Source organism: Bactrocera oleae, chromosome 3, assembly GCF_042242935.1.
Source record: "Bactrocera oleae isolate idBacOlea1 chromosome 3, idBacOlea1, whole genome shotgun sequence".
Classification (NCBI taxonomy): domain Eukaryota; kingdom Metazoa; phylum Arthropoda; class Insecta; order Diptera; family Tephritidae; genus Bactrocera; species Bactrocera oleae.
The window spans coordinates 77527115-77671293 of NC_091537.1; the positions used below are offsets into that span (position 1 = coordinate 77527115).

General features: G+C 33.3%; 2 protein-coding genes across 2 annotated transcripts; both read left to right on the forward strand.

The window, feature by feature from the left end:
• Nucleotides 1–52410: 52410 nt before the first annotated feature.
• Nucleotides 52411–114963, forward strand: LOC106624774 (uncharacterized). Its single transcript, XM_036376389.2, has 11 exons — nt 52411–53513; nt 64322–64393; nt 69451–69548; nt 71863–72070; nt 79511–79669; nt 83770–83898; nt 86395–86529; nt 89774–89923; nt 93752–93841; nt 94402–94536; nt 111690–114963. Exons 1-11 carry the CDS (start codon nt 53051–53053, stop codon nt 111866–111868), a joined length of 1818 nt encoding a protein of 605 aa, XP_036232282.2. The 5' UTR covers nt 52411–53050; the 3' UTR covers nt 111869–114963.
• A 23566-nt stretch (nt 114964–138529) lies between these two features.
• LOC106624819 (probable cytochrome P450 6a13) lies at nt 138530–140563 on the forward strand. Its single transcript, XM_014244590.3, has 2 exons — nt 138530–139805; nt 140027–140563. Exons 1-2 carry the CDS (start codon nt 138719–138721, stop codon nt 140440–140442), a joined length of 1503 nt encoding a protein of 500 aa, XP_014100065.1. The 5' UTR covers nt 138530–138718; the 3' UTR covers nt 140443–140563.
• Nucleotides 140564–144179: the final 3616 nt, after the last annotated feature.

The following is a 144179-nucleotide window of genomic DNA, read 5'->3' on the forward strand; positions in this document are numbered from 1 at the left end:
GATATGCAATATTTTAAGATTTTTGTAATGATTTAAAAGTTTCATTTTTCTTTTTTACTTAGAATGTTATTTAACAGTTTTTAATTATTTATGTTACAATATATGACAGTAAAGAGTGGTTGTGAACATTCAGCTAAAGTATTGGAAGCAGTCCACTAAACATGATACCGATGGCTTACAGACAATAATTGATTGGTAACATGCACTCAGCACACGTTGCCCACACTGCTGAGCAACGTTATCCACGCTCCCACACACTACACCAGACATATACATACATATTTACGCACTTAAATTGTACCATATTAACAGCAGCCGGCAGGCAGGCAGGCACACGGCAAGCCGTTAACCATTGTGAAATGTTGCTACTAGTATACAAACACATCGTACAAGTAGTGCATGAATGTATGGGTATTTATGCTATGGGCTATTCACATTGAAATAGGCTAGAATTAGTATCTCCATTCACCGCAGGACAGCCAATTAATGCTAGGGAATGTTGGGCACAGTTTGCTGGTTGTTGGCTGCTGATCGTTGATGTGTAGTTTATATATAGCTGCTATTTGATCCACGGCAGATGTCAGAAGTAGTGGTGGTAGTTATACCGTAGACGTTATACGTAGACTTTTCACGTGATTGACATAATTAGGGGAATGCTGTTGTTAATAATGGTGACAATTACTAAATTGGGGAACATTAAAAACTCGCCAGCTGTAGATGTTAAAGCGTAAATGCTTTACTTCTCTAGTTTACATCGGTAATGGTTTGCTTTACTGCGATTAAAAATATTAATATACTGATATTTTAGTATTCGTTTTGTTATTGCAGGTTGAAAAAGTTAAGTTTTCGACCCTTAATATAGCTGGGCTTATACAATACTTAAGATCCGAAAGTCTCCAGGAATTGTAAATAAAACGATTTATCTTCATCAATATATATTTTATCGCCGTCAAGATATGCTCCTTCTGAAGCGATACACATATGCCTCCTCGATTTCCATACTATCGAAACATGATTTGTATGCGTGGTCGGGGATCGCGTTCAGTTTCGTCGGCGAATTTTCTTTAACGGCCTCAATCGAGTCGAAACGGGTTCCAACGAGTGGTAACTTGAGTTTTGGAAACAAAAAAATCCGTCCGTTGAATACGGTGGTTCATTAATGATATTAAACGAGTTTTTGGTCTTAAAATCGTTCATTATACTCTGTAGCAACATGTTGTACCATGAAACCAGAAAGTTTGCGGAAATTGTTTTTTTTTTCGTAAACGGCCGGAATACTGGGCCAACAATTATCGGAAACTTTCTGATCTTAATACCTAAAAACTTGGAATTGAAATGCCAATTCTGTTTAATCTGTTTTCGTTATTTATTGGCAAAAGCAAACGAATAATAACTAATTCTTACATTGGCTTTGAAGTGATTGCAAGTAGTTTTCATGAAGACATGTTTATTTTCTCATCCCTTTGGTTTTGTTGAAATTTATATATTCAGCTTTTATAAGCGTTAGCGGCTGTCTATTGTCTGCTACTCGATAATGTCTGCGAAATTTTGATTTGTTAATTACTTTTACATAAAATAGCTAAATAAACACTGATACTGGTTCATTTTTACTATATTCGATTGTCAAGTTTTGTGTTCCTTTCAGTACTTGCATAGAGAGGAATTTTCGCTTTCTCATTCTGCTTAAACAGATAAAGCAGAGATATTAAATATCAGTTTTACCAAACCTCTTCTTTGTAGATTCAAAAGTTACTCATACGCCACACATGAACACCTCAGTTGTGCGGTATATGTATTGCATATTAGGGTGGAGCGAAAAAAATTTTTTTTTTTTTGCTAAGCCTGGGGGTAAAATCTGTAGATTATAAAAAAGAAAATGTTTGAACAAAATAAAATTTTTTTTAACACCTAGAGACGGCGCACTCAGTTGTAAAGTAAATTTCAAGTTAAAATTTGTTTGGACAAAAAAATTATAATTTTTGGTTTAAACTCTTCACGTTTATATAAAATACACCGAATTTGACGGTTTTTGAACCAAAATTTGTTTTAACGCTTAAGGAAAGCATGTGGTCATATAAGTCTTGTTTTTTAAACTCCAATAATGACCACAAAAAAGTTTTTCAAGTTGATAAATTTTAATTGGCCAGACGGATTTTACCCAAAGGCAAAGCAAAAAAAAATTTTTTTGACATTACGAGGTCCGTTATTTCCCAAGCTGATTGTTTTTTTGCAAACACCCACTGAAATTGTAGTTTTTGCATTAAAAAGGATCGAACATAAACTAGCTTTTTTTTAAATTAAAATTTTGTAGTAGAATATCTCTTTTCAAAGTTGTAGATTTATTGGCTTAGGAGATAAAAACTGTACTGCAAACGTATTGTAAAAGATCCAAAAATCCCATATAAATTATATCAGAAAACTAACACGGTTTAAATTGCAAATAAAGAGTTTGTTTACGTTGAATCCTTTTTTTTTACCACTATAAAGAGCTTAGATGTATCAAACCTTTTTTTATGAAAACAGTTCTGATCAAAATAAATATGACACAAATGATTTGTTTAGTTCGACGTTATCTAATAATATTTTGATATGGTTTTGTTTCGAAAGTATGTGTAACTACAAAAAAGTTAGCAATTATAGAATTTTACATAGTAACTCTTAATGAATTTGATGAAAACAACTTAGTATTGTTCAAAAAGCATATCTCATCTGTCTTGGATTCACTAGGCGTTGGATGGCAGCGCGTCGAACAAACTATACAAGATGATCGAACGCACTAACAACACTTGCGGTGAATTATTTATTACATATAAGTATAGAAAATACTACTTAAATATTAATTGATTTTATTATTTGATATATCTATGCTAATGACTCTTTGGGGAGTCGTTTCAACATAGAAAATCCCATTATTTAAGAAACTTGCTAAGGCATAATTTTTTCCATATATTTATTTTAACTATAATACTACTATTGCCTACACTTGTATTTTCATGTGCTAAGCTCGTTTTTGGTTCACTTTTTTTGTTCGTTGTGATGCCTGCGGTTATGGGCTATAATAAATTTATGCTTAATATCACCTCGGGGTTAAGCAAGACTCAGCAAAGAGGTTACGACTCTGAAAATCCCTTGATAATAGATTAACAAAAATAAAGAAAAAGTATTTGGTGATAATTTTTGTTTGCTGTCGATTTGTGTTTTGTTTTATTTTTGTTGGACTACGGAATTAAGTTATTGCATAATATTTGCTGGCTACGTAATCCTTTTCAAGCTCATGTGCTTTAAACACCTAAAGAACGAATTATTACCACTCAATTTCCTAGTTACTCAATTGTAAGCATTTCTGAGCAATTTCTGTTATACTTTTAAATCTCTTATGCAACATCTGTTAATTTTTTTTTGTTGCAATAAACTTAATTCTACATGTTTTCTCTCAAATAAATTGTAAATTGCAGTTGCCGCAAAATTTTGGATTAAAAATTTCAAATTTTTTTTTGAAGGCGGTTTTAATAAATTTCGTACACTTCAGTTTTAAATTCAGTACTGCTATACAAGATGCATGTCAAGGTTGCTGAGCACTTTGCACGCTATGTGACCCAGGTAAAGGTCACAATTTTGCGAAAATTGCAATTTAAGTAAGTACTTGTATATTTGTAAGTATGTATTAAAGTGCTTGAAATTAATTTTCTTATAAATAACGTTAGTTAGTCGTGTGCGAAAAAGTTGGAGGTTAAGAGTTATTTATTCCAAAGCTATGTGTAAGTGGTAAACTAGTATGTAAACTTGATACATGTGACCTGCATGAACGAAAATTCAACGCTCCAACGCATAAATACTCACAGGTATACCTAATAGGTGTTTTAAGAGAGCGCGTGAGAGAATATTAATTTGTAATAAATGGCGTAATACATGGAATAGAAAATAATTTTACAATACTATTTTACACGTGCTAATGCACGTGAATGTACAAGTGCAATTTCTTGTCCTTCGTAACTGTATGTGTCAGTTGAAATGGGTTTTGTATTAATTTTTTCTATTCGGTATTTCAATTCAAGCATCTGGGGCTACTGGAAATTTGTTTTCTAACCTTAAAGTAATTAAGACAAATTGTGCAACAGTATAAAATATTACATTTAGTTTGGGTTAGGTTAGGTTAGTCTGATAGGATAATGAGCCACGTTTAGAACAGTTTTGAATACCAGATGGATTTACGGTACGAAGTCCATGAGGAGTAGTCATCCTGTGCTCGACGCAAATTTCAACAGACTTTGTGGCCTCACTAACGCTACCACTTACAGCGCTTCATACCGTGGGGCTGCCAAATGCTTGATATATTGCAGGAAAGTGCGTAAGAGATGCTCTATCGCTTCTCTTGTGTCTTGTATTATATTATTATAATAATAAATCAATTTAATAGTAGTAATAAATCTTAGATACGCTGGGTTAATTTTGCAAATTGCATATCCGTTTAAATTTCGAAGGCATTGAATATAAATAATTCAGAAATTATATTTTACCAACTTTTCTTTTAAGTAATCTGTTATCATAGGAAATAACTTCAAAAGGTTCCTTCTTATGTCAAAAATGTACCAACTGGCTTCATAGTTTATATATATAAATAAGTATATATAGCACTTGCCCTGCGACACGATGGTGTTGGCATGGCAAATCGGCGCTTTTCCTCAACATTTACGTATATTGGCTCGTTAAATTTTTACGCCTTTATGCAGTTTCAAACGGTTTATATTCATATATGTTGGTTTTCCTCAAGCTGTGCTACCAAACGTTTGCATTAAAGACGAATTGAACACGTGCCTAGAGTTCGACCGACCAAACAGCCGTTTGCTGTGGTAGGTGCCAGAGGTTTCACATTTTTGTTGACTGACTGTGCTACGTCTGCTACTAGTTCGTTAAGAGGACAGGCACAAAGGGAATGTTTTACAGCACTGAGCACCGCTGTGTTTGCTGCATTGCTTCACTTCTCAAATTTCACTGTGTTGTATTTCCTTCTTTTAGTTGATTTTTCCTTTGTTATATTTTGTTTTGTGTTGTGCTTTAACTATTTGTGCCGCGTTGAATTACCGTTGTGAAGTTATCGTCGCAGCGTACATTTAGCATTTTTTTCATTTTAGTAAAATATGCTTTAAAATAATATAAATTAACTGTTAAAAAACGAATGCATTAAAATATTAAATTCAAAAACTACTAATCACAAGCATATCATAAGGCTTTATATAATTATATTACTTTCTATTTGGTAATTTTATCCGCCACAATAATCTTACTAAATTGTATGGCTTTCTCAATTAACCTATGTCGACGTTGCCAACGTGCTTTAATTAATTAAAAACATTTGCAAGAAAATTATTCTGTTATTGAAATACCTGCCACCACAAAGAAGCATCAAAAATTAAATAGGGAAGCCAGAAAGATATTTAGAGATTTTTCGAAGAGAGCGATAATGGTGAAACCTTTCTGCATTATCACTTAAATTTATGCCGTTGTGTTTGTGTAAAGGGTGTTTTTTTAGACATGTGGTTTTCTATAAGAAATAAAACTCATACAATTTAATGTCATGGCCAAGAGTTTAGCTTTATTATAATAATAAGGCTTTGGCATTATGCATAAAAATTATTACAAGCAAGTGGTTGCCGCGGCTGGCTCTAATAAATTCCACCATTTTTTGCAGCAATTATGTCATGCGATATGGGCACTTCAACAATAACGCGCCACATATTCACTTCTAAGGCGTCATTCGTCTCGTGATTATCTGCGCAGAAAAAATAGTTCTCATAACCCCACAAAGATAATAATGTTTAATCGTACTATCTAGGAGGCCACGCCACGGGCCCACGCTGTGAGATAATGTTGACCAAAAGTTTCCTTCAATACGTAGCCGTCCACATCAACATCCTCCAATTAAGACACGAAAAAGTCGTTAATCGTTGCTCTATAGCGTTCTCCATTGATTGTCGTATTACAGGTGGCTTCACTTTAAAAGAAATCAAAACGAATGATTCCCACCGCGCATGGAGCACATCAAATGGTGACTCTTCGAGGATATAACAGCGTCTCAGTATTGGCTTTTGGATTATCAGCTCTCTAAATGCGCCAATTTTCTTTATTAACATATCCATTCAATCAAAAGTGCACTTCATTGCTGATTACAATTTTGTTGCGATGCTACGTGCAAACCGAAGCATTATTGTTTAATTTAATTTGTACGATTCGCAAGCGTTGCTTCGGAGTTGGTATGTTCATTATAAAATGGCAAACCAAACTGAGTATAAATCAAGTAACAGCTCTCGAAAGCACTAACCAAGAAGGACGCTGATATTGAAATGCTCGCACATAAATTTTGTGTATGAAAAATAAGTTTTCAAGAAAAAAAGAACAAGAAAATGGACATTGATGTGCTCTTATGAGTGTGCAAATTAAAAGATAACTCGTGTCTCTCACAATACTTGTAACACGTTAGTACTTATGTAGTAACGATGGTTGGACTCCATAGTAAGCAAACATTAGTAAATTGTTAAATCAACTGAAAATTCAAAAAAGCCATCAAGTTAATATATTTCCAGAGATTTTGCACAGAATGTCATATATGCGTTCTTAAAAGTTATTTTATGAATAATGTTGGGTGAAACAACTATGCAAAAATTCTATCTTTTGTCAAAAATATGTTTTTACTGAATAAATGAAGAAAACAATCATAAATACATTAGCAACATTAAGACTATTTATACCCTGGACCTCGAAAACAACTACCAATTGCCTGATATATAGAAAATGTACATACGAGTATACACGACTTGCCGTTAGACGTGACATTAATGGCGTTGGCATGGCAAGCCAAGCCGGCGCTTTATCACGTCACTTTCCAACGTTTGCTCGTTAAATTTTTACGCCTTAACGAAATTTCAATTGGTTTATATATGTTGTTTTCCCTCCAGCTCTGCTGCCACATGCTTGAGTTGAAGGCGAATTGAGTAAGAACCTAACGTCCGACCTTCCAACCGTTCGTTTGTTATGATAGGAGCCAAAGGGTACACAGTTTTACTGGCTGGCTGACTAGACTGCTTCTCTTTTTGCTGGGTAAGACGACCAAGGAGTGGAATGTTTGGTGCACTGCATACCGCTGAGTTTGCTGCTTTTTATGCAGCACTGCACTCCCTTCTTTAAGTTATTTTTTTCGTTTTTATATTTTGCCTCAACTGTTTGAGCCGTGTTGCATTGCAGTTGTGAATTTTCTTTTGTGGCGGGTGTTTTATAATTTTTGGTTTCTAGTAAAATATACTTTTTATCAAATTAACTTTTTCAGATAGCGCAAAATTAGCTCTTTGCATTTCATGTAAGACGAATTCTTTAACTTTTTAAATTTAAAAGCTAATAATTCTACATCTGTTTATATAAATCGACAAAAAAAAAAAAATCACTGTGTCTAAATAGCATTAAAAAATCAAAAAAAAAATCATATTTAAAGGATATATTATATAAAAGTAATTATTGAAAACGTATTGTATTTTAAAATGCTTTTTTTTTCTCAAACAGTTAATCACCCTTAATAAGACCAACGAAATTCCGCCGTTCTTAAAAACGATTTTTACAGAGCATTAATAATAAACAAAACTCAAACTATATTGCTGTGGGTATTTAATTACCTTTAGGTCAGACAATAGCGAAATAAAATCATATTGTATTTCTTTTTCGCAACAATATTAAATAGCTATTATCACTTTACTTTTCAACTTTTTCGTACAACTTTGTTACTTTATCCGCAAGCTTAATCAGATCAAATTTTGCGGCTTTCAAGAAAACCAGCACCTTTCAGCTATTGTGCTGTGTTGGCACCCTTTTACATTAAATTTTTGCCAAGCACATGGATTGCCTAATTAAACACCTGCCATCATAAAAGAACCATCGAAGAGTAAAAGTGCAGACCACGGAGACGAGTGCAGAGGAAGAGAAGAATGACAATGGCGAAACCTTTCTGACCAACCAATTTAAGTTTGGAACTTCATTTACGTAACATATCGACATACATATGTATATTTCAGTTTATACAGAGAGCAATTCAAAAGTTTGTTTCTTGTTAAAATAACTTTCGCTTTTTGTTCACCCATTTAACATCTTTCATGTTGCCCTTTTGATACACTTAACTTTGCATATACCAAGCTTTGAATACCGTCGCACTCTTTCAATCATACCTTGAATAGATTTCCAACATTGAAAACAAGTTTGCAGCTTTCTTTTTTTATTGCTTCTCAGCACTTGGAGTTTATTTGTTTTTGTAAGCTTGTGCTTGGGTGTGTTGAGAAATTGGCGAGATGAAGTTATTTCATTATTAAAAATTTATGAACTATTTTTCACTTCATTAAACACAGCATTAATATAAAGAACAAAGCAGCCAACACATTGTTGCTTAGTAAGCTAGATAGCTCCTGTAAAGTTAGTTGATAATAATGCCATTTTGGTCTTTTAAACGAGAAAAAACGTTTACTTCGGTTGAATCGAAGCTGTAATGCCCTTTACAAATACGAAATATACGAATCTTTACAAGAGCTTTGATTGAACACTCTGTATGGCAACAGCTTTATGTTATTGTGACACGATATGAAGAGAGAGAGAGAGAGGAGATTGCACCGTTGCCTTGGCGCAAATCCATTCGAAATTTCGTGAAAATATCTGCTCATATGGAAAAGCTTTTCATACAAGCACTCTACTCCGATCGCTCAGTTTGTATGTCAGCTATATGCTATAGTGACCCAAAATCGGCCGTTCCGACAAATATTCTAGGTAAGACAGGCGGACATGGATAAATGGACTCAGCTCGTCACGCTGATCATTTATATAATACTTTATAGGGTCTCTGACGTATTCTTCTGGGTGCTACAAACATCGTTGTAAACTTAATATAGGGTATAAAAACTGTCAAAAATTTAATGGTAACTTTGAGCTTTTAAGTGATTTATTGTGATTTACTTTTTGCGTAACGAAACCTGTTGAGAAGCCGCAGCTTGATTTCTATTGCTTTCGTCATTCTAGTTTTAATTTCTGCAGAAGGATTATTAATATTTTTAGTAGAACCTGTGAATGCTCCTTACATTCCCTAAAGCGGTTCGTATCCTTTCTCTATTTATTTATTTATAGTTTTAGTAAATTTTCTATTATTTCAAAGAGCAGTCTAAGCCAATTCTAGCAATTAAAAAAATATTAAACTGTGTCAGATTGTTATAAATTTGATATAAAATTGTATCAACTTTTGCATTAGTTTAAATGGCGATAGTATTACCAGCAACAAATTCGAACTTATTAAGTTAAAATTATTTTACTTGTTAGCAGAATAGCTTACATTCTACACACATGCACATGGACGTGAATATATATATAAATAAGTTATGTATAAGTTTATTAGAATAAAATTGTTTTAAAACAATTTACAAAAATTTAGCTTCGATGCGTTTTCTTGCACGGAACATATTTTATATAATATGCATTATATATAAAATGGTGGTTTTATAAAAATATTTAGACTAAATTTTTCACTCTTTTGGTAAAATTTAACGTGCAATTTTGACGACAGTAGTCCAAATTAAAAAATATATATATATATAATGCTTAACTAATTTGCGTATATAATAATAATAAGCTGTTTGAAACTGTAATTTTTAGCAATCGATGAGTAATTAGAAATGGAGCAAATACATCGCTTGTAACGGCATATTAGGATGGGTCAAAAAACCAAATATATTTTTTTCGCATCGAGCTCTGAAATAAACGTTTTTCGACACCCCTAAAAAAAGTCTCTTACAGTTTTCTATTATGCTCTGAACAGGTTATATTAAGTTTGCCATGAAGTTAGTAAAAGCCAGAAGTACACGTCTAAAACCCTATAAAATATTTACATAAATGATCAGCATGATGAGCTGAGTTAATTTAGCCATGTCCGTCTGTCTGTATATATACAAACAAGCCCCTTAATTTTTAAGCTATCGAGCTGAAATTTCGCATCTGTCCTTTGCTCACAAAGTAGCTACTTATTTGTCGGAACGGCCGATATCGGACCACTATAGCATATAGCTGCCATTCAAACTGAGCAATCGGAATCAAGTACTTGTATGGAAAATTTTTTGTTAACAACATTTTCACAAAATTTAGCATGTATGATTTGCTAAAGCAACAATGTAATCCTCGAACAAATTGTATAGATCGGGTTTCTATAGCATACAACTGCCATACAAACTGAACAATCGGAATCAAGTACTTGTATGGGAAACTTTTTTATTTGAAGAGGTATCTTCACGAAATTAGGCATAAGTTATTGTCTAAAGCAATTGTTTAGATCATACCACTATAGCATATAGCTGAATTACAATTGAACGATCGGAATCAAGCTCTATTTTTATACTCTCGCAACCTGTTGCTACAGAGTATAATAGTTTTGTTCACCTAACGGTTGTTTGTATCACCTAAAATTAATCGAGTTAGATATAGGGTTATATATATATAAATGATCAGGGTGAAGAGACGAGTTGAAATCCGGGTGACTGTCTGTCCGTCTGTCCGTCCGTCCGTGCAAGCTCTAACTTGAGTAAAAATTGAGATATCTTTATGAAACTTGGTAGACATGTTTCATGGTGCCGTGAGACGGTTGGTATTGCAGATGGGCGTAATCGGACCACTGCCACGCCCACAAAACGCCATTAATCAAAAACAAATAACTTGCCATAACTAAGCTCCGCAATAAGATACAAGACTGTTATTTGGTACACAGGATCACATTAGGGAGGGGCATCTGCAGTTAAAACTTTTTTTTTTAAAGTGGGCGTGGTCCCGCCTCTAATAGGTTTAATGTGCATATCTCCTAAACCGCTAATGCTATAATAACAAAATTCACGGGAAGCAAATGTTTTTAGCACTTCTATTGACGGTGTGAAAATAGTTGAAATCGGGTGGCAACTCCGCCCACTCCCCATATAACGGTACTGTTAAAAACTACTGAAAGCGCGATAAATCAAGCACTAAACACGCCAGAGACATTAAATTTTATCTCTGAGATTGTATAAGATGACTTTATAGGAACCGCGTTCAAAATTAGACAGTGGGCGTGGCACAGCCCACTTTTAGGTGAAAACCCATATCTTGAGATCTGCTTAACCGATTTCAACCAAATTCGGTGCGTAATGTTCTTTTCATGTTTCTATGTCATAGTGCGAAAATGGGCGAAATCGGATTACAACCACGCCTATTTTCCATATGACACCATTTTAAATACCACTTGATTCTTTCACTTTCCACTATGCAAATCAAGCAACAATGATTATATCGGCGTAAAACTTTGCGTGAATAATACGTTTAAAGTATGCCACCTTGTGACCAAAAATTTTCTAAATCGAACCAAAACTGTTCAAGCCCCTAGGTACTGAATATGTGGACCCCAGTACCTATAGTTGACCTTATACCGAAAATATCAGTCAATCCACAAAGAAATCTCAAACGAGTATACCATTTGACTTTGCGAGAGTATAAAATGTTCGGTTACATCCGAACTTAGCCCTTCCTTACTTGTTTTTACTTATTTTTCGATAGAAAAATTCATATCTCGCTTCGAACTACTTGAAAAAATATCTCGTTTCATAGATTTTGTCGGAAGTTGAATGCCTACAAAATGGGCGATGATTGACGATGAATATTTCGTACACGCTGAATTTAACCGAAAAATTATATCAGATGTTCCATTTAATTAAAATATCATAAAATATTTACGAAGCTTAATATGCTTTATTTACTGCAAAAAAGTTATTGCAGACTTTGAAGATTTAAATGAATTTAATGAATGGCAGTGTGGTTGAGTTATCCCTCTGCTGTTCTTTATTGCGCGCAGCGCTTTATCCAGTCCGACGCTTTTCATTGGCGTGGCGAATTGACCGCCACAATCGAAGCAGCGAGTAGTACAACTTACCGCTATGCGATGTTTATACATATGTTTTTTGCTTCAACTTTATATTATTTGATATGAAAATTTTACGTAGTTACATTATATGATATTAAATGGCCCGTCATGACGGGCAAGTAAATTAAGACATAATAAAAATGCATTTGCTTTAAATTTTGATATTGAAATACATTTTTTAAGGAAATTAAATAATGACAGCGAAGCATACAATATGCAACATATGTATATTTACAATTTTGTAAACGTGAAGAAATATGTGTGCTTAAGACAAAGTCTTTTGATCGAATTTAATAATCTTCATTGTGTATGACTGTAACTTAGCATAAACACACCGAAATTCATACATACCGTAATTTCTTAAATATTCCTCCATTGTTCACTAATCTACTAAGCCATAAATCTACTAAACTATCAAGACCTCCCACTTTTTGCAGTTAACGACATATGTGATTTTCTTGAAACTCACCAATCTGCGAATAATATTCTCACAAGCTTCCATAAAATACACACCCAAAATGTTGCAAATACAATATAAACACTGTTTTAGGTCATAAATACAGTTAAATATATGGATGTAAGGTTATCTATTTAGCCTGCTGCAAAGTGTGTAATATTCCCTAATACAATAAATAAGGATCTATGCCTACTCGATATCATTAATTTTGTATTAAATAATATTTATGTAATTAAGCAACGAACTTATACAATATTTTTTCCAAAAATATATTTGTAATGTATATTTTTATTTAAAAACATGTCAATAAGTAACACATAAACGGGCTGTATAAAACCCCTTTGAACCAGTTTGCAATAACTTAACTGTTTCCTAAACCGATTTTATTAGGTCTGAATTTTTTTCAACATAAACAGTTCCACCCTTTTATAAACTATATATGTATGTATCATTAATTTCACATATGATGATTTGAAGTGTTTGTTCAAATGTTCCCATAAATCATCCGTTGAGGCCAAACTGAACAGTGGTTAAAACAACGCTGACAGGCAGTAGGCTGACTATCTACATATTAATCACGCGAAGAAAGTACTGATGTAAGGCAATGATTTATTAGTGAATATGAGGTAGTAATTGAACTACACATATTAAGATTTCTGCCCTACAGCATGGGTAGTAAGAGAAGAGATGAAACTATTGTTGCTTGTCAGTTGATCTTTGTTTTCAGCTTCATCCACAACCATAACTCATCACATATGCTTAGACCACGCACAACTTTACTTTATTTAATGCTGAGTGTTATTTACACCAGAGAAAGAAATATTTTAATGCATTATTTAGGCATCGATGGAATTATAAAGAAAACTTTGAGCATATTTTAAAAGCTGGTTAATATGGGGAGTACTGCGTAAAAAGCAGAGGCTATTATGTCATACGATTATGTCGTACAACTCCAATATAAATTAATTTGCCTTTAACGTACTCCAAAAAGACTTATTACATCAGTTAATAAAATAAATAAGATGCCTTATTTGTTTCATTTCTATCAGGTCTAGGAATCAAGTTATCAGTTTTTATTTTCAAGCTGCTTTTGCGTTGGTTTTGATTACAGTTATTTTGAAATTTTGAAGCAGTGTAGTGTTCCGTTGAACAATTGTTTTTTCAAACGTCGTAAGGGTTTTATTACGTATATCCGAATTATAGTTGTTTTTTGTTGTTTGGTACATCATATCTAAAGAACAATGTCCTATCTCGGAAATACTCAAAGATGTACATATGTTTTATATTATTTGCATCTGTAAATATTTTAATATACGAAACTCCGTACACCTTAATTGTAAAGAAAAAAAGGTTATCTATTACAGCACAAAATCTTTATAAACTAGCGTCGTTAGTAATTTAATCATTTTAAACTTAGGTTTGAGAACATTTTTGTAAAAAGTATTTGAGAATATATTATGAGGAATTGAAGAAAGCTCATTAAGACTTTTAAAAATATTGCAGACACTTTATTTTATTAAATAATTCAAGTGGATATTAGGAGCATCAGATTTCCTTAAGATTCCTAAAATTTAGTAATATAAAAAAGATAAAGCCAAGAGATACAACTGACCTTCTTAATGAACTGAAGAAATAAAATTTCATCATTCATTCAAACTTTTGGTGACAAAACGTCATCTAAAATCGGATAATGATAGTTTGGTAATAATAAAATATTGACGAAAAATTTATGTCAGGGGAAGTAACACATCAGCGATAAAGGAAAATTAATTTTGTTTACTATGTCTAACGCGTCGATAGCGTTGCGAAAATACTTGCCTGAAGTTCACTGATTTAACATCTTAACCTCCGCGAGCAAAATTTTTCCCCCAGAAAGAAATTCTGAATCCCAAAATAGTTATTCATATTATTTCATATTTCTAAAAGGCACAGAACTTGATTAACTTCTAAAAATTTTACTATGAAATTTATTACTTCGACAGCTTAAATTTATTGCAAATACAGAACGATGACTACTCCCAAATACATATCTGCAAGAAATCAAGTGTTTTGTTTGCGAAAATGTAGAATATGTATGCTGCTAATTAATGTATTGATCAGAATTTGGATCAAATCTACCATAAGGTGATTTGTACTCCCATAAAATATTAAGTATACATTTAGTAATGGCAAGATAAATGAGCAGAAACTTATTTCGGTCTTCTATATTATGTTTATTATTTTAACATATGTACTTCAAGCATGTTGAAAATCAAACAGTTGTAGCAAATAAACCATGATTAAAATATATAGTCTGACAAAAAGAAAACCCGACTTAACGCATTAACGCTCTACGAAATGACGCATGTGCGAGTTGGAGTTATCCAACTTGTGCTCTTTTTTCCTTATCACCCATTTAATCACAAGTAATACATTTAATGTTATGAAGAAATTAATGCCGAATATTTCGCCGTTCATTAATTGTTAGTGGCCAGCATTTCGTTGGCAGCTTATGTTTGCCCTCTACGTGCGAATATTACTCATACGCCCTGTAGATGCCTACTCACTTGCAGCTTATGTGTTCTAATTGAGTTTTAGTTTGTGCACACATTGCATATTACCACAAAATATACGAGCTACGTTATACGTCGAACTGTATTTATTGATCACCTTAGAAAAACAAAAATAATAAGTACTGATTAACTGAAAAAATAAATTAATTACAATTTGTTTTCGTACCTTGTCTTTTCTCTTTCTGGAATTATAAGACATTTTTTTTGCCTTTCATTTATATATTTAATTTCTGTGTTGTCGATTTAGCAAGTATGGCAACTCATAAATCATTTTCCGCTTAACTGACTGTTTTCAGCACAAATTCTTATCGTTAGACTTTTAAAATGCCTTTCGTCTGCCTTGGTCTTGTTTCCAAAGAATTTGTCTACATTTGTGCGATTATCTGTAATAGGGTGGAGCGAAATTTTTTTTTTTTGTATTTTTGCTTAGCCTGAGAGTAAAATCTGTAGATTATAAAAAAAGAAAATTTTCGGGCAATAAAAATTTTTTTTTAACGTTTAGATGGCCGCCTCAGGGCGGACTCAGTTTTAAATAAATTTTCGAGTTTAAATTTTTATTTCGTAAAAAATGTTTGATAAGTTTTCTGGAAGCTGTGGAGAGTCCTATTTCTCGCCAATTAAAAGTTATCAACTTAAAAAATTTTTTGTGGTCATTATTGGAGCTTTAAAAAAAATTGTACACGACAACCTGCATTCCTTAAGCGTTAAAATAAATTTTGAGTCAAAAACCAAAAAAAATTTACTTTAGAACTGGTGTTTTTTATAATCTTCAGATTTTACCCTTAGTCTAAGCAAAAAAGTAAATTTTCGCTTCACCCTAATCTGTAAGGCCTATTCCATCGCCATAGTAATATTGTGGCATGTCATTTGCACATTATGCTGTTAAAGATATTTACTCATTTATCTTTGTTTGGAAGTGCGTCTATCTTTTTTCAAAAATCTTAGAAAGCTTTAGTGGACAAAAAGAAAGTAATATTGTAGTACGCCACGAAGGTTTAAAATGTAAATTTATAAGTTTTTATACCCTGAACCGGGAACATTAAGTTTGCCACGAAGTTTGTAACACCCAGAAAGAAACGTCGGACATCCTTTAATATATACACAAAAATTATCAGAATGATGAGCTGAGTTGATTTAGCTATGCCCGTCTGTCTGTCCGTTTGTTCGTCCGTCTATCTGTATATACGCGAACTCGTCTCTCAGTTTTTGAGCTGCCATACAAACTGAAGATTCGGAATCATATTGCTGTCACACAAGCTTAACGTTCGAAATGTTCTTGGTAGGAACCTAATGTCTTTGTGAAGGGTATTATAGCTTCGGTGCAACCAAAGTTAACGGTTTTTTTGCTTAAAATTATTTTAAGTACCTCATTGTAATGATATTATAAATAAAGTGTAATCCTTGAAGTATGTCGAAATGAAAATTGTTGAGTCAGACGATGATGTTATCTTAACTGCTCTTTTTATTCCATTTGAAATGAACACAATACAATTTTTTAATTTTTCTTTGACTGTAATCACACTACGATAGCGAAAAGAACCAGAACACAAATTATTCATCGCCTACAACAATAACGTGGCTTATTTTGTAAATACACAAATAACCGTCAGTATGAATGTTTATGGGTGCGACAAAATGTTGCTACAAAAAATTAGAACCCGAACCGTTTTTGTGCTCAACCTATTTGAAGTATTTGCAAAAAGGCGCATATACTTTTCGTAAAAAATTACTTATTTTTCCGCTAACTATAAAATGTTTAAGCGACAAGTCTAAATCATTACCGATAAAATATGCATACATGTAAATAGGAAAGCTAACGGTTTCCCATCTAGCACAGAATAGTGCATTATATATTTATATGAACACTACACACACGTTGGTGCAAGCTGGAAGCTTAAAGTCAATCACAAAACCGGTTAAAACTAAATTATTTCATTCAACCGACCATGGAGTGTTATTGTAATCCTTTATTTACTGATTTTAGTGCGGCTACCAAACTTTGTTGTATATCTACTTTCGATTAATACTACCTTTTATAATTTTTTACTGAATGATCAGAGCTGGGTGTAAACATGTATCAAATTTATAGCTGCTGTTTACACTGTGTATGTTTGTGTACTACAGAAAGGATACATGAGGAATCGCATATATTTCCGTCAAACTTATTGCAGAGATAACTGTTAACCACAACTGTATGCTCACTACGTAAAAACCACTTTAATATCCATTTATAAATATCTGTGGGAAAAGCGAACCATCAATATCCAATTTCATGGCGTAAGCTTTTGAATACTATATATGCTTCACAGCTTGTAATATTGTATTTGCGCGCTTATACGCAATTTTGCAAGCATAAACAATTTTCTTATATAATATTATATTTTTATACCTTGAATAAGGTTAAGGTATTAAGTTTGAAATGTTGGAGACCCTACAAAATATAAAGGTGTAAATTATCAGCGTTGCGAGCGAATTTAGCCATTTAGTCGGTCTGTCTGTATACACGTATACGCAAACTAGTCATTCCGTTTTTGAGATATCGTTCTGCAACTTTGCACTTATCCTTTTTTTTCCAAAAAGCTGCTCATTTGATATCGGACCACTATAATAAATATCTGAGCGATCGTAATAAATTTCTTGCAAGCAAAACTTTTTATTTGATGAGATACCTTCACGGAATTTTATATGGATTATTATCTAAGCCAAAATATCCTAATAATTTTTTTAGATCGAACGATCATATACATAGCTGTCATATAAACTAAACAATCAGAATGAAGTTCTTCTAAGGAAACCTTTTTCATTTCACGAGTTATCTTCATCAAATTTGGCATGGTTTATTGTCCAAGGCAACGATGCAATCTTAAAAAAAGTTGTTCAGATCGAGCCACTAAAGTATAAAGCTGCCGTACAAACTGCAAGATCAGAGTTCTTATAAGGAATATTTTGCATAAGTGCAGAGTATTATAGCTTGGCTGGAACCGAAGTAAACATTTTTTCTTGTTCATATGTTAGGTTTATGCACATGTAGTCGCAATTACCGTTGGTTTCCACTAACTTCAACGAAAAAAATGTTTTTTTTTTTTAAATCAGTTTAATGTGCATGTGGGTATGAGTTTTTGTGTGAGTACTTTATTGCTGTTCGGTACGAATCGTGAAATATGCAATGTATTTTTAATGACCTACGTTTTGTGCGCTACAGATCTATAACTAGTCTGAATTAATTAGTCTCTATCTTTTCGATCGCTATATGTCATCAATCTATGTGCTATTGTACTGACGAGTAAATTTTTTTACATGCCATTTGTCTGAGATATAGTGATTTAATATGGTTTATTTCTAGACGTATTCGGGTTGGGCAGCTTTTGAGATATTTATGACCATAATCACTTTGATAATTTTCTTTATGTTAATTCTTTCTAAATATATTAAAAATAGTAGATATAATGAGAAGTCAAAGTCGATGAATAACGATTAATTAAATTTGAATAAAATAATGTCAATAAAGGAAAAGTGACCAATATTTCAATTCAGACTACTACTGGAAAGGAAAGCAGAAAGTAAAGGCGCTATAGCTCGCAAAATACACAATATAGGTAATTGCAACTTATCACTTTAGGCAAACAATAACAAACCACAAATAATAGCAAAGTAAACGCGATTAGTGACTTTTACACATATTTAAAATATAATACAATAGTTAAGGTAAGTAAACGACAATAAGTGGATGGATAATACAACTAGTCTTTTAGTTTTGTTTTCAGTGGCGGCTTTTCACTAAAATATATATTAGTTTATTTACACCGGCAAGAAAATAGGTTATGTATATATGTAACTTGCAATATACACATAATTAAATATATATATATATATATATACCATATCTATGCCGGTTAATGACAATTTTGAAACTTTTATGCATAAATTTTATTTTTTCAAACTTTCCAAAAGCTAAACTTAAGCTGTTTAAATGAACTGTTAACTGACTGAGCTCAGTATTTCTTAACTTAATAAAGACTTTTCTAAATTTCAGTTTTGTGCTTAACACTACGTCAGCTATCTGCGTGTAGAAAAGATGAGACGAATGTGCAGGAAATGTTCATGGAAGTATTCTGCCGTCTGTCATTTTCTATCGCTTGCATTGAGGTTTGAGGAGATTCTTGTTTGTTAATCGTAATATTTATTATTTGTTCCACAGTAATTATAATTAACACAAGCACAAAGTCGCTCATTGTTGTCCTTACTGGTAAAATTCTGGCTCTTTGCTCGTTATTTCTCCAATCACGAACCAGGCTAGATTTATCTTAAAATACAGACTTATTAAAATGAGTGCTGCTATGAAAGGAACGGCACCCAGCGAGTAGAACAACAGCAAACTTCCTCATAATGACCCAATTAATGTTTAATTAAGCGTAAATATTTGTCCGCCTCTGCTTGCTGCTTTAGGTCTATCATATTTCAGTTGGTTGTTCTTTTATATATTATATACACATTGTTTGATATGATGATGTGGAGTTGTAATTGTCATCAGTAGCAAAAAAATGCTAAATATATGCAGATAGCGCGAATTATATAAATTAAAATAGATGACCAATTATAGAGCTAATTAACAAAAGTGCAAACTAAAAGGATGCGACAATTAAAATGTTAAGTGCCGCCCCACATGAGTGGTTTTACATGGTAATCGTTGTTAGCTCCTGGTATTTTGATAGATATTAACGAAAATGATGCTTAAATAAATTGTGTAGATAATAATTTAAATTTTTTTGTAAAAAGATATTTTAATAGAACCGTGCCTGCTTTTTTTTTATAGTAAATATATTTATAATGCTTTCGAATTTCGTACTATTTTCTATTTCATTTTCTGTGCAGGCTTTCTGTGTTTTTAAGGGAACTCAGTTATGAAACTATTATATGTGGTAATGAGCGCTTTTTATTAAGCAACTAATTTCACAGCAGGTAATAAGTCAAATATTAATGATAACAGAACAGGTAAGTGAAGTATTTAATATCGTAGTAATAAATCAAGCCATATTTCAAAACATAATAAATATAATATATACAAGGTCTACCAACAAGAACGACGTGATGTTAAAGTGAAATAAAACACAAAAATTTGGTCAAAATGAGATCTGTTTTTTCTTTGTTATGAAGAAAATTGCTCCTCCTCGAGCATTACTGGTTGATTGGCGTGAATCTTGATTTAACATACTTACAGAGAAAATAATCCAAAGACTTCAAATCGTATGATTTCATTAAACTCCGGGGAAAAAAGTTGGTCAGCATCACGCTAAAATGCTCGCTATTGATAGTAACGATATTTCGTGCCTCTTTCTGAAAGAAATAAAGTCCGATGATGCCAGCAACAAACGCACCAAACGTTCAATCTTTGGGGATACATTTGGGTATACTGAACCACTATTCCTGGGTTTTGGTAACATATGAGTAAATAATTTGTTGTTTAGTCCTATCACTTAATTACTGCTGTTTGTACTTTCATGTCGATGTCTTTGTCTCTTTAATAACCAGCATTTTAAGGTAGATATTTGGATCCAGTTACAGTTTCCTTTGCATAAATGTAGTATTAATATACGAGTATACTAATTTGGTCATATTGTTTTAATATTTTGTAATTTTTTGTACGTAAATATGGAAATAATGTAAGTTCTCTTAAAGAAATTTGGTGGGTACGGGCAACATTTTTTTATATACAAGTATGTGTTCTTATATGACATAATATATGTATAGAGATATTTTCACTATTAAAATTATAGAAGATTATAAGTTTTATATGCTGAATGTTACAATTGAAGAACTGTGGTCAAGAAAAGGTTGTTGTTCCAAAGGCAATATCAAACACCAGAATGTTTATTTAACAATTTAAAGGGTTGAATATCATCAATATTGAAAAGACCCGTATATAAAGGTTTAACATATACACATATGTATAAATAATTCTTTGAGTCTAAAAAAATTGCATAAAAAGTGCAAAATTATTTATACGGCCACATTATTACTATTAAAATTCCACCCATGGTGTTTTGCACCGTAGGCGGGCTAGAAAATAAATTTTTTTACGAAATTGCCGACTCTATTTGCTGAATTGCGTAAATATTTTTACGTGTTAACAGTCGACTAAAGAATAATAATGAAAAAATACCACCCAGACAGGTAACATAAGCACATGGCGGGGGGTTACCGTGTGCAGGAATACGCAAATACATTTTTTTTTTTAAATAATGTGAGCAGATGTTTTAAAAAATCATTCTATCGCAATTTACTGTTATAAACAAACATAGCGGCTATTTGTATATTTTTTGTAACTGCTAATTTTCTGCAATTTTGCTTTCGGCGGCTTTGTTGCAGTCGTGCTGTGAATTGTAAGTGAAAATATGTGTTAAATGTATATGAAAAAGCTCTGAGTTAAAAATTAAAATAAAAAAAATACATAATAACGGGTGATGCCAAGCTGTCATGTTATTTTTGTTAAGTATGCTTTAGCATTTTATTGTGGAAAGATATGCCTGTACAAAGTTTACAAATTGTTCAACTTTATTATGAAAATTTACGTTCTGTAAAGAGCGTACTATTCGTAACACCATCACCAACCTTGAGACCCAGCATTCATTATTGGATAATATTCGACCGAATAGACCACATTCAGCACGCAATGAAGAAAATATAGCGGCCGTAGCTGAGAGTGTACACGAAGACCGTGGAGAGTCGATTCCGCGTCGTTCGCAGCAACTCGGACTGACGTTTGGAACGTTTTGGCACATTTACGTCGAGATCTTAAATTAAAAGCAACATACAACTTGTGCAAAAACTGAAGCTGCTCGATCACCCCATCGCTTCGCTCTATTGCCTCTTGAAAAGTTCCAAGAAGATCCAATGATTTTGAGCTAAATTTTGTTCAGCGATAAGGCCCATTTCTGGCTCAACGGGTATGTTAACAAGCATATTTGCCGCATTTGGGACGAAGAGCATTTCATTCAGAAAAAACAAATGTTTAGTGTTTCGAAATTCCATTCCCCATGAAATTTGAAATTACTGTGTTTGTTTTTTAAAAAAAGTAGGGAATCTCAAAATGAATCACCCTTTATAAACGAGTATGTGCATTTAATAAAATGTTATTGGTATATACACAGTAATTATTAATTAAGATGTGTTGAAAAAAAGTCTTTTTTTTGCTTAAAAAATGCTATAATTTTATTGGGTTATTGCATTGAGCGTTCAATATTTAGTTCAAATGCTTCAGGTGGAATGATAAACGAAGGATTGGCTGCATATTTAAAAAAAATTAACGTACAAGACGATAACGGGATAAGATCAATAATTCTAATCAAATACTATATTGAGCATATTATTAGGAAATCTTCACTTAAGAACTTTTATCAAAGAAAGGTCAGACTTTTATTAGCTGAAGATGATTACTAGCATCCACGTGACTTGCTAGCCAATTCTTATTCAATTCATAATTAAAGCTTTTACTCAAAATAAGGTGGGGCCTTATGAACACCAATTACCATACGACATTTTATAACTGATTAGATATCAAAATTTCGGCGTCGTACGTTGCCAGTAAAACACACAGATTGGCACTCAAAACTCGTATTCGATTATAATGTTGCTTAATTAAAAAGTAAAGAAAATGGATAACGTATCTTTTAGAAAATGACCCCATTATCCGTAAAGAAAAATTTTAGAATAATATATAATAGTAATATATATATTATAATATATTCCAACAATATATATATTATATGAAAAGAGGCCTTTTTTTTTAAAAAAAATGCTATAATTTCATTGGGTTATTGCATTGAGCGTTCAAAATTTAGTTCAAATGCTTCAGGTGAAATGAAAAACGAAAGATGGGCTGCATATTTAATATATATTATAATATATAACATAGTTTTGATACGAATAAGTTTTTATTTAAAATGTTGAAGGAAGCAGAAGAGCTGAAATCTTCATATTTAAAAAAAAGTAAGTTTTGCACAGACTGAGAGAATCGACTTCATCTCCATATTTCTTTTTTTTTGAGTCAAACGAAATCTCTTTATCAAAAAAAAGTGAGAAATTATTATACCAGTGATTTCACAGTTAAAAAAGGCATTTTATGGCTTCATATGTTGGAAGCAGCACAAATAATTTTTTTTTGTAGTTGGTGCGTATACGCGTTGTTATTCAGTGAAGTAAGGAAGCAAAAGTACACTCGATAAACGTAAGCTGCTATACAAGCCGCACGCTATAGATCATTTATTGCATCGACGAACAACAACAAGACCAGTTACAATCGAGTGGAAAACTACTTACACACTACATCTGATTGCAGCGATAGAATGGCAAATCCAGTAACAACACAATGGCTGCGTTGGGCAAAAATATTGATTTTATGTGTTAAATGAACGTTTTTTCTTCTTTTGGTAAGCGCTGAAGTAGTAAATATTCCGTATATAGATTTTTCTATAGAATGCGTGATATGTATAAAGAAAAGTTGCAGTGCATGCTACTGGCAACTGCAATGACTTCCTCTCCAGTTTATGTGCCCAAAACAGCAAACATTTATTATTTAGCAGTTATGAATTATCAATCTTAAACATGTCACACGAATCAAACAGACTGACAGAAGTTGTCGGCATCTCATTTTAAATATATATATATATATGTATCTTTATGGACGAAAACAAGAATGAGCGAATGAAGTGAATAAATAAAACGTGACGTATGCAGAAATTTGACTGTTCCGTCTGGCATGTATATGCGACATTGGAACAATATGCGTTTGCAGAATTTTGACAACACTTGATTATGTACGCGAATATTTTCGAATGTCTATGAGCAAGTTTACTCTGTGTGTATATATTGTGAAGCAACCCTGAAGAAAAGTATGTCCAACTATATTAATAGCCTTAAATATTCGCAATGATTTGTCTCTTTACCATAATTTCTTTAAGTTTTTCTCACAGTGCGCTGGTGATTACGTTTTTCTTAAAGTAATTACTCGTACTTAATTCTTTTCAAAGAGTTAAAATGTTTAATTTGAGCCTCAATCACCAATCTTCACTTGCTATATAAAAAATTTTCTTTTGGATAATTTTTTTTTCCGCAATATTTTTTATATGCGTAGGTTAATCGATAGTTTTCATGCTATATTTAAAATTAAATGTTGCATATCTAGAAGTAAACAATTATGCAAATGATTTAATGCTCTTGAGGGTTGTTTGTGTCAGTTATTTATTCTAGTATGTCCAACATTGAACTACAGCAACATTAACAACAAGTGATGTAAATTTGAACAACGGTAACAACAATAACAAGCACATAGTATACAGTTAACGGCCTGTCACAATAGTAACCAAAGTCACTGCATTGACATGATCTATGTCAGCAATGATTACTTCGTTGACAGTTGCATGCATGAACACATGACACGTATACAATAGCTGCCTTAGATTCGTCAAGCGTTACTCTCCAGTGAATCGAACAAACTATACCAGATGCTCAAATAAACGGGTAGTACTTGTGTTGCTAACACTGTGCTAACATGTCTGCTGACGTATGCGCAATAGTGTTATGATTGAGTCTTAGTGAAGCAATTCTTTTTTTCGCGTTAAAAAATGTTGCTGTAACGCTTTATTTTTATTTTTTTATAAATTACTATAATTGAGTAAAAGCAATTCCACATTACATTACAGACGCAAAAAAAATATAATAATAATAATATAAAAGCCAGTACAGTATAGTTACAGTATGTATTTGTGTGCAATAGTGTAATTTTTCGCTCACTTGACATGGCGGCGTGTGAAAACATCCCATTGACAGAGGCGAATTAGAAAGAACGATTGTCTAGCTTTTGTCACCGCAGGAGGCATTGCGAGGATGAGCCTGTTGCTGTTATTGCATTTGCTGTGTCGCGTTTCAATTCCATTGCCTGGTTCGTGGTTACGATGTGGTAGGCTTATCGCACAACTAAAGTGCAACTGTAAACGCTCAAATGTATGTATATGTAAAGTTTTATATGTATGTATGTATATATGTATATGTAGATGTATTTGTCGAGTTTTAATGAGCGCCAAATTATTTCACAGTCGTTGCTAATTTATTTGCTAACAGTGTGGTGGCGTGTTCATATTACTTGACAGTCTTGCCAATTTAGGTATATATATATGTATTTGTATACATATAAAAAAGTGATACTTGCGGTAAGTACGGTATGGCTTTTATACTTATAACATATGCATATAGTTGCGGCTTATTTTCGTAAGCTCACTTTATATAAATGTAGATATTAAACATGCCTTAAAGTGAACACGATTATACGAGTCTCGCTTTGAGCCGCATCTCAACCTTTGGGAGCACCCCACCCATATCCATCACTATTTACAAAATTATCCAAGCTTATGTGCACATATAAACATAAATATTTATGTTACATTCACATAGTTGCAGCAATCAACAGATTCCCTTGTTGCTGCCAACCGTCTACTAAGTGTTATCTGTTATTTCTACTGCCACATTTTATGCTTCTTCATCTACTTTAATTTAATTTTAACTTTACTTCTCCCTTGCTTTCTTCCTTTTCGTTTTGCTTTCAAGTTTCTTCATGAGCGCTGTCAGTTATTTATCAATTTTCCTACAGTCACACGGGTCCCATTGGCACCGCCATACATAGAACTTCGTCCGCTCACACTGCCACACATACATATACATATGTGTGCTTGCCACACGTCACTGGAAATTTTCAATTCTACTTCTTCTTTGCTTCCAATTTTCACTGTTTCCCACTGAAATAACTTTGGGCACTATGGTGCTTAACTTTTTTAGCTGCTACACGATTCGTCAAGCGTAGCGTAACAGCAACAGGTTACAAAACTGTCAAGTTCTATCACTACATCTACAACAACAGCCAAGCGCACAGCAGCAGCAACAAGCGCACAGCACAGAGAGAAGCGCTGCTTGGCCTCATATGTGGTGCCTTGTCGCTGATTCCTTCCTTTTGTCATTTAGCATTGGATTGTTGAAGTTACATGAAATATAATGTTTATATTTTTGACTATTTTTTAAAAAGAAAAATTACTAAAATATGTTTATAAAAAGTTAATAATAAAAATTAATATATATATAATGCCTAAGAAAAGGATTCTAGTATATAATACATATAATACTTCATATTATATAAAGAAAATTCTAAATTTTATTATTCACGTCAAAAAACAGGTATATATTTATCACAGCAACTTGATATGCTTAAACTGGTTTTAATTTAAGCATGAAAATGGGTCTGATTCTCTCGCTAAATTTGTGATTATTAGCTAATATTTCCTATAATGGATACCGTTGGATTATTTATTTATTGCATTTACCAATATTTAGATGCTTTCCTATTACCTAGCATATGGCTTTAAGATACGCCTCTTCTTTTGCCTTCGATTCCAATAAAACGCCATAAGATGATTTCTATTGGACTATTACTCATACGCACTGGTGTCTTAAAAATGCCACTTTTTATACATGCCATTTCTGGTCTCGAATTTTATAATTGAGTTTCTCATTACGCATTATATGTCAATTTTAAATAATTTTGTTCAAGAGTTCAGAGTAGATTGTACAAAACTAAAACCTGCACAAAATACTTGAATATATACAAGTATGTAAACAAAGATGCACTCATATCTCCGGAAGCACGTTTCTCAATTGAGAGATTCAACGACGTCGCATAACGTAGACCCCACAAAAACGTTCGAAAAGCGACTCCCACCGCCATAAATAAGGTCAACTGTGAAAGCAATGAATGCTCGTACGAAAAGCATAAAAAATTTCGTGCGTGCCCACACAATGTGTATCTCTCTGTAGTAATTGTATTATATATAAAAGTATGCGCGCTTGTGATATAAGTGCGTATATGGGTAACAGTACCACTGAGTACAGTATTTTAAGTGAGTTTAGCAATAAATTTTATCGCTAGCTTTGAGTTAGAGTTTTTCTTTTGGTTGGACACTGAGAAAATGTGCAAAATTGCAGAAAATTATTAGGAAAGGAAATACAAAAATGCATACGGTGTTCAAATCGCTTTTTCGGTGTGCATTTCAAAAAAAAGAAGAAAATGAAATATTCAACCTAAGTAAGGACAGCAATTTGAGAAAAGGGAATGTATATATGTTTACTAGTATTTAGTTATTTAATCTAAACAGTAATGTTAGTAAATTATAGCGCATAAATGGATGTAATTTGACTTGTTGGCAAAGTGCTGTGAACAATTGTCGGCATACGCAAGTAGTTTTGTTTGTGAAAATAAGATCGAGTATTTGTTGAAATGCCTTCAAATATAGCGTAGTGTTCATAGATTTCATTTTAGCAGTTACCTTTCATCAAACGGTATTCCAAAAATGCTGTAATGGTCAAATTACTGAACAGAGTATATTATTTTTGCCACAAAACTTGTAATACCCAGAAGGAAGCGTCGGAGACCCTGAAAAATATATATATAAATTATCGGCATGACGTGCTGAGTCGTTTTAGCCATGTAGGTCTGTCTGCATATGTGCGAATTAATCCCTCAGTTTCTAAGATCTCGTTCTGAAATTTCGCACACGTCTTTCTCTTTTCCAGAAGCTGCTCATTTGTCGGAACAGCTGATATCAGACCACTCTAGCATATAGCTGCCATACAAATGGTACGATCGGAATAGAGTGCCTGAATGGAGAGATTTTTCATTTAAGGAGATATCTTCAAAAAATTCGGCACAAACTATTGCCTTAGAAGAAATGATTTAGTTCGATTCACTATAGCATAAAGCTGAAATATAAATTGACTGATCACATTTCTTGTAAGGGATCTTTTATATTTGTGAAATTTATTATTGCATCATTTTCTTTGGATTTTTTTCAATAAACATCAAAGTGTGTTCTTTGTTTAGATTTATCCACATTAATGCCATTTTTAGCAGCAACATAGTCACTCATGGAATTTTAGTACGTTGAAAATTTTACACATTAAATTATGGCATATCGTTAATCCTATAAATCTTCTTTTAAACTTCACCTCCTGTACGCTTTTATGAATTACCACCTCATTTTCTTACTACACAAACTATTTCGGTATTTTGCATTAGTGTTTCCTATCCCATTAAGCCATGTCCATTACCATTTTCATTTAGAACAATTTGCTTTCATAGCAGACAAAGTAAATACTAAAATACAAAAACCAGAATACAAACCTTTACGCATTCCGTTTCGCTTCTGTTTTTTATAACAAAAAAGCAACCTTCTTGTTGCCACTTCTTATTGCGTTTTTTCTGCGGAAGACAGTACAGTACTTAGGGACTCTGCTTTCTAATTTGCACCACTGAATAATTTAATTCAATGTTTTGCGTGCAAATGTCATGGGACCTAAGTGTAGAACCATTTGTATGTGTTAAAAGGTGAAGAAAAAGTAGAGAAAATAAAAACAGCAAAGTGTGTAAGGAAAGGTTTGAAGCAAATTGATATAAATATATTTCCTTAAGGCAGCGAACTACGAAAAATAGTTTAGTGTAAATATAATGTAGAATTGAGGTAATGAAGAACGGCAAACCTGCGCGTTTGAAGTTCCAGCTAAATAGAAAATAATTAATTTATTTTACTTAGCTTAACGATATTTAAAAGACTTTTCTTAGTTCGGCACTAGATAATAATTTATAATTAATTTTAGTGGCCTAGTAAATTGTTTTATTATGGAAAACAACTAATATAACGCAAAGCGGTTGCTTTTGTAGATATAAAATTTTTTGGAAGATTTGTATTATTTAAGATTATATGTATTATTTGGGAGTTGGGGGTAGTATTGACCCGATTTGATCAATTTTTGCCAATACTACAATACATACTACTAACATGCCACAGACTAATAAAATGCTCCACGGGTTTCATTAAAGTACCTCACCAATCTATATGGACTAAAGTCAGCTGGATGTTGAAAAACTCTGATATTAGTTATATAGGGGTTAGATCAACTTTTCAGCCAATTTTAATAATTTTAGGCACAAAGATACACAGTTATTAGGGAAATATGGTCTCTCATTTTTATTGAGATAACTAACATATTGGCCTATACTATATGCGATATAAAGTCAAACGGATGTTCGAAGTTCTGTATATTAGGTATATGGAGACTAAGAGAAGTATTGACCCTATCAAGAGGGGATCCTCACTGAATTTCAATTATATATCTCACACATTGACCGTTATTTTAAAAAGTCAACTATAGGTACTTAGGTCCACATATTCGGTTTCTTGAACAGTTTTGGTTCGGTTTTGAGAATTTTTGGTCATAAGGCACACTTGAAAGGCACTGTTCGTCCAACCTGTTATCCCGTTATACTAATTTCAGGCTTATTTGTATAATGGAAAGTTAAAGAATCAGTTGGAATTTACAATTGTGTTATATGGCAATTAGGCGTTGTTGTAGTTCGATTTCCTTCATTTTTCCTTATTATCACACTGTCGTAAAAAGGCTTGATAACATTGTGGTGACCTAGCTTTATTGGTTTGAAAGATATATACATTAAACTAATTAGGAATCGGGACCAGGCCCACGTTTTTAAAAATTTTCAAACCACAGATGCTCTTCCGTTGTGCTAAACTTTACTGCTGTATCTTAATTTAAAGTTTTGTGGGCGTGACAGTAATCCAATTACGCCCATCTACGAACTCGTCCTTACTTTTTTGCCAAGAAACATGTTATCGAGTTTCATCAATATATCTTGACTTCTACTTAAGTTACAGCTTGCACGGACAGACGGTTACCCGGATTTCAACTCGTCTCGTCATCCTGATCATTTAAATATAACTCTATATCTAACGCGACTATTTTTAGGTGTTAAAAACAAACGTTAACTTCGGTTACACGGAAAACATTATACCCTTCATCAATACAAAAGATTTTTTGCGTGAACTTGATTTCAATCGTTCAGTGTGTGGCAGCTATATGCTATAGTGGTTCGACATCTGCGGCTCCGAGAAATAAGCAGCTTCTTGGGGGGAAAAGAACGTGTGTTTTTCGATTTTGCTTATTTTCACTGTCAATATTAAGTTCCATACTCGTATATATTAAAAGCAAGCAGCCGGAAAGTAAAATAACTGAATAATCGGTTGTATGGGAGATATGTAATAAAGTTGTGCGATCTGGCCGATTCCGACAAATGATCAATAGAATCTTAAAATGAGCGGATGTATTAAATTTCATTCGGATAACTAAAAAACTGATGAAAAACTCCCGAAAAAAAACTTCACTCAAAAAATCTCTGGCTCGATGTTCTCTGTAAATCAATCCGCTATAATATACATATACATTACATATTTAGTTTGTTCCGGATACTCGAACTTAAAACAATTCCACTTGCTTCTTTCTTTTATTGCACATCCCTTCTACCTGCTTACTTCAGTTTTGAGCAATCATTCCTGTCAAAACGCCACTCGCCAAAAGGAATTTTCATTCCTTTGATTTGTGTTATTAACAGTTATGCAATATAACTGACAGTGCTTGAACAGCTGCCATTCAAATATGTATCGAGATGTTTATGATTGCATGCATTATTCCAAGCAAGCCTATTTTAGCGCGCTTAACTACGCGAATTCCATTCTCTTTTGAAATAGAGGCAAGTTCAAGTGAACAAGTGTCAAACGGGAGTGGAAGGTAGTAAATTTGTGTGGAGACATACCATAAATATTGGCAGAAAGAAGAAAGCGAAATTTGGAATATAAGTTTATATCATGATAATCATGATCTCAAGATATTGGCCAATTTTAATACTTGTTCATGAAAGCAAAAATCCTGTATTTATGACACTGCAATGTCTAAGCCAAGCGTCCTTTAAAAAAACTGATAAAATTTTCCAAAACTATCATTACACATTTTTTCTAGAGTACTTCCGAAAGCGATTTAGGCTATTTGTTTAAATATCTAGTTTGCACTTCTTTTGTAAGGCAAGAAACTCGGCTTATAAGAAACGGCAACAAAAGATTTCTGCATAACTACAATGAGGATCAAAAACTCCAATAGTGTTTTTGGGCGCCAGAGATAGGAGTAAACTTAATATTAATGATGCCTTAAATGGTATTAGATTTTTCAAAGAAAATCTTTTTGCAAATAAATTTCTTATATTTTCCATGAGTTCTGAGAATTAATTTTTTTGTAGACATTTTTTAAAAGTTCCTTTAAATGTATACTTTTTTTTCAAATTCAAGATTTACGACAGACTATTGCGGGTATAATAATTTTCCGGTCACTTTGTTGCCAACACGAAAATCAGTCAACAAACTCTGCGCAAAAATGTACCAGCAGTTTGAATGATTTAAGACATTTTAACAATTACTTAGCGAAATTTTTGACTGTAGCCATAAAATCAGCTCCACTTAAGTAATTTATAGCCTATTGGCAGTGGCATCTTATACATAAAATGTAAAAGGGGTGCCCGTTTATGTTTATGTTTGACTGAATCCCAACTACAAAGCATATAAACATTCAACTGTGCTACATTGAAAATGCTTTATTAGCAGCGTTCAATGCGAAAGGCAATTTTTGTATGAGCGCATAAGAGTGTGCTTCTTTTTATAGCGCTTTTATTAGCTTTGCTTGTATTTTTGTATGTTTGTCACTTTTTTCTGTGCAAGCGATAACTTGAGTATAAATTGAGACATCGTATTGAAACTTGCTACATATGTTCCTCAGAACCCAAAAAAGATTAGTACTGCAGATGGGCGTAATCGGAGCACTGTCCCACAACTTGTATTATTGTGAGAAAAGCGTGCGATGGCTTGTGCCATATTTTTCGTATATAGATCACATCACATTTTTCTCAAAATAATAGGAATATTTTGCGATCAATATTTCGGTCAGTTTATATAAGAAATTATATTTCACTTTTTAGTTTGAAGTGATACTAAGTGATGAAAGCAATAAATCGAAGCTTTAAACGACTTTTAAAACTCATTCGTATGTACATATATATTCAAAGCATATGCGTGTGTTGGTTGATACTATCTATCTCTTGAACTCACAATTAAACTCAAATATTCCTTCTTAATATATTTTATTTTAGCGAAATCCTCATTTTTTACTCAGTTACTCATTTTCATGAGTAAGTCTGGAAACTTTTGCGCTGATGTGGACAAATTACTCACTAGACCAACTTGGCACTCTGAGAGAAATATTTGCTTTGAGGTGCTTTTCGAGTTTTGAAGTACACAGCTCAGTGTAACCCACTCATGATGATAGTAGACAAGACTGACCTACACTAATCTAATTTACTTTAACATAGGTACTTTAATGAGTAGGTTTCTCTTATAAAAATCAACAGAGGTTTAGCAGAACCGCCATGTATAAAACGCTTCTTGTTTCATATCAATTTTTAAAAATTTATTTACTGGAATAAGCGATGCTCTTCAAACTTTACTGTAGTTTATCGGATTCAAGAATATATTCAATACAATAACTTTGGCATCACTTTAACAATAGATGCAGGTTTCTTCTACCACTGCAAGATATGAAACAGCAAGTAGAAGAACTCAAATTTTATGCGCTTAAAAGATGAGCTTTGCTGGTTTTGGGAACTGCAAGTTATACTGATGATTTTACTTTGCAACGGGTATAACTTTGTTAATACAAACCCCTAAAAAATTATATTGATTTTATACCAAAATATGCAAAACTACCTGTTGAGCCTTTTAATATATAAATACCAGGCTTAAGTCAAACATTTCCACCTGTTGAGCAATACTACATATGTATACATACCTATATATATGTATACATACCTATACCTGTATATTTCTTATACTTCCATTTTTAAACACACTTCGAAATTGCTCTCCATACTCTTAACACTCACGCTCTTCATCTACTAGATTTAAACATTTTTCGAATTTACAAAATCGGTTCAAGTTTATATTCACTTATACTAAAAATCTCTGTATGTTAATGCTTTTAACATTAAATATTTAAGCATATTTCAAATTTACTCTTTACACATTTATTTATTGCTCGTAACATTACTCTAATACAAAATCAGTTTAAGCCTAACTCACTCCTGTAAAAAGTCTCTACAAACTCTCTGCAAGCTCATGCTGTTAACGTTGAAAATTTAGCTGTCTTAAAGCTGTTGTTCTGTTAAAAATCTCTACCAATTCTCTGCGCGCTCATGCTGCTAACCTTCAAAATTTAGCCATCTTTCGAAATTACTCCCTATATATTTATATATTACGAGTAATATTTACTCTTATACATAATTGGTTTGGGTTTAATTCAATTATGTTAAAAAATCTCCACAAACTCTCTGCAAGTTCATGTTTATGTTGTTAACCTTAAAATTTTGAAACGTTTGAAATTACTTTCCATTTATTTAGTTGTTGCTAGTAAGCTTTACTCTTAAATAAAATCGGTTTAAGTTTAACTAACTTCTGTTGATAATCTCCGCTTGCTCATGGTCCAAGCTTACAATATTTAAGCATTTCTTGAACTTAATCTTAATAAATTTCTTTAATGCTGTAACCTTTACTTGAATACAACATCGGTCTTAGTTTTTACTTACTTATGTTAAAAATCTCTTCAAATGGTCTTCCCGCTCATGCTGTTAACTTTTAATTTTATGCATTTCCAAATTACTCTCCATTTACTTATTGCTAGCAGCATTTATCCTTATACAAAATCGACTTAAGTTTGTACTCAGTTCGGTTAGAATTTCTGTGCGCTCTCCATTTTTTCGAACACATTCTATAATCTTAAACAGTAATACTCACTGTACCGACTAGTAACACCCCAGCTTATAAAAATATAATTGTTTTAAATAAATGAATCCGACGAGAAGGTGAAAACGCGTCGGTTTACAAAGCATCGACTTCGTGATTTGTAAACGCTTTTTCGACAAATTTCATTCGCCGTTGGTTGGCTACCGAAACCGCATTTCTCCTGCACACATAAACATACACAGTTGTAAATACAGTTGAGACTTCGTACGCTCAAATTGATGTTTCGTTTATGACTTTCGAAGTTTCGTTCAGCGGCGCTGTCACTAGAAACATCCGTACTTCGTTGTTTAATGTAGTTACTTGGCCGATGGGAGGACTTCGCCAATGCAATTTGCTCCTATCATCAGTGTGTGTCGTTTACAATTTAGTTTAGTTTTACTTTGGTCTTGGTCGTTAACGGTTGTATAGTGGTGCTGAATATTTCGCCGAACGCGCGCTTAACTTGGTGTTAGTGTACATACCATATATGTAGCATATATATATGGCTATTATTGAGAATACCATATATGCACAAAACCGGTAAAAATACCGTATTTCAAAGTTGAAGGTGGAAATATCTTTGTGGTGGAGTATAAAGTTGAATTCCATAGTATTGCACGAATATGCTTGAGCAGCTTGTATTGCAATCGTGTTAGTTTGTTATTGTTATTGTAAGTTATGTGACGAAAGAAAGTAATAAATTTATTCGTGGTGGTATTTTTGAGCAAAATGTGTAGTGTTACAAAATGAAATGCTAATCTGCAAAGAAATCAAAACAATTTCTAAAGGTATGTAATATAAAAGTGAATGAAAATATGTAAAGTGAAGCTGAATTAATAAATTTATATTAAGTAAATTAGTAATTAAACAAAATTAAAATTTAAAAATGTTATGAAAAGCAAAATTAAAGAAGTTAAAAAATATATTAATAATAAAATATTAAAAAAAAATAAAACAAAATATAATAAAAAAAAGAAAACACAAAATAATTAAATAAAAAACTATAAATTATTTATTAAAACTTGAAAAATTATAAAATATAAGCTTATTAAAATGAAAAATAACATTAAATAATATAAAATTATATAAAAATAAGTAGTTTAAATAAACTAAAATAAAGTTGAGGGATATTAAATTAAATTAAAAAAAATTAAATAAATTGAAATAAAATAAAACAATTTAATTAAGTTAATCAAAACACATTAAAAAATTTAAAAAACATATCTAAAAAAATTATATAAAACAAAATCATTTTTAACTAGAGAAAATACAATATATATTGAGGGATTAGTCACTTAGCAATTCGCCAAGCGGTAAATTCAAAATTCAAATTTACATATCATAATTTTTACAGATATAATATATGGTTAGTGCAAAATTTGCGCAAACACGTTGAAAATCCAAGTATGCTTATAGCGACATCGTTAAAAACCTAAAAATGCGAAAATCGTCAGTGACATTTATACTTAAAAGATATATTGACTCTTTATCTCTGAAAAAAAGGGCTGGTAGTGCAAGAATACAGGGATTTGAATTCGATTACAGCAAACAAAGTATTGAGCTATTAAGAACGAGATCCTGGACTATCGGTTCGAGATATCGCCAAAAAAGTGCAGAGTACCCAAAAAAAGGATTACGTTCCTTTGAAGTGAATGGAGCATCAAAACGCATTGATAATCAACATATTTTGGCGAAACAATATTTTAAAAAATTATATGATAAGTTCATGCCTAATTATAAGTGCTTTGTAATAGACGACGATTCCTACATAAAAGCAGACTTTGAACAAATTCGTTTTACACAACAAACAATATGGGCTATTTTGCTGAAAAATTTAAAATAAAGAACTTGAAAAAAATCCCAAAAAAAAAAATATCTTGTTTGGCAAGCTCTTTGCCAGTGCGGCTTTAAAAGTGAACCATTTATTGGCTATGGATGAATAAATAAAGAAATTTATATTATGTGTTTACAGGAGCACTTTTTGTCTTTAGTTAAGCTTCATGAGGGCCCACTGTACGCTTTTTGCCTGATCTAATATGTTATTAGAGGAAAATTGCTTTAAAGTCGTACCAAAACAATAGAGTGGCGGTTGTTCCTAAAGAGCTCAAACCAATTGAGACTTATTATTAAAGAAAAACTTCTTATTTAAGAAAAAACAATTAAAGATCCAATAAGCTGTAAAAATTTAAACACACTTAAAAAATATTGGCGAATTAATGGTAAACAAGCATATCAGTAAAGATTCTGTGCAGGCGCTTATGAGGAATGTTAAGCTCAACTTGCGATTATTCGCCTATAACAAAACAAAAACCTAAATGTTAACTATAACTTATATAAATATTTTTAGAATTGAATAATAAATATATATATGTAAGTTTTATAACGTTATGGCCACATCATACTTTATATAACAAAATTATAAGTTATATATAAAAAAGTTGAACAATTAAATATAATAATGCAAGAATTAAACTTTGTTGAATTAATTTATGGAACACAACAAATACAAAGCATACATTTTCTGTGCAGGAAAAGAAATTTTCAATCATAAATTTAATACAAAACATTTAAGTAAAATTTTACAAGCAAAAAAATAATACATAATAACTTATATTTTTATAAGAACAACAAATATGTATTTAATATCAATTTGTTAATCAAGACAAAGCATAACATAGCATGCCGTAACAGAACATAACATAACAGTACTTAGCATAAAATATCAAAACTAAAATTATTATAATTAATTTAGTTATAAAATTATATACAAATATAAAACAGAGCTGGTTAGAAAACGACAATTAAATCAATAACAGCTAGCGGAGAATGATTATAAAAAAGTCAAAAATTGTTTGCGCTTTCAAATCTTATTAGTTTCAAATAACAAACATAGCATAATTAAATGCAATTTATTAAACTGGTGACAATTGCTTAATATAGTATGACTTTACAACTACAAAAAAAAATATATTTAAATTGCCAATATAGAATTTTATTTATAGGTGTGAACATAAAAAATGTGCGAATATCATAAATATACTTTCACAAAAGACATGAAAAATTTTCCCGAAAAAACGATTTATTGATTATAAAAAAAAATCGTGTTGTGATTATTAAAATCATCCGCTCGACAAATCTGAAATAAATAATTAAAATTTAATGAACCTACTTCAAAGGAAATTGTGTTGTGAAATTAAATATAATAGATGCGCGTAACTCTGCGCTAATTCCGCCGCATACTCGTAAGCACCTGAGTACGCACCGAGTGTTTTGTTATTTTGTGTTCATTAAATCTAATTAGTTTCATTAATACTATAATTAAAATAACGATTTTTTGCACGTAAAGACTTGCAAGAAGCAGCACACACCAAAATAAAAGAAGTAAATTATGTAGGCATGGCAGGACTAAGGTGCATAAAAATATAACGCTCAACAACAAATAGTGTATTGGAAGATTGTGCTTTAGCAGAGTTGATTTAATAGTGCAATGTTTCTATGCGCCAGATTAGACCATAGCAATCGCGTGTACGCCATGGCGTATACTTAACCAAGTTCATTTGTTTGCTTTATCGTTAAATTCTGCTAGCTAGCGCGCTTTTCTGTAACGGATGCAACTGCGAAATTTCAATGTTGAAGTTAAGTGTAAAATTGCAGTGAGTGAAATCACACGGGATGTGTCTAAGGAAATCCCATTCCAGCATATGGTGATCTTTTGCGCTCTCTGCAGTTTTGTACACATTAAATATATATGTTATCAAGCGTTTGAATGCAAGAAAGCAGCATAGCGTGCGCCTCCTCTTAGTTTATTTGGCTTGCTCAGTATTTTGACCAGCGTTGCTATTAGCTCATTAAACGTATTTGCTTTGCAAATTTACGCACTTAGCAGTTCCTGACTGCAGGCGACAGTTGTTGGAGTTTGGTTCTACTTTTAGTTGTTGAGTTGTTCATTTCCTTGCGTTCGCCTTTTGCTCGCTATTAACCTTGTTTTGCATGATCATGTTATGGATCGTGTTATGTGCCGATAGCCAGTGGCATTGCAGACCAGTTGTTTAGGTCGTGTATATCTGCGCACGAGTTTCCACTGCTTTCATTAAAATGCATCATACACTTAATATCCATTTTAGATAGTAAGTCAGTAAGTCATGTGCGCGTTTATAAGTTGTGTACTCTGGTACTGTAATCACAGTTGTTGCTTGTATGTCTTACAAACATGATACAGGAGAAGTTTCTTTGAGATAAGCTAAAGCACTATCCCTTACTTTGTATACTGGCAATATAAACTCAATGCCGTACAGTGTTTGAAAGATCAGCGTAAAGGAACTTCATTATCATAAATATTTAATATATTCATCAACTTAGCCAATAATTTACAGTCAGTTTTCTAAAATTTGGGTTATGATTTCTAGTTTTACCTTCTCTGTAGCCTGTTTGGTATTTCCATTAAATATTTTAATTATTACTGATGTTCTCCATAAGCAAGTCCATGAATCAAATTTTTCTAAAAAATGCAACCAAATATTGACTGCAAACTCAACGTGTTTGTGCACCTAACAAAATTAGTCTTTATAATTATATTTGCATTGGAGAATGTCGATGTGTGACCCTTTTAAAAATTCATCAAAAAAGTTTTCCCTTCAAGCACGTGATTCCGATCGTTCACCTGTTGAGGGTATAAAGAAATGTACGTTGAATGTCATAAACATATCAAACTATGATTTTACATAAATAACCGCTAGGAAACTAAAGCACAAAAACTTCCTTTAGCTTCAGCGCTCGCCTTTCGTGTTACAAATCTCAATGGAAAATGGTGTCAAGCAAATAACGAGCTGACTGTCAGTGTCGATTTTGCTCAGCACCCCAAAAGTGTTGAATTATATTGACGCGTTGTCTGCACAAATGCGTGGCGAGACTTGGGAATTAGCCGCTAGCGAAATATGAAAATCTGTGCATGCATAGTTGTTGTCTCCTACTACAAAAATTGCCTCAGAGTTCCAAAACTTTAATTGACGCTGATGGAGTCATTAATTGATTAAAAAATAAGTTGCAATGCATGAGATTTTTTTTTTTTTTTTTCAACTGGGTAAAACAAGAAAACAGATTCTAGATAAGCATAATATCGAGAATATACGTTACTTAATTAGACATTAATACTAAATAATTATTAACGCAAATTAAATGTTCACGATAATTTAAATTTTTTTCTAAAATAATTTTATGCATATAGGTTGGTTGAAAAATGAGTAGTACTCACCAAGAAATAGCACTACTAGATCAAAATTTTCTTTCCTCAAGTTGGTCGTCAGAGTAGTGGCAAAGTTACAAGTCATTCTGTCAATTAATTCTTTGTTTACAAGCCATTTGAAGTTGACGTGTCAGAGTATTTTTTTAATATCAAAAAAAAAATTAATATCGCGCAGTGATTAGATTCTTTGTTTTGAAAGCTTTGAAAGCAACTGAACTTTATGAACAATTGTTAGCAGTGTTTAAGGAGTCCTAAACTTCAGAACGCAACGTCGAATTTTGGGCTGAGGACGATCCACTCGAAAGACGACCCAAAACCGCAACCCCACCAGAAATCATTGAGCAAGTTCATAATGTTTTTATTGAAGATTCAAGTTTGACTAAGCGTGAAATTACTAACGCATCTCAGACAGATGAGTGCTTCATTTTTTACATGGAGAATTACATATGAAAAAGCTGTTTGGAAAGTTGGTGAAGCATACGTTAACGATTCAACAAAAACTGGATCCAAAACAAATTTCTCAGCATAATTTAGAGCGTTTTACGCAGAATAAAACAAATTTCTTGCGTCGTTTTATAACTTTGAATGAGACTTGGATCTATCACCATGATCCTAAATTGCAACAAGAATATTTACAGTGGACTGAAGCTGGTTGTTCGGCTCCAAAGCAGGTGAAGTCAAAACGATCAGCAAAGAAGTTTATGGCATCAGTATTTTGGGATGCAAAAAGAATTTTGTTGATTGAGTATCTGCAGAAAAGTAAAGTAATGAACTCTGAATATTATTGCAACCGTTTTAATCTGCTGGATGAAAAAACTCATGAGAATGGTTTGCAGCACAAAAAATCATTTTTCATCAAGACAATGCAACTGCTCACAAAGGTGTTTTAAGAATGGCAAAATTCAACGAATGAAAGTACGAGTTGTTTGAGCATCCACCGTATTCACCAGATTTGGCTTCCAGCGACTACTATCTTATCAAAAACCTGAAATAATTCCTTCGTGGAAAGCGTTTTTCGTCGAATGAATAAGCTATTACAGCCATAGTCGGAGATTTTGCAGAGCTTCCGGAAAGTCATTAAAGGGATGGCATAAAATTATTGGAGAATCATTGGAATAAGTGTATTGAAGTTAAGAGAGATTCTATTAAATCTAAGAATATATTTCGTACCAAAAACATTATTTTTTTCATTTCGAGCTCGAAACGTTTTCAACCAACCTGTATGTTTGATAGAATCAGTAAAAAATTTAAATTTCTCAGTTGCTGTAATTGTATACGAAATAATTATTTATATTTAGGTTATTTTTAGTTACAAATTCAAATATAATTTTATTATATTTCATTTTTAACTAATTTAATTTATATAGTTGTTCATGTGATAGGACCGATTCATAATTAAATATTTACCGTTAGTTGTTTATTTAAAAAACACAATATTAACTTATTTGTTTTGCTCCATAAAGGTATATTAAATTTTTGTTAATTCACTGCAATTAATCGGAAGGAAATAGAATGTGTGTTATCAAAAGAGTTTTAATTTTGATGACAAAAGTTTTAAATGCTATAAACGGAAACCAACATACTTAATTAACATTAAACGATTGAGCTCAGCGCAGGAACACACGCGTGTGGATTTGTTTGCATTTGTCTAACATATCTATGTATGCTCCCGGGCATGTTATTGTGAATTGGAAAATGTGGTAGAGTTGAAGCTTCGGTATTGAAATGCTAACATGATTAAAATAGCACGCGTGGGAAATCAGTTCGTTATCGCTAATAGGTACAGCTAGCGACTGCGCTTTAATAGCAATAAATGAAATTAGGGAGCTCCATTCTTATACACATTCGAAAACTGGTATGTTTGCACATTTATAGACAAGCATTGCAGTAATGTGAAGGATGTAATCAACTGCCAACGGTGCGTATGAGCAACATTGGTGAAATTAGCTAGGCGTTAAAGCCTCGTTTGCAAATAGATATAAGTTTATAAAAACTATATGGTTCTAAAATAATAATATTTTAATCTTTATTATGTATTTCACTATTGTATACCGAAATATATATAAACTCCCATATACGTACAACTTTATGCAGTTCAAATATGCAAATTCCTTTATATTATATGTTTTTATACTCTTACAATATTTTGCCACAGAGTACAATAGTTTTTTTCACTTAAGTTGTATAAGAGCCAAAAAAAAAATTTAACAATAGACGTGGCACCACCCACCTTTTAGTGAAAACCCATAACTCTGGACGTGCTCTACTGATTTCAATCAATTTCGGTACGCAATATTCATCAAAAAGTTCAATGCTATAATGAAAAAATCGCACCACAACCACAGCTACTTTTCAAATAATACAATTTCAAATTCCATCTGATTTTGTCCTTTTCTAGTATGCAAATTAAGCAAAAATTAATGTGTCGGGATAAAAGTTTGCACCAAAAATTCCCCTAAAGTATACCACCAAATATTGTCCAAATCGAACCAAACCTGTTCAAGCCTCTAGGTACCAAATATGCGGAGTACATACATGAAGACCAAAAATTTTCCGGAAAATGTTGGCCCACAATTCCGCCCGTTTACGATGGAAGTTTTCACGCAAAGGCCTCAAGACGCTTAATTAATACTCCTTATTGGCCGTCTGTCCCATTGGAACGAATTCATAATGAACCAAACCGCGTACATCGAAAAAAAAAAAATTCCGAAAACTTTCATGTTGCTATGCATAAGACCAAAAACTCATTCAATACTTGTACTATCGATCAACCACCGTATTTACCGGATTCAGCCTCATGCAACTTTTTTTTCCAAAACTCAAGTTACCACTTCGTGGAACTGGTTTCGACTCGATTGAGGCCGTGAAAAAAACTTCGCAGAAGGAACTGAAGGCGATCCAGGACAGCGCCTACAAGTCATATTTCGATGGAATGTAAATCGAGTATCACTTCGGAAGGATCATATTTTGAAGGCGAAATAATAAATATTGATGAAGTTTAAACATTTTTCGTTTTATTTACAATTTCCGGAAACTATCTGGTCTTAATGTATGTAATTTGAAATTTAGAGAGGATCCTTACCTGATAATAGTCTTTACTCTGTCGAAAATGGAAAAGAATCGGTTCAATACATGAGTTATCTAAATGAAAGTTAGAGGGCATGTTTTAATTATAACAATAGCCCCGATATAACTAAAATCAGGATTTTTGAGCATCCGGCTGACTTTACTTCACATTTGTGATGGTGTGTGAGGTACCTTAATGAAACCCAGGGAACATTTTATTAGTCTGTGGCATGTTAGTAGTATGTGGTATAGTCGGGTCAATACTACGCCCATCTCCCCTAAACTACATATAACGATTTTCGTGATTCTAACAAGTATTATATATATATCAAATTGCTTCAAGATGTATTCTAGAGTATAACAGAGCAATGTCAAAATTATTGCAAACAGTTCCTTTTTCTATCGCCGATTACTTCGTAAAATGATTTCCGTCTTTCCAACTGTCTTTTAACCGTTTATGTTGGTTAAACCGTGAGATATTTTGTTGAAATTAAGTGGACAATTTTTCTTGCGGAATTACAATGAAATTGGTTTTTACCTTGATCTATACCTCATATTTCTAATAAACTGAATTCCGATCCTATGGTTGAAGTTTTCAATATCAACTCATTTCGTTAAATTTAGCCTCTTCGGTCGAGTTAATACCACAAACATATTTACAATATATCTCACTTGAAGGTGTTTTTAATATAATTTTAGCTGGCGCGAGCTAAAATATAGGAATAAAACTAAGTCTAAGTTTATGGCTCTCAATATAAGTCAAGAAGATATCAAATTTTGTTGTAATTTATTCACGATATCCTCGAATAATGAATGTTGAATTCTTTCGCAAAAATTTTTCATATTAAGTTTTCCTAACACCAGAAGGTAGTTTCCCTGCTTTGATTCCTACAAGTTAAAACTGAACTTAGCCCTGCCTTACTTGCTTCTAACCACTTATATACAATATGTACATTGCACTCACATAACTCTTAAGCTTATTAAATTAAATTGTTTTTATAATGAATTTTCATAAAATTTGTGTACATCCTTTGCCATGCGGTACGCCGGCGCTTTCCATTTTGAAACAGCCACATATATACTTGTATATATATGTTTGCATGTGTTAAAGCCCACTTATTTGCACTCAACTATTACCACAATTTAACTATCACCCAAAAGTTGCAAGTAATTACACAACTTCGCACGTTGTACTTTAATATTCACTCTAACTTTTTCCAGCATTCCACAACTTTTTTATGTGCTGAGAGATATAATTTTTTCACGAATGTGTTTTCCATAATAGCATAGTTGTATACGCTCTACTGAATTTCGTTCACAATGGTTACACACGCTTGAAAGCTGATAATTTTTCGGTTTGAAATACTTTTTTTTAGTAAATTTCAAATAATTTGACTTGCATTTTTTAAGCAAACATATAAATACACTTCTTGGGATACAAAGATTTACAAATATATTTGTTTTGCTAGCTAACGATAAAATTGTACACACTTACAATCTTTACAACAATTATGCTCAATATTAAATTTAATGTCTAACGATGAAATGGAGCTCTAGTGCAAATTGTCTGAATGTGCAGCTACTCCAAATAATGACACGGATAACGAGTATAATGATAGTGTCATATTTTCACAGCTTTTATAACTTTTTCGAAATATAGCAACAAATTTCTAGAAAAGAGTAAGCGCGTATATTCAATGTAGTATGTATGTCTATTCGAATTTTATAATTATATGCACCATAAAGATGTGCTATTAGCTTAACTAGTAGTACTACTAGACAGGCAATAATTACGCATAACGCCGATCGTTGATTGCTGCCTAGTGCATGGTAAATTTATTGCTAGGCACACATACGATAGCGAAATAGTGCGAAATACGAGAACACGTATTACTTATTATTGCGCTGAGCTAGTGAAGAGTAAACTCTTTAGTATAGCCATTTTATACCACTTTATACCATTACTTAGCTTAACCGGTTTCTTAGGCTTAAAAAAAGGTAACAGCTCAATCTAAGTCATTAAAAAAATTCCTCGTAAAGGTTAATATAATTGCACGAATAAAATTGGAACATATACCCATACAAATATCTAGAATTTATTTGTAAAAATCAACCTAATTACTTCTCATATCTTTAAGGTGATAATATGACAAATTACCTAACTAGTTTTTAACATCATCATTTGTCATAAACGCCGCACCCATATAATGTAAAAGTCACACGAGAAAAATAATTAGCATAAACTTAAAGTCAAGACACACATTTTCGAGCATTAGCACACGCGCAGAAGTAAACACAACTAATAAAAGCACGATTAAGGCGGAGCCCTTCAAAGAACTGCCTTGACATAAGAAAACCGCATGTCACACGCCATCGAATACTGTGTCGTTGTTAAAAAAAAATATTTGATTTATCTCTTATGCAAATTGCAAATTGGCCGCATTGACAGCTAAACACTACCAAAAGTGTATAATGTGTTCTTGTAGAATTAATGATTGTTGTGTTAAATTCTGCTTTCTTGACATTCAGCTCTCTCTCTCTATTGACTACAATTCTACGCCCTTTATATGATAAAGCATTAGTTGCTATTATTTTCTCTAAACTCTACAATTGTACAAAAAATCAATCGAAGAAAATGAGGGATATTAAAAGAAAAAAACTATAGTATATTACAAAAAATTTGCTTACTAATGAAGAATATAGAAACTGGTGGTATCTTTGATTTGAGTGAACCTATTCTATAAATGCACACTGCTTTGATTACTTGCTTGAGAAAAATAAGCTGGACTTTACTTCGAATATTTGAAAACAAAACACGCGTATACTCGTTCAGTATTCAAAATATAATATATGAATTGTAAGTATGTATGCATGGACGCATTTTCTTTATATTCTACTACCGCCACTACTACTAAAATAGCTAAATTCACCATCACTCGCTACATACTTACTTGCAAACCCTACTTTGCGCATTGGGGTTGTTAATGTTAACGTGCTGCATTAGTTTATCATTAAAGTAACCGATTGCCAGCAGGCGAATATGAAATATACAAAAAGACAAGAGCAAATTAAAGTGCGACGAATTGTTGAAGAAAAGGAAACGGAAAAAAATATAAGGTTACTTACTGCCGGACTAATTGACAAAAAATGACTGCGACACAAATCAAAAAGGTGGAAGTGGTGACAAATGGCACGTAAACACAAGTGTTGAGCGCAATGTCATATTACAAGTATAAAGGGTTTTCCAATAAGAGTGATATTATTTTTTTCCATAAAGAAACGCACTAATTGTGAAGGAATTCAAATGTTTTTATGTAATCTAAAGTACAATCGATACAATTAGTTGTAGCGTTAAGTACGCGACTTCTTTTGCAGGAACGAATACGATGAAGCCAATTTTCGTGTACTTTTTCTACTAAATCAAGTCGTATGTTATGAAGAACACGTTCAAATAACACCACAAGCAGTAATCTTATGGTGCTAAATCACAACTTCTTGGAGGCTATTCAATGTCACAATGTCTTGAAATTATCCAATCCCCAACTTTTTATCGCAATAATTCGTTTGTTGCACGTGCTGTGTGGCACGTAGCCCCGACCAGATGTTGTCAAGGTTAACTTCCTCCAATTGCGGCCATTAAAAGTTGGTTATCATCGATTCCGCTCTCCATTGACTTTAACGGTGTCATCAGCTTCGAAAGACGTATGGACCGATAGTTCCACCAAAACCAAAAACCACACCAAACTGTCAATTTTCTACGCACCAGCATAGCCAGTTTTGTTTACTTACTGCACCACTCAGATGAAAGTGAGCCTCATCGAAGAAGTTGATTTTCTTTAAAAAAAATCGTTATCATTTTCAAGTTGTTTCAAGGCAAAATCAGTAAATTCACGACGTTTAAGATGGTCCAATGACTTCAGTTCTTGAAGGAGAACAATTTTACATGGATGTAAGCCCAAATCTTTTCTCAGAATCCGCCAGGTTGTGTTATGATACAGTCCCGATTCTTGAGAACATCTTGGAAACGACAATTTGCGGTTTGCAGCATCACTTACCTGAATGGCAGGAATATTTTTATTACTTCGAGCGGTTTTTTGTCTTATTGGCACTTGTGTATTATTCTACTAGTAGCGAGCAGAGTTGGACGATTATTACGACCATAAAATGGCAAAAGCACACGAAAAGTTGCAATTGGCGAATGATTATTTTGATAATAAAATTGAATAAGTTGTAAACCTTGTTCTTGTGTATAATTTTTCATGATGAAATTGTTAATATTACTGCAATGAAAAAGATTACAGAGCATGCCATATTAATATGGCGGAAACGACACTTAGAAATTATATTATACCAATTGGTAAACCCGTTAGAATTCAGACTAAAAGCGGTTAAAGTATAAGAGCTTAATCGTATATATTATATTATATTAACAAATGGTCAATGTCTTTGAATTAATATATATATTTTTTGGAAGAAGCAAAGCACAAGGAGAGATTAAATAAGCTTCCAATAAAGTGACTATAAAAATCCTTTTCAAATACTATGAAACGTTTCGGTAGAACCGAAAATAGTGGCACAGCAATTATATATAATAACGTCACACCAATAACTTATTATCACTAATAGCGTTTCGTCAGGCAACTAACTAACTACTCAAAATGAAAATTTCTCCATTTTCTAAACTATAAATGTAAACAATGTACAAGCTACAATACTAGACTAAATATTGGTAACTCCGTAGATTTCATATATACGAAAAGATGTATTAAATGGGAACACGTCGTCAAAACTACTCGCAAAAACGTAACAGACGTCTTGCTCATGCCTTATTATACCCTGAACAAAGTAGTTTTGTTCGAAGTTTGTAACAGCTTTATGGAAATATTGGAGTTCATATAAATATATACAAAAATTATCAGATGATGATGATTATGAAATGATGTGTTGAGTTGATTTAGCCCTGTACCTATGTCTGTCCGTCTATATATACGCCAAGTCCCGTATTATTGAGATAACAATCTGAAATTTTACACACACCCTTTTATACCCAAGAGGCTGCTCATTTGTCGGAACCTACATAGCATATAACTGCCATACAAACTGAACGCTCAAATACATGTCCTTGTATGGAGAGCTAGTTTACTTGAAAATATATCTTCAGGAAGTGTGGCAATTATTAATATTATAGAATTTTAAAATTGAAGTTTAGTAAATGTATTAAAAGAATGAATTAAGAAAAAATTTATATTATAATTTAAATGTATTTAAAAATGATACATGTGAGGATATATTATCAGCATAAAGCAAGCAACGAATACTATAAATGCAGTTGGACAAACTAAGACTTCTAAAGTGTTGCTTGATTTTAAATTCTAAAAAGTTTTAGTTTCTTAACCGTATGGGCTAACAATGTGCAGAAAATGGAAACAAAAGTAGTAGTGGTAGGTATATTCATGTCTTCTTGCGTGTGAGCCAAATAAGTACCAGTACTTTAGAATCTGTAAAATAAAAAGACAAAAGAAAAATTGTTTAAGTGGATAATAAAATGCTGTAGTTGCAAAGTTTCAGTTTATTTGACCATAAGTTTGTTTTCCAATTAAGTTTTTCAAGTCAGTAACTGCATTTCTTAGAACGTCTCCTCTCCAGCACTTACTAAGGTTTATATTATTAAATCTAATTAACATACGCTTTGAGTAGAAAAAAAAATATAAGGTACATGTACTACCATATAGGGCTTGAAGCCTTAAATTTAATAGACCAAAATGTATACGGCAACAAAATCTGAACACCAGCAAAAATGCATTTAATGCATTTAATGGTTCTCTCTAGCTCGCACAATAGTTCAAAGCGTAACAAGAAGTATTAAACAGGCAAAATGTGAAGCATCTTACTAGGTGAACATAAGACGTTAACTTCGTCCGTGTTGCCTACTGCAATGCACTATAGCTGAGATATAGCTTTGAGACTTGAAATTAAGAATTTCTAAAGTTTTCTACATGCAGCAAACTGTAAAACAGCAAATCGCGCAACAAAAAAGCAGCTGCGTGCGATAATGGTGAGAACATAAGTAGCCGCAAAGTTAGGCGCTAAGCAGCTTAAATGCCGAGTTAAAAAGCATATTAATACATGAATATTTAAACAAATATATATGTTTGTATTTATAGTGGGAGTAAGTTTGTATGTATTAACTCTACTTGAATGCTACTTAACTTCTTACAATTACTATTTTATTTAAATAAATAATTTGCTTTTATTATGTTGCATTCAACCGTTAATTAACTGCAATATATCGATGCCGAAGCGAGGATATACCATATGCTTGAACAGGCACTACTACATATAGGGAGCCAATGTTATCTTAAATTGTTCATGGCTTTTTATGCATAAAAGAATAAAAGTCGTATTTTTTGGAACTCGTTAGCCGTTCTCGCTGCTTACCAAGTGTTTATTTGTTATGCAGAGGAGTACACAGTTTGTTGAAGTTTAATGTGCGATAATTTGCGAATACACTATGTTACAAGCATTTGGATATTTAATTAATTTTTGCATAATAGTTTAACATAATTATGAGAAACAATTTCATAAACTTAAAATATATCCTTAGTGACATAAATCATATTCGCTAAAACTGTTGCTGGTTTCTTGATTAAATGATTAGATTAAGTAATGTTAGAATAAAAACAAACAGGTGTGTAAGACTACCTTCCAAAACCTATCACACTGTGAAAATGGGCTAGATCGGATCATATCTACGCCTTCTACCCATACAACACAGTTTTAAATACCATCTGATTTTTTCACATTCCAGTATACAAATCAAAATCCAATCCATGTATCCGTATAAAACTTTGCACAAATAGTGCCCTCAAAGTATTTCACGCCCAAAAATTATCGCAGCTGTATTATAACTTTTTAAGGACATCGACACCAAATTTATGTACAGCAGTGGATATGATGTAACCGGAACGGACTGGGATTTTATCCGGCCAAGGACTGTCAACTTGTCAGAATTTCGCCGTTACAACAACAACCAATTTTTTACCGAACATATCGGTCAATCTGACAGGTCTAGTATTAAAATTCGGCTAGAAAATTTTCGGTTGGCTTTTTACCGTATATATTGTTCAATATGTAAGACATCTTAACAAAATTAAGTGAACTGATAAATTTGGATTTTAATGCTGAAAATTGCAATATCCTATATACCACATATAATCATTTTCTTTAGTACATAATAAATTTGCGATCTCCCATTCTTTGGTTTATGTCTTCTTATTTTTATATAACTTATGCTTATGTTTATATCACATATATCTCATTTGTGTTCATAAGGTACATCTTTATATTAATATTTTGAACATATAAAATGTTTGTAGTAACATAATTAAACTAAACGAGTATACGACATTTGTGTTGCAACACCTGCCATTATTGTATTTCTCCGCCAATAAAACTGTGAGAGTGTAAAATGTACGACTTTATTTACTCCGTGAAGGATAAATACCACTCTCACTTGTTTTCATTTATATATACGCACATTCAAATTTACAGCTTTTGACTCAGCGATTGGCGACAATTACCTTACCCCTTTTAATAGCTCACTTTCGCACGCTTTTCTTCTCGCTTGTACCAATTCTTCTTCTATTATGGTACATTTTACCTTTTCGTAACCGACCGTCAAGCGGCGATGAAAACGTAAACATCAACACAATGGCATGCTGTTCCGTCCTATTGTCTGTTGTCGTTAATTGTTTTTTTTTTTCGTCTCTCTTTTCAGATTATTATCCGCTAATGATATGATTCGAGAGGGCTTTATAAGTGCCGGGGTCAAATTTGCACGATGGGTATCTCGTGACCACAAATTATCCAAGTCGGACCAAAATTATTCAAGCCTCCAGATACCGTAAATGTGGACCCTAGTTTCTATTGCGAGCCTTTGACTGAAAATATCAGTCAACCTGTCAGATATGCTCGTATTACTGAAATACGAAAAAAGGGTTTCCCTGCTTTGATCCATGCAAGTAGCGAGAGTATGTTCGGTTACACCTGAGCTTTGTCTTACCTCACTTGATTTGTTATGATTTTGTTGACATAGTGCTTCTAGTTAGTAGCAACCAACTCTTTCCAAGTTTAGTGCATATATTTCTTTTTGTTTACTTATCACTTAACCGTTGTCACTTTTGTTGTTGTCCACACAATCGTTATCTCCCTGATTTCTATTGACTTGTTCTTTTTTGTCAATGTTTTGGCTATTGCGGTTTTTTGTTTGGGGTTGCATTCATTGTCTGTTCTATTCTATTCTGAAATGTTCATTTCGTGACCATTGAATTGTTATTTCGTTTGATCCTTTTTTGTGACGTGATAATACTTCTATTATCTTGATTGCCCAAATTTCGTCAAGCAAATTAATAATGACAAATGAAAGCCTGTTTATTATAGTCACATACGTTCAACTTCGCTGTATTAATTTCATTGTTATGATTTATAATATGTATACTTATGCATATATAATATATACTTAAATAAGTTGGACACAAACAAGGAGAGACAGAAAGCAGGTTGAAATGAACAACGCTAACTCTAGGTTAGTTATCTAACTATTCAAACAAGTAATCAGGCTAAGTTCGGTTCATTTCATACTCTTGCAACTTGTAGTCAAAGCCGGCTTAATACCTACAGGTGTTGATAATATTAAAAGATGTAGCGAAAGGGTTCAACATCTTTGTTCGACGAAATCGTACTCAAAAGTCGTATCATATTAACTTAATTTGTAGGCCATGGACTCACTTAGTTTTTTACTATATCTTACTTCCCTTCAGAAGGTTATATGAAAATCATTGGGGGCTGAGAAATGGAAGGTCTGATTGCATTAATTTTTGACATTGCTCAGGTATACTAAAGGACTTATTTTCAAACAACTTTACAAATATATAAATATAAACATATACATATACACACATATATAGTAAAGTCAGCCGGACGTTTCAAAAGCGTGAATATCAGTTATATGAGAGCCAAGGCAAGTTTTTTAGGCACAAAGATACGCTGTTATTAGAAAAACACGCTCTCTCAATTTCATTAAAAGTTCGAAAGTATTTATATCAGGTATATGGGGGCTAAAAGAACAATGCAACCGATTCAACCCATTTTTAACACAAGGTCATATTATTATCATAGAAATATTTTCCTTTGGTTTCAATAATATATCTCATCGCCGCTATTTTCACGAAAAAGTTAGTCGTACTTTGTAGTTAGTTAGTTTGTAGTTAGTGGAATCTGTGTTCTTCAAAAGTTATGGTTCGATTTTGACAATTTTTGAAAGATAAAAATATCTTTAGGGTGCTGTTTGTGCAAAGTTTTATGTGGTTACATTTATTGGTTCTTGATTTGTATACTAAAAAGGGAAGTAATCAGATGGAATTTAAAAGTGTGTTGTATGGAAAGGAGCCGGCGTTTTTAATTGATTTCGGGTAACATTACACTCCGAATTCGGTTGAAATTGGTAGAGTCATTGTCATGATAATCATTTATATATATATATATCCCTAATTTAACGTGATTATTTTTAGCTGATACAAACAATCATTAGGTGATCAAAACTATTATAGTCTGTAGCAACATGTTGCAAGAGTATAAAAATATATTGTGAACCAAAACAAAACAAATTGTATAGAGATATTTTATTTTGAAGTGAAGTTTTTTAGACGTGTGGTTTTCAATCAGTCAATTTTTTTCGGAGTGGGTTTTTTTGACAGCTGTTACTTGATTTGTACTCTAGTTGATTAGGCGCAATCTCAGAGACGCCGTACCATGCGCACCAAGGACACCTTTCCTTTTTGAGCTGTGTCAATCTATTTTATGGAAGATTTTGCGAAAGCATCTTTGTTCGCAGACTTACCAAATCCAACTCGTAAAACAATGGAAGCCAAGCGCCCTACCAGCGCGTCGCGCGTTCAGTGAATGGGCCGAAAACAGCATGAAATATATTTTCAAAAATCTAGTATTCTCTAAAATATTAACAAGTCCAAAATAACTGCATTTCTAAAGACCAAAAGGATTTGTTTACATTAATTCATATAAAAGCTCTCTTTGAGGCAAATTAATAACTTGTATGTGTACATTTGGACCCTATCACAGCTTGAAGTTTTCTATTCATAAAATGCGCAAAATTTTGCACAAGTTCAGCCTTAACCTCATCAGGGGAAAGACTTTTTCGCGACCCTAAGATATTAATTCACAAATCGTAGTCTCTTAAGAGGAGTAATTATTATATGATCTAATGAATTATTACATAAAATTAATATATTTAATATTAATTCAATTAATTTACGATTATACTTTTTTAACATATTTTCCATAATTACTTTCAGATTTCGGAATATATTAGAGATTCAGAGAAAATTAAATGAAACTACTACAAAAGTGAAAGTGTTTTTAGAGTTTTTCAAATTAAGTGCAAAAGTGGCAACAAAACAACGAAGCATAGCAACAAATAAGAAACGCAACTTACGCTATTTATATATTAAATTAATTTAGCAAATTTTACTAAAATTGGAAAATTAGGAAGTACATTTTTTTATTTTTCTGCAACCGTGAATATTTTATGCACACCGTTAGTTGAGTATGTAATAAAATTGCTTAACTAATGTTATTGTATTCGTCTATTAATTTCCGGTCATTTGAAAACAAAGCCCTAAAATATACAAGATCAGCGAACGCAACAGCTGCTTTTCCAAACCACTGTCACCTACATAGAAGCAGCAAACAAGTGAATTACCCTCAGTGGAATAAATAGAAATAATTGTAACGGTTACGGCAATAATAAAATTAACGCGCCAAATATTTCGTTAAAATGTTGTAAACACGACAAATATTTTGAAATAGTCGCGCAACGAGGCATACTTTTGGGAGCATTTTAGACGCCACAAATACCGAAATGACTAAAATAAATATCCGGAGTCGCGCGCAATAAATTCGGCAAGCACGATTGCTTTTGTGCTGTGCGAAACGCGAACGATGCGCAGCAAAGCGGCGAGAATGATAGCGAAAATAGCGAGAAGAGCAAGAGTAACAGCAATGATAAATACTACCAATATAGTAGCGCCGCCGACACACATAATGAAAACGAAACAGAAAAGTAAAATACCAAAATTTTTGTTATTAATTACCGTAATTTGTGTTAACAACTTTTGGCTGTGGCTTGGCGAAGGCGGAGATGCTGGCGTTAGTTTACTGCCGTTTGCCTACTGCACGCATATGACCGTCACAGCTGGTGATGCCATCGCACATACGTTCACCATCGAAATGCGTGGCCAAAATCACTATCACGATGGTGCTGGAGGTGGCGATGGCAGTAGTAGAAGTTTGGAGAATATGGATTTGGAGAATATAATGAATCTGCACGGCTTCGATCAGGAAGATGGCACTAGTGGTGTGCCCGTGGAATCAGAAGAGCGCGATCATATCGCCCATCATTTTGGTAAGTTAGTTTAAACACAACATAAATTATAAATTTTTCGTAAACGCCAATGACATGACAATTAAAACGATGTGATGTTTGCATTCCGATTAAGCAGATTTCCCACAGTTCTGCACTATTTGAAAGCAATATAATTTTATGGGGAGAATTTTTTACTATCCTCTGACCTATTTATATAATATATTGAATTTTTAAGACTGAAAACTTGCAGTCAATCAACACGAAAATTTGCAAGTGTGAGCTCATATTTAGTCTTCATATTAGGTTGGGTTAGGTTCGATGTCTGATCCTTAAGACGGTGATCGCACTTGGACCACTATATATAGTCCTTTATGAAGTCGACAAAGCCCCTTGAGACCAATACAAATCTGCTTAGGCATTCTATACCCACCAGCTTAGTGGCATACCTAAAAAGTGAGAGCTGCCAATTGTTTAAGCCATGATCTCGCAAAGGTAGGACAATTAAAAAGGAAGCGTTGAATTGTTTCTACTTCGTCTTTTTCCAAATATCTTCATAGCAGTTGAGAGAATCTAATTCCAAAGAGCTTACTGGAATGCTTGCGATCATCCTTGGGTCAAAAGGATCTTGTGACAACATCAGAATTGGTGGTATCCCAGCGCTGGCCAAGCTCCTGCGAAGCCCAGTTATTTAGTAATAGTAGTATGGCGAAGAGAGCGGAACACCATCCCATCCACATTCTACTCATAGCGCGTCTAGGATGCTTTTAATTGACAGCATGACACCCTTATCTGCGATTCGGCTGTGGCCTTATCTTATCACAAAGTGGTTCAATGCCATTGATAACGAGGTTAGATATTTCTTAAACAGCATTGAGTGAAAGAGGATAGTTTCTATAAAGAAAGCAGTAAATCTACCACTCTTTTAACGACAGCAATGTCCGCTTGAAAATCGCTAAGTCTAACGCTTGTCAGGAAGTCTGAAACTGAAGTTATTAGAGATTTTCTGACAATATGACAAAATTATTAGAAAAGTCCGATCAGTTGGAGTTGAAGGCTAAAAAAAGCAATTTGTATGCACATGTTTGAGTGAAATTTGTCTTTAAAATTGTGTCAAAAACACTGCTACATATAATTATAACCTCAAAATAGAGTTTACTCTATGAAATAAACTGAATTCCTCTTTACTTTATAAAAATTTACTTCTACTTGCATACACTTCCTGGGATTATCATTTGTCACACAATTCCAAAATGTAAAGCACGTAAATGTTGTTTTGCTCAGCAGATAAAACGGAAATTTTCCGCCAACGCATTTTCCCTCACTAAATAGCTACATTTTCACGCGACTTTTTCCAAATTTTCATTATTTTATTACAGTTTTTGCTATCTCCACAGGCCACTGTAACCTAATTACAATTAATTCGCTTGACCGCTAAGCTGTACAGCTGAACAGACTCAGAAAGGGTAACAATGAAATGATTACAGTTACAAATTCCGCTGTGGCACATAAACATTGTAGTCAGCATACATATATGTTTGTATACACAGCGTTACTTATATATGTGTGAGTTTATCTGCATTAAATGTTTGCAGCAAATAATAAAAAAGTAGACCGCGCTTTGCGGACGCTGCATTTCGTTGCCATTGTGTAAGTGTATGTTATTAGCCTTTTGTATGCGCGCGTGCGAAAAATGACAGAGCGGTGGTTGAATAAAATTAAAATTTATTTAAGCTTTTGTTTTAGCTTGTAAAAGTGGCTAGTCGGCTTTGCAGCAAAAATGGCGTTACTATTATCAAAGTGACCACAGCTACATATTTTTAAATGGGAGCCGGCAACGTTTGTACATGTGAATAACGCACATAAGCATTTGCAAAAAAATACTTAAAATAAAAATTACTTTAAAATAAAAGAAAAATGTAATATAAAGTTATAAATTAAAAAATATCAAAGATAAATATTACTTTATAAGATAATATGCTGATGCACATTTTGGTTCTCATCCCATAATCCCATAAAAGCACAGCCGGAAATTCTAGATGGCTAGTCACATCATTTCTTTTTGCTATCAAACGTCAAGGGCATTTTTTGAAACTGAATTATTTCATTCACTATTGACTCAATATTTTATCCACATGTACGGACAGTTGAAGTTTTCTGCGGAGATACGACTCACAGTTGGCGCCGTGCTGACAAATGTAGCAGAAGCAGTTATCTGATAAAATCTCTCTGCCGTTAGCAAAGGTCAGCGCCCAAGAAGAAAAACCTCAGTTAAATCCAGTATATTTACGCATTTACTATTGTACTTTTATAGAAACTTCTTAAAATAGAAAAATATATCTGTAAATTAATCCCGGACGACACCATATACCAGGTGTACCGGTATGAAGTAAGCCTTAAGATACAAACGTTGTGAACGAGCCTTAATTTTTTTCCTGTTTGGTTAGCATGACATCTGTCAGTCATTTAACGCACACAATCATATTTTATTCATTTTGTGGAAAGTGATGATTTGCGGAAAGCATTAATTTTTTGTTTCCATTTGAAGAAAAGTGCTGCAATGCCTGTCGTGTCATATGGCGATCATGCTCTATCAGAAGCAATATGCAAAAGATGGTTGCAATGGTTCAGAAGTAATGATTTTGGTGTGAGAATGAAAAAACGGGGAAGAACAAAAGTTTGAAGACGCCAAACTGCAAACAATATTGGATGCAGATAATACTTTGAGTCAAAAGCAAATGGCAGCCATGTTAAATGTTGCATAACAAACAATTTGAGACCGTTTGAAAGCTATGGGAAAGATCAAAAAGTGTGGAAAATGGGTGCCATATGAATTGAATGAAAGCCAAATTGAACGCCACTTGTAAAATTTTGCTTCAAAGGCACGATTGAAAATTAGTTTTTCATAGAATTGTTGCTTGTGATGAAAAATGGATTTATTTTAATAATCGTAAACAGAGAAAATCATGGACTAAACCGGGACAGCTAGTAACATCGACTGCAAATAATGATCAATTTGAGCCATAAATTAATCGAAAAACGACCCGAATGGATCAGAAGACATGATAAAGTAATTTTGTTACACGACAATGCGCCTGCACGCAAAGCCAAAATCGGTTCAGGATACAATCAAAATACTTGGCTGGGAGCCGCTACCCCACCACCAGACTTGACACCTTCCGAATATTATTTGTTTTCATCGATGCGACACGCATTGGCTGAGCAACACTTCGATTCCTACGCAGAAGTCGAAAATATGGTATTTGAAAAATACGAACATTTCTATTGTCATGGTATCCACAAATTGCCAGATAATTTACCAAAATGTATAAAAGGCAATGGTCAATACTTTGAATACTTTTCTTTTTTTTTACTTTCTCATTCAAAATTAGTATTTAATTTTCACAAAAAAACTCAAACACCGGTACACCTGGTAAAGCCTCTCCGTGTCAGTAATAAATGAAACTCGCAGGAGTAATTTTTCGAAAAGTATACTTCTACTTTTAATATACTGATTCGTGCATCTACCAAAACCATTTCATTAAATCTAATCTAGCGATAACCGTTATAAATAAAGCCATTACCAAGGCCTCAACCAATACCAATACATTCAACTTTAAAATTGGTTAAAATTACTGTTGCAATTGTGAACATACTTTCCTGCACTATATCATTTCTAATTACCTGCATTACGTTCATTCGTATGCCTGATTTAACAACTACTACGGCACTATGGTTTAATAATGAAGTGAACTTCATTAATAATAACACTAAAAGCGCTTTGCGGATATTATTAACATATTGAAAACATTAAAATTACAAACAAAAATTACCAGAATGAATATCATTACCTTTATTATTTTCAATATGACTAAAAAAAAACAATAAAAATAAATACATCAAGTAAGGAAGGGCTAAGCTCGGGTGTAACCGAATATTCCATACTCTTGTACCTTGTAAGAATCAAAGCCGGGAAATACCTTTAGGTGTTGGCAACACTTTATATTAAACAACTAAGAAAGGGCTAAGTTCGGGTTTAACCGAACAAGAAACAAAGGCGGAGGAACATCTTCTGGTTTTGGCAAAACTTTATATTAAATTATGGAAAGTATCGCCGTGATTTCATAAATTTAAGGAAAGGGTATACACTGTTATTAGAAAAAAGGATTATTTCATAATTTCATTAGATTTCTTACATATTGATGCGGTATAAAGTAAACCAAGAGTTCGAAAATATTTATGTTAGGTTTATGGGGGCTAAGAAAAGTGTTTACATACTTTTATCCATTTTTGACACAAGTGTGCGATTTCGACAATTTTTTTAGCGTAAGCTGAAATACCTTGCGGCCGTTATTTGTGCAAAGTTTTATTTAGAAAACTTTATTTTTATTTGATTATATACTACTGTAAAGTGAAAGAATAAGACTGTATTTAAAAATTTGTTTATTGGGAATTAGGCGTGGTTTCCATCCATCCAATTTTTGCACACTTACACACCAAATTTGGTTGAAATCGCTCAGGTAGCTCCTGAGATGTAGGATTTCACCTAAAGATGGGTGATGCCACGCCCTTTGTCCAATTTTCACATCACATCTCCTTAAAAGCCGTTCTTTACCATCTTGGTTGTGAAATTTTATGCTAGTGACTCATTTATTCTGTGAGTTATATTACTTCTAGTAGTTATCAACATAACCGTTATATGGGGAGTGGGCGTGGTTATTATCCGATTTTACCCATTTTTACATGTTAAAACATTTTGGGGGCATAGCCGCGACCACTTTTAAAAGTGTCACTGGCTACCGAAAGTAAAAGTTTTCGAATAAAGACGTTTTGTGAGCGTGGCAGAGGTTCGATTACGCCCATCTACGAACTCGTCCTTATTTTTTTTTTTTCAAGAAACACGTGTACAAAGCTTCATCAAGATACTTCAATTTTGATTCAAGTTATCGCTTGCACGGATAGACGGACGGACGGACGGATAAACAGTCAACCGGTCTTCAACTTGACTTGTCATCCTGATCATTTATATCTATATACATAACTCCATATCTAACTCGATTAGTTTTAGCTGCTACATACAACCATACTATTTATTACTGATTATGGCCCAAAGGGGTACCATATGTTTATGCTATGTAGAAGATGTAAAAGACATCATTGCAGGTTAAAAATTTTGGTTTAAGTTTTTAAGTTTGCAGTTCGAATTTAACAATTTAAACATTAAAGGACTAAATTAACTCAATCGTAAAATTTGAGAAATTTCGTTAAATTATATTTTATCTAAACAATGCACACTCGCTCGTTACGAGAGCAAATATTTATTTGTTTATGCCTGAAACAAACCGATTATAACATGTATGCGCAACATGAACGCAATTTATTTATTATATATATATATATTATTTATATACATATAGGACATACAAGTAGTAAATAGAAATAAACATATATACATATAATTATGGTTATGTGTTAGGGAGTATTCGAAAGACGGAAAAAGAAGGAAGTGTCAGTATATTCAGGAAATATACCACACCTCTCATATTCGTATGTCAGTATTTAGGTATATAGGTTTGTATATCAATAAATTTGTGCTTTAGCAGCTATAAATTTCGGTCAAAATAAAGTGCATAGTATATTTTGCCGCACATATGTTGAGAGGAGATGCAGATATTTCAACTAGAAACGAAATTTGTTTAAAACTCGATCTATGAAACTGCTAAAATGGAAGGTGCAGCAGAGACGAATTGCATTTGTTGGAGTAACTGGTTTCGTTTACATACATATATATGAGTGTATAAAACAAACTTCAATTTTCAAAGCAATATACATATGTACTAATGCGCATATATGTATACATTGTGATGTAGAATTAAACTTGGAGCGTTATGCATTTCGTTTGGTCGCTCATGTTAGAGTAGACTAAGAGTTGAATTAAGCACTAGCCATAAGTGTATGCCAGAAGCCTTAAAAGCCCCCCGAAATATACATTTATAAACATATATGTTTATTTATATTATAACGAATTTTTTTGGCTGTTTGTATACACACCTTTTATAAAAGATCTTGCCCCAAGGATAGTGAAATTGTAGTGTTAAAGTTATGGTTAATAGAGAAGAAGAAAAATTAGAAGCAATCAGTCCGTGCAGTTTGCTTAGTGATATCAGTAGATATTTAATTTTCTATATACGTATGTATTTGTTTTAGGAATTTTCTAGCCTCCAATTTATAAGTTTATAAACCAACTTTTGTTGATATATAAGAAATGTACGAATATGTGTATGTTATAACAAAAAATGTTTATCTTTTGTTGTTGTTCACATATATAATTGTAATGGTCAGTTATGGATTTGAAACCACCTGGTACAAATTCTCCGAATATTTGTATGTTACGTATACGCCATGAGTAATATCGTAACACTAAGGAAAGAAGTGGATATAGCCACTTGAAAATTTTCAGCGTACAAATTACCCTGACTACTGCAATTCACTGCACCTTTAGGTTTTCAATTAATGGCAGCGTTTGAGCGTGACCGGTGTGCAGTCATAACTACATATATGTATATCTATCTCAATTAGTTTTATGTGGTACAAACAAAGGTAAAATTAACAAAACCATTACACTCGCTAGCAAAATTTTACGTCAGTATAAATATTATGTCAGATTTGGCAAGCTTCTGATTACGTATCGAAATTTTAGTATTATTTTTTGAAGAAGTTAAAGCACATGTAAAAGCTCCTCGCTCATTGCTCGTAAGAAAAGGGAGAGGACCTCTGAAATAAAAATGTATGCTCTATCAGGGTTATATGTGAAGTTCAATGCACTATAATGTACATATATAATATTATAGTATTTGAAATATTGTATTTATACAAGAAATATCTAAACCAAACAAGACCAAACGCAACCCTGTCTAGACTGTAGCCATCGATGTCTACAAGTAATGTATATTATATTTTCTCTTACTGTGAAAAAATCGACTCTTATGAGATTTTCAAGTATAACTCATATAGGTATAACTTATTATGTTTCTTTCGAATATTTAATGCTACAATAAGTACTGGAAATATAATTCACGCATAAACCCACTTATCGGCAACTATAACGATGATTTGTTTCAAGTAAATTATTAAGAAAAATCACTAGCGTAATAATTTATCGCACAAAAGTCGTCACTACTACTCTAAATACAAAGCTCTCCAAAAAACAACATCTTTGTCGCCCTCAATATTTCTTTAAACTTGATGGTTTTAAATTATCAGATTATGACTTTATTTATGACATTATTGAGTGTACTTCTATTTTTAGCATAATGGCATATCTTTTATTTTGAACAATTATCGGCTTCTTAGTAACAACATATTTTTTCCTGTCCTAATTAGGGTTTTTCAAAATAAATTAGCGCATAAAAACATCGCGTTATCCCAACTCACAGGCTCATTAACATGGTGCGTGAAGGTATCTACACTAACAGTTTACAAAATGTCTTGTTTTCTCAATGAAAATCTCGATTTCATTTCAAAAGTAATTTGCATTTACTACACAGATACCATGATTTCACCATGTGAAAGTGAAAGGGAGGTAGACACTTCTACGCCTATGTTTTTTGCAGAAAATGAACTCAGAAATTTAATACGTGATCAATTTAGGTACGATAAAGCAATTCGTCAAAGACGGTTATTGTCTAAATTACAATTGTAGAAAATTTTCAAGCTAAGTATGGAAAAGTTGAAAGGTGGCATAGGCAATTTATGAAAGATACAGATTTTATCAAGATTATGTCTGTTCCGGAAATTGGCGCTTGAAAATTTTTTGCGTTAGTAATCGAAAATTTCCTATGTAATTACAAATCAACAAATGATGAAGAAATTTTGAAAAATATGCGGACAAATTTTAAGATTATAGGAGCAAATATGAGTATCAAGTTAGACTACTTATTTCCGTAATTATTTGGATACGTTTTCGGATAATTTTGGAAAATTAGTGAGACACAGAGAGAATGGTTTCACTAGGATCTAAAAGGATGGAAAAAGGTATCCTGGTTGATGGGATCGTCATATGAGTGCAGCTTACTGCTGGCAAATTAAAAGAGATAGCTAACTGAAAAAAAATAAAAGAAACGCTCATGAAAGGTGTTTTATTGAAATTTAACATATGTTTCGAAATTTTTTGCTCTATTTTTTTTAATGTATTCCTATTTTTTACAAAAAAAAATGGACGTTATAAATAAATATGTTGTTTTGTTTCATGTTGTCTCATTTTTGTATTGTAATATGGAAATAAAGACTCAAAAATAAACGAGTACAACTCTTACAAAATCATTGATATTTTTATGATTTATAAGCCCAAATATGTAAATAGATCTTATATCCAGGGCAACAAAACCATTGTATACCTGTGCTATCATTGGCTGAAGTCATTTTTTAGAAATACTGAAACTTTTTTCGACAGATACTTCAAAGCGTAACAAAAACAACGTTTTCTTTAAATTTTTAACTACAACCAAATTTTCTGGCATAATATCAGTTTGATTCGGTTTTTCCACAATTTTCACTTAGTGTCATCATTTCATTTGAAAGCAAGTCTTGACGTATATAAGCCATATGCACTCACTTTCAGCGCACATATTTGCTTTGCTCCTCAGTTGTTGGCAACATTTGGTGTTGCACAATTTTGACTGCAGAAGAAGGTGTTCCTTTTATGGTAAAACCGAGAGTGTGTTCTAATACCTCAGGGCATAATTTGATACGCTAGGATTATGCGCATGTGTGCAAATTTAGTGTGAAGCATTTAATTACTTCAATACGACTGAAGCTTAGTGCACTTGTGAAAAGCATAGCATCAAATCAAGTTTATTGCCCGCCTCAGTTGTCAAAATAACAACACTAATGCAAGAAAAAGAACAACGACAATACTAAAGCAGCAGCCTTTAGGCAAACGAAGGTTGAAATTATGCACAAACTTCTGTTAGTTGCACAAGCTGTACTTAGTATATAACAGGAGAACCTAGCCGGTTTGATGTGGCACCCTACACTAGTGTTGTTGCTGTATATACGTAGACTTTCATGGTGCGATGTAGTGTTTACAACAGCTGCGAGTGGCAGTGAGCTAAATGTGGGCACTGAAGCATGAAAAATCCGCTTACATGTGTGCAAAGTTGTTCACCTTTTCGACGTGTTTCCGTATTAAATCTGGAAGTTTAAAATCTCAAAATAACAAGCATTACGCAGTGCATCCTTTAAACTAAAAACTGTTTTATTGATACTAAAATCTAATGAAAAATTATACATTTAAAACTGCCAGCCTTGGAGTATTAAAATGTAGTATGCCTATAACTCAGGATGCCCTGACACGAAGGTGAGTAGATAGGAACGAAAGAAAGGTCAAAAAAGGATATATTTGTAAGTGTGAAAAAGCCTTAAACTCTTAGTGAAGTCTTAACTCTGAATTGGTTAATATAATGACTGACTAAAGGACCAAATTTCCGAAAAAAAATATTCTACAGACATTTATGAGACAGACATAAGACAACACGAAGTTGAAGCAACTTTTAACTTAATGTTTAATAGTAATCAATAAAATAATGTTTAGTAGAATTCAACTGAGGAACATATGACGAAGAAAATTAGTGAACAGAACAACAAACGAACAGGCGGTCAGTCGATTGCCAGACATCAACCAGTGCAGCTACTCTTTTACTTTCTATTCTCATATTTTGTATATACCTTTTGTATGTGTATTTCATTAAAAATCATTAGAAAATGCAAGGCTGTGTTTCACGTCTCAAACCTATGTAGATTTGAAAACTCAAAATCTACATTCACACTACAATAATTTGTATATTTTTAACAATTATCTCTTAAATATTCCAAACACAATGTTATAAGTAGCTAGAAATATAATACATACCCTCTCTTTATATGGTTCATAATCATTTTAGTAAATATATATAAATACAATATAAATTATATTTTGTACAAGTGTATACCATCACACTTATATTCTCAACCGTTTAACACACAATGCTGGCGTAAATTGTGTCTCATAAAATGTCAAGTTCAATTACATCAAGTGCTTCCATAGACACACTTGTTGCGCATTCATATTACATGGAGACTGATAGCCATAATAAAAGAATGTGCATATAATATGTACATATGTTCGTAACTATAATTGTGTCTGGCTTTTTGACATAAATATATAGGTACATTTTAACTGTGACATGTGGTTTGTTCCCATGTGTGGCATTTTTCTAGACCATTTGTAATGTGGTCTGGTCTGGATCGTGTCAAATTTAAGATACCCTGTTTAGGGTGTAAAAATTAAATTAATTAATTATAGACTTGCATATAAGACCAGAGCTGCCTAAGAAAAACACATTCACGCTTACAGAAAATAAAATCAATAATTTCCTAGTTAAAAAAAAACTAGCATTAAAAGGCGGCAATCTTAAATGTAGTAAATCTAAACTCCCCAGTTCATAGTTCTCGAAAAATGTTTACTTTGATTTGAGATATAGACATAAAGTAAGAATTAGATCGTATCCCATTAGCTTACATAAAAATTACATTTACATACATATAAGTATTGATGACGTGCTTTAATTTTACCAATTTATTTTCTCTTACATTTGGTATATTTTCATTAATCCAACGTCTACTTGATGCCCGTATGCGTCTATGATACCTTAACTGCGCTGCTACCAACTCGCTCTCATCTTCTATTGCGTGTGATGTTTTTGCACAATTTATGATGATGTGCTTATGGTGACATTTGATGACGCTGCCATTGGTTGTCATAACTTTACTGGTTTCAATTTATTGCTGCTTGCTTGCCATAACCGCCGTAGAGATGAAAAATCATGAAGAGTTGCTCGAGGATATACGGGATGACGCCTCTACGAATCTATTACCTGATAAAGGTGAGTATGTAATATATAATGAAAAAAAAACCCATATTTGAAGTTTAAACTATAAAGCTTTAATATTATACAGTCATATGTATTCAAGAGAATGCTTTGTAAAAATTTGTTCGAGCAAATAATAATTCTTATTTAACCAGATATTTTGCCTCAGAGTGCTCAAAGTACTGATATCGATATAAATTTTGTTGCTGGTATATTTACCAAACGCATCCTTCATCATCTCCTTGTATCAAGTTAATATACTTCTATATACATTTAAAGCTTCATTTTGTATATTGTTCACACTGCATATAATCTCTTGTATTTTATTGGTATCCCTTATTTATACATATATTTTAAAAGTATGCAAATAAGAGCGCGAGTAGTTTGGGTAGGTGCAAAGCATTCAAAAAAAGCGTACCATAATCTCTGACAGCAGAGCATTTTGTTGCCCGAGAAGCAAACGCGTTGGTAGCTGATCTGTGGTTCTCTTACACGATAGCAGATATCCAGTGAGGCGGCAAAAGTAGCTGAATTCATTCTATTTTATTTGTCTGTGTACTAGCTGTGTATTTGTGATGTTGGTGGTAAATAAAAAGATAGCAATATTATGCGGCAGATTATCTCTAGCATTCACCTGGCGCATATACCATAGTCTGATATTTAACGACCTTATACGCATACCTAAACATTTTACCGTCGCCAAAAAATTCTGGTAAACACAGATGGGCGACCACATTAATTTTCGTCATAAAATAATAATATTATTTAACTAGAACGTTGAGGCAAATTGACATTTTGAAATAACTTTAACGCAAAATTACAATGCAAATAATATGTTGAGAGTATTGTTGAAATCTATCTTAGTGAAATTGAAATATTTTACTTATTTTCAATAAAATTTACAACACAGCAAAAAATAAAACTTTCAGTCTTCTAAAAGGCAACGTATTATAAAAACGACTCAATCACCAGCTGTTCATCATTGAGAATTTATATGAAAATACCACAATTATAAACTACAACAGTTTTAATTGAAATAAAGTATTAAAAAAATATTCTGCAAGAGCTGACATGATTACTTATCTAGATAACTTAGTGAAGGTGTGAAATTCAGTAATATGAAAACTGTGCTTTTAAAAAGACTTTACATGGCGTCAATTATGTTGCCTAGATTCACAAAGTTCATCGCTGGTCTCTGATTTCAACTGTGTGCTTATTTAGACACAGAAAGTGAAATAGTATTATAATATTGGCGCAAAAATCCATATCCACTAACTGTGGTTGGCGATAAAGCATTTGTATATCAATAAGCCAGGAAAAATCACTTTAAATATGTTCATATAATGTAGAAAACGTATACATACATATATGCCTTAACACTCACAAATGCATATAAATAAGCTTTGCATATAATAGAATCTGCTAAAGCAGAAGCTGATACAGGTAGCTTGACTAGCTCTTTTTGATGTTGTTAGTATTTTCCTTGTTGACAACAGTATATCCTAATAAGCTTCCAATGGAATTGGAAAAGTTGCGATCTTATGACAGACAACATAATATGACATCGCAGGCTTAGACAAAGAGAAAAGTAACAAACAATTAGTTAATAATACTGCACATCTATTTTGGCGTTGGGAAGTTTTTCAGATATGAATACTTATCAGCGATTTAATACAATTTTACTAATATATGAATATGTAGATTGAAAATGTATCATTGAAACATTAGGCTTAATATAATATTAGACATTCAAAAAGTCTTTATTTATAATAGATATAGAAGAGAATAAGTTAATCTATATAATTTATAATGTTATAATGATAGTTGAAGTATTTGAGTGTTCTACACTATGGGAAGAGATTGTGAAGGAAACGTTTGTACCAGTTTGTTGCAGTTTGAAATTGTAATCATTAGAGAGTTTGTATTAAGTCCAATGCTGAATTTCTCGACTAAGAAATATGCACGTCTCATGTATGACTATTTCACTAAACAAATTTTCTTGGGCTATTACTTAGAGACGCAACGCACCCTTTGTATTTTAAAACGACACTTATTGTAGTAAGCGAAGGGTTTAACTTAACATAAATTACTTTTTGTACACAATACATACTTAATGATTTTATTAGCATTTAATGATACCAGTTTTGCAATTTTGAAAATAAATTCGGATGCCACTTAAATGCTCGTGCACTAACTTTTTTGCACTAAATCCCTAAAAAGTTTTTATATATATTATTTAAGTAAGAAATTGCCCTGCGGAATTAGTAGCACAATTAGTAGGTGCATATCACTTTTAGTGCTCAAATAAATCATTGTGACAATTTTCTTTCTTTTATCGTATTTCGTATTGTGTGTGTATACATACATATCTGTGAGTATGCTCATAAGCGTAACTAAAGCATTCAATGCAAAACCACAACAATAAATATAAACATAAATACCCTTTGTTAAATTTGTGGCTTCAAAACAAAAACCACACGAACACATTTGAATGCAAACACGGTGAGCATACACAAATGCAAAAAAAAAACAAGTAAGGAAGGGCTAAGTTCGGATGTAACCGAACATTTTATACTCTCGCAAAGTCAAATGGTATACTCGTTTGCGATTTCTTTGTGGATTGACTGATATTTTCGGTAGAAGGTCAACTATAGGCACTGGGGTCCACATATTTAGTACTTAAGGGCTTGAACAGTTTTAGTTCGATTTAGACAATTTTTGGTCACAAGGTGGCATACTTTAAGCGTATTATCACCTGAAACTAATCGAGTTATTCAGTGCATAACGTTCTTTTCATATTTCTATGTTATAGTGCGAAAATGGCCGAAATCGGTCTACAACCACGCCTATTTCCCATAAAACCCCATTTTCAATTCCATCTGATTCTTTCCCTTTCCATTATGCATATCCCGCAACAATGATTATATCGGAGTAAAACTTTGCGTAAATAATGCGTTTAATGTATGCCATCTTGTGACCAAAAATTTTCTAAATCGAAGCAAAACTTTTCAAGCCCCTAAATACTAAATATATGGACCCCAGTGCCTATAGTTGACCTTCTATCGAAAATATCAGTCAATCCACAAATAAATCGCAAACGAGAGTATAAAATGTTCGGTTACATCCGAACTTAGCCCTTCCTTACTTGTTACCATTAATAATATGATAGAAATATCTAATTTCAATTGTATTGTTCTATTCAAACGAGATACTGTTCCAAAAGGTGAGGTAGCAATTTACTAAAACAATAATAATGTTGCCATTATTATAACTCTGAATATTTAATAATTTATTTATTAAATTTTTATTAAATTCCATATTTTTATTTGTTATTAAAAAACTTGTATCTTAAATATTATTTTTTTTTTGAATCACCCTGCTCTTCAATTGATGTTTGTTGCTTGAGATATGCGAAAATACGCCTACACGTATGCAAACATTTTGCACATACTTTGTGATTGTTTTCGGTTTATTTCCGTTACGGAATTTCTTGATTCGGTCGCCGTGCACAAAGCCCGTGATAAAAGCTATGCAATAGTTTAAAAAAAAGTTAAAATGTTTTCCATACAAGAATTTGATTTTGATCGATCAGTTTGTAAGACAGCTATATTCTACAGTGGTATTCGAATTGTGCAATTTCTTTAGAGATTGTAGCGTTGCCTTGAACGCTATCTGAGCGACTAGTTTGCGAATATACAGACAGGCGAATGGACAAACGAACATGGCTAGATCGTATCAGCTCTGATCATTTATATATTATATATATAGTTATAACTTAATATAAGATGTTAACAGCAACGCCGAGAGGGGGCGGGGTCGAGGGTGATTCCCAACGCAACTGTAATTCTCGAAGTGGCCTGTATTTTCCTAGATATAAAGTATGAAAGTTAGAAAATATAATGCTTTTTAAATGTGATTGATTCGAACATTTATTTAAACGTTGTGATTACAGAAAAAGTCGTGGAGTTTTTCAAAAACATTGAAGTAGTAAGTGGGAAGATGGCTAATAAAATGTATAAAGTATTAGAAACATTCCTGTACGGCCCCTACCTTTTTATCACTAGGCCCGGTTTTTCTCTCGGCTGTCCTAGATGTTGAGGATATGAATATTCGTATTCATGTTGTATATTATACAGTATATGCGTATATATGCATAAGCATGTATGTATGTGTCTGCACCAGCTAATCGCTTATAAATGACTGAACTTAATCTTATCGCACGTCTTTACGCTTTTGTAAATCGCTTTACGCTCTTTTCACTCTTGTCCTTAACTCTTCCACTTAAAGTATCGCTTTTACAGAATCTCGCAGTATTTCGCTGCTATTGGATTGCATGCTCTGTGTATGTAGTGGATAATATTAATGGGTTTGTATGCGTACACGCAGTTTATCATTCTCTCGTGTTGACAAATACATACGCATGTTTTTATGGTGTTACCACGGCGTGATGGTACAACTGGGTAATAAAGTGTATGCAAATATCTCCGCTTACAGGAGTGAAGTGGTAATCCGCGTATTCGCGAGTACGAGTACTGGTGAAATCTCGTCTTGCTTTACATATTCAACTTTCTCCTACTCCGCACTACAATAATGTGAAACACTTTACTGATGACATTCATCATGCATGTTCTAGCCGCCATATATATTAGGGTGGGCAAAAAAAAAAAAAAAATTATGTATTGTTTTCACTTGGTACTATGAAAAATTGGTTGATAAACTCGTTCTAAGAAGTTCTCTCCAAGTATGGGCTCTTAATTGTAACAATAAAGTTCTTCGCCTTACAGTTTTTTATTATTTTTATTATGTATTATCAGACACAATAAGTAATATTTCGTTTTCAACTACTTGCACTTGTAATCGAATGCACTACAAAAACGATTTTTTCGTAAACCTAAAAATTGTTGCTACACACGTTCATTAAACCAAATAATAGAGTTAATATTTATTATTTTCCTAAAATATTAACTTAATTATTAGTAATTAAAATATTAATCTTTTAATTTATTAAAATATGTATAAAGAAACACCAGGTTACTAATTTTTATGTGGAATCCTTTCTCTTCTGCTTACAGATTTACCGAAATTCGGTGAGCCATTACAAAATGTCACAGTACCAGTGGGAAGGGAGGCGGTGCTGCAATGTGTTGTCGATAATCTGCAAACCTACAAAGTAAGTCGTTCAAAAGTAAATATATGCCTATAAATAGGTGTCTGAATCTGTAGGTATAAAATTATTGTAATAAATCATATAGTTTTTGCAATGAAAACTGCCATTTAAGTATTCACACGCAGAGACACATATACATATGCATATTAGTCCTAATACTGCACTCACATTTCCTAGAGTTTTCCTTCGCTTGACCCAATAAAAGTGAATGGCACCGTTGAAAATGTTCATTGCAATTACGTATAGTCGACGTTCAGGTGTCATTAAAAGTCAGACTGTCATATTGATATATGTTTCTAAATTTATTGAGTATCGTTACATATACGTCACTAAATTTCTGTTAAGCGTTGGTTCGAATGCTGAAAAAGTAGAATATACATGTTTGTGATGACATCAATAGGAATGTTTTTCTGAAGTGCGTATTTGATTATTTGAATATAAATCCCTAATGGACAGCAACAACGTCATTATTAAGTATTTGACGCCATCCCAAACGTACTTCAACACTTTGTCGAAACGCTCAGACATTTCCGCTGGCATCTCTCTTACATATAGTTACGTCCAAAAAGATTCTCCTGTGGCGACATGTGTACAACTTTGATGACGTCATTAATATTAACTTTCTGATCTAATTTATACTTGCATTGCCACTTTATCTTACTCTGGCTTTACTCCGTTGTATAATAGTTCCAAAGGTTTTTTCAACTTACACCTTGGCCCTCTTGCCTACAACATCATCTAAGCAAATTTTACTTGACACGCATGCAAGTGATACATATTGTTACTTTTATGCTATTAGGTCATTATGAAACCAAAAAATCATAATCATTATAATGTAATATAATTAACTAGTATTGCCTTATGCAGAGTGTTTGTGGTATTTTCATAGTAAATTTGAAAAGGTGAAGGTCACATTTTTGTTGCATATTTTTAGGGTTTCCTACATTGGGAGAAATGGGCATATTCATAGATCTTTTTATATGCCTAGACTTGTTGGTGTTAGAGTTATAAAATTTTTATTTTACATTTGATCTTGTAAAGGATTTGCTTACAAACGAGTCTATAATGAAGTCTCTTATTAGCTAACATCTTATTAAATACATATTTTGGTTGGGCATTTGATCTTATACTATAAGTTTTAGATAGAATAATTCTTTATAAAACCACAGAAGTCTTAATTAGTAGTTTTGAAATGTTAGGTAAGATTATAAATACTGCGTCGAAACTATAACTGGGTATAAATGAACATTATATTGACTTTGATTGGTCAGTTTGTATGACAGCTGTATACTATAGTGGTTCGATATTTGCGCTTTCAACAGATTATCAGCTTCTCGAGAAGAATGAATATATGCAAAATTTCAGATCGATATCCCAAAAACTGAGAGACTAGTTTCTATATATACAGTGAGACTTCTAAATCGACTCAGCTCGTCACGCTGATTATTTATGATATATGGTACCCTACAGGGTCTGCGATGTCTCTTTTTGGGTATTACAAACTTCACGGCAAACTTAATATACCCTATTCCGGGTGTAAAAATTCTTAAGTAAATATTAAGTTTTATTACAAATAATTACAAAAAAATATACGTATGTAGTTCGATAATAATATGTTTGGTAGATGCCTATGTTTACATACATATATCTGCCCACGAATTCGACAACCGAAATTAACCCATTTATCTTAATAAACTTGTTCAATCCTATTTTAACACTTAACCCGAAAGAAAAGAATGCGCACTCTACCTTAGCTGATTCATTGAGAGACTCACAATGCTCACAAGCAATCTGGTGGATATTAAGATTTATAAATACACTTGCATGCTCATCAACATATGTCCATTCAGTTACACATATCTTTATATATAATATATGATAGCAGGATATGAATGTATGTGTTTATCCAAAGTACAGCTCAGCAAATAGTCCAACTATTAAACTTAAGGTAAAGAAACGATTTTCATATGAATTTTCTTCTCTATTTTCTTTCGCTTTCTTAATGATACTAACCTGCACACACAACAACATTGATATGTGTGCAATGTCTATCGGCACAACGTGGTAAATACAACATAACTACTGGCACGTTCGCTGGATAAACAAACAATCCGATAACACGCGCACAAAACAAAACAAAAACAATTTAATGATCGGACATACAAATGAACGTGTGGGTCTTGCGGCTTTATGTGGTACTCTAAAAATAACTGGGTTTTGTCGAACGGGTTACCACGTCTCTGATTATATATTACCCACACACAAAATACACCGACGCGTTTCTGTGCGTCATATGACTATTTCGACCACTGCCTAGATTGCGTGGCTGCGCGTCGACACACAAACAATATTGACGATACAAAACCACGTGATAACGAAAAATCATCGAATGAGTATAACCCACGCTGAGAAACGTGCTTGGATATTGAGAATTCGTGATGTTAAGGAAGCGGACAAAGGCTGGTATATGTGCCAGATCAATACGGATCCGATGAAGAGTCAAGTTGGTTACCTGGATGTTGTGGGTAAGTAAGATAAACATAATAGAGGCAATCTATCTATATAAAATATAATATAATATGAGATATATCTAGAAAAGTGAAAAATAGCAATTGGTTATATTATTATTACACTTTAAACAAAATTTAAGCAACAGGAATATGTATGTATAAGTATCAATAGCAATATAGATATGACATTAGGATCTGTGTATACCTATGTACTATTCGTTTACTATACTCGCAAGGTATTAAAATAATCCCCAGTTCCACTGTATGCACCTTCTACTGAATTAATGTGACCTTATTGTTAGGTTAGGTAATCAGGCTGCTTTTAGTTAAGACAAAAATGATCGTACTTGAACAGCTAGAAACGCTGATGCTTTGTGAAGCATAAAACTTTTATGGATAAGAAATATCAACGCATATCGACAATCACCTCACCTTCTTTCATGCAACTTTACAAATTTGCAATTAACAAAATCTTATCCCTACCTAACCCATGCAAGATTAAGTTAGATCCTGCAATGACCAGTTACCCTAACAATTATGACACATCTTAACCTTGAAGCGCATTGTCAGCGAGGTGTAGGCCAGTATTGCCATTCTGCATCAGAATATAATGAGAAAACATGACCTTAAAGACGGATGAACAATATATATAAATAAATTTATTCAAACATTTATTGACATCTACATTGTTAGCATGCTACTCTAACTTTATATAAGAAGATATCGCCCACAAATTTTATTAAAATAATATGTCTGAATTACTTGTCTTTGTCTTGTGTCTTTTGAGATCTAATTTCTTCCTGAGTTTCCAATAGATGGTTCGTTAGACTAACTATTTGTTCTTGTCCAAAGTCAGTTATTTCTTTGGCCACAATATCTAGTAATTTAATCTACTGCTACCAAATATAATTTCTTTAATCAATCGCCTTGATATGCTACTTTTTAGTATTGCGCTCTTGTGTATATATATTTGGGTGGAGCGAAAAAAAAATTATTTTTTTGCTTAGCCTGAGGATAAAATCTGTAGATTATAAAAAAAGTTTTATAGTAAATTTTGAGTTAAAATTTATTTTGGACAAGAAAAAATAATTTTTGGTTTAAGCTCTATACATTTATATAAAAAATACCTAATGTGATGGTTTTGGCCTCAAAATTTATTTAAACGCTTAGGGAATGCATGTTGTCGTTTAAGAATGACCACAAAAAAATGGTTTAAATTGATAACTTTTAATTGGCCAGAAAAGGGACTCTCCACAGCCTCTAGAACATTTATTAAAATTTGTTTACGAAATATAAATTTTAACTCGTAAATTTACTTTAAAACTGAGTCCGCCCTCAGGCGGCCCTCTATATGTCAAAAATAATTTTTTTTATCCAAAAATTTTCTTTTTTTTATAATCTACAGACTTTACCCTCAGGAGAAGCAGAAACAATTTTTTTTTCGCTCCACCCTTTTATATAGATATATGCATACTCGTATGCTTTCTCTCACTTTTCCATCACCTTCTTTGCTAAAAAAGTTTGCACAACTGATATTAGTTTAAATATATGGAACATGTACCTAAGCATTGCCGATGGGCACTATTATGAAAATTTGGATGACGTGAAGGTAGATTTTAAATCGAAATGGTTTATTTATCGTTTTAGTACATTTTCTATAGTACGATATTTCACGCATAAGATTACATTTCAATTACTTTCGAACCAGTGAATAAATTAGTCTGCATATTGGTGTGTTACAAAAACAACAAAAGCTACAAATAAACAGTAAATAATACTAACTACAATTAGATTTGCCCTGCGTGAGTTGAATACCGCCGTTAACTTTTAACAGAAGCTCAATACGAGCTTATTCATATGAACATAAGAACAAAAACATTTCATTGTAAAAAAAAAAGTCACTCTTAAATATTATGCTGATTAAGAGAGGACAAAAAATAGCAACACTTCAACTAATTAATAAATTTGATTAAAACGGAAGGTACAATTTTGTGCATATTCAATATTTTATTGCATAGCCATTGCTTTTAAGCACAGCTTGGCACCTTTTTGCTATTGAATACCCTAGGGTCGCACAAGTACTCTGCTATATGGAATACCAAGCTTCTTGTATATTCCTTCGCCCTTCTTCCTGGTTTTTCTACCTAACGCTTTCAATATTTTGTTTAAAAATTCTCCACAAGTCCGCTATTGAAGACCCACCGATCTTTAAAGATTTTGCAGTAATTTGCGGTGAAATGCTGCATTTTTCGGAGGCCTTACCCAACGTTGCTTTCGTCGGTCCATAGTATGTTACGCCATTTTTTTACATTTTTTGGGCAATTCCAATCGCTCTACCCATTTTTTCCTAGAGTGTGAAATTATTTGCACTTATCTTACATGAGCTTTAGTTCATCTCGAATATGGCTTACCGCTGCAAAAACAGATATGGTGAATTTGGCCGTACTTTACACAAAATAACCGGTTTTTTCTTTTCTACTTATTTTATTGTCCACCTTCAAACGCTTCACATTGGCAGTATTCGGGGAATTTGCAAAAACCGATTTAGCTGCGGAGTTGCCAACCATATTTTGTTTTGCGCATAAAATGCCATTCAAGCCTCAAACAAAATAAATTAACAAAAACGATGCTGTTAAAAAATAATTTGCAGTCGAGTATTACTGAATTAAGTGCTCTTATTTTTTTGTCCGACACTGTAAATAATGGAAATTTTTGTTACATGTTTAAAATGTAAACAGGGTATAGGTAGTAATTTTGCCATAAAGTTTGTTATACCGAAGGAAACGTCGGAAACGTCGGAAACGCTGCTTTATAAACTGATCTATCAAGCCAAGTCGTAGTATGGAAAACTTCTTAATTTGTAAAGATTTCCTCACGAAATTTGATAAAGATTACTGTCCAAAGAAATTCTACAGCTTAGGGTCTTCATAAAAGAGCTTTCTTCCTCACTCAATGAACTTTATTCGACTTGAAAACTGTTTTCCGTTTGATGCAAACCGTTTGGCCTGTAACGTTTTCTGATTTAGGTATAGATATATTTTAATACAAAATTCAAGAAATGCACTTGTGAAGGGTATTAATGCAGTGTGCAGTATATATTAATCGCTCGGCCAAAGTTAGGGTTTTTCTTGTTTTGAATGCGTGTGCCATGTATGTGTAAATGGGGATGAGTTAGTTTGTAAGAAATTCGAAATGCGCATATGGGAGACAAAGAGGTGTAAACAAAACAAATACAACCATTACCGACTAGCTCGATTATCACTCGAGATAAATTAAAACTAATTGGCAGCAACTGTTGCAAATAACTTTTGTGCTTTCCACAAATGCAAGGAATAAATTAAAGGAATTGAAATGAAAATAGCAGCAAAGCTTCCTCAGTACTTTACTGAGCAGTGAGCACAATTAGTTATTTTCCTGTAGTGTCGTCATAGCAGATAACTATTGTGGATTCAAGTTTCGTGTTGTATAGCATTAATGTAAATTTACCGTTATTCTTAGTAGTTTTCTTCTTGGCGTTGCACCCAAAAATACACGTTACATGCATTCTTGTACCACTATTCGCAAAAGTTACGTATACGACACGTATACCAGGTGTGCCGGTATGAAGTAAGCGTTCAGAGACAAATGTGATGATAGGGAACATTTGTTATGAACACTGCAAGTAATATTGCATGAAGTTAATACTTTAAGTCAAAAGCAAACGACAGTCACGTTAAAAACAATTTCAGACCGTTTAAAAGCTATGAGTAAGATCCAAAATTGTGGAAAATAGGAGCCACATGAATTGAATGAAAGCCAAATGGAAAAGCGAAAAAACATTTGTGAAATTTTGCTTCACAGATACGAAAGAAAATCAGTTTTGCATCGATTTGTTACTTGCGATGAAAAATTTATTTATTTTAAGAATATAATGAAGAAGAAAATAATGGATTAATCTGTGACAACTAGTAACATCGACTGCAAAAACAGATCGATTCGGTAAGAAGGCAATTATCTGTGTTTGGTGAGATCAGAATGTTGTGGTATATCATGAGCTACTAAAACCTGTTGAAAGTGTTAGTATTATTCGCTACAGAAAACAAGTGATCAATTTGAACCATACATTGATCGAAAAACGACCAGAATGGGCCAGAAGACACGACAAAGTAATTTTGTTACACGACACACAAAGCAAAATCGATTCAGAATACAATCGAAGTACTTGGCTGGGAGCTGCTGCACGCAGAAGTCGAAAGTTAGGTATCTCATTGGTTTGCTTTAATAGATGAACATTTCGAATGTCACGCTGTCCACAAATTGCTAGAAAGGTGGTCAAAATTTGTAAAAAGCAATGGTGAATACTTTGAATATTTTTTTGTACTTTTCCATTCAAAATTAATATATCATTTTCACAAAAAACCGCCGATACACCGGTATATGGTATGTCACGTGCATGCTCTTTAATTTATCGCCTGATTTTTCTCGTTTTGATGATCAACTAAGTTTTTGCGCATATGCGATCAACTAATTTATGTCTAACCTCCTCTTGGTTTCGAAAAGTTTGAAACTAACAATGTTGTAAGTAGTGCCAATTAAAGCAAAGTTTTCTCTCGAAGCTATGCTACGGTTTCATTAGCCGCAGCACGGGGTTTGCTCTGCAGTACGTGTTGCTTTGTTTTAGTTGGCAAAATAGTGTATGAATTTAGCTGGTGGCAGCTAGAAGGAATGCTTATTGTTTTTTTTTACAGAACATAGAAAGTAAATAGAGAAATTATAATTGTGTGGCTCAAGCATTAGTTCCAGAATTTTATTTTATTTATATACCTCAGCACAGAGCAAAAGTAGTTTTTAATATATGTTTTCTCTATTCAAACAATTGATAAAAAAATTGTTTCTTACTTGAATTAATTTTTAGCTATGAAAATAAGAACTGTTTATATTTATAAGGGAATTTTAAAGGCGTAATGCAAATTCATGTAGGTTAAGAGTTTATTTTCAATAATAATGCTTCTAGCCTTTAGTTTTAATTAGGAGTTCTAAATATTACCTACTTCCATTTTAAAACAAGTACGGCTCAGTTTGAATGTAACCAAAGCTTTTGTACCCTCGCAATTTGAAAACATTAAAAAAATAAAATAGAAATAGACGAGAATATAAATGCAAATTTTCAGAGCAATAAAATTATAAAAAAAATCTTGCTTACATTTGCGTGAGATTTTGATTGAAACGTATTTTTCATAAGCCTCTTCCGCACTGGTTGCCATATGTGGTTGAAAAGCTCGCAGAAAATCAAAAATATGTAAATACATAAAATAAAAGTGCACCACGCGTTTACATATTTTGGTTAAAAACGCGTCATATTCGACATACGCGAACTGAAGTGACAAAAGCTGGTGAGGTTGTGCGTTACAACCGATTACTGAACTTCTGTGTTTGGCAAAAGCCAACATATTGAAACTACAATATATACCGCTGGAGAAATTTTTGTGCTGCTGACCACAATTACAAAAATGTTTTTTTTTTAATTTTAAATTTTTAATTCCGCATTTGTGATGAGTTTTTAAAAATGTTTTTGCATTTAAAACTTATATGTACATATGTATGTCAAGAAAAAAATTTTTACAACAAAATATTTTATTTGATTGAAATTTTTGCATATTGAAGGAAATAATTTATTACTTGGTTATAATTTATATACCATACAACTACATGTGCGTAAATATGTTGCAATTGTTTTAAATTTGAAGGTAAAGAATTAGTAAAATTTCTTGTGAAATGACTTTTAAATATTATACGGATCTCACCTTTTCTGAGCTTTTATGCAGTCTAAAGTATATTAAATTATTTCACATAAGCAATTTTTATATGTATAGTAAAGTATAAATTAAAATCTGAGAAAATTTATTTAAAACTTTTTTTTTTTTAACAAAGTGTGACTTGTAAGAGTCTGTTATTTGTTGTGAATTCGAACTGATTTGGGCCTTAATTTAATAAAACAATTTAAACCTGTGTATTTACCCACACACATAGGCATTAAAAAAAGGGACATGTAAAATTTTTGAAGCCTAATATACAATATTAATATAATCTGTTTTAATTAATTTCTATCTCTATAAATTTTGAGTATACGAAGAATGATAAAGCATGTCTATTAAACACTCTAATTGAAAATACAAAACTATCTCTCATTTATTAACAACTGTTATGTTTTAGACATAACAGGTTTTTCATCTATGTACGGGAAACTTTTGTCATAGATTGAAAAAATTTCTCTCGAACTGAATATATGTTTGTGCACTTACTAAGACTCGATTAGTATAAATATTTTTATAGTAAGAATCAACAAAACTGAAAAAAAAATTTTAATAAATTTGGTGCAAAAACCATTATGTTTTCGCAAATTTTTAAATTCCCCGAAATTTTTTAAAAATATTACACATAAGAAATTTTCAGTTTACGTTGGTTCATAGAATAGAGACAGATGTAAAGAATATTCATCTAAATCACTAATAAGAAATATACATATCGACACGACCACATCGAGAAGTTCCGAAAAATAACGCGTTCAAAGTTTTAAGTTAAGACTAAACCGGCCAATTTGCCACAATATTAAAACGGCTATAGCTTTGTAAATGATTCGAACTTTGAAAAATTCTTGTAGGGTAATAGTTTTGAATTTGTAGACTATCGATTATATAGATATTAAAAAATTGAAATTTGTAAAAATTCTCTCTATATGTCCAAGCTAACGAAATCTGAAAAAATGTTTGAATTTCTAGACTAAAATACAAACTACAGCGCTGCTAAAAATATCTTTTTAATTATTAAAATATTATTAATTGAGTATAGCACATATTACTCTTGTAAGTAAATAATATTAGATTAAATAGAACAGAACTAAAACAATCCTTGAAATAATTTTGTAGTTAACTAGTAGAAATCAAGTAGATATATAAATATATATATATATATTAAGTTAGCTAACTAACAAATATTCAATTCTCTTTCTCTTTGACTTTTTCTCTTTTGCAAATTTCCTACTTTTACCACTTTTGAAAAAACAACACTCAACAACTAAACATCAACTGATGATTTTTGTCTGCGTGAAATATGCGAATTATATTGAAATTTTATTGCAACACGCTTCCAAAATTAAAATCCTTTCAATTTCCGCTGTCGCTGGCCAACAACAACATCCCAACATGACACGCCAATCTGCCTTTTGCCAAATTTTAACACTTCAACGCTGCTGCTACTGCTGGCGCTACTCACAAATCACGTGCCATGTCAAAATCATCTGTTGCAACATGATGATGTCGACACTGACGACTTCGCTGGACAACATAACAATGCCTATGAACATTATGTCGCCGTTATGCAATGCAATACAATGCAATGTCAACATTACAATTCTCACTATTTTACTTGTTTCGTTGTTATTACGACATTCGCTCTTTCTACATTTCGTGTAAGCAGTGCCACCCGATATCCTTGATTATCCAACCAGCACAGATATGGTGATACGAGAGGGCGCCAACGTAACACTGAAATGTGCAGCAGTTGGCTCACCAACACCGACCATAACGTGGCGACGCGAAGGTGGCGAACCCATACCGCTGCCCGACAATACAGAAGGTCAGTAAATTATATGATTATAATGATTATTTATTTAAAATGTTTATTTTTCAGTTACCATATGTCTGTATAGTACGTGATACATACACATATATGTACTGTATAGACATATGATAACTCTTTTCATAATAAATAAAATTATAGAAGCCTTAAATCGTAATAGCTAAGTGTGTTTATTTAAAATCACAAATAATATTAGACTTAACTCTTCACTTTCAATTTTTAGTTTCGACATACCATATCTCTTAAAATGATATATGCATTTATACCTAATTATTGTAGTATACATAAATGATGATGCTGTTATTTTTGAATGGTTTATTTTAATCCCACTTAAACGCGTATTTATATAATATTATTTATTGTATTTTAAATACATTTTTTTTTTTTGCATAACTATGGACGCATTTGAAAAAGATAGGGAAATGTACGTTCTTCATATATTTTCCCTTTTCATGATAAATGCATTGACCCGTTGCGTAAATGAAAAAAATATGGTAGACCAGGGTGATCTTACTATCTACTTTGTTAGATAATTTAGGTAAATGACAAAAAAAAATTGTAATTTTTTTTTTAAAAGAAAGCAAAATATTACCACTCTTTGAGTGTGTCTATTATTGTCAAATTTATGTATGTAGTCTTATATGCTAAGCCTAAAAATAAAAATTAATTTTGTATTGAACTGAAGGTTTCATTTCGATAACTTGTGATCGTTTTTATACTCTTGCAACATGTTGCTACAAAGTATAATAATTCTGTTCAACTAACGGTTGTTTGCATCAACTAAAAATAATAAAGATAGATATAGGGTTATGTCTATATAAATGATCCGGTTGAGGAGTCGAGTTTAAATTTGGATGACTGTCGGTCCATCCGTGTGTGCAAGCGATAGCTTCAGTAAAAATTATGATATATTTATGAAAGTTATTACGTATGTTTCTTGGCAAAAAAAAAAGTTCTTAAAATAGTGTAATCGGACCACTGCAACGCCCACAAAACGCCATTAATAGAAAATGTATAAAGTGCCAAAACTAAGCCGTAAATTAAGATACAGAAGTCAAGTTTAAGACAACGAATTACATTAAGGAGGGCACATGTGTGAAAATCTTTAAAAAGTGGGCATGGCCCCGCTTCCTAAACAGTTTAATGTTTATATCTTCCAAACCAATAAAGCTATATCACCCAAATTTGCACTGAACAAATTTTTTCAACCTTTCCTTCGATAATGTGAAAATAGGTGATATCGGATGATAATCCCGCCTACTTCCCATATAACCTTTTTGTTAAAAACTACTAACTAAATGAACGACAGATATTTAATTTTACACCCAAGATGGCATATGAGGGTTTAATAAGAGCCGGTGTCAAAATTTAACGATGGGCGTGACACCGCTCACTTTAAGGTAAAATCACATACCTCGGGACCTACTCGACCGACTTCCACCAAAGGTAATATTATCTTGACCTTCCTATATTACAGAGTGAAAATGAGCTAATTTGGACGAAACCCACGCCTACTTACCATATAACACAATTTTAAATTCCATCGATTCTTTAACTTTTCAGTATACAAATCAATAACAAATCAATACATCTGGTTAAAACTTTGCTGAAAATTATCAAAATCGGGCTACAACTGTTCAATCGCACAGCTACCAGATATGTTGAACCCAGGCCCCTTCACGAAATTTTAATCGAAAATGTTGGTAAATCTGTGAAATACATTATTCAAATTCGAAAAATACCTTTTATTGATTATGTTATGCTTGTATGTAAAAAAAGGAATGTACCGAAACCATACTTCCTTTAGCCCTCATATATACCTAATATAAAGATTTTCGAACTTCCGGCTGACTTTATTGCGATGTGTATGGCTTGGTCCTGATGAAACGCAATTCCTCTTCTTATGTCCAAGGTTGACCAGTTTTGGCGTTGGCTTACTTCAGACAGTCCAATTGTTGACACTAGAGATCCGTATTACTAGTTTGGTTTCAATGGAGCAGCTCAGATATTTTCCGCCAATTCCACTAACTCTAAGTAAACCATTCCGTTTGCGTCGGCTCACTGCGACAACACAACAATTTTTTAAACTTTCCACAGTTGGTCTTCTAAAGCGGGGTGCATCTTTAATATAAAAATAGCTAGAACGGAATCGGCGAAACCGAAATTGCCCACGATTAGCCGCTCAAGTAATAGGACCGTAAATACGGTTCACATATTTTTGAACCTGCCTTGCGTTTTCACTTTTATCGACAAAAACGCATATTTTCTCTTTGCTGCTGCTAAAAGCGGTCTCTTCCGCCATAAATTTAAACATTTGACTAACTAGACATTGCTACACAATCCCAAATTTCCACAACATTATTGTTATAAACGCGTTGCATTATGTAGGAAATTCTGCCCTTGAGCATTGATTTTCGCATATAAACCTCGCGAGTGAAAGTTATGGTACTTGCCCGCAATGAAAGCGACATCAACAACGACGAAATGATTTTAATTGTTTTTGAGGTTAGCATTGAATTTCACATAAACCAGAAATGCAACAACACAAAAATTCATATTACGAATCGTGAATTTATTTTGAATTTCCACATGAATTCAATTTGATGACGTAAATGCTGCAAGCACATCCGCCCCAATTCGATAGCAATTAGCTTTTATATATTGTGTCCACATCCGAAATGAATTTTTAATAGTAATTGGAAATATCTATGAATATTAAATTAAACTTCAACAGTTTCAGCTGTCATAGAATTTAAAATGCGTCTCGTGAGTATATCACAAAGTTAATTATGTTTGATAAAAAGTTATTTACCACATCTACGAAATCAAATACGAAAAAAATTTATAACAAAAAAGGAATGAATTTAACTGGCTTTTTACGTTACAATACTATATAAATTTAAAATTAACAAAATGGCAGACTAGGAGGAAATGTCAAAATGAGACAAAACTAGATTTTTCATAAAAAAAAAAAAAAAAAATTGGAAGGTTTTTGTACAGAAATGCACATAAAAATAAACAGAAAAAAGATCAGAGCGCTTGGATAGTTCTCTTCGTGTTTAAGGGGTTACATGGGTTTCACGGCAAAAATTTTTTTATTGTGTGATCTAATTCTATAACATCTCTAGAATATTTTCTTTAATTCTCAAGTTGATACCAGTTCTAGTTTTGGAGATATAGCTTTAAAAAGTTGCGCGCTTGAGGTCTGCTATACAGTTACTTAAAACTTTAAACATCAACTTTTTGTAAAAACGTCTGCCAAAAATAAAATTTTCACTTTGTTTTATTTTTTTCTCCCTTAAATACCTAGTTAATGATTTTGGTTCAAATATGTACTTTTTTTCTTTTTCTTTTGATGATCCTGTCAGAAATTCCGCTGTCAACGCTGAAGCTATTTTTTTCCGAGGGACATCTGGAAATGACGTTGTAATAACCGAGTTTTGAATATTTTCCTTTGAAAATTTCGAAAATCATTGAAAATTACACCAAATCTTTATCTTATATGTATTTTCCGGAATAATAAAATTTTATTTTATATGAAAAAAAATTATTGAAAATAGGAATCAATATAGAAATCATGTAACCGCTTAATTGATTGTCTAAATTAACTATTGCCAGCTACACTTTCCTGAAAGCTGTAACTAAAACATAAAACTTTTGAAATATTAATTTCAAATTTTAGAATATTCTTCTTAAAAGTATAGACTATGGAAATATGCAAACTATTCTTTTACTTTTCTTGGAATTTTACATAGTTGCGCCTCTCAAATATTGCGAAGTTACTCATACGCCATGTACACTGGAAAAGTTCTACAAGAAAATTAGGCAATAGCAAAATCAATTTGGTTGGTTAGTGGAATTTATAAACGTCAACGTTGTTGAAGCGAATAATCAACAATTATAATTAATAATATTAATTAAATATTCATATTTTTATAACTTCAAATAATAAACAAAATTTAAGAACAATAAGTTATTTAATATTCACATATCCAAACAAATCACAAAAGTACTTCTCTTAATAATGCTAACTGCTGACCCACTAATAATTAAAATTTACCTTTCAATACATCTATTTTCTACCCCTATATTTGCAGTCATTGCCTACAATGGCTCCTTCCTGACGATCACCAAGGTACAACGCCTCAATATGGGGGCATATTTATGCATCGCTTCAAATGGCATACCGCCAACGGTCAGCAAGCGCGTCATGCTGGTTGTGCACTGTAAGTATTTGTAAGAAATAATAGCAACATAAATGTAGGTAAAAAATTAGGTTTTGAGATTTAGTGTTACCAAAAAAAAAAACATATTAAAAAAGCGAGCGTTTATTATTGTATTTATATTGATGCTAGCAATTTGGTCTAAGCTACAATACATCCTTCACCGTTCTGTTAGGCATCATTCACTAATTTTTATAATAAGGAAGATTTATGCTTTAAGGCATTTCCAAAAGCGTTGTAGGTGAAGTCTGGCTCCATACACTAGTCGTTTAAACATTTAAATCTACCTACACTCATTACTTCTTTTCTCTTACTTGAAGTTTGATTTCATAACCGTCTCGCTTATCTATGCAGCTTAGACGCTTACTGTTAAAAACAGGTAGACCAAATTTTGATTTAAACGAACATATGCGCATATGTCATGATTTAAATTCTCATCCCTAGACATTTGATTTATCTGAGCCATTATAACGTAATTTTAAATATTTGCTGTTGTTTCTTAAGCTGAGCAGGTTTAGATCCCTACGCTTAACGAACTGGCCTAATGCGGTAGGAGGGTTATCGTTGGGTTATTATTATTATTAATTCAAATAATTTAAATATAACATAGATGTAGTATAATTTATAACAACAACAAAACTAAAATCAGCAAAACCACATTGTAGCGTGACGTGGTTATACTCATTTTCCGCTTTAATAAAATTTTCCTGGGTCAGCATCCTAACTTTTTTATACTTACCCGTTTACACCAAAATAAAAACAAATAATATAAGTAAACATTAACCATATACAGAGTCTACCAATAGGGATGACGTGATTTTGACAGCTCGTAGTGTTCATGTTGGCTTACGGATTTGTTTAAAATTTCGTCAGTGTATTTAGTTTTTGTTATAACATCATGTCACGTTTCACTTTGGAACAACGCTTGGGAATTGTCCAAGATTATTACGTAAATTCACGTTATTCGAAATCTATTCTTATTCACGAATTCACGATCATTGAAAAATTATTCACTCAAATGAGTCTTACTTCTGGGTTAGTAGCTTCGCCAACAAACAAATTTGTCATTATTGGGGTGAGTTCAATATTCGTGTTCAGGAAACGCAATTTCATCCTAAAAAATTTACCGTTTGGTGCGGATTATGGTACGATGGCTTTATCGGCCCTTATTTTTTTCGAAATTGAGCAGGAAATGCCGTTATTATCAATAGCGTCACTTTTTTCGCGAAATGATAATTACAATAGCTATTGAATGAAGAACCTGCATGGCAAAAAAATTGATGCAAGCTTACACAACACACGCGACTACAAAATGCAAAAAATCGTGCGTAAAAGTAACGAAAAAAAACGGAACTTAGACTCATATATCTACAATATAGGCAACGTTCGCCATGAAAGGGTTAATATTTCAGATTTAGTTATACGGTTAGTTACATAGCTTATAAGAAAAGCATATGTAGAGGGTGTTGTAATTCCAATGCAACCTAAGTGAACGCTTTTCATGTTTTTATGTGCGCTTGCTTATAGATTAAAATTAAAATTTTAGTTTTCGCGCGCAAAAAATAAAAGTTCACCGGCAACCCTTTTTTTATTTATTTGACGAGAAGTTTTTGCGCACAACTGAAATAGAAATAACAAGTATGTGGCAACCTGCTGTCTGCTAACGGCATGTTGTTGCAAGTTTCGTTTATGCATTTACATTTTATTGGTCTGTTAAACTTTTGCTGTAGCTTCAGGAAGGAAAGAACTAAAAGTATACTTACAAACCTAAAATACATAAAAAAAAATATATTAAATTAGAAGTTTTTAACGGAAACGAAACTCATTTAAACTCTCGTTGACTGATGTAACTTCTTCTCATATGCGAGTTTTGAAAGGTTGGATCAATGCCTAAATCTCAAGATAGGAATCGCACTTGGACGCAGCATGCTGCTGTTGTACACAGTCCTTCTTGTTTTGGCTTCACTAGCACTCCTGTAGTCAAATCTTTTATGATAGAACTCCTTGACGCCAATACAAATCTGCTAAGCCGCTTTATTTTTGTTCTCACTGGTTCACTATGATATCTGAGTTTGAGCTCCAAGTGTCTTGATCTCGCACAAGAGGGACGATCAATAAGAATTATCTTTCTTCAAACAGCTTCTAAAACGCGCATGGATGACACAGTTAGAATCCCTATAATTAAAAAAAATGCTAGCTATACTGAGGGCGAACTCATTGAACCTCTTGAGTTCCACTTTGACCCAAAGAAATGTTACGACAGCGCAAAAACTAATGGTATCCTAGCGCTGATGAAGCTTCAGCGAAGCCCAACTAAGATGCCTTTTGTTGTCTGCCTATCATCATCTGTTGCCAGTGATTCCGCATTGGACTGGCACCTCTATTGTAATTTTGAAATATTTTTATTGAAGTTGATTAAAAATATGCCTCAAAAGTTTTATTTCCTACATATTTACATATAACTAATTATATTTTTATTTTAATTTTTCCTTTTAACAGTCCCTCCAATGATTTGGATACAAAACCAGCTAGTTGGTGCTGCCACCGGTCAAAATATAGCACTTGAATGTCAGTCAGAGGCGTATCCGAAATCTATCAATTACTGGACGAAAAATGACACGATCATAGTGCCGGGTAAGTAAATTGAAAGGAATTCAAGCATAATGCAAGAATAACTACATTTTAAGGTGTTTTTAAAGTATTTAAACACCACTACTAATCAACATTCTTTTTTTGATTTTCAACTAACTTAAATTAAGTCAACAAAATGTTGGTTTTATCAAGTTAAGTGCTCTGTAAAAAAAGATTGCAGCAAATCTATAGTAGTTAACTATAGAAACTGAAAGTGCAACGGACGTTTAATTAACTTTTTGTCAGCCATTTTTTAATCACATTCAGACATATGAACAACAACACATATTTACATCCCAACAGTTAGTCGTTGCTATAAAAACGAGTATATATTCGGACAAACAGCATCCAGAGAGTAAAAGTCCACAAAAGGAAGGGAAAATCAAAGAAAAGTGACACGCACAAAAACTGAATGAGAAGTGTACGTGAAATGTGATACTTATGCACATTTCACGTACACTTCTCAAACATAGAAGAATATAGTGGTATGGAGACAGTCCTTCAGTGAGCGATGCAATTATTTAAAAGCGTCCGCTCAAATTGTAAATGCGTCAGCACGAATCGTCTGACCATTACATTGCAACCGAGATGTTTTATTTGGAAAGACCAAAAAATAAATACAACCAATAAGGTAGAGCTAACTTCGGGTGTAACCGAACATTTCATACTCTTGCAAGTTGACAGGAACAAAGCCAGGGAAATGCCTTTATGTGCTTAAGGTTTGTTACAACAACGAATATCAATATACATTTGTGTATATAGGAGTTTGGATAATTTATGGACCAAGCTCACATATTGTTGGCATTAAACTATAGTGCATATATCCAAAATCGCATCTTTGCTAAGGTATCTTACTTGCCGATATACGCGATACAAAATCAGTCGCTAGTTCGAAAATCTTTCTGTTAGGTATATAGTGGCCATAGAAATTATTGACCCGATACAACGCAGTTTTGACATACAGACATACATATTATTATCAGAAAAGGATTCTCTCGAATTTCTATAATATATTTCACAGATTGCCAAATATTTTCGATAAAATATTAGCTGTAAAAATTGGGGTCCAAATTTTCGGTATCTGAGGGCTTTACTAGTTTTAATACGATTTAGACAATTTTTGGTGATAAGGTGGCGCACCTGAAAGGCAAAGGCAAAGTTTCATCCTGATACATTCATTGTTGCTTGAATTGCATACTGCAGATTACTCAAATGGAATTTAAAATTATGTTATATAGGAAGTAGACGCCGTTGTAGTCCGATTACGTCCATTTTTGCTGTTTTCAAAATTTGTACTTTGTAACACTTTTGTTTTCACTTTTTTGCCAAGGAACACTTGTACCAGATATCTCAATTTTCACTCAAGTTAAAATTTGAACAGACAGACATCCGGATTTCAGTTCTTCTCGTCATCCTGATCATTTATCACATATATAATATATATACACATATATATATTTAACTCTATATCTGGCTCGTTTAGTTTGATGTGATACAAACAACCGTTAGTTAAACAAAACTACTATACTCTTTAGCAACATGTTGCAAGAGTTTTAAAACCACACACATATGTCTGTGTATACATAAAATTTTATATGCAACAGAGATGATAAATACAGCAAATGACAAACCCGATAGTGGTTGAATGCAAAAGATTTTTGAGGATTGAGTTAACTTCTCGTTTTCACAAAGTGACAGATATGTGGCATAGAAGGTGAAGACAAAACTAAAATGATACTACTTTAAAGTAAAGAACATAGGGCTTACTAGCCCATATAGTTGTCAACCAGGATGATACATCAAGTATTGTGATTTTCCAACTTTTCGATAAGTCGTATGATTTTTAAGGTTTAATTATAATTTTCAAGGTTTACTTATAAGGTGTATGTATATTTATACGAGTATATGCTAATTAAGAAATATATGTTTAAATACTTAAGTTCGCAGAGAGTAGGAGTAAGTATGCGCTTAAATCTACATAAATATATGTATTATGTTAAGTTTCGCAAACACTAATGCAAATATATCCTGTAACGCGTCTGTCAACTTCCGAACATATGTATGTATATACAGAAAAAAGTATCCCCTCAAGATAGAATTTCTAGCTTAATTTTAAAGGATGCCAGCGGGCTGTCAAAGTTTCCTATTTCATAAAAAAACTACTCACTTTAAAATTACCATTTGAACCAGTAAGGATACAATTTTATATCGATAATTCTTTTAGAGCATAAGTTTGTATTTCTTAAAAAATCTAGCTTAAAAGAATTTTTTTTTAATTTAAAAAATCATAAATATATTTAAGAGCCTTGAAAAAGTAAATGCAGATTAGATATACAGATCAATATACAGATATACAACAAAACTCTAACGAAAAATGAAGAACAATAGATCAATAAGTTCACTTTAACCAATAAATTAAAAATATTCGTTTTTTTTGGGTCACCCTAATGTATGGTATATGCATATGTATATTTTTTGGTGATTGTCGAGTCAAATGCAAATAAACTCGACAAAATTTCAAGAACTTAATGCATTTTTGTGGTTGAGTGACATACATGCAGGCAAATAAGTTAAAATTCAAAATGAATTAAGTGTGTACGGCACGAATACATAGAGTATGATATTTGTATGCAACAAAATTCGATATATGAAAAAAGTATAATATTCAATATTTGAAAATGTCAGCTTCGTAAAAATTACGTAAAATGACTTCGATAGCCTCTTTAGTAAATTACTTTTACCAGCATGAAACTAGATATATATATATATCATGGCACATCTGTTGTACGATAATATTGTCACAATTCTTAAATTAATTAAAATACGCTATACTTATTGTTAGGTATGGTAACTTCTAAAGTACTTTGCGTTCCCATCTTACTATGCAATACTCTAATGTAATCGCTGAGCAAATGTACATGTCAAACATACTCAGCCACGTAGATAAAACGGTAAAAACATAACTACAATGAAAATAAATGGTGTTCACATTAACTAATTTTGTCCGCAGGCGGCTACTATTTTATTTATACTCTCTAAATGATACTGCGCTCACTGCTTGACTTTATTTGTGTACCTCTGCACAGAAAGCTCAGTATGTTTTCCAGACTCAGAGTCAAGTCGTATGTAATCCTTGTCTATTTCAGTAGAAATGCAATACGTATTATTAACACATACTTACATATACATACATATACATATATAAATATATCTTAATAACACATGATATTTCAATTTTGTATTTTAGGTGAACACTTTGCTTCCGAAACCTTTGAGACTGGCTACAAAATAACGATGCGATTAACCATAAAAGATGTTGACACAGCGGACTTTGGTTCTTACCGTTGTGTGGCCAAGAATTCTCTTGGTGATACAGATGGCACAATTAAACTTTATCGTAAGTAAACAGATATTCATACACAAACATGTATAAATCAATATAGGGAATCATTCATACTTGTACACAAATAGTACATATGCACAGTAGAAGCTTGTAACAGTTTGTGAATTTGGTAGAGTAATGACTTACAAATTTCTATGCTTATGGAGATATTTTCCATTGTGTATGGTGACTGCTATGTAAGTTGAAATTAGTTTTAGAGTTTTAGTAAATTAGTAGATTTAAAAAATGGGTCAGTGCAATAATAATATTTACTTAGAAGTCAAGATATAAAAGTAAGCTTTTAGTAAAAACATTTCTTGAATCATGCTGCAACAAACTTTATAAGCAAAGAAGTTGTTGAAATTACTTGTGGATTCTTCATACAAGAAGAAAAAAAGTATAAAGTAATTTCTTTATATACCAAAGTAGAATAATTTGAAGAAATATGAATAAAAGAAAGTGTAGTACCTTAGTATTCTGCTACAAGGGAACCTGAAGACAAAATTTCAAAAATGTATCAAAAAATTGTTAAAAAGTGATCTGCTTCATACGAATTCACTTATTGTAGTTTACAATGGTAGTATACGTATTGTGTGCAAAAAATAATTACAATTTTCGTGTTATGAAAAAATTATTGATTCAATCGCCTACTTAAATGTTGTCGCCTTCAAAATTGTCCAAATTCGATATTATGCTAGCGCTACTTCCAATCGTCGAAACACTTCTCAAATAGGGTTTAGGGATAATCTCTAGCTCTCTCAGCGATGCGCGTTTGATGTCACCTATGCTTGTGAAACGACGGCCTTTTAAAGTTTTCTTTTCTTTCACATGTAGCCATGTCTGGCGAATATAGAGGCTAAGGCATGGTTATAATATTGTTTTTGAACAGGAATTCACGAAAAGGCCACAAAGTGCGAGCTTTTATCAAGCGGAAAATGACAAGCTCATAAAAACACGTCTAAACTTAGCGGCTTAAAAACAGTATATCGGAAAATATAAAATCTGAGTAATCGGTTGTGTGGGAGTTATATGTTAAAGCTATCCGAAATGGCTGATTCCGACAAATAATCTGCGTAATAGCAAAATACATCTGCGTATTAAATTTCATTTGGATATCTCAAAAATTTATGAACAAATTTTTATAATCCATAAGAGCTAAATTTCGGTTTGGAAATCGCTAGCTCGAAGCCGGTTTTAGACCCATAGTTTCAAAAACCAAATTGTTCAGAATGATTCGTAGAACTTGTTGCGCTTATGCGATTTTATAGAACAAAAATCAACCCGCCCTAATGCACACATTTTATTATTGTTTGTCTATTCTAGACTATGAGATTGTTTAATTGTACACCAATATTTGCGGGATAAATAAATGAACTTGGTAGAATCGGCCAACTAGAAAATTATATTGATTACTTCAAGCAACACACAAATATGTACAAAACTGTCAACTTGACCATTCTTCTGCTTGCCAACTTTGAAATAAATTTGTGATTTGTGAGTATTTATAAGAAAGCTTATTGCATTTAACAGGAGTCTTAGTCAAGTGACTCATAGCAAGATAGCAGTTCGAGTAATTACAAATTGTAGAATTTACTGTGTGAATGCTTCAGTTTCTAACATTTCCTTACATACACATACCAACATATATAGTTAAGGATTTTGGTGAATTTCTCATGCATTTCAACTCGCCAGTTACTTGACTGCATATTAGCTGGCTACAACCGAAAGGTATTGCATAATTAATGTGACATTAAATATAATGGAGTTGAACAGGTGTATACATATGTACACACGCACTCATAAATATACATAATAATCAAAGCATAAGCTTAGGTGTTCAAGTGTTACTTTATACTTATGTACTAGATATTATTTACCAGCAGCCATAGCCACTTAGGTCAACAGTCACGTTGCTGTGTGGCTGGCCGGCTTTTGACTGTGCAGCATATGATAATTATTAAGTTGGGTATTAGAAATTAAATGGAAAGATTTCGGTTTGCAAATAATTGAATATATTAAGTTAAATAACAACATAAATACTTACTGTTGCATAATGTTTGAAACCACGTAGGTCTAACTTATTTACTTAATTAGTAGGTAGTTACAAAGTGATTACCAAATAAGAGATTTTTGCATTCAAGATTTCTTGGGCAGTTTTAAGTTAATTAGAGAATTGAAATTTCAAAAAGCTATGGATCAAAATGTGAAATCAAAATTTTTTGAATAATTTGTGAAACTTTGTATGTAAATAATTATATTTTAATAACAATTCCTCAAATCATTAAATATAAAGTAATTTTAATTGTCTTTAAGCAGAAATACGCATTGTAGATATTAAGATTAAAATCCAATTTAAAGCCATAGCAAAAAGAAAAATTCAAAAATTTAGTTACTATTACCAACTTGGCCAACAGTTTTAAATTCAAATTTCATTATAAGTCCAAATAAAATTTAAACCAGAAAATGCCATCAAAATAAGACAATATATGTTTATAAAGTATATTAGAAGAACTATTTATGCAGCTGCAATCCTAAAATGTATATACGAAACATTTCATGGACAACCTTTCGCTCACAACCGTTTTATTTAAAGTGAACAAGAAGCGGCTCATTTGTCGAAACCGCGAATATCGGACCAATGCCAACAGACTGAACGATCGGAATCAAGTGATTGAATTAAAAGCTTTTACATTTGACGAGAAAAAAAGTTTTTAGATTGGAGTACTATAGCATATAGCTGCTATACAAACTAAATGATCTAAATCAAGTTCTTGTAAGGAATCTTTTGCATTTGTCAAGGGCATTATAGCTTCGCTGTTACCGAAGTTAAAGTTTTTTCTTGTTTTAAGCTGCATTATTCAAATTCAAATTAAAATTAAAAACTGTTTTTTTGTTATATCATCGTATGCCAAATTTTAAGTGCGTATTTAAGTCGATAAGACCGAATTCCGAGCGTTTTTCAGCAATTGATAAAAAAGAAATATATATCTGTACAACATGTTTCTGTATAGTAAAATAGTGTAGTTCACCGAGAGGTTGTTTGCAACACCTAAAACTAAGCAAGATTTATATCGAGATAAATAGATGTATATGATCAGGATAGTGAGACGAGTTGAATTCTGGCTATCTGTCTCTCCGTCCGTTTGATCAAGCTTAAGTAAAAATTAAGTTGTCTTGATGCAACTTAGTACACGGGTTGCTTGGCTCTATATTTTTGGCAAAAGTGCGATAACTCACTGCCCAAATACTTCAGCAGCATTGTTTATAAACTGTCGAAATCGGATTAAAACTTTTCAAGTCCTCCAAAACCGAATATGTGTATTTCAGTGCCGATGACTGACATTTTACTAAAAATATCGGCCAATCGATTAGTTATATTATTGCAGCCCTTTCTAGCTTGTTCTATGTTACAACCGTTCGCAAGTTCTTAGCAAAGTTAAGTAATTGCAATTGTTCAATATAATTCTTAGCTAGGTGTATTTCCCAATCGGTTAAATTTTACTGTTGTGAGGTGGAGTGCGAAACTTAAAATTTTGTTTTATGCAAATATGTTGCTATAAAATTTATTTAATACGCTGATTTATTATACTTTTACTTAGAAGTATTTTTATATTGATTTAATAAATAATATTTCTTAAAATCGAATAACAGAACATCATAAAAACAAAACAATAAAATCTTGTCATATACAATTTCCATTTAATTCTCTTACTCATTTAAATTGCAAAGCTTAACTATTTATTTTCCTCTTAAATTTACATACTAAAGTTTTGCATTTCCAACATTCTACTTCTCTTTCTCTCTACTTGCCTCTCTACCCTATTCTCATTTGTTTCATTGCAGACATTCCACAAACAACGACAGTAACCACAGTAGCACCGACGGTGGCTCTAAATACGGTGCCAGTGGTGGTTGCGAAATACAACAATAAAGGTGTGTATAAATACAATACTTGTATATCGATAAAATGTTCCCTTCATTTAAGTTAATTTCGCTGCTTCAAAACTCCTCGCACGTCCTCCTCCTCACAACAAGCCATATCCATAGATAAAATTGCATTTGTGCTATTAAATTCAACATCTGTATACTTAAACAGTTATAAAGTGAAAGTCTTTATGCTTCACTTAACATCCGTCCCCGCATTCTGCCTATCCATAACTTACCTGAGCAATCCCCTTAACAGTTTATTGCATCCATTTGCCTTATTTATTTTTCCATAGCGATGCTACTTTTGTCGCTTAAGTTTTGCTTTTTTTAGTGTTCTTGTTCTTTTTGGGGTGGTCCTTAGTGAAAAAAATGCATGAGAAGTAGTACAGCATAAATCAGGTTTAAGCAGGTGGCACTACTTACCATATATACAAGTATATGAGTATGCTTATGTTAACTTTATGACACACATCATCATTTTATTATATATGTATATCTATTTAATTTCTTTCAAAATGTCAAAATGACAAAAACAACTGTAATGGATACTGCCGTCGACAAAATAGATCAACGTCTCAGTAAAAAAGTTCACCGCACAAAATCGAATGTCGCAGAGCAGTCATCATTACTGAATAATGCTTATATTGGTGCCACATCGAGTTTATGGAATTCACACGCCACGGGGCGAGAGCATAATCAATGTGAGTACTAAAGAGAGAGAGAGAGAGAGTGTGTATATTCGATATTTTGACTTTTTAGCAAATAGCTTTATATGAATAGATATTTTTAAATACTTTTATTATTTTTTCTTGAATATTTTTCTGGCTCTTGTAAAACAACCATGAGGAACAACCATAAGGTATAAAAGCAATCGATTAATTTTCCATTAGTTCAAGGTTTTTTTCAGCATAGGCAGAATGATGATACGACGGTCGATTTTCACAAGCTTCTCTTGAGTCGAAGTTTTCCTCAACAAAATCGTTCTCTATATGCAGGAACAGTTGGTAATCACTTGGTACCAGGTTCGAACTAAAAGGAGGATGAAAAAAAGTCTCAACCGAAATGCCGAAGCTCCTGCTGAGTCGCTATTAATGCACTTCTATGCCTGGTCCTGGCCTGGCCGCCCTTATCGCCGGATCGGCTCGATTCGACCAATACCGTTTCCGCTTGATGTTATCGTATCACTTTTTATCCATAACCTGAAATTATGGATATATTTTTACTATACCAAGAGCCAATATAGATTCTCAGTGGAGTACCTTTAAAGTTCCTCAAAAGAGATCAATAGTTATTTAGACGACCTGACTGAGATAGCAGACGCAACAATCACAATGAGAGAAACAATGTTGCACAGAAAAACCAATCATATTTTTCATTATTTTAGGCATACAAGTATATTCCATTGATATATTTAGTTAAATTGTTTTTACACACGATTTGTATTCAACAAAATCGACCCAATTTCAACTATGACAATATGACAAACGATTATGCGACTTGAAGTGTCAGCACTTACTCTTGCGTATCGGGCTTTTGCTGCCTTTAATAAGCGTGTTATATTCAACGCTACACCGGCAGAGGATGTCAGCTACAACTGTGCCTGTCAATATCGATCACACCGCAAAGAGGAAGACAAAAGCACAGGAAATGCATTTGCATGCGGGCAATTGCAGGCGACGCTTAGAGAATCAGACAGTCAGACAGACCGGAAAGCAGCAAGATACGCATAAAGTTTGATAGACTTTTTCCATTACATAAAGCGAAAGTAAAGGGTGATCCATTTGAAGGCTTCCTTCTTAAAAAATAAGCACAGAAAATTCAAATTTAATGGGGAATATTTCTTATTATACGAAAGAACATAAACAGATTATTTCTTTCAAATGTTGGTCGCGGCTACGTCTCAGATGGTCCAGCAGTTGCGTCCAATTTTCGATGAGTCGTAAGTATATGGACCACACCTAACCGTTTTTGGACGAAATGGCAGCTCTTAAATCTCTTCAGGTTACTTTTTGCCCCACAATCGGAAATTTTGCTTCTTTGCTTACCCATTGAGCCAGAAATGGGCCTCATCGCTGAACAAAATTTGGCTCGAAAACGTCGGATCTTCTTGAAACTTCTCAAGAGTTCTTAGAGCGAAGCGATGTCGCTTGGGAAGGTCGAGCGGCTTCAGTTCTTGCACAAGCTGTATTTTGAACCGCTTTCAATTTCAGATCTCGACGTAAAATGCGCCAAGTCGTTCCATATGTCAGTTCGAGTTGCTGCGAATGGCGCCGAATCGACACTCAACGGTCTTTGTGTACACTCTCAGCTACGGCCGCTATATTTTCTTCACTGCGTGCTGGACGTGGTCTTTTCGGTCGAATATTATCTAATAATGAATACTGGGTCTCAAGTATGCTCAGTAGGCCGATTATGTTGACCATAAGTTGAGCGAAGCGCGTAAAACACTTTCTTTATAGAACGTGAATTTTCGTAATAAAGTTGAACAATTTGTGAACGTTGTTCAGTCGAAAGCCTTGACATGACTCACGCGTGATCTTTTAAAAAAAAAGGCTATTGAAAAGTACCTCTACATGGATCACCCGTTACAAGCTCATAGTATACCAACTTACTCCAATTGCCTTTTGTCTAAGTGGATGGGTGTGTGGCATTTTGCAAACACTTTCCTTTTTATTATTATTTCCATAAACACGGTCTATTAAGTTTGCCACGAAATTTGTAACACCCAGAAGGAAACATTGGAGACCCCATGAAGTGTATGTTGTTTTTTAGATATTGATCTTCGCTAAAGAAAACTGCTCAATTGTCGAAACCGGCGAATTCCTATTACTATATCATAAATCTTCTCGCTCAAAATCCAGTGCTTGTATGGAAAAATTTTTCAATAGCGAGATATTGTCCAAGGCAATGATACAAGCTCCGAAGAGGCTGTTCAGATCGAGTCACTATAGCATATAGCTACCATACAAACTAACCGCTCAATGTTCTTGTAAGGAGTCGTTTGTATTTGTGAAGAGTATTGTAGCTTTGGTGCAACCGAAGTTAACGTTTTTCTTGTTCTCGATTTTGGTTGCCTTCAGGCGCATATGACTGCATAGATGATGAGGAAGTCCTGGCTGTTAGCTGGCTAAACAGTTAGGTTTCAGCAGCAGCCGTCTGTTTTTGAAAGCTGGTGTACAACCACAAAAGTTGCCAATATTGTAATTTCAACATATTGCTAGGAAGGCACAAGCATTTTTTAATATATATATTTTTTTGTCAATTTCTTCGATTGCTTCTTTACTTTCTTCTTCGCATATATTTTGCTTAAGCTAGCTTTGTTTTATTTTCAGCTTTTCAATATATAATATACTTATTTATCTTATGTAGAGTATGTACAAAGCTTCACTTTGACATGTGTGATGTGAGCTCTGATACTTTTTGCCCGATCTCCAACTTTGCTTGTCTCAAATTCCTTAAATGCTTCTAATAATTTGGTTTAATCTGGCAAAGAGTTTTGTAGAATTAAGCATGATTTTGCTGAATGCATATAAGAAAATTAATTCGGCTTTTCAGAAAATGCCTACGCTGCTGAGAAGTTGCAGTGACATAAAAGATATAAATTTATTTTTAGTATAAGTGAAATAAAATTTTCATGTATCAAAACATTTTTTATTTCTATTTATAATATATATTTTTTGCAAATAAAATAATATTTTTCGAATGATTTTAAAATAAGATACCTTGATTGTAGTTGCCATAAAAGGAAATACAAACCTTGAATGCGTTAAAAAAAGTTAAAGTAAAAATTATGTGCTACTGTTTTCCAAATAAGCAAACGTACTAACTGAGACTTCAGTTCATGCTTATTGTGGTAGTACTAGACAGGTTTGGCAAGAAAAAGAGCTAGAAAATTAACGGGTTCGGCAATTAGAAAAGCAATAGTACCTCGGAAGGATAGGTTCTGCTTAGTACTAGATTAAAAATATGCAAAACCTGCGGGCGATAACAGGAGACAGCGCTCCTGAGCAGGCGATCAATTGCAACCAAACTCCACTTAAGAAACTCTACAATAGTCAGGAAGTCTGAAACTGGTATTGATGGTTTGTTCCCGACTTATACACAAACCATGGAAGCGAAAGCCGTGAAATATAACAAAAATTATTTTCATCATAGTTTCATCTTAATCGAATTATGTAGTGGTTTTCTTGTACAAATATAAAGAATATACAATATTTACATATACATATACTTTAATACCACAATAGGGTAAATAAAGTTTTGAAAACTTTTTGAGATATCTTCACAATATTTGGCAGTAATTATTATTCGGGGTAGTGACGTAATCTTCGAAAAATTATTTTAGATCGAACCACTATAGCATATATCCTATCAAAATCCAGTTCTTGTATGGAAAACTTTTTCATTTGACAAGATATCTTCACAAAATTTGGAAATTATTCAGATCGGACGATACAAACTCGAATTTAGCATATGTGTGTATTGGTTTCATATTTTTGAAATAAAAATAGTGTCTATGTTTTTGGCAATTTTTTGCTTTTTATTTTTTATACGACACTGTAGCGACATCTTTTTGTTGCATTTACGTTCAATTATACGTTTGTCGCTGTGTCCATTTTAAGATTTATAGGCATTAATATTTATAGGCAGATAACACTTCTGGTGCTGCATGCAAGCGGTTGTTAATTGTTTTCATCCATGTAACCTAACGGACAAAATTCTTGTGGAGCAGAACATGTTTGAACAATTTAATTTGTCAATAATATTGCTTTTGACAATAATATTCGGCAAATTTGTAATGATATCTTGTCAAATTAAAAAGTTTTCTTTGAAGGCAGTTGGTTTTTATCGATCAGTTTGTATGATAGGTATATGCTTTAGCAGTCTGATCTGAACAATATGTTCGGATATTGGACCATTGCTTTTAACAATAATCCATGCCAAATTTCTTGAAGATATTTCGTCACATCTCGGACATCTTCGCGTCCTACCTGTATAAAAAAATTTCCCTAGAAGGACTTGAGATGAATCGGTAAGTTTGTATGGCAGCTATATGCCATAGACAACTATCGGAGTATGCTATAGACAACTATGAGCAGTTTCTTTGGCAGAAAAGTACGTGTACAAAATTTCATATTGATATCTTGTATGGTGACTTGTATACTAACAGATTACAGACTGACGGGATATCAGATAGGGTATCCGATGTTTCCTTTCGTAGGGACTAATGTGAGCTTGGATGGATCATCGTCAACAAAGCAAGAAATTAGTCTTATGCATATAAAATATTACATATAGTTCAAATGTTTTTTTTCTTATTATTATTCGCCTGAAAGTGTGCTAAATATTGCTAATTTTACTAGTTTTTCCATAAAGTAAGATTTTTATTTAATTCTTGGAAGACTACTTACGCCTTAGTGACTGAAAACGGATTAATAAGTTATAAGGAGCGAACCAGAACATGAATTATTCCATATGATTTTAAATTTAATCTTGAGCAACTTAACTTTTGATTAATGGACGAAAAAAATCAAGAATTGACAAAATAGCGGCGTTTAAAAAAAATTTTCTTTACCCATAATTTTTATCGTTTTCTGCCTGCCAAAATTCGATTTTTAATCAAAAAACTGGTATATTATTTTATTAAGAACTATATACAGAACGTGCAGAAATATTTGATGGCGCTTGGATCATTTGTCTCTGCAGTCAATTTGAATAATGTTGTTTAAAGAAAAACGTATCTTAAGATAAACTGATGGGGCTGTTCCAACTGGCTGGGTGTAACACAAAAACTATTTGAGATAATGATTTAATAATAAAAATTTATTTTTTTAAGTTTCCCACTAGGTGTGTCAATATTCTTTCTTCAAAAGTTCAGAAAATATTTAATGAAGAACCATATAAGTAGTAGTGGATTAACGTAAATTCAAAAACATTATGTAAGAATTTTAAATATCTGAATAGCTTAGTGACCCTATTGCGTACCGTTCGTCTTGCGTACCGTTCGAACTTCATACAGGGCTGAATGCGATCGTTTTAGAGATCTTTGATATATTGAATAAATGTGTATAATATCTATGTATATGGTTAAGTAAAAAAGTTCGTTCAGTTTTTTATTGATTTTTCAAAAGATGATAACTTTGTGTACATTTGTCCGAATTAAGTCAAATATGCGACGTTTTGTTCGTAAACTTGTTACCAACGAGATACCAACTTCATTATACCTCTCTCGTAGAAGCTTGCGTCCCTATTGGCAAAAAACTCGGATAGCCAATTTTCACAGGCCTCTCTTTAGGCCAACTTCTCACCATTTAGCGCGTTCGCCATGGACAGGAAAAGATGGTAATCAATTGGTGCCAGGTCTGGACTATAAGGTGGGTGCATTAGGACCTCCCATACGAGCTCCCGGAGCTTCTGGCGCGTCAGCAAAACGTGTGTGGCCTGGCGTTGCTCTGATGGAACACAATTCGGCCTCTGTTGATCAAAGATGGCCTCTTCTGGATGAGTGCTGCCTTCAAGCGGTCCAGTTGTTGGCAGTAGAGGACCGAATTTAGCCTTTGGCCATAAGGGAGCAGCTCGTAGGAGATGATTCCTTGCCAATCCCACCAAACACACAGCAAAACCTTCCTGGCCGTCAATCCGGTCTTGGGCACCGTCTGGGCCGCTTCCCCGAGCTTTGACCACGATCGTTTGCGCTCGATGTTGTCGTAAGTGACCCATTTTTCATCGCCAGTCACAATCCGCTTCAAAAACGGGTCGATTTTGTTGCGATTCAGCAGCGATTCACACATGGGAATTCGGTCCGTCATGGTTTTTTGCGTTAGTTCGTGTGACACCCAAACATCGAGCTCCTTTTTGAATTCAAGGTTATGCAAATGGTTCCAAACGGTTTTCTGGCTTATCTTTAGTTCCTCAGCAATTAAATAAGTGCTCACGTGATGGTCTGTTTTTACTATTTCCAAGATTTTATCACAATTTTCGACGACAGGCCTACCGACGCGTGGTGCATCTTTGACATCGAAATTACCGGAACGGAACCTAGCAAATCACTTTTGTGCTACACGTTCGTTTACAGTATCGGGCCCATAAACTAAATTAATTTTTTCAGTCGCTTTGGATGCTTTTTCGCCTTGATCGAAGAAAAATTGTAAAATATAGCGAATTTTCTCTTTGTTGGTGCCCATCTTTGACGCGCGCTCACAACGTACTGAGTCAATCAATCGAAAAACTGTAAGAAAGAAACTTGTATGTAGTATGACATGATGCGACACGTAACACTAGTACTATGGACAATAACGTCATCTCTTAGATAAAAACCGATCGAACATCTTACTTGCCCTAATATATTGTGTTTATTGGGTTATTTGAATGTGCGCATGTAAATATGTATATTGCCCACACAAGATTTCTTAAAATTGATTTTTTTTTCTGGTACTAAAATTTTGGTTTCATTTTTTTAAATTTCGTTGCAGCAATTTTGCTACATACATACATATGTATATACACACATTCACTTAGAAACGAGTAGTAAAATTTTTGCGACACATTTTTTCACTTTTCCACCATTTTTTGCCTTGTCATTGCACATATCTGGTGATTAGATTTCCAGCTGCCGGTTGAAATGTCGTCGTGCGAACGCATTAATCGGTGTATGGCAATAGTGTTTCGGATTTATACCACACGCCGGGCGAAAGAAAAACAATGGCAACATGCTTCCAAAAAGCTACATATGTATATCTCTGTTTGCATTCCAATTTCCACGCTTACCCGCTACCATGAATTCTGGGTAGACTACTTTTGTGTTGCTTTCTTTTCCACAATTTTTTGGTGCTCTTTTTGCTGGATTAGATTGCAATTCGCTGGCAATTCTTCGTCGCTAGTGATGACAGCTTTGACTATTGCAGCGTAGCGTCACTTCCTGTGCAATGCGGCAGGCAATGAACCGCTGCGGCGCTTCAACGCGCTTGAACACCGACCACCAGCCGTTAGCAATCTGCCACTATGGTTGTCGATTGGGTTTTGGCGCGCTTTGATTGCTGTTGCGCTTTTTTGTTGGCACTTTTTGGCATTTGTTTTCTTTTCTATTTTGTTGGCAGCACGCAGTTTTGATATTTAATGCTTTGATTTTGGTGATAGGAATTTTCGTTGCACATTCATTCTCCATACTTACAATCTTATATGAATATTTTTATAGACATTTTTTGAATTCGCGTAGAAAAATAATTTATAAATTATTATTATTAATTTTTTAAATAATTTTTTATTTATTTAAATGCTCTACAATTCGAAGAAAAGTTAAGTTAAATTTCATTTTTTAATCGCAATTTTATATTTATTTTAATTCTTTAAAGCTATATTTATACATATTGTATATGTCAAAAAGCGTTTCCATACAAGAACTTGATTCGGATCGATATTGGTAATTACGACAAATGAAGAATGTGTGTAAAATTTTAGATCGATAACTCAAAAACTGGAGGACTAGTTCAAGTATCGACTGATATACAGACGGGCATGGCTAAATCGACTCTGCTCAGAGTCTCCGACGTTTTTTTTTAGATATTACAAACTTCGTAGCAAACTGATGGAGCTGATTGAACTGAACGACTATACCTTAGAAGCTTATAATTCAAAAACCAATCGAGATATCGCTTTTTAATTTTGTAATATGATAATTTTTAACGAATAAGCTATCGAAATATATAATCAATTTTTGAAAAACGTCACACTAGGTGTGCTCCATAACGGTGGGTCTAAAATTACTTGGAATGTATGTTGCTTGTGTTTTGAAAGACAAAACTCACTGACATTTTGATTTCGACCGATTTTTCGTTTCGTTCGCATTATCAAGAATGCGCGACAAAGTTGGAGCATAATTCGAGATTGATTGTAGTAACTACAGTTTTGCAACATTGCATCCCGAAATAATAAAACAAGACGAAACTGACAAGCAAAAAATAAAAGTTTCACATCACAAAAAATAAATGACCAGCAAGTAATTGATTGGTTTTTATTGAAAACGCTGCAGTGATAGTTACCATTAGTTTGAAATTCAATACTTTTGGCGCAATTTGCTCTCTGTCAAATCGCACACATACACATTCACATCCACCAGCCAATATAAAAGAAAACGAAAACGGTAGAAAAATTTATTTGTTCAAATGTGCGAAAGTGGTAAACATTTGATATCTTTTCAAAATAAAAATAGTTTAGCAGGGTGGCGGTGATTTTAGGATGGCCAAATGGTAAATGACTTGGTTAAACGAGTGCCGGTGGCCACTCAGAAGGACCCTAGGGACACTTAAGCAATAAAAATTTGTAACGATTTCTCACAATATGTTAAAGAAAAGCAATGTAAGGCAAGAAATACAACGAGATTTATACATAAATGGATGTGAAAGTGAATTGAGTAGGGTAAAATGACATAAATATAAATACAAGTATATGTTGTGAAAAGCTCATAAAATGATAGTAGTGTGCGAAACGGACAACTATTTGAATTGTTTTCTCTTTCAAAATTAAAAAAGGTAAATTGAGTATTGAAGATTAATTCCAAGAAAAGTTTAAAACTAAAGTTTTTATTGCATTAACATTATTTTAACAAACTCTGTCTGCATAAAAGTGTGTGAGTTTTTGATAACCAATAGGGGCTCAATAGACACTAACTTTATCGCTAAGGCTAACTCAGCCAAAGTAAATTTGCGAAATGACAAACCTGGGTAGCTTTTTTTCATGAAAGCTTCATATAAGTGGGGGATAAGAGTCTAGAATGATTATAGATGAAGAGAGAGCAATTGTATTCTAAAATAGGGAACATAAGCAAATACCTCTAAGTGCTTTAGTTGAAATATATTGAAATTTGTATATGTACATATGTTACCAAAACGATTTCGCATCATAATTAATATATAGGAAGACGCCGCTTAACGCTGTTACGGTTTGGCGCTCTTATATTTCAACCTATGGACTCACCGAAATTATGCATACACATATGTACATTAGACTGCTTCTTTTTTTTTTAACTATTTTTTTTTCGATCCCATGGTGAAATTTTGTCAGAAATACCATAAAAAAAATTCCCTAAAAATTTGGGACTTTAATTTTAATATTAAGTACTAGACCTAGGCCTGTAAAGATTTCCGAAATAAAATACACGTAAAACTTGATTTTTTTTCTTTTTAATTTTATAACTCAGCGGCAGTTGATGGGATTTTCTCACCCGTCATTAGGTATTCCTCAGAATTGAACGCTCTACAAAAGTCTCCATTGCGGTAAAGTTATAACTTGCTGCTGAGGGTTAGTACGGGCCACCAAACCTAATTTTTCCATGAAATTCGCGTTTTTTTGGAATTATCTCGTAAACAACACAGGCCTAGTACTTAATATTAAAATTAAAGTCCCAAATTTTTCGGGAATTTTTTTTTTGGTATTTCCAACAAAATTTCACCATGGGATCGAAAAAAAAAAATAGTTCAAAAAAAAAGCAGTCTAATGTACATACATTAATCCAACCGATGAACCAAGGCGTAATAACCAATTTTAAGGCTTGTTACTTGCGGCGAACATTAAAGCAGAAGTTTAAAAAAATAAAACTAGCCGAGCAGCAATCAATAAGATAAGTTTGGAAAATCCTACAAACTTCGCGCAATTTCGTTATGGATACTGTAGCAGGTTAAACTTCTACTTACCATGAAACGACCCCCACATACAAAACATATGTTGAGCGTGCAATAGCTTCCCGCATGAGACTAAAAGCCTCTTTGCATGCCCAAATAGCCCGCCTCCCAACTATTCGTCCCCGTTGAAATAGCAAGTTTCACTGAGCTTACAGTTATAAGATGACCTCGATGAAAACCAACTACAACCTTAACAACAACAACAGAAGTTTGGAAAAACTACAATATCATGATTGCTATAGAAAACATAAACCCTTCCTCTAATGAGATAGCAGACAGATCTGTGAAAGCATTATGGAAACACAATTGGCCAGGTTTAAGTAAGAGCGTAGACATTAGACACTCTGTCGATACGGATGAAATAGTGGAATTAGCAAAACAATGTTGCAGACGTCACAGAAATTGTTCAAGAAACAGCAACTAGTCCCTCTAATGTTGAGGTCAAGGAATTAGCTGAGCAAGTAGAAAACAAAAATATTGACAGTAGAAATTTGAAGAACAAAAGGAATTTTCGATGGCGTTTGCAAAAATGTGTTAGACTACTATAACAGAAATTGTGAAATTCAAAAGTAAGACGGGATGTTATATATGTTTTCTCCACTTATCAACAACTTTAAACAGAACGCAAAAGTAAAACACAAACTACATTAGATGCCTAGTAAGACAGAAAATTTGAAACCCAAAATAAACGAAATGATCTTACAAGCAAAGAAACACGTAATTAATTTCTGTTACTCTCTATGTCGTAAAATTTTGCTGTTGAAAAACTGAAATCAAGAGAAATTTACGAAAATCGGCGATGCCAAATATTTGCGAACAGCGGCTAAAGTTTCATTGAGAGTTCGCTGAGAGTGACTTTAAGAATTTACTTTGAAAATGACAACAAATTATCGAACAGGCGGTGCATATTGGACCTAATTCGGATCTATCTAGCTATCCTAAAAAAAAAATGTATTTAATGCGAAAATTATGGAACTATTTTTGATAGGCCTTATATTTAAGTTGAAAGTTCTTTCTTAGTTTAGCAGTGTTCGCAAAATAGCAGAAATCTCTGCGATTCGAGATATTTATAGATAGTATCCTCTAGCGATTTCTGGCCTTTCATGTTAAACTCTATTACCTAACAACATATAAAACTGAATAATTTGAATTTTATCAGAACCACAGTTTTGGTAATCTATGTCAAGGCATTGAACAGGGTTTATTTCTATGTATAGTTTTATGTTTTTCCAGTCGTCATAATACTAAGCCACTAACCACTCATAGGTTGTTAGTCATGCAGGGTGCTTTGAGTAAAAATAATTTGTATAATATCTTCAAGAAGAATTGTAATTTAAATCTTTTAAAGAAGCCTCAAATCAAAAATAAATTCATTATTTTAATAAAAGGAATTTGGAAAGCTACTGTAAAACTTAAAATATATGCGAAATTATATACCTAAAATTAATACACAAGTTATATCATAGCACACAGTAATTCAAATCAAGTTTGTCGCCTTTAAGTATACTACACTAAAACTTGCATTTTTGTTACCTATGGCACAGAAAAGTACATTTTCAAAATTACTGAAAGCGTTTTAAAGAACTGAGCTAATTAGAAGAGATTCAATAGTGTAAGATTTTATGTATGTAATTAGTAAAATTTTTGAGGCCTTCAGTAAACGTTCCCAGCTAAGTTTTGTACGTATCTTTGCAGCAATCGATTGAAGGAAACCAATCTCGATCGTTAAAAATGTGAAAGTGGAAAATAAAGAAAAATTTCGTGCATCCCAAAAGCCTGCATATATAACTATATATAAATTCAGAGTTCTGTATGCACGAACCTCTTTAAATGGCAAGTGCCAAGCAATGGAGTGGCGAAAAAAAGCTGCTTCACAACAAACCACGTTGCAAAAACAACGAAATTAAAAAAAAAAAACAAGAAAAAAACACTTCACTTCGGCTGCACTGCTATAAGCTACAATACCCTACACAGGTGCATTTTTTATAGCAGAAAGAGGTATAAAAAGATCTATATCTTGATTTTGATCGGCCAATTGAAATGGCAGCTATATGTTATAGTGCTCCGATTTTAACAATATGTTTAGAAAAAATAACGATGCTGTAATGCTATCGGCGGTATCAACAAGTAAGAAAAGAACGAACAGAAAGACGAATATGGCTAAAATCGACTCAGCTTGTAACGCTGGTCATTTATATTTATATACACTTTATAGAGTCTCCGATGTTTCCTTCTCCGTGTTACAAACATCGTGGCAAACTTAATATAATATAATTCAATTCTGTTCAGGGTATAAATACAATTTCATAGAATAGCAATTTCAGCAATAAAAGTAGCAACTACAAAACCAACATATAATAATAACACTCCAAAGTGCGGCACTTGCTGCTGTGTCTTTTCTGCGAAATGACCAAAACGGTCAGGAGCAGAGTGAAAAATAAAACTTTTTCATTTGCAACGAAAACAAGCACGCGCTCACAGACATACTCCGAAAACACATGCATACATGGCGAAATCGAGTTGAAAGTCACGAAGGTTCGATGGAATGGAAAGTAGCGCATTTTCATTTATTTATTTTATGTATTTATTTGCTTTCATTGCAGTGAGTGTATTTTGTGCATTTTCATTCATTCGCCTTTCCGTTGTTCGCAGGTTCGTGCGTATGTGCGTGTGCATAAATATTTTTTTTTTATATATATTCATTCGCTTCAACAGCATTCCCATGCCTTCGCGCTTCCACTGAAGTCACTCAATTATTGCTGCACACTGCCGTTGGCTGAGACTGTTGAGTGTTGGTACAGCAGCATTTGCTGTTTTCAATGTCGCCACCTTCTTGTGGGAGGCAATTTTGCGAACGACTGATTGCATGTCATTTTCACTTGATCTTTTCAATTGGACATTGGCTACTAGTATTCAATGAACTTTTAGCAATTTACAGCTGTCTCAGGGGGCAGCTGGGGTTTCTGTGGGATGCAATTTTATTGAATTGAATTGCAGGGACTAGTAAAAAGTACTGTAATAAATGTGAGGAGTTATATGAGTATGTCTAATTAGTCAAAACTACTCATATAAGCCCTTCGTTTCGAAATTGAACACAATTAAATTTAATTTTTGATGAAAAGGATTTAACATGTAAATTAGTTTTTTTTTTGTTCCTTCTAAGCTTTTTGACAGTCCCAGCTATTTTTCGTATCAGGCAACCTTACTTTTATGCAGGTATAGGAACCTTTACTATTAAGATTCTTCTCGCGGTCGGGTTAAATCGCTGAATGAACGATTTCTGTATCTTCCTGAACCTTCCATACAAAATGTCGTCGGCCGACTTGTTTATATGAAAAGTGTCGTTCTAGCTACCATGCTCTTTGTCGGAGTTGGTGAACTTCAACACCCTTTAATCATCCGTAGGCACATTACGGTTTTGCTTTTTAAGAAGTTGCGCGGCATCCCTCTGTTTAGCCGTGCGAGATATGAGTACTTTTGCTTTCACAATAGTCATGTTACAGCTTCGGTCCACTATCTCCAAGACTCCCTCTCATAGGCCTTGAAGTTTCGCAGCAACCTCGTTTATCCATAGCACGGAGCGGTTGTCTTAATATTTTAGAAATCTGAACCCTTTCAGCCAGCTCGTCCCCGCAAATGTTGGCATATACCAACCCGGACCTCCATAAGTTATCGCGAATAGCGCACCTAGCAGCAGTTCCACTGCTCGTACGTAATCTAACCGAGGGGATTGCTCCAGTCAACGATCGCCACGATTAAGTTCAACTTGCAGCTAAGTCCTTCATGAACTTTGACCGCAGCGCATTATATAGCTTTCGCCTTTAAGCTCTCCTTGTTGGATTTTGCCCGAGACCTAGTCTTTATCACCAAAGCAGCACTATGGAAGAGAGCGTTGCTTCCTCTTTGATTGTGTTAACGCTTCCAACGCTTACGCGGTTCGAGCCTTCATAGACCTTGGCCCCCCAACGTTGTAAATCGTGTTTGGCAGTATTACCGTAACCGCTGTGAACTACTCATTTCACACCAGAGGTATGGCCGCTACGTTTTATTTAATATCCCGGCCCGCTTTTTTCAGGGGATCCGCTACCTCTACTTCTAGTATATTATACCTACCTTAATAGCAATGACAGAAATAGCTCAACATATCCTTCCGCTAGCGTCGTATAGAAATCAAAATTTACCAGGAAAAGCAGGATGAATATATCGTATTTCTGGCTTAGCCAACCGCCGCCTGACCGCATTTCCTGGTGCTGGCCAGGTGACAAGCTGTAACGGTGATAGCAGCGACGTCCATTGTCAAGTCAGCACTCGCGAGGAGGACACAGCTAAGAGAATTCCAGCAAATCTTCACTACACCTTGAAATTAATAATTTATAGAGTTCTTTTGCTAAGGCTGCCCTCTTATCAGCTATGATACTAGATTTTACAGGTTTTGATGGCAAAATTTAAGAAAGAAGTCATTAGCAACAGTAGCTGTATGTACAAAAGCAATACCTTATTTCCCATATAAGATTAAGAATTTTGGAGATTCATCAAATATTAGCTTAAACTGGAATTGCTTTGAATGCTCAAAAGAACGAAACGAACCGTTAAACTTTTTCCCAAGCAATGAATAGTAATGCCTTTGCTACTGTTATAAGGAAAACTACTTGAAAAATGCTTGCTTTGGAAAATAATAATAGATGTTTTAGGCATTTCCCCCTTAAAATATTCTTAAATCGAGAATAAATTTGAATGGCACACAGCAAGCCTTTGTACTTCTCTCCAAGCCAAGCACAGTTATATTTCATAATTAATAAAACCATGCTCAGTATTACAACGTTGCCAACTTCTGCAACTATTAAGGCTTTATCAGCCTTCTACCAGTCACATGAAATTCGCATAATAATAATATTATATTTTTGAATGTTTCACATAAATTTCTGCTCGCATCAAAGCATTATATTTAAAGCCATGTGCAAACTGTCACAACTACAAACATATGAAATGCAAGCTGCCAACATACAACACACTTGAATTTCAAACAACTGTCAATGCCCCAGGAAATTTTTGAATTGTGACCAGCAATCACTCAAAGCTGACAGACCATTTACTTTGTCGCTGAGGGACCCAACAATGTTGGCATATCAGTGTGTGTTTACTCTTATGCGCACTTGAGCATTTATGGTTAAATCCACTTGAGAGCACATTAAAAATTATTTACACAAGGGATGCTGGTGTGGCTGTTGATATCCTGTTTATTGACGCAAGGATATTATTATGGGTTTCATTTCATAATATTTACACTGTATATATATGCTATTTGACTGCTGATAATAATTGTTGAGCAGCAACCAAGTGTTGCTCAATGACAAAAGTTAATATTTATATAATGTCTGTATATATAATATAATAATATATGACTTTATTTGGCTGCCTGCCACATTTTTCCGGTTATTAAGAATGTAAGACAAGGTCGATGCTTACTTGAAAGGGAGAGCTGTAAGACAATATTTAAAGAGTATCTGGTTGCGTGTTGCGATTATTTACTATAAATTGAAATTTACCACCATCAAAGCTTTATGGTGCTTGTAAATTTATCTGAAATGCAAACTTTAAGTTCATTTGGGTAGCATTACCACAAAGTTAGTTGGACTAATATATCTCGTGTTTTTACCAGGTATAAAATGAGTGTTTCTTTGTAAAAATTAAATACCAATTTTGCATGGGGAAGTAAAAAAAAATGTATCCAAAGTATTGAACATTGCTTTTTACACAATTTCACCACCTTTCTGTCAATTTGTGGATATCGTGCCAATAGAAATTTTTGTCTGTTAAAGCAAACTAATCAGGTACCCAATTCTTCTTACGCGACTTCTGCGTAAGAATCGCAGTGCTGCTCAGCCAATGCGTGTCGCATCGATGAAAATAAATGATAATCGGAGGGGGCCAAGTTTGGGGAATACGGCGGTTTGTGTAGCAGCTCCCAGCCAAGTACTTTGATTGTATCCTGAACCGATTTTGCTTTGCGTGCAGGTGCATTGTCGTGTAACAGAATTATTTTGCCGGGTCTGCGGTCCATTCGGGTAATTTTTCGAATAATTTATCGCTCAAATTGATCATTCTTTGCAGTCGATGTTAATGGTTGTCCGGGATTACATTTTTTTCTTTATGTTTGTATTAACATTTTTCTACTAAATCTTATGTATCAAAGATAGTGTACCTCCCTTAACTTCAATGCACTTATTTCAATGATTCTCCAATAATTTTATGCCATCCCTATAATGACTTTCACAAAGTATGCGCAAAATGTTATATACTTTTAGTTGTATTTTCGCGAATCTTAAGCGGAGAAATTCAATTGAAGAGTAGGGTGATTCAAAAATAATAATATGCAAGATTCCATTTTTTTATAGGCAAATAAAAATATAGAATTTAATAGAAATTATTTAACAAAAATCAATTGGTCAACATTCGGAGTCATAATAACAGTAACATTATTATTGTTTTGGTAAATAGCTAACTCTCCTTTTGAAACAGTATCTCGTTTGAATTAAACAATACAATTGAAATTATGTATTTCAATCGGGATTATCAATGGCCTTATCTTGGCTGGCGATTTCAACATCAACTTCGCTGATAAATTATCAGAAGGGTTGACAACTTTTCTTTCGGAAAAATTTAATTTGAAAATGAATAATGATCCACAAGGATCCACAAGAAAATATGGGGCCACCATTGAGGCGGTACTTTCCAGATATTTAGAGAATATCAAGTCTCAAACTTATGTTCCTAATTTCGGTTACCATAAACCTAAAGTTTCAATGATAAAAATTTCTGAATAACCTACACGTATTGTAAGATAATAAAAATACTTGAAACAATTCTAACTTCTCATTGATTCAATAAAAGAAAATTTGTTTTCTTATCGGTCACCACGCTCAAAAGGTTCAACTTGAATTACTTGTAATATCAAATTAAAAAAACAAAATATTGCATAAAAAAATAAATAAATAATTATAATTGAATAAGTTGATAAAAAATGTTTTGCAAAAGTTTTACCGCGGCAGTCCACGAGTGCCACACGACTGTTTTTTTATGTTGAAACTTAGTTCAGTTTTAAACGTTTAAATTATTAACAAATTTATAAATATTTACAATTTTTCAGTACAATCAAACATGTCGTTTCCTCTTTCTAGCACCCGATCACAGCAACTACCGCAGTGATACAAAGTCTGCAACAAACAGGCACGATGCCGACTCACTGACCGATACCGACGATGCCATCCATGGTGCAGCGTGTACAACAGCTAGTACGCATGCGCTGCTGCGGTATGTAGCTGTGGCGATATTTATAATACTTTGTGCGCGAGTGTAGCAGATATTAAATTAATTTTAGTTGGTTAAGCAACATTAAATACAGTAAACACAAAACCAGGTACAGGAGAGTGCTGTAATTTAATTATTAAGTCAAATTAAAAATGTTAAAAATTAAGTTAGAGATAAATAATATTAGGTGTAACGCAAAAATAAAAAAAAAACGTCAATAAAATTGATATGTTATTGAATATTAAATGCTTAAAATTTAAGGCAATGCTTTTATAAAAATATAATAAGAAGTAGAGTTAGCAGCAGCGCTCTGAATAGTATAATCGAGCTTAAGTTTTGCAAATCAATTACCTTACTTAATTAAGTACATAGTTATGCAATGTAATTGTAAGTTATTTAAATTCAAATGGATTATAAATTGACTAAAGTTATCATGTGTGTAGAATATATAAAAACGAATGAATAAATAAATCAGTGTTAAGCGGATGTATGCCAGTGCAGTCTGCTTAGTTTTAGGCTTTTTAAATGAACATAAGCAAAAAGCGCACAAACAAAAATATAAAAGTGCATCTGTATTTTAAAAACATTAATATATATGATAACTGTATTTTGTATGTAGCATTCGCTATGCTATGTTTCTCCAAGAATATACCCTAATACTTAATTATTGATGCTGTTTCCGAGTTTACTGACAACAATAAAGCAAAACAATTATAAAAAATGCAATGCAAATAGTTTAAGTTAAACTAACGATTCAGCTAAGTTCCGCTTAAGAAAGATACATAACGATCAGATTTGACCCAGATTGGTACATTTACAATGCACACACAAACGCATCATTACTGGTGTAGGCGTATGAAAACGACGTTAAAGCTGTGCAACAAGGTACACAAAAGTGTAGCCAACGGTACACCAAAAATAAGCTGAAACCGAAAAAATCAGAATTCGGCCATCCCAGCCGTGACATTAAACAAGCGTATGTAAAATTTAACTAAGCATTGGCATTCTTGCATTCGCTCTGGAACTTTTTGGAAGGCGATTTGTACTAAAATGTGAGAAAGCGTAATTTTATTGTCAGTCCGGCTCAAATTTGATCAGACAGCATATTAAAAATAAAGTTCGTGTATGGAATCTTCAACAGAAATTTTATATGAAGCTCCACAGTAGTATTATTTAATAAACTGCGTACGATTTTTTTTACAATTCCGCAAATTACCAAAAATGCATACAAAGCAAAAAAGATACTGTACTATCAAGCCTTAGTTAGCTTTTATTATTTTGCTTCAGCTAGCAGGAGTTTTTGTAACCACCTTCGCTCAATCAGGCCCTATTGAAAAAGATTATTCCGAAGATTGCCCCAGCTTTCGAAATTTTGTATAAAAATTAAAATAACAAATTTTTTTATACACTTAAATATATATTCAGTTAAGCCTGATTTCATTAAATTTTCCGTACTATAAAATTGTGTCAGAATTAGGCCTTTTAAAAATATGTATATGTAGGCAAATTTAACAAACGCAGCATGATTGTAATAATAATGGAGAATTGGTCGAAAATGTAGAAAAAAAGTAAAAAAAATATTTTAACGTTGTTGTGAACCAAAAAAGTTATTGTAAACAAAATACTTTAATTTTATAATTTTTTTTTTTTAATACCAAATTTTACAACAAGCGCACTATGTTTCGCCTGCGCAGCGCATTTCGCCAAAAAAATTAGATGTGGTAAGTTTTTGAGTACAACGACAAAAATAACAATGATGTATGTAAATATTATAATAAGATTAAGTAAGTGAGAGTTGTTTTAAGGTAAAAATTACAGATATACTCAAATGAATAAAAATGAATGTAATCTAGAAATCAATTTTAAAGTTGAAATTAATTAAAATAGGCTAAAACAAGTGGTTATGCAGTGACAAAATGACAAAAAGGTATTCTAAGATAAGTACATGTTAATTAACTTAATTACTTAGTTGCTGTTATACATATAAGAACATAAACGTAAAATGCATTGTAAATAAAAACACGCATAGTATTGTAATTTGTATTTAATACTCAGTGTCACACACACTTACAATTACCAGAACCATTACTTGTAAAACAGTAGTCGGCATTATTGTCCGTATATAGTATTGTAGCGAATGTCGATGACAGATCAGGATAAAATATTTTCTTTGAATTTTTAGTCTTGAGTGTATTAAGAATGCAGACATAACAGTGTGAGTGATGATCAACTGGTTCCTTCCAAATATTCGGCACTGCAAACTTAAGTGCTTTTTTTTACGTCGGTACCAATTTAGAATAAAACGTAACATATTAAACCTAATTAATGTTATCGAAATAGTTAATCTTTATTATAAAAAAAAAAGTTAATAAACTCACTATCCAGAATATATATCATATAAATATATCATAGACCTCTAGCTATGACACATGTGAAGCCCATCTTTTGTCCTGAGTTTCAACAGGTAAAGTAAATTAGAGTTTTTCTATATAAATTTACCGTAAATATATATCTTTTAATTGAAATTATATGGACGCGAAAATCAAAAATGGGCAAATCACTATAATTTGTTTAAAAAGCAAATATTATTGATTTGTAGTCGTTCATTCCCATATATATTTGCTAATATAACCAGAATATACTAAGTAAAAGACATGCGAAAAAAATGAGTTTTTTACCTGCGTTTTCGGCAAGTTTTTTGTTTTGTTATCGCTCATTGCTTTCACACAAGCGACAGGAGTCCGACAACTTGAATCCGGCAATTACCTGCATTTGCTCTCATATTAAATTGCCAAAGTTTTCTATGCAAGCGCTTTATTCCGATCTTTCAGTTAATATGGCAGCTATATGCTATAGTGGTTCGATATTGGCTGTACCGACCAATTAGCAGCTTCTTAGTGAGGAAAGGACAGGTACAAAATTTCAATTTCAGGTCGATAGCTTAAAACCTGAGGGACTAGTTCGCGTATATATAGTACATGGCTAAATCAAATTAGCTCATCATAGTGATCATTTGTGTATATATTTGATAGGGTCTCCGACGTTTTCTTTTGGGTGTTACAAACTTCGTGGCAAACTTAAAATATACCCTGTTCAGTTTATAAATATTTGCTTATGCTTTTGTGTGTTAGTTTTAATGTATTTGGTTTTTCTTACTAGAAAGTTCATAAAGCAAGTATTAATCATTAGTATTTAAATCATTAATTCCTTTTCAGTCCTTGAAAATTATTAATAATAACGTTTTTAATTAACGCATGAGCTTTAATTTTTTCGCATCCCTGTCATTCAAAAACAATTGCGAATAAATCAGTAGTCGTCTTAAACGTACTTGTACAAAAAAGTTTGAAACCAATTATATGTACCACAGGGACAATTTAACAGCTCTGAAGACGCAATATTTCAAATTTGTATTATTTAAAGTATTACTTTTTGTAAGTACTGTACTTATATACCTACACATTCTTCTTAATTTCTCATAAATTAACAAACAAAAAAAATACCAAAATTTTAAAACTTTAAAATTTTGAATTATATTCTCTCTTCTCGCTCTCTCAATTTTATTACCTCTTCTCTTTACTCTCTTCCTCTTTAGCGCTACTCTCTCTTTCGCCACTGAAAACTTAAAGTGGGGGTCAGAAACTCATAAACCAAACTCTACATAAGTCAATGAAACTGATTTCGAAGTTGTATTATCAATTGCTTCCGCATCCAACGCGATCTCTGAATTTAACCTTCAGCGATCTTTTCTGTTCTGAAACCTCAATAAATGCGAAAGAAATTTAGTTTGCAACTGATTTATTTACACTAAATCGGCGAGACTCAGGTCTACAGAAATGTTAAGGAAGGTTGAAAAATCTCTATTGTCGGCGTATCACTCTCGAGTGATGAATAATAAACTCATACTTTGCACAAAAAAGTTAAACTAGTTTTCATTTTCAAGCTCTCAATGCAATTTAGATAGCAAGAACAGCTTTCTAAAGGTTATTCTATTATATATTTGCTTGCGTAATTATTTGCAAGTGACTTCGTAATAAATAAAAAGTATCCAGAAGATACCTTAGATCTGTAAATAAGAGCAAACATATACACGTGTAATTATATAGATAAATAATAAACTAAATATAATACCAAAAGTAACAACAAACATTTGTAAATGCCGGCAAAATATATATTACCTACACAAATACTCGTCTTAATCAGCTAAGCAGTTGAAAAATAATTGAAATAAACTCAACAAATGTAAATAAAAGTGCTGAGTTGTAAAATAAATAAACGAGAGAACAAAATAAACTCAAATTTAAAACTTGTTCGTACTTATATTAGAGACTTAAAGTGTAAAATTGAGATTAAAATTTTTATTTATTTATTTATTTACCAGAAAGATAATTATAAATATTATATTACAGTTTAAAGGTACTAGCAACGAAGGTTATCGGCCTGACGATAATATATATTCGGTTTGGCTATGAGGTATTCTGACCAGAGTTGGTTTTAACGGAATTTCGACGTCTTTGGATAGCAGAGCGAGTCTACATATTGTTGATGGCCGCCTTAGGATTCGTTTCCTGTTCAGGGCCCTTTTTATATCGTTATTCAATATCGGATTATTAGACACAAAAAAGCCTTGGAATAAGTCGTGCGGTATAATGGGTGGTGCGATCTTTAAGTTCAGGGAGTCCAGATTCAGCTAAAATATTTTTGATTGGTGTTGTTGGAAAAGCGCAAAGACTTTTCCGCACTGCTGCGTGGTAAATTGCCGAAATGTTCGCGAGGGTACTTTTTGCACCGTACTCGTATAATGGTAGACCATAGTCGATAACATAAAGAATTAAGGACTTAGTTAGATTAATTAAAGTAGTTTGATTACAATTACTATGCTTAGAAGCAAAATATTTTATAATATTCAACCTTTTGTGGAGTTTTCCTTTTAGAAATTTACAATGTTCCTGAAAACTAAGAGTTTAATCAAATATTATTCCTAGAATTTTTAAATTATATATAGATATATATATATATATACCTATATTCTGATATAGGGGAACCTTGAGCAATACCATTTGATAAAGGGACTGTGTCAGAATATTTATTATTAATTTTAACTCTAAATGTTCGATTTGACAAAAAACTTCTTACAAAATTAAATATATTTTTTTTAAACTTTCCATTTTATTAGCTGACGAAGAACAACGTGTATACCTATACGGTCAAAAGCCCTTTCAAAGTCTAGTCCAAGTATAGTAACATGCTTGACATCGCAGTTGAAAGAACGTGTTCGAAATGTAAAAGCACGTCCAATGTACAGTGACCAGGTTTGAAAGCTACTTGTTTAGGGTTTATATGGTTTCCTCTTTGCGCAAACCACATTAATCGTTTGGCGATAATCTTCTCTAATACTTTACTCAAACATGAAAGTAAGGAGATCGGACGATAGCTATGAATATCGGCGAGAGGTTTACCGGGCTTCAAAATTGGAACGATGTCAGCATTTTTCCAGGATTGAGGACTACCAAATTTGACGTTGAGAGCACGTCTTCTATTATATTTCCTCTTTGATTGTCTGTGGTAAGCCTCAGAGAGGACTCCATGAGTTAAAATCACCTAGTAAACTGATTGGTGTGGAAAGATTTCTTAATATTGTAAGAATTTCGTTAGAGTTAAAACTTTGACTTGGAGGTATATAAAATGATATATTTAGTTTGTTGTGAGGAATGCCTTTTTTAATGAATACACTTATGCCTTGCTTATTTGTCGTACTTTGCATATGATTGTGAAAGTATGCTACGTAGGCGTGGGGTGGAGTGGGGTTGCTGTTGAAGGGCAAATGAGTTTCCTGCAACGATACAATGCTAAGTTTATGGTCTTTTATAAGTAGTTGTAACTCATGGAAACTGTTCCAATATCCATTAAAATTCCATTGCAAAATAGTAGTCATTTTGACTTATAAAAAGGTCTTAAAATAAGCTAGAGGGTGCATGTGTATTATATGCAAGATTTTTAAGATTTTTCTATATGATACAATGTAATTTTAAAATATATATTTATATAGCATATACTTTTTATTTATTAATTTTTTCAATTATTTTTTTGAATTGTGTTTTATTTTCTGATAATTATTTTTATTATTATTCGTAGTGTCGCTTAAAATTTCTTTACCTGACATTGTTGTGTCATCTACGTGATAGACGTGTATGTGACTATTCCTCTCGTTAGTGTTGTTGTTGTAGTTTTGGAGATCAAGAGGGTAATTAGTTGTAGAGCTGAGATCTTGTGTTGTCATTGTGTGGAGAAAAGAGCTAATAATTGAAGCATGATCAGTGAGTGCGTTTATTGGATGGGTGGGTGTAATTTGAGTAGGTGTTGAGTGAAAATCGAGTTTTTGAGAGTTGCTTTGGAATTTTTTTTGGAATAAAGTTGTATTTGTGTTGGTGATTAGCGATTTTATTTATTTCTAGAGAAGTTGAGTTTTGATGTTCTAATTGAGTTGAATTATTAGATTCAGAGTTTGTTTGTGTGTTTAAAGAACAGGTTTGGACTGTACATGCAATGAATGTATTATTTGAGCGATTATTAGTTTATAATGTTTGAGAAGAGGTGGATTTATCATTTACTGATTGAGCTGTAGTACTGGGTACGGAGCGCGTTTCCGTTATTTTTTTGTGTTGAGAAACTGTGGAAGAGAATATTTGATAATTTTCTGAGAAAGAAGGAGTTGAGTTTCTATGCATCTTAATTACTTCTCGCATTGTGCATTTCCTTGCTACTTTGATTTTGAGTAATTCTTTTGTCTGAAGAAATTTGGTGCACTTGTTGGATGTAGAGGGGTAATCGACATTCCGCCATGCGATGTCAATTTTTTCGGGGAGGTGGTATAAATCGAAAGTCAGCAGTACTGCTCCAGTCGGATACAAGGAATCATAATTAATTTTGTGTTTGAAATTTGTAAGCGCCAACTACTCCTTGAGAGCTTAGTTCGCGGATGATTTCCTCGATTGGCACATTATTCAAGAAAGGTGCATATAGTTTCTCCTGGTATTTGCCCTTGACGGCACAAATACTCGGAAGAGTTTTAAAAGCGAGAAATCTTTCAGCTATAATTCTATTTTATGCGAGTAAGAGAATGTTTCCATCACGTAGTTCTGAAACACTTTATATTTCTTTGCTTACTGCACAAATTTATCTGTGTACTGCAAAGCATGAATACTGCGATAAAGGTTTCTTAGACAATATATTTAGGATACCTTTTTTTAACGGTTGGGAGTTCGGGAAATATTAGGTCAGTTATAATGAATGTTTTTGTTTTTTTTTTTAGCTTTCTTTTTTTTAATACCGGCACTGTCGGAAAGCAAAGCAAACCGATTTGCGCCCACAAGGGATGGCCCTAGGGCCATTTTGACTAAACACTTCACAGGAAATTTCTTAATAAAGATTTTCTTTAAAACAAATTTGCGGAAAGAAACTACTGAGAAATTTTCAATGAAATTTTTAGCACAGTGAATATTAACACAAAACTTTGAACTAGCACGAAATTCACATGGTAGAGAAAGACAACTGTTCACTATGAGTGATAATCTGTGAATGAGATTAAAATAAATTTACATGATATTATGCAATAAAAAGAATATATGGTTATATTGTTATTTTATTTGAGGATAACGCAGGTAGGAATGTACAAGAAATCAAGGCATAAGAGACTAAATTTTTCGAGCATATACCTGAAGTGTTTCAATACGGGCGACGACGACTATTTGGCATACTCGGCGGCGCTGTCGGACGAATTTTCGCCGAGTGTTGCAGCCGGGTAAAACACAATACGGACGATTTTCGTCGCAGCTAGTGTGTATTTCGCGCTCAAAAACATCACAATAAATGCCGAAACCAACATCAACAACCTTAATCTTGCCAACAGAGACATTTTCTTAATTTTTTTTTTTAATTCTTAAGATTTTTACTCAAAATACTGTTTCTTTGATATTTGAAATCTAAAAGGACAATTCTTATTGTCTTTGAATGATCTTTAAAACAAAATGCATAACATTCACCATAAAACACGCATATTTGAGAAATTTGTCGCGAAGGGCATGTTTACCCTAACCACACGGCATCATTAAATAACAAAGTTACTATTTTGGATATTTAAGAAGTATGATAAGTTTAATTCGAAAAAATTTTAATGTGTTTCGAAACTATATAAACATTTATAACTTCCTCTAGATAGATTACAGTGTTTCACGCGTACTTCGAGTCGTTATTAGGCTGTGTTAACATGAGAACGTTTTTGTCGCTCATTCCACCGGTCTGCAGCGTTTTTTGCACGAGTTATACATTTCTTTATTTTTGTTGCTTTTAGACCTTTATGTATAAACAATGAAAAAATGTAACGCAATAAAAATCCGAAATTTCATTGTTTTAACCGCTATGCCAATAATTCTGCTCTATTTTTTAACAGATTTAAATTTTATTAAATTATTGAAATCTTTAGAATTGATGTGATGTGGTATTTTTGGTTCAGTTTCCAGAACGAATACGCAATGTATGGATACAGATAGAATCCGTTATAAATGGCTCTTCTCGAAAGTTATTGATTTTTCAATTACTGCTACAGAATTTTTGTCCGTATATACTTGTAGTAATGGAGCGAATGTCGATGACAGATCAGGATAAAATATTTTCTTTGAATTTTTAGTCTTGAGTGTATTAAGAATGCAGACATAACAGTGTGAGTGATGATCAACTGGTTCCTTGCAACTTCTCGGCACTGCAAACTTAAGTGCTTTTTTTTACGTAACATATTAAACCTAATTAGTGTTATCGAAATAGTTAATCTTTATTATAAAAAAAGAGTTAATAAACTCACTATCCAGAACATATATCATATAAATATATCATAGAACTCTAGCTAAAAAGCAAATATTATCGATTCGCAGTCGTTCATTCTCATATATATTTGCTTATATAATCAGAATATATTAAGTAAAAGCCATGCGAAAAAAAATGAGTTTGTGACCTGTGTTATCGGCAAGTTTTGTATTTTGTTATCGCTCATTGCATCCACACAAGCGACGGGAGTCCGACAACTTGAATCCGACAATTTCTTGCATTTCCTCCCATATTAAATTACCAAAGTTTTCTATGCTTCCTGAACACAATACACAAAAATATTTTTGATAGCTAAACTGATTTGCACCTTTATGCACCATTTTCTAAAATGTTTCTAATAAATTATGCATATTTGAATATCAAATACGAAAAAGAGATAATAAAATTTAAATTTCCGAACATAATATAAATGTCCAAATGAAACCGAGCGCTATTGCAACCATGAAAAAAATGAAAAAGAATACCAAACTGCGTAACAGGGAATTGTTATGAGCAAGAACACAAAGCGTGTCACGTTCGCCTACAAAACTCCGGTTTGGGCGACAAAAGAGTTGTCGTGTGAACACAGTCTCACAACGTACAAACGACGAAAGGCATGTTATTTCTTGATCACGCATCGCATCAGGACGTACGCTATGAGTGTATATGGTTGAAAGCAAACAAAAACAAGAAAAAACGTTAACTTCGGTTGAACCGAAGCTATAATACATAAATCATACATAAATCAAATTAGCTCATCATGATGACCATTAATGTATATATTTGATAGGGTCTCCGACGTTTTCTTCTGGGTGTTACAAACTTTGTGGCAAATTTAAAATATACCCTGTTCAGAGTATAAATATTTGATTATGCTTTTGTGTGTTAATTTGAATGTATATTGTTTTATGGTTTTTCTTACTGGAGCTTTTACAAGAAAGTTCATAACGCAAATATTAATCATTAGTATTTGAGATCATTAATTCTTTTTAGTTTGCAACTGATTTATTTACACTGAATCGGCGAGACTAAGGTCTACAGAAATGTTAAGGAAGGTTGAAAGATCTCTATTGTCGGCGTATCACTCTCGAGTGATGAATAATAAACTCATACTTTGCACAAAAAAGTTAAAATAATTTTCATTTTCAACCTCTCAATGCAATTTAGATAGCAAGAACAGCTTTCTAAAGGTTATTCTATTATATATTTGCTTGCGTAATTATTTGCAAGTGACTTCGTAATAAATAAAAAGTATCCAGAAGATACCTTAGATCTGTAAATAAGAGCAAACATATACACGTGTAATTATATAGATAAATAATAAACTAAATATAATACCAAAAGTAACAACAAACATTTGTAAATGCCGGCAAAATATATATTACCTACACAAATACTCGTCTTAATCAGCTAAGCAGTTGAAAAATAATTGAAATAAACTCAACAAATGTAAATAAAAGTGCTGAGTTGTAAAATAAATAAACGAGAGAACAAAATAAACTCAAATTTAAAACTTGTTCGTACTTATATTAGAGACTTAAATTGTAAAATTGAGATTAAAATAAATTTACATGATATTATGCAATAAAAGGAATATTTGGTTATATTGTTATGTTATTTGAGGATAAAACAGGTAGCAATGTACAAGAAATCAAGGCATAAGAAACTAAATCTTTCGAGCATCTACCTGAAGTGTTTTAAAGCTTATTCAAACGGATTCCATTTTGGATCATTATAGTTTAAACACAATACGGGGACAATTTTCGTCGCCGCTAGTGTGTATTCCACGCTCAAAAATATCGCAGTAAATGACGAAACAAAACATCAACAACCTTAATCTTGCCAACGCAGGCATTTTCTTAAATTTTTTTTTTGAATTCTTAAGATTTTTCCCATTCTTTGATATGATGATGCCGTTTTTGCCGCGGAGGTCGGCGATAAAAGTAGAAATAGCTCTATCTCAAAAATCGTCATGGTGATTGAAATTTGCCGCCGTCGCGTATGGTGTTCATCTTCATATACAATCGAATATTCGTCGTCGCCCGTATTGTGTTTAACCTAGCAGCTAAATGGTTTGGCTATAATGTCGTAAAACTCCTACCCTAATATAGAGCCAAATTATAACTTAATTTTTTAATTTTCCAAATCTCTAGAACGGTTTTCCCGACAATATTATATTTTGTTTACAATACTTTGAAGTAAACTTAATTGGTAAGACTCATTAGCTAAGTGTAAACAATCCTTTCTACGCTTACATTTTGCAGTTGGTAGATATGGTAGTAAATAAGAAAATATATTTACTAGACTAGAAATTTAAAAAAATCGTCATATGTTTTTGATATTTTGGTAGTTTAGTTATTCAAAACAGGAAAGAACGTTAACTTCAGAAGCTATAATACCGTAGACAGATGTATTTCTTATAGCGTAAAAATTACTTTATCTGAAAACTTTTTATCGATATTTTAGCATTGCCTGAAGGAATAATCTGTACAAAATTTGGTAAAGGTACCTTGTAAAATGAAAAAAGTTTTTCATACAATTACTTAATACCGATCGTTCAGTTTGTATGACATCAACCTGCTGCAGTGATCCAATGTCGGCCGCCAATTTATGAAAAAAATTTCTTTCGTGTTGTACGATGTGACATTCATCAAATAATCCGACAATGTCATTCCGTCCGTCGCTTTTGAAATGACCGCAAAGATAGAAATTGTGAAAATAATTTATTCTAGATTAAAAAAAACCCGGTGGACGTCTATTTTTTTTCATGCAATAATTTCTCACGTTAAATTTCTCAGCAATAATATATTATGCAAAAATTTCTCGTGGTTATAATATCTGATGATATAAAAATATTTCGCAATAATTTCTCATTGCAAAAAGTTACCAGTGCTCTTATTTTCACCTGTTAGTTTACATTTAATGAGTAATTTGATATTTCAAGACATTGCTGATGTGATGTGATTGTAACTGTTGACATGTTGTTTAATAATAAAATGCCTCTCCATTTTATAGTTAATGAAAAAGGAAAGAGAATACCTTTGCGAAAAGGCTTTAATGTATAGTTGTTATCGCGATGGTGATAATAAAATTATTTAGCGGTGTATTTATTTTACCAAGGGAACGTGCCTATAACACCGAGTTATACAACGTCTAAGTCGCGGAACGGTAAGTATTTATTTCATTATAGATAATGTTACATTATATTATTTGTCTATTACGACAAAATATTTCATATCGTTCCTTCGATTTTCTAACAGCTGTATAGCATACATGGAATTGTAAATGGAGAAGTTATGCCTCTTGTATCTACATTTTTGTCTGGAAAGTCGAAGCAACTACTTGTATACCGTAGTGTGCTGTCGCAATTTAAGGTTATCAAACCTGGATTGAACCCTAGTTATAACGATGTTTTACGAGTTGGCGTGGGTGTTTTTTTTCATTTTGGGCAGAGTCTATGAAAGAGAATACAGGGATGTGGATTACAAGCTCAATATGCCGGAGATGCTGACTTTGGATTGCAGTTGAGAATGTTGTGTGCTCTCGCAGCCCGAGGCTGGTGTTGTTGCCGTGTATGATTAGTTAATGAAAACTACATTCTTCAAAGATAATGCTGAGTAGCAGCAGGAGCTGCTCGATTATTTCGAGACTACATGGATTGGTAGTGTCAATCGTCATGGTCGAGGGCTGGCATGGAAGTTTCAATGTTCAGGCGCAAGCTGCTCAAATGAATGTGTGGAAGTTTATTGACTTTTTCCGTAATGAGAAAGCCCTTCTTGTTGTGCAATTGGAACTCTATGTTCGTGGTGATCCACCGAAAGAACCGAAAGCTGCTTCCATGAATCACAATTGGCATATATTAAATATATAATTAGCTGTGATATGAAGTGAGGTGTTTATTTATATTATTATGATTGTGCCACTAAATGTATGTTTAAGTATTACAAGCATTAGGTTGTGTATAAATATTTTATTTTATCCTAATGTGTGTGTAAATAGACGTATATGAATAGTCTTAATTAATTTCTCTCATAAGAAATTTTTGTGACTCTAATATTTTTGTGGTTGAGAAATTTTTGTATTGATACATTTCTTCAATGAGAAATTTATGTTGATGATCTTATAAAGTAATATTACAAATCACTAAGAAATATTTTTGCTTTAGAAGCGCTTTGTTTGCTAGCCAAACATAGATTTCAGGTTAATATTATATATAAGTAAAAAATTATTCGAAGATATTGAAAAAAAAGTTTGGTATAGAATTCTGGGACTCATCAAACCCATTAAAGTAGTTTTTAGAACGAAAGCACATTATGCTTAAAATGACATACCTATTCACGCACCCATTCATTTCAAAAAATATCTTTATTTTTAAACAAGGCGTGCAGTTGGGAATATACAAACCGATTAAGCTTATTTTCAAACCAGTTATTACATATCAACTCCAAGTGAGTTTTCTATTCACCAGTACAAGATGCGATAAAAATGGATGCCTTACGAGATGCAGGCGTGAGTGTAGGCATAGTTTTTATTATGCTCTCACAATATATTGCTACAGCGTATAATGCTTTTTTGGGTGGAATTGGACAAATGCAATACTCACAAAATTCCGTTAAAAACCTATAAAAAACACTTCATAGATCGGATATGTGTGGCCTCTCTCCCAAAGTTTCTGGAAACAAGTCTTGGTATCGCGTGAAAATGGTTAAAATCGCTTGATAACCATGCCCACTATCCATATAACTGCCATGTTGAAAACTACAAAAATAACTCACTAAATAAATACTCCAAAAGCATTAAGTTTCACACCCAAGAAGATACGGCTGTGGTTTATAGAAATCGGTGTAAGCTTTGACCAATGGGCGTGGTACCTTCAACCAACCCCCTCCAACACTAGAATAGCTTGTAGTTTTACAAAGAGTTGACTAAAACTATTATACTCTGTAGAACATTTTGCGACAGTATAAAGTTAATTAAAATGAGCAACATAAAAGTACTCAACATTCGCTCAACCACTTTTATGTTATTTAATATATTTTAATAATACTTAATGACGGTCAATTTAATGCGAGCGCTGATTCACATTCATGTGAATAAATTTTTTTTTTCTCATATTGTAAAATAATATGAACTTATGAAGGTTCTCAGCAGTTTTTTGCTGTTTAAAAATATCTACAGGTGAAAATATGCAATTGTGATTTTTAGTCTATTGGAAGAAAAAAGGAATTGAATAAAATTGTTTTTAGAGAATTAATTTTGAGCAGTATTTTAAATGAGCGTTAACAGCTGGAATTAAGAGAAAAGAAATCACTAAATTTACACATACGAGGGTTGCCTGTTATGTTTCGTGGTTAGAGAACATAAACGAATATTAATCATCGAAAATCGCTTTATCGTTTTTCAAAATATTCTCCATTAAAATCTATATACTTTGAACTAATTTTCGCAACACTTTTGCCAACCTAGTTGAGGTATATCCAAAACATGCGTTCTGAACGCATCAACCGCTTCTTCAGGTGTCAAAAATCGTTGACCTCTTAGTTTATTCTTTGTATACAGGAAAAAACATTAATTCGGTGCCGAGTCAAGACTACACAATGTATGACTCATCACATCGATGTTCTGAGTGCTCAAAAATGCAGTTTTTATAGACGACATGTGAGAGCTCGCATTGTTGTGGTGAAGAGTGATCCATCTTCGGTACTTGGCTTTCCTGATTTCAAAATTAACTGTTCTGCCTTGTTCTAGTGGCGTTGTTGTGACATGTCCAGTTTTTCTAAAAAACCAGGCAACCATTTGCTTGGAAGTTGTGCTGCGTGCGCAAACAACGTCTGTCCTTACGACATCATCTGTCCTTAGGCTCATCTGGAAACACCCATACAGTCCACTGCTGTTTACTGTCGGTAGATGTAATTCCATTTTTTGGCCGAGATAAATATTTTAAGTTACTGTAAACAATTCTCGAATGTCAAAACACTCTGAGTATTATACATAAATTTCAAAAATGTTAAACTTTACGATAAAGTTGCGAGTTACCACATTGCAACACTAGTGTTGCCATATCCCGAAATATAAAAAGCAACCTACGTAATTGCAAAAAAAATTGCGCAAAAAATGGTGCATAAATATGTTTAAATTGCAACATTATCACATTGTAAAATAATTCAAATTAACTACAGGCAAAAAAATATTTTTTTTTTACTGCAGACATGAATGGAGGATATGCGGAATGAGTTTAAAAGTATTCGAACGAAATTTAATGTTTTTTATTTCATTAAAACGTGATAAACCTATTTTTAGTTAAGTAGTTACTCATTAATTATTTGTTATTAATAAGAAGCTGTTAATTATTATTCATTAATTACTCTACAAAGGTTATCGTACATTTCATGTTGATCGTGATTTCGCAAATACATAAGTAGCCAATATTACTGATACGCCCTGTTGAGACAGAGATAAGCACATATGTACACATACAACTTTTTCTCGCGTCGTAGGCCTGTGGTGTGGCCTTCAAGCTCTTGCGATTTGAAATTGCTGGCCCAAGACGCCTTGGAAGAAAGTATTTGGCGCGTTATTGCTGACATACGGCCCCAGTTGTTGCGAAAAGTGTTTGAAAATAGGGCTTCTCGGCTGGAATTAATTCGAGTCAGTTCCGGAGGTCACGTGCTCCAAGTCTCTTTTAAAACATAACCTTATCTTTATAATAAAACGAAATTCTTGGTTATAATTTTAAACATGAAAACTGCATGTCTTAAACAAACACCCTTTACATGCATATAATTTTTGAACATTCAGCGCAATTTTAATATTTTTTCTATATACAATGAAACCAAATAACCTTTTTAAGAATACAAAGCAACTATAAACCAATTATAAATAATTTTGTTGGTTGTGAAAAAATCGCAGCTATACACAATTAGAGCAATTGTATGCATCAATTGCGGCAATAAATTAATTTTAAAAAAATTGTTAATATTTAATTTTTAGCTATTGATATTTCAAAAATAATTATAATCACTGCAATTATTTCCTGTTTATTTTTTGGCAGCTCGCTTATTACTTATACGCCCTGCTGAACTTTTTGCTCGTTTTTTTGCCAACAATTAAAGCAAAGTAAATGTTGTCTCTGAAACCACAAAATCGTTAGCAAAGTTTTAACAAAAATGTATTGCATCATGCGCTAATTTTTAATATTTTACTTTGTTTACCATAATTAACTAAAACGCTATTTATAAATAAAATAAAGCGCATATTAACTGCGTCCTTAGCAAATGTTTGCGATCAGAAAACACAAGTTAAAAATTTCTTTTTATAGCTATACCTACAACTAAAGCGCAGGCTGTAGTGCTGCGCAGAGTATAATGGTTCAATAGTGTACACAATGGCTGTTTTGTATCACCCAGAACTAATCGAGATAGATGTAGAGTTATATATATATTACTCAAAATTTACTTTAAAACTGAGTGCGCCGCCTCTGGATGTTATAAAAAATTTTTTTTGTGTCCAAAAATTTACCCCAAGGCTAAGCAAAAAAATTTTTTTTACGCTCCACGAGTGACTGTCTTGATACATGTGGAAGATGGTATTGCAGATGCGTGAAATCGGATCATTGTCACGCGCACTCAACCACGTTAATTGAAATATACACCGCAATAATAAGATCACAAATTTTAGAAAAATATGAATACAATTTTTACATTTATCTCGCACTACTAAAATTATTTATCATTATCCAAATTTAGTAAAAAATGTTCGCTCTATTAACAACATCATACAGTATGATAATGTGTGGACTCTAGCAATAAACATCTTTAATGGCTATGTTGAAAATTACTATAAGCACTTAACGAAAATCGTGAGAAGCATTGCAGATAACCACAAAAGTTCCCCATTAAGGTCTCACGTAAAAACGTATTACCTAAAGTTTGTTGGCCTATGGAACTACAAATATGCATACATCACATATCGATCAACTTAACATTGCATCAGCATTTACATCAAGCTTTTTAGATGAAACTGCCGGAAGAACTGGGTGAACAACTCTTCGTTTCTTCTTCCTTTCATTCTTTGCCACTTTTTAGCCACAAACTCAACTCATATCGTTCCGCAACCACCGTATTCGCCTGATTTGGCTTTGTGCGACTTCCGACTATTTAGCAAACTCAAAAGACCAATGTAGGAACTTGGTTTCGACACGATTGAGAAGTTAAATAATAGAATAGAAGAAAAACTTTAAGGCTATACCGGAAGAAGACTATTTCAACTGTTACGGGGACTAGAAAAAGCCTTTACATTTTATAAACAAATTCACCATACTTTTAGATTACATAGTTACAATATTCAAATATGCTATAGGTTACAATGTGGTGGGTACAAAGAGGGAAACTAGGAAACCCTAGCACCCATATACTACAAGTATACCTATGTATATAAAGATTATCGTTATTCTAGTAGACTTCCGTCGAATAAATCCTTCAAATTGTGAGTTATTTTAATAAAATTGCGCTGAAATATGTGCTCTAGCATACTATAGTGTAATGCCAAACGTAGTAAATATAATCAGCTCAGTTCTTCTCTTAGAAACATACATCTTGTATAGTAATTTGCAATATTTTATTGCAGTTAAATATACTTATTATTTTAACATCAATGTTCTGATTGACTTTTCCTTCATATACCCAATAGAGCAAATCTCAACAAAATTGAGTAATGATAATATTTTGGTTAATAGTACATATATATTATATTATATAATATATAACTGCAGTGTCTTTCAAGCTGAAATCACTGTAATTAAAGAAACACTTGTTCTGGCGAAGAGTGTTCTCACAACAAAAAATATTTTTATAAATATAGATAGCCAATCGGCTTTGAAATCACTAAAGTGTCCCAAAGTTTCAACAAAGGTCTTTAGTAGATCTAACATCCTGTTTCACGATAAACCTGCAATATGTTCCAGGACACATTCATATTCTGTGAGGCAGATGAACTAGCTAGAAAAGCCAGAACAGGCACCCCCTTACAATTAGTAGACTCCGATAAAGAGAGAATATATATGCCTCTGGCTACATGCAGATATTCAATCGACAAATATATTATACCATAGATATAGCTGAGTCTCGGTAGAAACAATCACGAACTTACTCTACAAGTAGGCAAACGTGGCATATGGTCAGCACTATTAAAATTCAAAAGAAATGGCATACGAACTCCAGTGGGAGTCCTAACAGGTCACTGTCTAGTTGACAGACATGCCAGCAGATTGGGAATACCATACGACGACTACTATAGAAGCTGTCAAGAGATAGAAGTAGAAGAAGAGACTATGAAACATCCTCTATGCGAATGCGAGGCTTTGTATAGGAAAAGTATCACAACTATTGGCCGCGGGTTTCTTGGCGATGTCTCGTAAGTAGTGGATACAAAACTTTTTGTATTGTTGAACTGCTGCAGGAGCACTGGGTGATTCAGAGAGGAGATAATAGAATGAGGTAATTTTAGTCCCGGTGGTTTTACAATCGACTTCCTAAAGGTCTAGGTTCGTTCTCAAACATCCACCTGCGTACCCATGTCACTTAGTAGTACAAATTATAGCTGCTGTACTTTTTCACAGCACCAAAATGTTGAATGTAGTCGCTTGTGTTAAACAATATGATTTTAGCATAAATATATCGGACATGGAAAGAGTAATAATGAAGCGAGGTGAGTATAAGATCTATATCATAATGTTGCCAACACCTAAAAATATACCTTCGGGTTTGAGCTTTAAAGATTGCGTGAGTGCAAAACGCCGTTACATCCAAACTTAGCCCTTACTTAATTGCTACTGTTTTATGGTTTTTTGCAGTTTTTTTTTTTGTAAAATAAAATCGAATTTGTTTAACTATTTAAATTTTTTTTTCCTTCGGTGGATTAAGTTGAGTTAATAAATGTTTTCAAAAAAACAAAGACACAAACTAAAAAAAATAAGTGAGCGGTCAAATAATTAAATATATGTAGAAAATAGCAAAACTTAAAATTTATGCATTTGTATGCTGTATCATTAAACTTGCTTTCCGCTATTACGTTATAACCGAAGCAGAAAACAAGCTGCAACAAAAGGTGATGAGAGTTAAAAAAACAACTATTTCTATATAAATTTGACTGCTATTTCTATTCTGTTCTGTGCACATATATTTTAGTTAATTAAATAACTGGAAATGAACCAAATGAAATTTAATTTGTTTTTTAATCATACTCATAGACTCGTAGATTGCTATGCTTTTTCTGCAACTTGAAATTAACCTCCTTTGGGGCAATTCTATTATTCGTGAAAAAATCGCAGCCACTTTGTGTATACGTATATGTACGCATCTACATTTAGCTTTGCTTTCATTTCTAAGTGTGTGCCACAAAACCATAAGGGAAAAGTGGCAAGCCAAATATAACAGCTGCATACAGCAGCTAAAACGGCAGCTTTCGCAACAATTACTTTGGCAAGTGTTGCATTTACTCCTTCACTATCACACACAAAAAACAAAGGCAACAGGAGGAGTAAGCATTCATTCATGCATGCGCCAATTTGCATACAACCAAACAAACCAAAGTGATTTTTCGACTCCCTTTATGTACTCACTTTTTGGCTGGACGCGCAAAGTTTGACTGAATTCTTTGTTTTCTACAGCGAAGTCCTGCTTTTTCATTGTGTTTCTGTGGGGTTTTGCTTTTTTCGAGAGTTTTTAACGTAGTCCCGCATGCATAGAGTGCTCAATGCTGTGGTTTTGGCAAACAAATATTGAAAGCCACCGCAAATGTTTGGTTAAATGGCAGTTTCTTTGGTGGCCACATTGCGGTGGAATATAAAAACAGTGAACATTTTGAATATTAACTAGTGGGAGTGAGGATTTTCTTTGCGTTCGTTATGTTTTTAGTCACACGCTGAATGTAAAACTTATAAAAACACATATTTTACTCGAAATGTTAGTTTGGAATTAATATATTTATACCCCGAAGAGGGTATATTAAGTTTGGCACTAATTTTGTAATACACAGAAAGTAACGTCGAATACCCTATAAAAAAATAATAAATGATTATCGCGACGACCTGTTTATTAGAGTTTTTGATCTGAAATTTGGTGCACGTCCTGTTTTCTCCAAGAACTTTATCATTTATCGAAACCGGTCATACCGGGCCATTATAGCATATCGTTGCCATACAAACTGACCTTTGCAACTCAAGTCCTTGTATGAAAACTTTTTTATTGGGCAAGATATCTCTACGAAATTTGACATAAACTATTATCCAAGGCTTTGTTACAATTTTAGATTGGACAACTATAGCATGTAGCTGTCATTCAAGCTAATCAATCGAAATCGAGATAAAGTTCTCTTGATATATTTCTATAAAAATTTCACCAGCGAACAGTATTATAGCTTCTGTTTGGCCGAAATTAAGATTTTTCTTGTTTCTTCCATGTTTCTAAACCAAATTTACAGAAAACTTCCAAGAATTGGTATTTTGATTATATTTAGTGCTTATATTAATTTTGTTTATAAAACCGGATATCTTGATTCTAAAAAGTTTTCTTTAGCTCATAATAAATATCATCATAGGTTTATATCCAAAATAAAAACAGTTATTTGAACTAAACCATAACCGTTATACGTATTTGTATAATTTTTTCCGGTTTTCTAACCTTATACTAATTTTTTGCTAAATAACTTTGGACATTCTCACGCTTCTTCAACTAATAGTTTGAATCCCAAATCGTTGATCTATATCTGATTTTGTTTGAAATAAACCCCTGGTGTATCAGGCGATTGCTTCCTTCAGATGATCCAATTGTAGACAGTACAAGTCCGAATTAAGAGTTTGACCATAGGGAAGCAGTTCATAATAGATGATTGTTTGGCACTCCCACCAAACACATAGCAAACCCGTCTTGACCGTCAGTCCTGGTTAGGTCACCAGGAAAGGTGTCGAGAGTGACCACCTTTTTATCGGCCTACAAGAGCGTGGTGTTACATATGTGGTTTTCAAGCAGGCATGAAGTGAGCCAAGAGCTTATTGACTGCACTATCATGCAACAAACTTACTTTTTCTAAAGATTTCATTTTTGATACAAATGTTCAGAAAGATAAATAACCATTTATTCACATTATTTGTAACCATTTTTCCAAGCACTCGACCAAAGGCCACATTTCAGTTTGTTCCCATTTCACTACTTACGCTTACCGCAATTGTCGCTATTGCATGAATTGTTGCTCTGCTTTATTTTTGCATAAAGACATATTTACTTGTTATAACATTAAAGTCTTTTCGTTTTTTTTTTCTTTTTCAGTGAAGTAGCCAGCTAATTTTCATATGCATTTCTATAAGTATTTTATACATTTTGCATTTTTAGCTCTTCAGAAAAATTTCTTACTGCGCTTCACTGCATGCGCCAACGCTACTCATCTCATGCTCATATGATAATTAAGTGGCTACAATATGCTTGCCTCTGCAAACCCACGTAGCATATATGTCTGCTGGTATGTATGACACTTGATTAATATAGCCATGTGTCCTTTTCTCCACACAGGCAATGTCGCTCTGCTACAAACGTAGCTTCTTATAAGAGCACGGTTCGCTTGATGCACAACGCTTTGTGGCACCATTAGCACTTCTACTTTATGTGTCGCGTATAATTTCTAATTTTATACCCATGCATGAATACATGAGATATGACAATATTTCAAGTCTAAAAATTGTCAAATCGGACCACAACTGTTGAAGCCTTACATAACGAAGATGTAAAGCCCGGTGTCAATTGCTAACTTTTTAATGAAAATATTAGTCAATGTGTGAGATATATGATTGCAATTTGGAGAAAATCCTTACCCGATAATAGTAGTTGAGTCAAGTCAATATTTCCTGTTAGTATTATATACCTAGTAAAAAGAGTTTCAAACTTCTGGCAGACTTTATACCAAATATATCGTCTGTCCGTCCATCTGTCTGTATATACGCGAACTAGTACCACAGTTTTTAAAATATCGATCTGAAATTATGCACACGTCTTTTTTATCTCCATGAAGCTTCTCACTTGTCGTAACCGCCTATATCGAACCACTGTAGCATATAGCTGCCATACAAACTGAACGATGAAAATCAAGTTCTTGTATGGAAACTTCTTATAGAGCATTATAGCTTCACATTTTTTCTTGTTCAGTATGAAGTTTTGCCAACATCTGACGGTATTTTGCCGGCTTTGATCTTTTCAAGTTGCGGGAGTATAATATGTTCGATTACACCCGAACTTAACTCGTTCTTACTTGTTTTTTATTTTCCTCATTTGCACACTTGCTTTCGGTCAATAGAATTATACATATATATATAATTCTACATATGCATTTTAATCTCATAACTTATAATATTTCAAAAAGCTACTTTAACCAAATAAAAAAAAATGTTATACAAACAACTTCGTTGAGCACACTCTCACTTACACTCGCACTCGTCATCGTCAACGGCGTTTCTCTTTCTGTAAATAATATTATTTATTTTTTTACATTTATGGTCACATTAATGACACTTGTATGGCCACTTGTGAGTTTTGCGTTTTGCTCGTTGTTTTCACTGCAACGTAAGCACATACATACGAGGGCAGTCCGTTAAATATGTAGCTTAAAAGAGAAAAGCGAAAAGTGAAAATTTGACAAATTGGTGATTTGTTTCAAAAAGCAGTCTCTATTTAGCTTTATATACTTGATACGTTTAGCTTTATATACGCGGTACCAAATCTGCAGAATATGGGGAATGAAGAGCAGTTCGTAGACTAATTTGAACAATTTTTCCCAAATTAGCCTCAGTTCCAGTGATTACCTCTTCATTCGAGCGAAATTTCTTGTTGGCGAGCATTTTTTTTTTTAGATCTGCGAACAAGACGTATGCGGCAGTAATTCAAAGTGTAATGCATGCATTTTTGCCATTCTTTTGATTGACTTGTGACACGGTGGGTTGCTTGATGAAATTTTTTTCTTTGCCATATGCAGTCGCCTTGTAACAATTTCAGCCTTTAAACGTTCCAATAACGCTATATAATAGTCACTATTGACGATTTTTCCCTTCTCAAGATAGTCGATGAATATTACACCTTTCACGTTTGAAGCCAGCAAACCTACGTCTTATTGTTGTTTCTGATGGAGCTGTATCCCCTATAAGAATTTTTAAGCCATTGCTTTAGCGTCACTCTTAGCACAATAACTCGTAAGCTAATGAATAGAATGTAATGAAAGTTTAACAGCTGTCTTTTGAAGGTTAGTAATAATTGAAAATGAAGTAAAATGTGCGTCATCTTCCAGGCCAGGAACTTTTCAATTCATGTGTTACGAGACCGATTCGGCTAAGTTAACTACACTATAATCTATTTTTCTTGCAACACTGGCGCATTCTGACGGTGAGACTAAGTACATATTGGACCACCCTCGTACGTATTTATTTTTTTATAATTTTCAAACGTTTGTGACAGCAAACCAAAACGCCTAGGCTCTTAAGGCTAGAGACTCCAAGTTTGCCATTCTATAGTGTACGTATATAGGGCTTGGGCAACATTTGCATTATACTTTACCTAGTTCGCGTCCAAAGGGCTCTCACAATGAGTGCAGCAGGTGAGTAGACGTTTATTATGGTTACTAAAATTTCACAAATTATAGTTTTATTAACTACATATATAAGTGCGAGTTAGTTTTCATAAGTCTGTACTTTTTCAAACAATATAATGTTGAACGTCTGAAATATGTAGAGAGAGGAAGGATGGTATAACGGTCGCTTCTTCGATTCTTATTGTTGAATAAAAAATCGCACAGTCAAAGCAAAGAACACTTAAATTTTGTAAACAATGGAGAACACTCGAAGGTGAATACTATACCTTAGCGACCGAATGAGGAAGCTAATGCCGTTATGGGTCTTCAAACCTATTTTTCGGACAGTTTAAGTAGTTGAAGCATTACTAGCTAAAATTGAGGTAGCAATACTATTTTGAGAAACAAACCAGCATATTTCAAAATTTTGGTTTTTCTTTTGTGGGTTAAGTGCTTATCGGACGGCTACCGTATTGCATGGAACTATGAACACCGTCGAAAAGAGAGTCTGCCATAAAAACGATCTAAAAACTTTCACACATTTTAATTAACTTAAAATAAGAAAAGATGTTAATTTCGGTTATAATAGCCTACACATATACAAACTATTACTTACCAAAATTTGATTTCGATCGGTCAGTTTGTATGACAGCTATATGCTATAGACGTCCGATTTGAAGAATTTTTGAAAAAGTTTTCCATACAAGCGCTTGAAGTCGATAATTCAGGTTGTATAGCAGTGATCTTAACTAAACAATTTCTTCAGAAATTGCACTAATGCTTCAGACAATAATTTATGTCAGATGTCTTGAAGATATCTTATCAAATGAAAAAGTTTTCTAAATGAATACTTGACTCGAGCGTTCTATGGCAGCTATATGCTACAGTGATTCGATCTAAACAATTTCTTTGGAGATTATACCATTGTCTTAGAAAAATATTCTAACCAAATTTTTGGAAGATATCTCGTCAAATGACGAGTTTTATATTCGTAAATAAATATCCATGAAAGAGATGACCTATCTGGATCAGGTTATAACGGGTAATTCTATGACTAATATAAAACGGTTTATATGTGAGATGCTTAAACAAACTTGTGTAAGAATATTTCGCCTGATATTATTTATTGCTTTTAGTAGCAAAAATTATAGTTCAACGGGTTAAACATATTATATTTCTACTGCCACAGGCTTTCTAGAGGGAGTCACTCTTTCTCTAGAGGTCTCTTAATCACTAAATGGCACTCAAGTTCTTCAAAGTGAAAGCTTATTATAGAAAATATACTTATAATTTTCGTTAGTATTGTTTAAGTCGCCAACAATAATCTGCAAGCATTTCTGCGCTTCATATCCCTTTATAGCGCTTCTCCATTCAGAAAATGTCCTGATGGAACCTCTAGCCACTTGTTCGTCACTCACAGTCACCAAATTTGCTGTAAAGAAATCCAGATGAGAGTCCAGCATATGTATTTTTAAGGACCTATTTGGAACCCAAAGCTTTATATGATATATAGCTTCATTTATTTATTCTTTATTATTTTCCGATTTATGCTTTTCTAGAAAATTTTGAACAACATACCAAAACATTTCCAGGCAAGTGTTCCCTAGTCATTTAGGTTTTCTTCGAAACTTGCATCCATTATCAGTTGTCGTTTATAGCTTGGTTCACTTTTTTCAGATACTTCATCTTGCTGATTTAGAACAAGTTCCAAAGTAGAATGCTGATTTTCTGATTGATTTGGAGGCGTTGGCACAATCAGTTCGGCAAAACTGTATGGATCGTTAGAATATTTTCGTGGCATTTTTACAATGTAACAAACGTGCAATAGTTATATAGCCGTATAAATTGAAAAGACATGTATATGAGATTAGAAATTAATATGTACATATTTAGCTGCCACTGGACGTGATTGAACCGAAATTGGTATATATTGTAAATGAGTTCGTGTGACAAAACAGACAAAATAGTGTTTACCAGTGTAATTAGAAAGCATAACTTAAAGACAACAACAAATTCTACAACGTATCTTATCAATGTGATAACAATATATTAAACAAGTAAGGAAGGGCTAAGTTCGAATGTAACCGAACATTTTATACTCTCGCAAAGTCAAATGGTATACTCGTTTGCGATTTCTTTGTGGATTAACTGATATCGGTAGAAGGTCAATTATAGGATTTGGGGTCCACTTATTCAGTACTTAGGGGCTTGAACAGTTTTGGTTCAATTTAGATAATTTTTGGTCACAAGGTGGCATACTTTAAACGTATTAGTCACGCAAAGTTTTACGCCGATATGATCATTGTTGCTTGATTTGCATACTGGAAAGTGAAAAAATCAGATGAAATTTAAAATGATGTTATATGGGAAATAGGCGTGGTTGTAATCCGATTTCGCCCATTTTCTTACCATAATATAGAAATATGAAAAGAATTTTATGTATCGAATTTTGTTGAAATCGGTTAGGCAGATCCCAAGATATGGGTTTTCACCTAAAAGTGGGCGGTACCACGCCCACTGACTAATTTTGAACGCGGTTCTTATAAAGTCATCTCATACCATCTCAGAGATAAAATTTAATGTCTTTGGCTTGTTTAGTGCTTGATCGCGCTTTTAGTAGTTTTTAACAGTACCGTTATATGGGGAGTGGGCGGGGTTGTCACCCGATTTCACCCATTTTTACACCGTCGATAGAGAAGCTAAACAAATTTGTTCACAGTGAATTTTGTTATTATAGCTTTAGTGGTATAGGAGATATGCACATTAAACTTATTAGGGAGCGGGACCACGCCCACTTTAAAAAAATATAAACTGCAGATGCTCCTCCTAAATGTGATCCTGTATACCAAATAAGAGTCTTGTATCTTATTGTGGAGCTTCGTTATAGCAATTTATTTGTTTCTGATTTATGGCGTTTTGTGGGCATGTGTACCAAGTTTCATAAAGATATCTCAATTTTTACTCAAGTTACAGCTTGCACAGACGGACATACGTACGGACGGACGGCCGGACGGACAGACAGTCACCCGGATTTCAACTCGTCTCTTCATCCTGATCATTTATATATATATAACCCTATATCTAACTCGATTAGTTTTAGGTGATACAAACAACCGTTAGGTGAACAAAACTATTATACTCTGTAGCAACAGGTTGCGAGAGTATAAAAATACGAACCAAAGTGCAATGGAAGAAAACAGATAACACTGATATTTTCGTATAAATAGTAACTCAGTGGAGCCACATCTCATTAGTATACATGATGCAGAGCATGCGTAGCTCATTTCGGTAAAAAAAATTTAAGTGTGAAAATTAAGAACTAAAATTTTAAATTTTTAAAATAATATTTACAAACGTTGAAACGAAAACTGCAAAAAAATATAAACAAACAAGAAAGTAGTGTTAACAGTACTCCAACGTGGAAAATAAGTGTTTCAAGATGGATTTTTACTTCATTATTTTCTCCACAATCTTTGCGCTCCTGATCAGCTATCTACGCTACAAATATCAATATTGGGAGCTACTTGGTGTACCTCAGCTGAAGATGAACTACTTTTTTGGAAACCTGTTCCGCATAAAAACTATGCATAAAACGGAAATTTTACACGAAGTTTATAAAGAGTTTCGTGGTAAAGCAAAATTAGTCGGCACATACGTTTTTACCAAACCTATAGCCATTGCACTGGACTTAGACTTGGTGAAGTCGATATTAATCAAAGATTTCAATAAATTCACCGATCGTTTAGAGCAACGTAAGAGCACTACAAGCTATATCACTCAGCATTTATTTCGTGTGGATGGCGAAAAGTGGCGTCCATTGCGCACGAAGCTTACACCGACCTTCACATCGGCGAAAATGAAGTTTATGTTTCCGACGCTAGTGAACGTAGCGCATCAAATGGAAGAGGCTATCAACGCGCACTTAACTAAAACGCCGAGCGGTGACATAGACACACACGATTGGATGGGGCGCTTTACGACTGATGTGATTGGTCACTGTGCCTTCGGTGTTGAGTGCAATAGTTTGAAGGATCCGAATGTGGTATTTCGTCGCATGGGACATCGCATTTTTTATCCAAAATATTTCTCCGTACGTCTACGTACATTTATGCTTATATATCCCGCTATTTTCAAATATCTGAAATTTTTCAATATCAAAGAACATTCAAAAGACGTAGAAGATTTTACATTGCAGCTGGTGCGTGATACGCTGCGTTTGCGCGAAGAACAAAACGTACAGCGTAATGACTTCATTGATTTGTTAATTGAGTTGAAAAATTCCAAAGATATGAAAGGCGTGCCTAAAATGGGCGTTGAGGAGATGGCTGCACAAGTGCATATCTTTTTTGCTGCGGGCTATGAGACCAGCTCTAGTAACTTGAGTTACGGGCTATATGAATTAGCGAAGAATCCCCACATACAGGATAAGCTGAGAGCCGAAATCATTAGTGTTTTGAAGAAACATAATGGCGAGTTGACCTATGAAGCTATGATGGAGATGACATATTTGGATCAATTAATAACGGGTAAGATGTTGATTTGAAATATTTCCTATGATATTGCAGTGTTTAAAACACATCTTTTTCGCATACCTCATTTAACCAATACATTTTTCCAAAGAAAGCTATAAAGCGAACTAAGCATATCGCTATCATGTATCATAAATATTTAAACTTACTTATTATTTGATTAAAGAAAACTTCTTAGTAATATTAAAAAAAAAACCTCATGTACATTTCGCTTATAGAGACTCTACGGATGTATCCAGCACTCGGTGGTCTTACTCGTGTCTCCGTTGACGACTACAAAGTACCTGATACGGATATCACACTTAAAAAGGGCACACGCGTCTACATACCCGCTAAAGAGATACATTATGATCCGGATATCTATGATAATCCCAAAGAGTTTCGCCCGGAGCGCTTCCATCCGGATGAAGTGCAAAAGCGTCACCCTCAGGCCTTTCTCGGTTTTGGTGATGGGCCGCGTAATTGTATTGGGCTCCGCTTTGGACGTATGCAAGTGCGTGTTGGGTTTATCACTTTGCTCAAATCTTATCGCTTCAGCTTATCGGAGAAGACACCAAAAGAGTTAGAGATTTCTAAATATAGTATAGTGCTTGTACCGCATAGTAAAATTTGGCTGAAGGCAGAAAAATTATAGTGATAAAAATTGTGTTACTGCACAATGATTTTTATTTTAAGTTCAACGAAATAAAGCATATTGATGCTAAAGTATAATTAAAAAGCTTCAATAAATGGTGCTTATAAAAATTTCTGTACAAGAGAGTGGATTTATTTATTTTATTTCAAACGCATTACTGTCAGTCATAAATTTTTTTTGAAACGGCTTTTCAAGTAATAATCCATGCCGAATTTCGTGAAGATACCTCGTCAAATCAAAGAGTTTTCCATACAAGCACTTGATTCCAATCGTTCAGTTTGTATGGCAGCCATATGTTATAGTGGGTCGATATCGGACAAATGAGCAGCTTCTTAGTGAGAAAAGGACAGGTGTCAAATTTCAAATCGATAGCTTAAAAACTGAGGGACTAGTTTGTATATATACAGTCAGACGAACGGAGAGACAGTCGGACATGCCTAAATCAACTCAGCTCATCATGCTGATCATTTATGTATTGTATATATTTTATAGGGTCTCCGACGTTTCTTTCTGGACCTGTTCAGGGTATAAAGAAGACAAAATGAACAAATAAAACAGGTTTTTATTCATTTGAAGTAGCTAATTACGGTACTTTGTTCATCATAATTATACTCGTACGTAACAAAAAAATTATTATATACGGTATTCAAAACCCGTGTAACTGGCATATGAATGAAAGCATGTTTTATGCTATTTTTTGTCCAATTATTTAAAAAGCGAGCACGAGCATGTCTCTTATCATTTCCTTGTCTTGGCATATCCCAATTTATGTATGACAAATGCAGCCAAGCCATATGCAACACGAAAAAACGTTAACTTTGGTTGCACCGAACCATTAATACCTTACACAAATAAAAAAGTTGCTACGCAAGAACTTGATTTTGATTGGCCAGTTTTTATGGCAGCTATATAGTGCTCCGATATCAATGGTTCCGAAAAATGAGCAGCTTCTTGGGGAGTGAAAGACGTGAAAAAAACTTCGGAACGATATTTCTAAAAATTAAAGTCTAGTTGGCAAGTTATACAAGTACAGGCAGACAGACGTACATGGCTGAAATTATACAGTTCGTCATATTTATTATTTACATAAATAGATAGATATATAGATTAGAATAGAGGTATGCACCACGGGCCCTCCCCTAAGTCACAATGACTCACGTAGCCCCAGCATATTGATGAACTCCAATATACTGCTAGGTGCTAGTGAGGCGATGAACCTATAGTTCAGGCGGAAGCTCTCCTTCCGGACGAATGTGTACAATTCGTCGTCTATGCAGAGGTTGAGCCTCCACCCGGAATCCTCGACCTTGCTATTTACTACTTGCCAGACCGATGTACTAACCGATCTCCGTCAGCCAGCTGGCAGCCCTCTATCCTTGCAGTCCATCTGCAGCATGCCTTCTTTGAAATAGACTTCATGAAAGTAGGCTGCATATCCCGATCCTCTGAATACCTCCTCCATGAATAGGCCTTAGAGCACGGTAGGCTCCTCCTCTCCCTCTTTAACTCTTCATTGGCTAAGCGTAATGCTTACCTTTCATCTATTTGAGTTTTCTCTCCTTTCTTGTAAACATAAAAATCACCACTTCCACTCTATCATCGATATGGCGTAATTTTTCTGCAATATATGCAATGGAAATTATATCAAATTTATCTCTTAACCAGGAGTAGTTTTATCCCTGCTCTTATAGACTTTTGAAATTAATAAGCTGTTAAAGAACTTGGACTGCAAAGCCCCTAAGATAGTGGCAAATGCAGACGACATTGCAATCTTTATAACGGGAAGATGTTTACACACCATTAGCAGTAATAAGACCATTACATTCAATACAGTCCAGAATTGGGCATGGCAAGCATATATGAGGTTGACAACAAAAAACAAATCCAAAAACGGATTAGTTTGTCTCCACTCGGAAGAGTGATTTTGCCATGGAGGCTCCCTACGACAAATGGGACCGTTCCAAATACCTTGGAGTAGTCTTGGACATCAAACTGCTGTCGAAGCACAATGTGGAAAAAAGACTAAGAAATGCCTTATGCGCGAGTAGGCAGATGCCTTTCTCCATCTCTCATGCACTGGTACTCACAGTGTGGTAGACAGGCATACGGAAATCGACTTACCGGAAGTCAATGGAAATGGTTTAGGTTTAGCAAGCATCGACTACTTGACGTCACTTTTCAATTGGGAAAAAGGTTCATAGTATGGTAAATATAGAAAAAGATTATTGGCGTAAAGACTTGTTAGCGGCGTGCAACACATTAAACATTTAAACGGATGCCTCAAAAATGAAGGACGTAGTTGGTGCGGGGATATACTTTCTAAAGTATGGCATAAGGCAGAAGCACATATATTTTAAACAGAGGTCTTTGATATTGGGAAAGCCACGGAGCTAGCATTTAATGCATCAACAGACAACTCCGGAGTTAACGCCAACGTGGACAGCCAAGCAACAATCGAGGCTTTGACCTCGTTTTGCATATCCGTCAGAGGTATCTTGAAAATCAGAGCAGTAAAGAAGAGTGTCGCCAGAACCAAGCGATTTCAATTATACTGGGTGCCAGGTGACAAAGACATCGTTGGCAATAAGATAGTGCGAATTGGACACGAGCATGGCAAATAAAATCAAAACGCGGTGGAATTGTCTACCTGGGTGCAAAACTGCAAATGTTATGTATAAAACGATAGATCGGAAATCTGCAAAATTCCTACTGGTACTCAAGAGAAGAGACTGGAGGAAAATGATGTACTCACTGGTCACAGTTTGGTGGCGGCACACGGCTGTAGACTGACAGATCGAGAAGATCACAGGAAATGTCAAGGGCAAGACACCAGGACCACACATAATGGAGCATCTCTTGTGCAATTGTCCCGCCTTGACAAGGCTACGCTTCGCTACGCATTTGGGGTCTCCACGGTATTATACACTGAAAGAGTTATCGTTAGTGAGGCCGCAATGTCTATTGAAATTCGCGTCAAGCGCAGTCATTCTCCATTGACTACTCCTCATGAACTTCGTAACAGAACTCCATCTGGTATCCAAGGGACCTAAACTGCTTTATGTGTGACTCATTAGCCTACCAGACTAACCAAACCTACCTTAACTAGTAGAAAAAGTTACCCTCATATACTTTTTATTTTCGTCCAAACTACAAGTTAAATATTTTCAAAACAACAATACGCAAATATTTAGATTTGAAATTTTATTGATGTACTAATATTTGGCTTGCGTTTTAATCACTGTTTAAGTTTTATATACATGTTCACTCAAAAGCAATTTTAATAACCCGCCCCGTACATGCATTATTAGGTCTGCACAGACCTGTTTTTGACGCTTGAGATAAAAATTTTATGAACCCAGATTAACCCGAACCCGTACATATTATCGGTCTGATATGTTGTTCGTTGCTGTGTGTTGCAATGGAAGGATTTATCTCTAATACGGAAAACCAAAAAATTATGGTTTTATGTGCAAAAAGTCTGTTCAAACTTGACTGTACATCCTTCATTTGTGATTTGATAGATACAAACACTCCATTTCGCATACCTGGACCTCCATAGAACCAATGTAATGATTTCTATTCCTCTGGTTGACTTTTTGGTATATCATAATATAAATGCGTTGATATGTGAGCTGTCTTAAAAAACTTTGCAGACAATATTTCGTTTAATATTATATATTGGGATTTGGTAGCAAACATTTAGATTCTTCGAGTCAAACTTCTAAGATTTCTACTGC

What these genes read in the sequence shown, in the direction of transcription:
- LOC106624774 (XM_036376389.2), top strand. Translation starts at nt 53,051, where the DNA reads ATGCGCAGCAAAGCGGCGAGAATGATAGCGAAAATAGCGAGAAGAGCA. An exon ending in GAATCTATTACCTGATAAAG is followed by an intron (nt 64,394 to 69,450) that starts GTGAGTATGTAA and finishes TTCTGCTTACAG; the next exon opens with ATTTACCGAAATTCGGTGAG. An exon ending in CGTCATGCTGGTTGTGCACT is followed by an intron (nt 83,899 to 86,394) that starts GTAAGTATTTGT and finishes TCCTTTTAACAG; the next exon opens with TCCCTCCAATGATTTGGATA.
- LOC106624819 (XM_014244590.3), top strand. Translation starts at nt 138,719, where the DNA reads ATGGATTTTTACTTCATTATTTTCTCCACAATCTTTGCGCTCCTGATC. An exon ending in TTTGGATCAATTAATAACGG is followed by an intron (nt 139,806 to 140,026) that starts GTAAGATGTTGA and finishes TTTCGCTTATAG; the next exon opens with AGACTCTACGGATGTATCCA.